The sequence below is a fragment of the Heterocephalus glaber genome, unplaced genomic scaffold (assembly GCF_053883595.1).
Source record: "Heterocephalus glaber isolate CG9 unplaced genomic scaffold, H.glaber_assembly_v1.0 deba00001479, whole genome shotgun sequence".
Lineage (NCBI taxonomy): Eukaryota > Metazoa > Chordata > Mammalia > Rodentia > Bathyergidae > Heterocephalus > Heterocephalus glaber.
The window spans coordinates 2,372,660-2,510,176 of NW_028258316.1; the positions used below are offsets into that span (position 1 = coordinate 2,372,660).

A 137,517-nucleotide genomic window follows, 5' to 3' on the forward strand; every position below is an offset into this window, starting at 1 on the left:
TTTAATCCCCAGAACCACACACACACACACACACACACACACACACACACACACACACACACACGCATGAATACAGTCACAAATGAATGCAACATTGAGGTTTCCCTTGACCAGAGGGCTGTTCCAAAGTACCTCTGGCTGGTTCCCCCTTCCTGGGGGGTGCGCAGTTCTATTCACAGTAGCCAAGAGATGAAAGCAGCTCACATGGCTCCTGATAGATGGACAACATGAGGGTGGTGGAATAGTACACAGACCTGAAGAAGGAGTTTGTTCTGATCCACCTACCATGCAGAAAGCTTCGTACCAGGTGATTCCATTTACACAAGGTGCCCAGAGCAGGCAAATCCATGGAAACAAAGGAGACAAATGGGTTACAGGGACTGGGGAGGGGAGGACAGAGTGGCCGTATGGAGCTTGCTTCTGGGGTGATGAATCGAATCTGGCACAATTCTGGAAATACACTGAAAACCCCTGAATCGCACACTTGGAAATGGTGAATTTTCTCACGTGTGAATCACATCTCAGTTCTAGGGAAGACCCCAGGGAGGCCGTGGTGGGCAATTTGGTGTACACGCCCCTGGGCTGGGGGTGCCCACATAGCTGGGGGGAAGCCTGTTTCCGGGGGTCTGGGTGTCCTGGGAGGAGACGCCCTGAGAAGCCCCCTGCCCGTTGGGTGGGCAGCACTCGATCTCTCAAGACCTGAACAGCACAAAAAGGCGGAGGAAGGGTGCTGTGGTTTGGGTCTGTTTGTCCCCACAGGTGCTGGAAACTTGGTTGCTCTCCTCCTCGCTCCTTTCCTTTTTTGCAGCCCGAGGGTCCTGACCCCAGGCCTTATGCACAGCTAGGCAAGTGCTCTGCCACTGAGCTGCACCCCCAGCTTATTTTGATATAAGATCTTGCTACATTGCCCAGGCTGGGCTGGGACTAGTGATCCTCCCGCCTCAGCCTCCTGGATGCTGGGATTATAAGTGTGTACCACCTCCGCCAGTTTCCTCTTTAGTTAAGACCCAGGTGGTCTCAGGTGTTTAGTTTTGGCAACAGGAAATGGACTAAGATGCGTGAGGAGCTTGCTCTCTCTTCTTGGGCTGGGAGGGACACTTCTGCTGGGGATGTCCGTTCTCCCAGTCTTTTGTCCTGGACCCGGGTGGAAGGGCATGGCCAGCTGCCCCAGTGTCCTTCCTGCAGATAGATCAACCTCTTCCTGGTGGCTGAGCTGTCCCCACGGCATCCTGGGCCCCAGCTTGAGCAGTCCACAGCTGAGGCGAGTGGGTGTTACTTCCTGCTTCCTCTCCCGGAAGTCGCCCGCTGGCAGCTGCATCACATACCTGTCCCAGGGCTCAGGTAGCCACCCCATCCCCTTGCCCGCCTGTTGATCCTGGTGGGGTAACTGCCAGCCCGGGGTGACGCCCTGCGGTCCCCCCACTCCACCTCCCTGCTGGAGGAGGCCAGACACTCCCTGCTCCCTTCACCGTGTGCACAGCAAGATGGAGAACAAATGTCCACAAGTCCTGAGCTTAGGGGAGATTCGCGGACACCCCAGGGAGACGCTGAAGGGCAAAGCTGGTCAAGGACTCGGGAAGACAGGGGCCAGCCCCCTGCCTCAGTGGGCTGCAGGGTGACAGGGGGGTCATCACCCTGGACCGTGGGTCCTCGGCCAGGCATCTTTCTAAGGAGATGGCCGGGGAAGGGTGCCACAGAGTGCTCTGATCTGGGGCTGGGTGGCTCCCCGATACAGACCTGCCGGCTGGACCCCCAGGGGACCCTCCCAAGGATAGTTTAAGACTAAGGAGACAGGAACACCTGCATAAGTCAAATACTGATTTGGAAAATAATTTATTAGATTAATAATTTGATTGGAAAATCACGTTGACACTTAGCTAATTAAATAATTAGATTAAATTAATAATTGAATTGAAAATGGAATAAAATGATAAATATGGTATGATCCCAACCTGTGACAAGTACATAGAGTTATTTATTGACAGAAGGAAGGGACTAAAAGGAAATTAAAGTATTAAGGGCTATTTCTTCATGATGAGATTATTGGTATTTTTCCTTTGTGTCTTCTTCATCTTTCTATGTTGTCTGGACTTTTTCAAAGGAATTACATGTTTTGATTCAGGAGGAAATGACTTAAAGATTTACCATGGTGGTTGACCTTGATCATCAGCCTTGGCTTAAGAGACATTAGGAGATTAGTAAAGTGCACTTCTCGAGGAATCTGGGTGGTCCGGGTTTGACTTGGGACCTGTATCTAGTCCTTTACCCTTCGTGTCCTCGTCACCATTCCCTTCTGCACGCCTCTTCGCCATGATGTTCCTGCCTTGGGGCCAGCTGACCATGGACTGAACCCTCTGACACCGTGAGCCAAAATAACCCTTTCCTCCTTTAAGTTGTGGGTGTTAGGTATTGTAGCCAGTGAGAAGACGGCTCTCTTGGGCTCACATTCCAACCACTTTTCTCCTGGATTCTCTTTGCAGGAGTTGCCCAGCCCTGGTCAAGGAGAGGATCAAGGAGAGGCTGTCTCTGGCCAGGGTCTTACTCTTCTTGGACCAAGTGGTATGTATCTGGCTGGGGAGACAGTGGGGACCCTTGCTAGTCCACAGCAAATGTACATCACCAAGCACTGGAGGTCATGGATCCTTCCTGGACGGAAAAAGTGACCAGGAGCTGGATCAAAATGAAAGGATTCAGCCAGAGCCACCAAGGATGGCCGGGTCCTGAGGTCAGCAATGGTGACATAAAGTCTGCAGTTGTGATTGGGAGGGTTTCAGCTCGGGATGTGAAGGACAAAGCCTAGAGACCCAGTGGGCAAGGATGGGTGTGCACAGACAGGGACGTGGGGCCTCTGATGAGGCTGGAGCCTGGTCCCCCTCTGTGGGACCTCTCCAGGGCCCGAGGCCCAGCCCTGTGCTCCTGAACTTGTACTCTTTCTCTGAGGAGGTGCTGACTGCAGATGCCTCCTGCCGTCCCAGACCCAGGTCTGCCCTGAGGTAGATCCTGTGCAGGGGGTGGGGGGCTGGCCACGCCCCATCAGATGCCCTGGGGGACGTTTGCGCTGTTGGCCCCACACCTCTGTATCTATCCTCAGGAGCCCTTTCCGCCAGACATGGCACCTGCATGAGCCCACCTTTTCTTCCACATACAAGACCTCCCCATACCTGCAGTAGATTAGTCTGTGTACTGCTTGCCATATGCTGAAACCGAAGTCCTAATGCAGCCTCTTTAGATGCTTTGCCTACTCGTGATGTCTAGCTCAAGTGGAGCAGTCTGAGTGGGTGATGCCGAGAGCTGCTGGCATCAGAGGTCGCTGGTGCTGGGGAGGGGCCAGCAGCCAGGCTGTGATGAAGCTGGTGGGCAGCAGAGAATGACAGAGGATGGCCAGAAGCCGCCATCTGTGCTGTGGGGGCAGCGGGGAGGAGGGCTGCTCACATGGAGCTGGGAGTATGGGGCTGTTACAGCAAGGCTTTGCCTGTTTGAGGTTCCAGCGGAATTGAGCAAAAGAACCCTCAGCCCCTTGGTGACACCTTCCCCACGGGGCCTCCAGGTGCCCGCTGGGACTTGGTACCACTCTCTGCACCCCCACCCATGCTCGGCGTGGGGTGAGTCTGAATGGCTAGGACACTGTCTCCAGGGCAGGGCAGGTCTGCCGTGGTCACACTGGTGCCCCCACCTTTAGGCACTGAGCTTGGCATTTAGGGAATGCTCCTTGGTATTGTTTCTAAATGCACAAGGAGGAGGGCTGGGGATTTAGCTCAGTGGTTCCGGTGCCTGCCTCACAAGTGCAAGGTCCCAATCCCCGGTACCAAAAAAAAAAAAAATGCACAAGGAGGAAAGAAAGTCAGATCCACCTGCATTGACCAGTCAGGTCCCTCTCTCTTGTAGGGCTTGGGAGCTGTAGGAGTCCAGGAAGTTCTGTGCCTCCTGCCACAGGACGTTCTGGTCCTCCGGCCCCTCTTCTGCCGTGCTCTGTGCCCTGCAGGGAGACCATGTCCATGCCGCCTCTCTCCTCCCTGTCCCCAGGTGGGCCCTTTCCCTGATCCCCCCAGGGTCCCCTCTTTCCACTGGGGGCACCTGGCCAAGGCTCGCTCAGAGCGGCTGGCCACCTCCAGCTGGGCAGAGGGCATCTGGCTTCAGCTTGTGTCCTCTCCTTCATGTCCCCCACTGTCTCCAACCCCCAGCCTCCAAGATCTCATCTCCCATCGCCCCCCGGCCACCCCGCCAGGCGGACCCCACCTCTCTACTTCTGACCAGTCACTGTCGGTGAGACCCCATTAAAAGTTGGAAATACATTTTCTTCCTGCCGATTGCTTTCCTTTTCATTTAGCAAACATTGATTTCCCCCCTGCAGATGGAATAGAAATGAAATCACACTCGTCCCTGAGGTGATTTAGTTTCCAGAGCCTGAGGCAGTGGGCAGCGCCTGGCTGTTAGTGTCACCTCATCCAAGGGTCATTTCATGACCTCAGACAGCCGTTTAGTCTGTCTTATCTGCCATGTGCTTCCCAGCTGGAAAAGGAGAACCTGGCACCCCTGGTCTGAGGAGAAGGAGGCTCTCTGCTGGCAGAGCCACCTCCCTGCGCGCATGCCTGATAAAAACCCCTGTGAGGAAGCCCAGTTCAAGGCTGCATCAGCACCCGCACCGTGAAGGGGCAGTTACCCACTGACCTGCGGGTGGAGACCGCACCGCCAGCCCCTTTCTGCATCCCCTTCCCGTGTACTCCCTAAGCTTGGTCAGCTGTACAGAAGCAGAGAGGACGATGGAAACAGGACACGGGCCCTCCAGGTACCCCACCCGGCCTCTCCGTGCCTCGGCTTCCCTGATTCTTATTTGGGACAAATGGCCTCCCTCAGAAGCTCATGGTGCGGAGCACCCCAGCAGAGCAGGGAGAACCCTGGGGAAGGTGTGGTGTGCGTGGGCTCGAGGCCAGGGCCCGTCGCTTCTCTCGGGGGCAGCGTGGGCTGATGCTCTGTGCCTCGGGGTCTTCATCGATTCCTGGCACACAAACACTGGGCCGGTCCTCCCCGGGAGGCTGGGTGTCATCTTGGTGATGGCGACATTGCTAGGGATGGCGATGGTGAGGAAGCGGGAGGTGCTGATAGCATCATGGCGGCGTGAAGACGGCGTGAAGATGTGTGAACACTGTGTGCAGACGGCGTGAAGACGGCGTGAACACTGTGTATGGACCGTGTGAAGGCGGCGGGCATAGTGTGGATGGTGACGGTGGAGGCGCCGATGGCAGTGGCTGTTTGCAATGGCGATGTGAAGTTGGGGCTGACGGTGATTCCACAGTGGTGATGGCGAAGATGGCAATGAGGCAGTGACGGGAGGACTAGGGTGATGTTAATTGGCATGGCTCGTCGCTAGCTGTCCCCACAGCCTCATGCAGGCATGGCGGGGGCTTTGCAGAGCTGGCTGGATCTAGAGTGTGATGCTGGGATCCAGGGTGTGTGGTCACGCAATCAGTCCACTGACCGGTTTGGCATAGTTCTGGCTAGGAGTAAAGGTGTGGTCTACACACGCCCGATGGCAGGTGTCCTGCATGAAATATGAGGGACTGAAAGTGCTCTCTCCTGTCTGCTCAGCGAGGGCTGTCCCCTCTGCGATGCCCCTCCCAGGGCACCCTGCTGTGGAGCTGGCTGACTAGGGACTGAAAGCTCTACAAATGTGAGCCAAAAAACCTTTCCTTCTTTAACTTTGGGTGTCGAGTATTTTGTCTCAGCAATGAAAAAAGTAACTAAGACATTGATGAGTTAGTAACATAAAACAATTCTTTCTAGCCAGGCATGGTGCTGCATGCCTATAATCCCGGCTACTTAGGAGGCTGAGGCAGGAGGATTCGAAGTTTGAGCTCAGCCTGAGCAACTTAGCAAGGATCTGTTTCAAAATAAAAATAAAAAGGGCTGGAGATGTGGCTCAGTGGAATGGCACTGGGCTAGCATGTGTGAGGTCTTAGGCTCAACTCCCAGCACTGGAAAAACAAACCCGAAACATCCACTTCTGTCGTGGGCTCACTGTCTAGCCCAGCAGAGGAAACGTCCCCACAGGAAGCACCTCCATTGCCCCAGGAGCTGAGGACGGTCCTCTCCCCTAAATGTGGGCTGCCTCTGTGGCTTGCTTAACCCACAGCCTACAATGGGAATGATGCCCCAGGGCTTCCAAGGCGAGGTCAGAGGAAGCCTGGCACACACTGGGGACCCCGAGCTGCAACACGAGACACCCAGTCATGACAGGCACATGCTGCGAGTCCCAGCTGAGTCCAGCCTTCTGGTCACAGTGTTGGGAGCTGCCCTGTGGCACGGCCATGGTATCCCCGAGACCAGCCTGTGCTGGTGAGCCGGCTGTGCCCCCGTCCGTGACAGGAGGAGCAGAAGAGCTGTACTCTGGATGCCACGTGATGATGTGACAGGGTAGCTTGTCTGCGTGGGCCCTCACCCGGGGCAGCTGTGGCCTCCTAGAGCAGGGGCTCCGCCCGGTCTTGGCCCTCAGCCACACCCTGGATTCATATCGTGTCTGCAGGTGGCTGCTTGGCTGAGGGTCGCAGTATGAGACCCTTGACTCGTCCTTGTCCTGACACAGGGTCCCTGAGAACAGTGGCTACCTCCTTTGGACAAAGGGCACCCGGATCTGCCTGTCAGGCTGGGAGAGGACAGGTGCCCCTCACCGAGCAGCCATGTGGGCCTCTGGACCGAGCCAGTAGGTAAGCTGAGTGACCACCAGGCCCTGGGTGTGGCCTCTCAGGACAGGGCAGTGGAGGACGAGGCCACTGGAGGAGCCACCCAGGCATCCCCCAGAGGCCCCACGCTGACCACCGCCAGGCCTTCCCCTGCCTGGGCCTGCTGATGAGGAGCACCGGGGGCTCTGGCTTGCTGCCCGAGGCTGCCCAGAGCCGGTGGGGAATGGGCAGGGGGCAGCCCACCCACTCCTTGCTGCACCGGGCTAGAGGGGAGAAGGCGCCAATGGCACAGCTGGGACAACGCCGGCTCTGTGCTCCCCCGGAGCCTTGGAACCGGCCGGGAGAGGGAGTCCACCTCCCAACCATCTACCGTGGAGAACTTGGGTCTCAGAGCTTCGGTGCTGGACCAAAGTCATCAAGCTGGGGCTGGAGTTTGAACCCATGTCTGGCTGACACCCAAGCCCATGCCCTGCTGCTGCGTGGGGCAGCCCTCGAAGACATTGGTCTGTCGGTGAGGGCCGCCTTGCTGAATCCCTTCTCTCCTCCTCAGCACGCATCACTTACCTCAAAACGAGCTTTTCAGCTTGCAGAGAGCAGCGGCCTGGACCCAGGCAGAGGTCTGTCTGCTCCTGTCAGGCACGGCCACATAGTAGCTCATCGCTGGGGAGGAAGAAGCAGTAAATGCCGCACGGTGTGGATGTGGAGCAGGAGCCTGGTGCAGCCAAACTGCTCTTCCCGGGGGTGGAAGGGAGCCACATGGGCCTGCAGGTCCTGATGCCAGGGGGCTGGAAACAGAGCTGGGCCTTGAGGAAGAGGTGGGCCCAGTGGACACCAGGACCGGGGCACACACACACCACAGGGACACACCCCATGGGCCCACACACCCCATGGCGTGTGTGCAACATGGGCACACACACACCATGGCACACATGCTCACCATGGGCACTACCCCCGGGCCCCCATACTCCCACCGCTGGCACCCCCTGAGCCCCTGCCAACCCCTGAGCTCTCCCCCTTGCCACCCCTCCGAGCTTCCAGCCCACTCTCCCACTCCCCAACCTGTGCCAAGGAAGCAGCAGGTGGAGAAGGGAAGCCAGACAGCCAGGAGCACAGAGCCGGGCCGTGGCTCCCGAGCTGCATCTTCTCTCCTTGCCCTGTGGCCCCTGCTTGTTTCCTCCAGGGATGGGATCGTGCGGGAGTGGGGAGGGGACCCCACACTTCAAGGCTGCTCTGAATGCTCACATCCAAGTCTCGCTCGGGGTGTGATACTTCCTGTGGCCAGCGCCTGGGTCACCTGGTGGACGTTCATTTGGTTTCTCAAGGAAACACCAAGTTTTCCCAGAGTGGCTGCAGTGTTTGTTTCATATTCCCATGACCAGAGGAGCCTGGTTCCGGTGCCTGCACATCCTGGCCATCACTTGAAGGTCAGTCTTTCCGTCTTAACTGTGCCTGTGCTTGTTGGCCATTCATGTGATTGTTTGTTTATTGGTGCTAGGAATTAAACCCAGGGCCTTTGCACTGAACAACAATCCCAAGTCCTTTTTACATTTTGAGACAGCATCTTGCTAAGTCTCAAAGTTGCCCAGGCTGGGCCCAAACTTGTGATCTTCCTGCCTTGGCTTCCCAAAGTGCTAAATTACAAGCCCTCACCCTGGCCCAGCTCCATGTGTCTTCTGTGAAAGGTCTCCTTAAATGTATGCTGTATGTCTTACAAGTAATTTCTCCTAATACACGCTTTGATTTCATTTTTAAATATTATCTTGTGCAGAATCAATTTTCTGTGAAGTCCAATGTACCTTTTGAAAAAGGGTCCATGGGCTGGGGATTTAGCTCAGTGGTTCCGGTGCCTGCCGCACAAGCACAAGGTCCTGAGTTCAATCTCCGGTACCAAAAAAAAAAGAAGTCCTTTTCCTACCCAAGTTTGTAAAGGCTGCCTATATTTTCTTCTATGGGCTTTATAATTTTAGGTGTGCACTTAGTTCTATCATCCATTTTAAGTTAATTTCTGTGTTTGAAATAAGGGGTGACATTTAATGTTTTTTATGTGAGTATATAGCTGATGTAGCACCTGAAAGCCTTCCTTTCAATAAAACTTCCACCCAACTGCCTTGATGCTGTGCCAATATTCAACCATCAATATGAGGGTCTGCATCTGGCTTTTCAGTCCTATTCCTCTAAGATATGGATATCTATTTTTCATTTATTTCTTTTAAACCAAAGCCAAGCTGTCATTATTAATGTAGCTTTTATAGAAAACATTAAGTAGAATTAAATCTTCCCATTTTGTTTTTCTTTTAGAAAATTAATCATTCTAGGTCATTCGTTTTCATATGAATTTTGAAATTAGGTGGATTTTTAAATTAGATAGATAAATTTCTATCAAAAAGTCATTTTAAGGGCTGGGGATTTAGCTTAGTGGTTCCAGAGCCTGCCTCTCAAGCGCAAGGTCCCAAGTTCGATCCCCCATACCAAAAAAAAGAGTTAGACAAAAACTCATTTTAGGACTTTCACTGGGTTAGGGTTGAGTCAGTTTGGGGAAACTGTCACCTTATCTGGTATTGAGGCCTCCAATCCATGAACATGGTATAACTACATTTATTTGTAGCTTCATTTTTTTTTTCCCTGAACACTGTTTTTTACTTTGCAGCATAGAAGTCTTGGATAAGTTTTATTTGATTTGTTTCAGTCACTTTACTTTTTCTGTGCTATTATAAGTGAAATTTTAAATATTTCATTTTCCAATTGTTTGCTGCTAAGGTATAAAAGTACAGTGGATTTTTTATATTAACTTTGCCTCCTTTGACGATTTACTAGTTCTGATGGCTATTTCTTGGGATTTTCTACATAAATGATCATATCTACACACAGGGGAAGTTTTATTTCTCTTCTGAGCTCCCTGTATTTTATTTCATTTTCTGGGCTCAGGGTTCTGTCTAGCACTGTCGGTAGCATATTGAGTCAGTGTGACAAAAGAATATCCTTGCTTGTTCCCAATCTTAAGGGGGAAAGAAGTCAGTTTTTTGCTGTTGAATATGGTGTTTTCTCCAAAGTTGTTTTCTCTCTCTTTTGTAGATTCTTTTCTATCAGATTGAGGAAGTTTCCTATTATGCCTAGTTTTCTGAGCTCTTTTATTATGAATGGAGGTTGAATGTTGTCAAATGGTTTCTTTGAGTCTTTCAAAGTGATCATAATTTCATATGACATGTTTCTCCTTTAGTCTGTTAAAGTGGTCAATTCTGCTGATTGTTTTTCAAATGTGAACCTAACACGGGATTGCAGGGACAAATCCTGGTTGATAGTGAGGTGTTACCCTTGCTATATATGACTGTATTTAATTTAATGTTTTGATAAGGATTTTATTAAGCCTTTGAAAAATATTTTTCTTAAATCTTTGATAAAGATTTGAATGATTGACAGAATTCACCAGTGAAAATGTTTGGGCCTGAGTTTTCTTTTGGAGGATTTCTGATAAGCTCAATCTCACTAATGGCCCCAAGCTGTCAGATTTTCTATTTCTTGATGAGTTGTCTTTTTCAAAAAATATGCCCAGGGCCAGGGATTTAGCTCAGTGGTTTTGTTGCCTGCTGTGCAAGTGCAAGGACCCGAGTTTGGTCCCTGGTACCAAAAAAAAAAAAAAAAGCATGCCCATTTCCTCTACGTTGTCACATTTTTGGGGCACCAAGTTGTTGATAGAGTTGTCTTATTATCTTGTTCCTGTGATGACAATCTCTTCCTTTCCTCATACCAGTAACTCCTGTGCTCTTTTCTTCTTAATGGTTTAACTAGGCCTTGACAATTTTGCTGATATTTTCAAAGAGCTCCCTTTTGTCTTTGTCGCTTTTCTCTATGATCTGCTTTTGAGTCATTGATTTTTGCTCTTCTCTTTACTATTTCATCCCTGTACTTTGGATTTCCTTTGTTCCTTTTTAATTATCTTAAGGTAAAACCATAGGTGTTCCATTCTAGGTCTCTCTCTTCTCTAATCTGAGCATTTAAAGCTACATGTTTCCCTCTTGGCACCGCTTTAGCTGCCTCCCACGGATTCCATGTGTGGAGTCACTTTTAGGTTGGGACTTTATTCCCTATATTTGGAGATGGGTCACAGAGGTGATTTCTTTTCAGGGCACTAGGGCAGAAATAGGCCCCTAGTTGGGGGAACTTTTGCATGTCAGCTGCCAGGGAAAGGACAGGGGTCACAGGGACCCCACATGAGTCCACATCCCCTGGACTCGCCCCAGTGACCGCTCACCCCTCTGGACCTCGCTTCTCCACGTCTGTGTGACTGTCTCAGCCCCCGTGGGCTGCCCTTTCCTTGTCCTGTGCACTTAGAAATCATCACTGCGCCTCCTGTCTGGACTGGCACCTGATGGTCACAAGCGGGCTCGGTGACCTGCGGCTTCACGGTCCCTACTTTGTAGCCAAGGAGAGGAGGAAGGAGGTGCTAGAGTCACCCAGGCTGCAGTCACATCCACGGAATCCGGTCCACAGAGTGGGGGAGAATCCAGCAGAGCCTCACTGCTGCCCAAGCGGTGGCCTTCCTGTGGGTGGGGCTCTTACCGACTGGGAGAGCGGCTTGCGGCCCTGTGGTCACGGGTGTGGATGGGGCGCTGATGTCCTCTTGCTCCCGGACCGGCTGGGCTCGGAGGTGCGGGGCTCCTGCTGTCACAGTGCCTCCCGCTGGAGAGACTTGGCTAGGGTGGCTGCTGTTAGGGTTGGGTCTTCAGTGTCCCCCAGTGCAGCAGTGCTCACAGCAGGAGCTTTTGGGCGTGGTGATGCTGAGGGCTCTGACCTCATCAGTGATTAACCCTTGGATGCGTTGTCATTGGATGGACCCCGGCGGTAGTGGGAGCTGTAGGGGCACAGAGGAGGCGGGCATGGGGCAGGCCCCAGAAAGGCATCTCCTCCCGCACCCCTGAACCTCCTCCTCGAGCTTTCTCAGCTTCCTGGCTTGTCACACCTTCACCCCTCACCTCGGACCCCAGCCAAGGCCAAGCCACTGTGAGCAGAGACTCTGAAACTATGAGCCAAAGCAAACCCTTTCTTCCAGCAGTTGCTTTTCTTGGGTGTTTTGTCACTGTGCCGGACAGCTAACTAACACACGGCAGTTCAGTGGGGTGGGAGAGTTGCAGATAAGAGCGGGCTGCTCTGTCCTCAGCTACCGGAAAAAACAGGTGACATCTCCGAGAATCCCTGTCCTTCTCCCATCGTCAAGTCCCATTTGTTTGGAAAAAGCAAAAATACATTATTTGCTCTGCGGATATTTATTCTGTGCTGTGCTCTTTGGCTGTGGGTGCCATATATGGGGAAGGAAACCGAGGCTCAGGGCAGTGCTGGTCCCTGCACAGGCAGCCAGGGGCTGGTGGAGTTCAGCTCCAGTGGCCCCCAAGGCCAGCCACAGATCCCTCAGACACAGGGCTCCCTCTGCCCCGCCTGGCAACCGAGGCACAGAGGGCTCGATGGGGACGCCTGCCAGGACAGCTCAGGAGCCCAAAGCCTGAGGATTAGTCATGTTCCTTGTTGTTGAGACATACACCCGACACTCGCAACTTAAAGGAGAGGTTTATTCTGGCTCGCGGTTCAGAGAGATTTCAGCCCACAGTCAACTGCCTCTAAGGCAGGACAGCATAGTGGAGGCACCTGAGCAGAGGACAGCTGCTCACCTCATGGCGCACAGGAAGCAGAGGGGGAAGGGAGGAGCTGGGGAGGGAGGGGAACGCTCCCAGACCACAGCCCAGGGATCCACCTGTTCCAACCAGGCCCCGCCTCCTACAGCAAGTCAGCCATAGGCCCCGTGGTCCAATCACCTCCCCAGAACCCTGCCATGAGTGCATGAGGTTCTTGGAGGACATCCACATATAACCCATAATAGGCAATGACAGCACTGTGGGCACCTCTCACGTAGGACCCAGCAAACCCAGGGCTGCCCTTAGGGGTCCACTAGAGCAGTTTCAGCACCACTTTCCTGTCCCAGTGGCAGAGCCACCGTGCTGCCTCTGAGCTGACAGTGGCCCCGGAAGGGCTCTGCCATGAGCTTTAGGGTAGAGGGGAAGCTCAGCAACCAAGGTAGAGGCGTTGGGCTTGGCAGGCGGGTGAGCCAGGACTGAGACCCAGAGCGCTCGGAAGGCCCAGCTCGCTCTGCCCCCTGCTGCCCGGGCCTCCAGCAAGTGGCCCCAGGCTGGTGGACTCAGCAGAGCTGGGATCGGTGTAGCGCCTTTCCCTGTTGGTGCCAACTCCGGTCCTGCCGGGAGCAGGGCTGGGCTGTGAAGGAGCATCCACTGGGCAGCTTGGTGAGGGTGGGGGCCGGGGGCCCGCTGACTTCCCGTCAGGCACTGCAGGGTGAGTGTGGGGGTGGCAGGCCCAGGGATCCGCGGTTCCTCTGCCAGGGTCCCCAAGGGGACAAGTGCTGGGACTCCAGACAGGGGCTTTCTGGGGCCCAAGGGTGAGGGAGCCGGACTGTCTGCGGGATGGGCATAGGCCGGGCATCCAAAGAAGGGCAGCCACCGGGAGTGCCGAGGTCTGGAGACCTGGGAGGGCGGTTGGCAAGCCCTTGTCTTCTCCAGGGCCCCAGGGACCCCGGAGGCACAACTAGAGCCACAGGGCAGGAGCAGACTCTCAGGGCTTAGGGGCTTGGGGGCATCCCTTCTGGCTCCCTGTCTTCCTGGGGAGCATGAAGGCTTGGGCTCTTCTTGGGATCCAGGGCAGGGTGGACCCAGCAGCTGAGCTGGCCTGGGCTGTATAGAGGGTACGTGTGTGCAGCAGACCCCTGGCTTCCTCCACTGGCGAGGCCAGGCCCCTCGGCCCTGTTGGGACCAGCCCTGGTGGACTCCCAGGCAGGAGCCTGGTGGAGCTGGGATGCAAAGCTACTTCCCGTCCCTGAGCCTGGCTTTTCTCTTGGAAAATGGCAGCAGCAATGGCCTTGACCTCTGGCATGAGAATGGAGCCTGTGGAGGAGGAGGTCGGGGGTGCAGGTCCCTCTGGGCTCAGGCGTCTCCGCAGCTCCTGCTCCTCTGCTGGTGACGGAGGCCTTCTCAAGCCCCGAGCACACCGACCTTCGGGGACAAAGTCGTGGCCCCCACTGAGGACCCGCTCCCTGGCCTGCCCTCCCGTGCCCGCCCGGCTGGCCTGCATCTGGCCTCCCACTTCTTCCTGGGTCCCTGGTCTGGCCTGGGGGGGACCAGAGCACAGAACACGAGCTGCCAGGCTCCCCTGACACCTCCACCTTGGCTCCCGGGAGGCATTCATGGGTCCTGGGGTCCCGGCGCCGTCCTCCTGGACGGGTCCAGCCGTTCAGCTCTGCTGGCACCAGATCCCCATGAACACAAGCCAAGTGGTGCCTGCGTCAGCTTTTAAAACCACCGAAATGAGCTCACTCACCGTGCTGTGGTCCAAATATTTTGGTCATTTAGCTGCAACCTTCTGTGCTTGTGAAATTAAGTGTATTATTAACCGCGCCTGGCCCGGTGACAGGGTAGGCAGCTCCGATAAATCTCCTTGTGGTGCAGAAGGGAACGGCGAGCCGTTCCCATCGGTGTGGAGACTGGGGTGCTCAAGGACAGATGGCCCTGGAGGAGAGCAGCCCTATGGTGGGGGGCTGGGGGGGGCTGGAGGCCTCTTGGAGGGGGCGTGGGGCACGGGGCACTCTCCGAGGAGAGGAGAGTGCCCCAGAGATTCGCCTCGGCCCTTGGGCTGTCATGTGGGCTGGCACGGTGTGAGCTTCTGAGACGGGGAGGTGGGGAGCGGCACTAGCTGGGTCAGTTCCTGGTGGATTTCAGGCTGGGCTTTGTGGGGAGCCCTACTGTTTCCTGATTATAGAGGACTAGAGGGTCCGTGTAGAAATGAAGAAAGGAACCGAGCAGGATGTGAAAGCTCCGGCAGCTCATTGCTAGAATTCACCGCTGTGGCTAGAACTCGTTACAGTCCACTAGGGCAGGGGGACAGATCTTTCCGGATTTTTGTGTGTATGCCTGTGTTGGGTCCCATCCTATACACTCGAGTTGGCATTGTTGTATATCATTTAAGCTTCTCTGCTACCTTTTGTTTTCCTTTGTGAGGGGAAAGCTGAGGCAGGGCCAAGCCCCCCCACCCGCGGCTCTGGGCTCCAGAAGTGGCCTGGCAGGACATCTAGGAGAAAGCTCCCCCTGTCACCTGCTGCTCCTCTCAAGCTGGAGTGCAGAGACCAGGTGTGGGGCTGCTCGGTATGGCAGTCTTGGGGACAGCCCACCCTCCCAATGGCTCCCGGGCCCCTCCTGCTGCCCCTTGCCTTTCCAAGTGCAGAACCTCCTGAAATGGAGAAGGGGCTGAGCCGGATGTGGGGAGCACCTGGGCAGGTGTGCATCCCTAAACCTGCCAGCCCTGGGGGCAGCTCTTGGTTGGGGGGCTGAGAACGCACCGCAGGGCCGTCCCCAGGGCCCCCCTGAGACCGCACCATTTATGGAGTGGTTTGCTGGCAGATGCTGCCTCACTTGATCCCCATGGGAGAGCCCTGGGAACAGAGAGTGAGGCTGGGGCAGGGCTGACCCCGAGCCCAAAGGCCCAGGCTCCACTCCAGCCCTGGGCTGGCTCGGCGTGGAAGCACAGGTGTGATGAGCCACCAAACAGCGACAGGCACGCTTTCTCCGCAAGTGAACAACTCCAGGTCACAACTTCTACGGGAACCAGATGAAGTCCGCCGACCTGGGTGACCGTCAGATGGAGTCGCGCTCCTTCCTGTGCGGAGCCGTGGCGGTGGTGAGCTGGGGCCTTTGGCCTCCGCTCTCAGACACTCAAGGGCCTTGGTGGTCCCAGAAGCTTCAGGCAGAGGCACGGCCTGGGACATGGGTGCCCTGCTAGGCCCAGTGGCCTGTGCTGAGGGCTCCAGCAGGCTCTTCAGGGGCAGGGCCTGTTGTCCTGGCTCCGGGGCCCCAGGCAGCGTCTGCCGGGGCGCAACCCTGTACACTAAGGGCCCTGGGAGGGGGCCTGGCCCCAGCTGTTGTCCAGGCTGGGGGACCGAGCCCTCCTGGCCTCTGCTCCTTTGCCTTTTCTGGGTGCCCATTCCCCAGGGGGCTTCAGCAGGCTCTGCGGGGTGCAGGGGCGCCCCACCCAGGGGAGGCCCGGTTGAGGGACAGCAGGAACCCTTAGTCCAGGGGAGCTACTGGGACAGGAGCCTGAAATTTGGCCCCCCACAAGGTGCTATGAAGCAAGAGGATGGAAACCTGGTGGGCAGGGACCCCAGGGGGCCTGGGAGTCCCCAAAGAGTGCAGCGAGGGGCCACGCCTGAGGCTGCCCCTAAGCTCCTCCCATGCTCTCTGTGCAGTCCGGGGTCGCCATGCCCCTCTGCAGGGGCAGCCGTCTGGGCTCCTTCTGGGTGACCTCATTTCCAGTGTGGGCCCCTCCCTGGGTCTTAGCTCAGAAGGGCCCTTTGGGGAAGGGGACACTTGCTGCTGAGAGAAACAAAGGCCAATTGTCACTGCGGGCTGGGAATTCGTCGGGCTGTGGCTGGGCTCCTCTGGGGACTGTGGCTGTCTCGTCTGCTGGGGCTGGGGCTGGGGCTGGGGCTAGATGGGGAGGTGGGGAGGGGTCAAAGCACCCCCACCCCAATTTTCCCAGCGCCAGGTCTTTGGGCACTTTCCAAAGCATGGCTAAAAAGTCTCCTGTGAGGAAACATGCCTTGGTTCCGAGAGCCCTCGATCCCCTGGGTGGCAAATTCAGTGCACTGATAGGTAAACTGAGGCACAAGAGGAGGATCTGAGCCAGTGTAGACGGCCTGAGATGTAAACAGGGATCGCAGAGCTGCCCCCAGGGCTTGGAGGAGAGCCAGGGCCTCCAAAGCTACGGCTCCGTCCCTCAGGGAGCGCTGGGCCCAGGGCCACAGGATTGAGGGGCAGGAAAGCTGGGACCGCATCCCTGGCCACAGAGGTTCCGGGCCCGGGCAGCAGGCCCTCGGACGTGCCGTGTGTGGTGGGCGGGTGGCCACGCTGGGGCTGAGCCCTCGGTGGAATGTGGCACAGTCAGTGCTGGCAGACTGGCTACGACGCAGAACTCCATCCGTCCTGTGCTCACTGGGACAGGAGTGGCCAGCCATGGGCAGGGCAGGCTCAGGAGGAGGATGACTCAGGGAGGGAGGAGGAGGCCCAGCTGGCAGTTCTGCTGGGAGCCTGGACTTCATCCTCCAAGTGATGGGAGCAGGGAAGGGTTCTAGCCGGGAGTGTCCACGGGGCAGGGCTGTCACCCGCTCTGTGTAGGGCAGCAGCTGGGACGGCCGATCGGTGAGTGGCAGGGTGGGGCCTGGGCCTCCTGGGCCCTGTGCTGGAGGCTGGCAACCTCGCCAGGCTGAGCTGCAGCTTGGAGCCCCGCCAGGCCCCTCCTGGGCTGCACATGCCGAGCGCTGGAGTGCTGGTACCAGGCAGGGTCCGAGAGCGCCAGAGAGGGGCGCAGCGTTTCCAGTGTGGTTTCTGCTGGCGCAAGCCCCAGGGAGCACCAGGCCATCCTTCAGGGCAAACTGTCACCTCTTTATGGCCACTATCAATAACCGCACCCCACTCCCTGCCACCGCAGCGCCACATACATAATATTTAAACCACAGTGGTGGATGACAGAGACGGACTGATATTTTTAATCCCAGCAGACTATTACGGTTCATATCCTGTCTGTCAAATAAATATTATGAATCAGTTCCCGTTATCTTTATGGGGCAAGTTGTCTACATGGGGGACAGGGCAGGGAGCCTCTTTTGGCATCTTCCCCGCCTCTCATGTACGTGTGTGAGTAGAGGGAGATTTATGGAGCAATTGTCGATAGTAAATGCCCCCGATAAAGCACATTATCTTCCTGACTGATGGGTCACGTGTGGAGGGGCCCGGTGGCGCGGGGCCCGGAGGAGCTGGGCTCTGTGCTCAGGTGAGGCTGGGCTCGGAACCCAGGCTGGCGCTGGTGACAGGTGACCATCTGTTCCTGCTGCCACAGTTTTGGGGGCCGAAAAAGCCTCCGTGACCAGCTGGTTCTTTTCTCCCCTTTTGTGGAAGAAGTGGCTGAAGTTGAGAGACCCTTCCGCAAGGGCCCGGATGGACTTGGTGCTGGAGACAGGCCTGGCCCAGCATCCTGCTGTCCAAGTCGGTCGCTTGTCCCTTCTCTCTGAGCCCAGTTTCCCCTGGCACCCTTGCTCTGCCGGCCTGTACACACGCCTCGAGACCCCAGCCTTCCTCCTGGGACCCTCAGAGCTGCCCACCCACCCCAGGGCCTATGTGACTCCTAGCAGGTGGCTTGGGTTTTGGCAAGAGCAGCTCCTTGGAGGCCCCTGGGGGGAACCTCCTGGCTCTGAAATCCTGGTCCTGGTCCTGCCCCACACAACAACTCTGTCCCCCAGGTTTGCTTTGAACACCACACAGCGACTGGGGCTGCCAGACTCCAGCAACGGAGCTGGGTCACAGTGCTCATAGACCTGGCTGCTGGGGCCACTGTCTTTCTCTTCCCCGAGCCGGTGTGGGTATGGAGGGCGAGCCACTTCTCCACCACCTAGGAGGGGTGCAGGCAATGTCCCAGGGTGGCGGGGCGGGGTGCTGCACATGCTCCCAGGCCTGGATCAGGGGTGCTCGCCTCCTCTCCCTTTCTGGTCCCCTCCAGGAGAAGAGCTAGGAGCCCAAGTGTGACCAGCAGCTGTTCTGTGACCCAGGCCAATGAAGAGATGGGATCGGGGCCGGACCCCTGGGTCCTAGTCCCAGGACCCAGGTCTCTCTGGGTGAGCTTGGGTGGGGCCTGGGGCTCACCCATCATCACCCAGCTTGAGTCATCTGCTCCCTGGGTAGAAACTGTTACCCCCAGCGGGGCCACAGGGAGTGAAGAAGGTCCCCCTGGCCTTCGGAGCTTGGGGACAGGGAGGAGGGCAGACTGCCTTGCCCAGCAGGACTGGCCCTGAGGGCCTCAGCCCCGGAGCACCCCCAGCCCTGTGAGGTGTCGCCACTTAGCAGCCTGGACCGCAAACGGTCCGCTGGGGAAGGCCCCAAAGGCGGCGCAGCCTGATCTCCTCTGGGCTGCCTGCCCACCCGCCTGCTGGCCACCAGCCTTGGGGTGCCCAGAGGCACAGACGCTGGCCTTTAAAAATATTATTCTACCAGCCATTCCAGAGACTGTTGACAAGACCAGCGCAGAGAGGCTCACAAAATGGGCCAAGGCACCTTGAAAAGCATCCTTCAGGGAGATTAAAAAAAGCCCCAAACAAAAAACAAATGCCTCTTAGATGGCAGGTTGTAAATAGGTGGATATTACTATAAAAATATTTCTGGCTGCAGAAGCACATGGTAGGAAAGCTGGGGGTGGTTTTTTCCATGGTCAGCTTGGATCTGGCTACTCCACATGGGGCAGCCAACCATCCCGGGCGGTTTCATGGGGGATCGTTGTGCCAAAGAGCCCCAAATGGAGGGGACAGTGGAAAACAGCAGCTGCAGAAATAGCAGGCGGCCTGTGCATTTCCACTGCGCAGCTGGTGTGTCTGTGGCCTCCGACCTGCGGTACTTTCTGTGGGCTGCTGCCTGCCTGGGGCCCTCCTGGGCTCTCTGCTCCCTGCTCTTCTGCCTACCTGACACCTCCTGGGGTATCTCTGCGCTGCCCCAGTTCTGCCTGTGCCAGCCCCAGGGCTCTCTGCACCCCGCCCAGGGCTTTGGACTCTGCTCTGCGCACTGCCCCTCGCCCCAAGCAGAGGCTCCTCAGGAGCACCTCAACCCCCAGCCTTCAACCTGCTGAGGAACAAGGACCACCAGAAACCTGCCTCCAGGGGCCCCACCTGGTGCCAACAGCTCCTAACAGCTCTCTGTAGCAGGGGTGAGGCCGGGGGGCTTCTGGGGCCCAGGTGCTGGCCGCCTCTGTGGGAGGTGACCCAGCTGCTGCATCAGCTTCGAAGCCCTCCAAGAGCAGCCTTCCCACTGCCACGAGACGTGTCTGGACCTGCAACTGGCCAGGCAGGCTGCTGGCTTGTCTTCCCACCCTCAGGCCACGGCCACGCCAGCCCTCCTGGGTCGAGTGCCTTGCCTCTGCCTCGACTGGAAGAACACGTCCTGTCCCCCCAGGGACCAGCCTCTGGGAAGCCACTGGGGCTCCGGCTGGACGGGCCTCGGCCTGCTGCCCCTGTCCCCAGCACTCCTGCCTGCCTGCCACGTCTGCTCCATATCGTGGCCCCTGTGAGTGTATTAGTGGCCGGGCTGCCACCTGCCACCCTGCCCCTGCACTGCCTGTGTATTCAGCCCTGATTCAGGGCGGAGTGAGGTCGTCCCTGCCCTACAGATGAGGAAACTGAGGTGAAGGGGAGGAGTGGCCTGGCCAGGCCATGTGGCTGCTGAGAGGCAGCATGGGAGCCCAGCCCCTGCCTTGTCCCTCTTGACCACATCTCCCCTGAGGACCCAGCATTGGGACCTTGGGACAGATTCTGCAGATGTTTGTTGACTGAGTGAATGATTCATGACGTCAGAAAACAGCATTCAGGTCTCTCTCCCCCACTGCCCCACCTGTCCTCATTCTGGCTGTCCTGAGACCCCCAACCCAGAGCCCGAACACTGGCAGGTAGGCAGGGCTACATTGCTGGTCACCGTGCGGGGACCCCACAGGGTCTGCCCAGGACGACATCGGGGAGGTGCTGGGTTCAAATGCTACTGTCACCCACTGCTTGGGGCATGCTCCCTCTCATCGGCCCTCCCGGCCTTGCTGTCCTTGCAGGTTGGTGGAGGTGGTAGTGTCCTCTGCTGGAGGTCTCTCGGTGGTACTGTCTCCAGGGAGGGAGCCTGTATCACGGGTGGGGGCTGCTCTGCCTGGCCATGTGGCAGAACGAAGCTGGGAGGGCAACACAGGCCCACGGGACAGGGCCCACGGGGCCACTGTGTGCTTGCCAGGGGCCGTCCTGGGGGGATGGGGGCGTGTCAGTGCTCCCAAGCTCTCTGTCCCCTGTCAGCCCATCCTGGTCGTGCGGGGGGGGGGGGCTGTGACTGCTGACAGTAGGCTGGGGCCACACCTGCACAACGTGTAGCTGGAGAAAGGGTCCTGGGGCCAGAGGCCGCCCAGTCAAACAGGACACAGGCAGGGTGGCCGAGGCAGGGGCACAGGGGGAATCTGCCTGGCTCACTGGCTTTGCCCACAAGCACGTTGGGGCTCACCTACTCAGAGGTACTCCACCCCACCCCAGTGGTGCCACATGCCACAGGCGATCTGACCCTTTAGGACAGGCCAAAGCGGTCCTGTTACTGTGGGTCCCCAAGGGTGGTCACATGGTAGGGGGCAGTGGGGCACCCAGGCAGTAGGACCCTCCAAAGCCAGGGCTGTGGCCTCTCTGGGCACCGAGCGCCCCCCACGCGCCCCCTCTATCCCATCTCCTCCCAGCCCACCAGGGGCAGTCCCTGTGGCCAGGGCGCTTCCCTGGGGGCGCCTCCTCCCGGCGGGCTGGGGTGTGGGGCAGGAGGGGCGGGGCTGCAGGATCCTGGGGGCGGGGCTTGGCTCTGCGCAGGTAACTCACACCCAAACCCGCATTCCAGCCGCCCGAGACTGAAGGCGGGCGGAGGAGGCCGAAGCCCTCCTGAGCTGGATCCTCCTTTCGTTTTTAAACAAACAAATCATGAATTTAAAAGGGAGGGCAGAGAACGACCCAAGGTGTAAAAATAGCCACGGGCCACAGAGTCAGTGTCCAACTCTGGCCACAGCGCTCCGCGCCTGGCGCTCTGGAGGAGTCCGATGTGCGTCCCTGACCAGTGGCGGGCGGGTCCGTGCGTGGGCCCGGACTGGGATCCCCAGGCGTGAAGGCAGGAGGTGGGCTGGGGGCATCCCCGGCAAAGGAGGGTTCCCGGCCTGTGGCGTCAAGGCGCCTCACCTCTCTGGGCCTCAGTTTCCCCACGTGCTCGCCTGGCGGCCTGCGAGGGGCCAGGGGCGCGGGCGGGCGCTGTGGGGCCGGCCCGGGGTCCCCGCGCGCCCACGGCCCAGCTCTTTGTGCGGCCGCCGCAGACAATAGCCCGGCCCGGGCTTAGGGCCCCTCTCCTCCTTCCCCTCCCTCCTCCCTCCTCCTCCTCCTCCCCCTCCCCCTCCTCCCCTCCCCCTCCCCCTCCCCTCCTCCTCCTCCTCCCGAAGAGGGTTCGGCCCCGGTCTGCCCGCCTCCCCGTGCCGCGCCCCCGGCTCGGGCACCCCCCGGCCGAGGCAACCAGCAAGTTTGCGGGGCGCTCCGAACTCGGCGCGGGGCGAGGGCGCGGGCGTGCGGGGGCGCGCACCAGCGGGCGAGCGGCGGCGCTGCGCCGAGTCCGCGCCCGTCGCGGGCCCCCCGTCGCCCCCCCCCCCCCCCCCCCCCCGCTGCAGGCCGGGCCGGAGCGGGGCGCGCGGCGGCGGCGGCGGGGGCGCGGGCGGGGGCGCGCGCGGCGGCGGCGCGCAGCACAAGTAGTTTACATTGTTGGGCGACTTTTGCAACAACTCGCCGCGCCGCGGCCTCCGCGCGCCGCCGCCGCCGCTCGCCGCCGCCGGCTCCCCGCCGCCCGGGCCCCGGCCGGCCGCGCCGGGGGCCGCCGCCCGCCGCCCGCCGCCCGCCGCTCTGCCGCCGGCCGGGCATGAGTTAGTGGGCGACATGGACACCAAACACTTCCTGCCGCTCGGTGAGTGCTGGCCGGGCCGGGCGCGGTGGGGCCGGGCGGGGACGGGAGGGGACCGGGCCAGAGCCGGGCGCGTGCGCGGGCGGCGGGGAGGGGGTGTCTCGGTGGCCCGAGCCCCCCTGCTGGCTCGAGAGTATGGGCGCCGGCCCGGAGCGCGGTGGGCGCGGGGCAACTTTTCCCGGGCCCAGCGGACAGGGAGGGGGCGAGGGCGCGGGGCGCGGGTGCCTCGGGCTCTGGGCGACGGGGGGACCCCCAACTCCGCGAACCCCGTCCCGGGCGGCCCGGGACGGGGTCCAGCCGGAGCAGCAACTTCTGCGCCCGCGCGCCCGTGGCTCCAGGCCTCCCTGGACCGGGACGGTCGCGCGCTGGGCCCGAGTGGCCTCCGCTCTGCGCCGCCCCCGCCAGTGCGGCTTCCAGCAGGCCCCGCCGGCCCTGGGGTGCGTCCCGGAGGAAGCGGGCTGCTGCCACCCTGTTTCCCCACGGCAGCCCGAGCCTTGTGGGCATGGACCCTGAGGGGTCGTTTGCACCCACACGCCAGACCCAGGACTGGCCCTTCATTTGGGCACCCGGACTGTGCTGCCTTCTGGGGAGACGGCCAGGAGTGGAGGGTCAGCTTTCCTATGCTGCTGCCCTACAGCTCAGTGCCTCCAGCCCCCTACTGCCTGCCCACTCCAAGCCTGGACCCGGCTCTGGGCAATGGGCATGGCCAAAGGCCCCCATCCACTGCTCTCTCCCTGGGGCCGGGGAGCCTGAGAAACTGGAGGGAGGACTTCTAAATGAGCTCTGGGAAGGATATTAATTTGGTGGTGGGGACGGCAGCCAGGCTGTCAGGCTAGTGAAGGATTTGTGCTGAATGAAAATTAAGACAGCTGATCATGGACCAAGCCCAGGACCAATGCTCCCTCTGCCTGGCCCCCAACTACTGCGGCCTGGGGTGCAGTGTGGCCACCCCCCGGGGGGGGGTGTACTCAGAACCCATCATAGCCATGGGGGACAGCTGGGAGATTGGGAGTCCCCCCGGGGGGATTTAAGGAAGAGGTTATCAGCACCCCTGGCCACTCACAAGCCCGCGACAGGCCTGCTGCAGTGTGACCTGGTGGGGGCTGCAAGTTTACCAGATTTCAGACTCACTCTCCAGCCCTTTGTGGGATCGGGGCTGGGAGCCTCAGGGGTGGGGACTCATGCTCATTTTGCAGATGAGAACACAGGCCAGGAGAGGCCAAGCTGAGGTATGCAGTGGCAGGTTTGGAGTTGGAACCTCAGCCCACAGGTGCCAAGTTGTCTGTGACCTCTTGTGGGGGCCCCTGTGTGCCATGACATCCCCTCTTCCTTCATCGAAGCCTTGTCACGGTGCACACACAGAGCTGGGCTCTCCTGGGGACCCCTTCTGGACCAGGGGTGTGTGGCTCAGAGCCTGGCTGCATTTTGTCTGGGTGGTGAGGACAGGACAGGTCCCAGGTCCTAACTCCTCGTGAAGGACAGGGCTGGTCCTAGGAGCTGGCACACGTGGGCAGGGCTAGGGCTGAGGGCGCCCAGGCTGCAGCGTGGTTCTGCTGGAGTCCCCAGGCTTCATGGACGGTCTCTGTGACAAGGAGGCTGTGCTGATGGAACGGCTGGCAGCTCTCTGGACCCGGCCGGTGGCCTCCCAAGCAGCCCCAGGGCTGAGCTTAGAGTCCTGGGCTCTGATTACATTTTATTTTGTCCTAAGCTTGTGACCAACTCTGAAGTCCAGTGCAGTTGAAGGTCCATTTAAGTGGCTACTTGCCTAAGCCCTTTTGTCAACACAGCCTAATCCCTCGTAAGGGGTGAGTGTTGGAGGGCCTGTCTCATCCAGGGGCCAGCCGGCCGCCTGGGTCAGATCTAGGCTGGTGGGAAGGCAGGACAGCCTCTCTGAGCCACCTGGCCACTTTCGGGGTCTGGGTCCCCCGAGAGAGGACTTCTTCCCCACAGCATGCACTGCTGTGGGGCTTAGTGGGCCAAAGAATCTCTCATCTCCTACCGGCTACCCACAGACTGATTGGTATGGGACTGATCTGGAAGGGAAGAGAGGTGGGGAATTCACCTAAGGCAGGCCCTGCTTCCTGGCCCTGCTGCCCAGGGCTGGCCTCGCTCCATGTCTGGTGGGGAGGAGGCCTGGGCTGGCCTCGGCCTGGACAGTGGGACCCGAAGGCTGAGCCTGCACAGTCCAAAGGTCCCAGGCCATGTCGGACCCTCTCTACTGCCACTGACCCATTAGGAGCAAGGCTACACGGGCCCAAGCCCCCTCTGGTGGGTTCTCAGGGACCCGGGTGAGTTTGGAGCCTGGTGAGGGGCTTCTAGAACATCTTGAGCCCTTGGGACCCAAAATAGAGCGCATTCTGGGGCCTCCCGAAATAACAGGGTCACGTGACACAGGAGGCCGGGCTTGGAGTCCAGCTCAGGCCTGACGAGGCAGTTCGCGGCTAGGCCCGGGCACTGCCGAGAGTTTGTTTTGGTGAACTCTGGAGGGGGCTCTGTTTGTTGACTGGAAAGTGTTAGAGTGAGAAAAATGGCCCCCAGATGCTGGCCGTGGCCTTGCTGGCCTGCACGCTCCTGTGTGGCCCACTGCCCTGCTGGGACCCGGGGCGGGCTGTGCAGGGAGGGGAGCCCTGCACACAGCCCAGGCTTTTGGGGCTTGGTCCCTGCTGTGTGGGGCACGGGCTCCTCCAGCTGTGCCTGTCCTTCAGCAATGTGGTGGACCTGCCACCTCCTCTGGGAGGCCGACGGCCGGGAGCCCTGTCCTGGCCCCTCTGTGCTCTGGGGGAGGCTTGCAGTTGAGGGCTTCCTTTCATTTTGGAAAAGGGTGCTGTAGGCCTGTGAAATTATTGTGGGGATAGCGTGGGCCCTCAGGCCTGCACTCCTCCACCCAGTGGCCTTCCCCCCTGGGGGCTGTGGGGTCCGCAGGGGCACAGGCCAGCGCCAAGAAGGTGACATGGGGATGGGGGTAAAAGGTCCCAAGCTCCTCCCCCCCACCAGCCAGGGCTGCCCGGGCCTGCCTTCGTGGGCGGGGTGGGGCTTGCTGCTGTTGGAGTGTTCATGGCCGGGGGCTTGAGGGCTGGCAAGGCCCAGTCCTGTGGAGTTGAAGCCCCAGGCCTGGCCCTGCTGTCCACATGCTGCAGGGTAGGGGCCTCCCTGGCTCGAGGCCAGAACAAGCCAAGACCTGCCCTCCTTCCCAGCTCTGCCTGGCTGGAGTTTGTGGGCCTAGGCCGGAGGCGTCGGTTGGGCTGGCCCAGCTTCTTGAGAAGTGGCTGTGTGCCAGGCCAGCGGTGGGGTGGGGGTCCAGCCCCTCAGGAGCCTGGTGTCCGGACTGTGGCTGGTGTACTGGTGTCCACGCAAGGTCACCTTCCAGACTTTTGTCTCCGTGCTCACCGCTGCTGGGGCAGAGTAGGGGAGAGAGCCCCCCCCATCTGCCCACCTGCTCGTCTGTGGCGTTTCTATTTTATGAGGTGCAGGTCCAGGCTCCCCTGTCCCCCTCTGGAATGACCACAACCTTCCCAGTGGCCATGGAGGGGCTGAAGGACAGGCAGGGCTGGAAGTGCAGCCTGGGTGGTTTCGTCTGGAAAATGGACATGCGCCTTGCTCCTCCAAGGCTGGACAGACAGCCTGGTCAGTCACAGGTCGGCTGGGAATCTTGCTCTCTCCCTGGGTGCACCTTACCCTTCCCAAAGGTGAGGCCAGGGTCAGGTGGGGCCGGGCTGCCGGGGTGGGACAGATTAGCCGGAGGATGGCTGGCACCTGAGTTCGAGCAGACGCAGGAAAGTCAGTTGCAGCCCTGGCCTGGGCTGGGTGTGCTCCGAGCCGGACCAGCCAGCCCTGCTGTTCAGACTCTCCCTGGGCCCCAGGCTCGGGTGGGCAAGGGCCCGTGTGTTTGCATACCCACCCGAGCCTGTGCGAGATGTTCAGAGCAGTCGTGCCCCAGCGCCTCACAGACAGGGAAATTGTACCCTAGAGTTACAAAGCAATTGTCTAGCTCAGCAGCTGAACGAGCGTGAAATGGAGCAGAAAGCAGCTAAATAAAATTGGCCTGGCCGTGTTGGGGAGCGAGGGTACGCACATGTGTGCTGGCCTGGTGTGCTTCAGACACGCACGCGCATGCACCCACACACTGCTCACCTGGCCCTGCCTGCCACCAGGCCAGGTGCTGGCCTGCGTCCCATGTCCCTCTCCAGGGGGCCGGGGAGTGGCCACCTCCAGGACTCCCCATGGCTCTGGGGTCCTAGCAGCTGCTTCGGAGTCTCCTCCACTTGCCCAGGACCCGCCCGTCCCAGGGGTGCTGCAGGCTCTGTCCCGTGGCGCCTGCTTTCTAGGGCCCGAGGAGGCTTCCCAGAGAAGGTGGCTGGGACACAGTCCTGGGGCCTCTGCTGGCCTCTGCTACCCAGTGTCTTGCATCCGGAGTTTCCGGCGCTGGTTCCCAGGCCCCCAGTCCTCCCTGTCTGGGTGGCTCTGTCCCCCAGGCCCCCTTGCCCCTTCCACTCAGCATCCTGCCAGTGGGGTCCCTGCAGCAGCACAGGGGTCTCCTATCAGTGGGACACCGGGAGGGCTGGGGCCTCACAGTGAGCTCCGACCTCTGACCCTGGGACTGCAGCCCCCTGGGAGCAGAGCCTCCTGTCACTGCTCCAGGGTCTGACCGCACAGCTGTAGCCAGGGTGACACCTGCAGACCGTGGCTGGTGGCCCTCGTGCTGCTGGACAGAGCAAGGGCCAGAGGGACCTGGGGGAGGGGACTGAGCGATCAGCTACCCCCAGCCACACTGGGGCGGGGACCTGGTCACCTCTGCCCCCTTCCCCACGAGTGTGCGCACACACGTACACACATGTGCCCTGCAGGACACGACAGCGTGATGGCCCTTGCTGAGGAGGACCCAGGCTGCTGCGTCCTCGCGTGGCTGAGGGCATCTGTGCCCGGCAGGGAGGCAGAGGATACGGCTTCCTGTCACCTCCTGGAGAGCACTTTGACAGAGAAGGGCGGGGAGGGTTACAACAGGTGGGGAGGTGCCTGGGGGCGGGACACGGAGGGGCCACCTGGCGGTGGGTGTTGTGGGCCGTGTCCTGGCTGGGTGATGTGCGCAGCTAGAGTTGAACCCTGGCCTTGCGAGGTGGGAGGAGCTGTGGTGACCCCCTCTGGGCCTGAGGCTGCGTGAGGCGCCCTGCAGCCTTGTCCTGGCGCAGCTGCCAAGCTGAGTGTGGGGAGCGAGCGACTTCCTGTCTCAGCCCTCGGGGGACATGGCCCCCTCATCGGCTGAGACCTCTCAGCGCTCGGGGCTGGTGGCATCAGGGAGTGGGGCCCGGGGAGGCGGCCGAGCCGGGCCTGGGGAGGACGTGGTTGCCACAGTGTTGGCTGGAGTTGGGGACAGGCTGCCCGTGGGGACAGCGTCACCTGGCACCAAGAGTGGGGCACAGCACAGCCTCTGAGGGACGTGGTGGAGAATGGGGTGAGGGAATGGACGGTACGGCCCTCACGGGAGCCACCGTGAGGGTCCCTGAAGGAGGGCTCACGGACTGGGGTCCTCTCTGCCCGAGGTCCAGCTGCCCTTCGTCGAGACCTGTGGCCAGGAGCTTCCCGAGAGGCGCTGTCAGCTGGACCAGGGATGCAAGGGGAGCCCCATGCCCGAGGCCCAGCTTCTGGGGTGACCCAGGGCCTGCCATGATCCTGGCACCTCTGTTAGCTGTCTGGCCAGGCCTTGGTTTCCCTGCCTGTGCCCTGCGCCTGTGGCCCCAGAGGCTGCCGCTGTCCTGAGCGTGGCTTCCCCAGCGGGGAGGGAGGGGGGGAGTTGGGCCAGGGCCAGGAGTGTGTAAATCCTCCGGCCGCCACGGATAAGCCCCGTGGAGTTCAAAGCCGGCCGGGTGAGGCGCAGGGCTGTAATGAGGTTACTGATTCAACTGCTTCCTGGTGCTGCGGCCCAGAACCAGGGGAGGCTGGGAAGCCCCCGGGGAGGGATCTAAGTATTCCATAATTGACCAATTTAGCTTAAGTGTCCGTGTTGGCCCCGGGCAGAGGTCAGGCGGTGACAGCCCAGGTGGCTGGAGTCTTGTGCACGCAGCTCCTGATGGCGCCTGGCTTGGGCCGGCTAAGCGGGACCCTCAGGCAGTGGCCTGTCCTCCCGCCAGGCACGCTCGCTGTCTGCAGTGTCACCCTTCCTGTGCACCGCTGGCGGCCACAGCCTGGGACTCGGCGCCAGGCCGCCTGGATTCCAGTCATGCTGTCAGACTGGCGCTGCGGTGCCGCTAGGGCTCGTGTTCTCGGGGCCTTGGGGCCACACTTGGTGGCGTGCATGGCAGGGGGTCCTGGCTACTGGCGACCGACCCCACCTGTTCCCGAGGTGTCCCGAGGACAGGGCCTGGAGGAGGCCCCTGCAGTGCCCACTGCCTGTGCTGTCAGAGGCCTGGAGGTAGCCGTGCCCCCAGGGCCCCATCCTCTGGTCAACCCAGGCCCGGTGCCCAGATGATGGCCTCGAGGCTCTGTTTGCCCCAAACAGGGCTGGTATTGGCTGTGTGTGTCAGGGACCACATGGGCACGGCAGTGGCACAGGTGCCGAGCGGTCCCTCCAGGTGGGCCGTCTTGGTGGATGCTCCGAGCCGAGGATGGAGGTGGCTGGCGGGAGAGGAGAGAGTGGGCGCCCGGCCCAGGCGAGCGTGGGTCAGTGGGCCTGGGGTCACCCGGATTCACAGTCCCACCGTGCCCCGAACATCCCAGCCCTGCTTGCGATTGAGGGAAACCTGTCTGCTCCAGGACCTGTCCCTGAGGCCAGAAAGGTCAGGGCCGCTGCCCCAGACAGCCCTTGTGGCCCAGGTTCGTCCCCAGCGCCCTGGGGCTGCCCTCAGTGGGCTGCTGTGGCTGCCCTCGGGCGTGGGGGGCAGGGGTTAGTGTGGGCTGAGGCCGCGCTCCCTCCGACCTGCCCCTCTCTGGCCTCTGTTGCCTGGCGTCCCCGCTGCCTGTGACCCCTCTCTTCCTCCTGTCACTTGGGCTCCGTTCAGATGGGCTGGTGGCTTCTAGTTAGACCACACAGTTGGGCATGGGCTCCTTGGAAATGGCTTTGTGCCCTTCCCTGGTGGAGGGGGACAGCAGCGAGGCTGGGTTCGCAGGGTCCCAAAAGCCTTGGGCTCTGAGCTGGCACGTGGTGGCGGTGCCCAGCTGTAGGGGGCAGCGCGTGTGGCCGAAATCACGGCTTTAAGAATAGGGAGTGGAAGGAAAGGGGTGACCTTCTCTACCGGGTCCTGCCCTCCCCTGCCTGGAACCTTCCATGGCTCCACATTGCTCCTAGCACGGAAGCCAGCCCAACACCCAGGGTCAGGTGGCCCCATAGCCTCTCCTGCCGCATCCACCAGCCTCCCCCTCTTCCTGGTTTCCTCCTGTCTCACACTTAGTGGTGACACATGTTGTCCCATGTAGTGAGCGAGTGTCGGCTCTGATTCAGGGGCTTTGTGGCCAGTTCACCTTCCTAAGCCTCAGTTGCTTCACCTGTCAACTGCCTGGGGGAGTCCGGGCAGCTTTACAGAGGAGATGTTGTAGCTGGGTTTTGAAGGATGCACAGGAGTTCCATGTGTGGCGGTGGGTGGATGCTCTCCAGGGAGCTGTGGCCCAGCCCACCATGTGGGGCGGGTGTTGGAAGGGCCCCTTGCTGGCCAGGCTCCTTGGCCTGCTCTGGTCAGCTGGGCTATAGGTCTGTGCGGGCTAGGGGGTGTGAACGGGGGTGTGGCCACTGATCTGGAAATAAGTAGCCTGCAGGAGCCCAGGGGGACCGGGCCTGGCTGTGCCCTGGTGGCCCCCTGTCCCCCAGACTGGCTGCAGGTGGCCCTCTGAGCCCGGCCCTCTTGGCCGGACACCCTGTCCTCGCTGGGTGGGCTGCACGAGACTGCTGGCCCACGGTGAGTGGTGGCCTAGCGTGGCGGCGGCTCTGGGGCGCGTGGCCCTTTGCTGTACCACTCCGTCCCTGCCTCCCTCTGTCCTCTGCCCCGCGGGTGGGGGCTGCCCGGGACCCCTGTGTGCCGCCTGTGATGGCCCTGTCCCTCTGCGCCACACGGAGGACAGCGGCTCTGATTAGGACCAGAGTCCACGGGAGGTGGCGGCTGGCCCCATTCCACCCCACCCCTGCTCTTGGACTTTCTGCCTGGGATCAAGGTCGAGGAGGAGGAGGTGGGGCAGGGGCTTGCTTGGTCACTGCTGCCAGGCCGCCCAAGTCCAGGGGGCCAGGTCTTTGGTCGCCTCCACTTGTCTCCCTGGTAGTGCGAGACCCCCAGCCTGGGACCCCGGGACCCCGGAGAGGCTGAGGGCATTGGTCTCTGGGCAAATGGCAGAGGCTGGCCCAGGGCACCGGCCTGCCCAGGCCCCTCCAGGATATCGCCGGGCACGCGGCTGTCCATGGGCAGGCGTGGGGTCTTTCTCAAACCCACCTGGCCTGTGAGAGTTGGTGCGTAGCTCTTGTTTGCTGCGGAATCCACAGGACCAGGGCTCCTGAGCCTCGTGATGTTTGTTGAATGAGTTAACGCTCTAGGGCGGCTCCCTGCCCCCCGCCCCGCCTCCCAGGTCAGAAATCACCATGGCTGAGGGGGTGAAGGATCTGTCCTTACCGGAATCTCTGTCCTCTGGCCCCGTGGCCAGCTCACCCTGCACGGCGAACTCCTCCACCGGCCCTGGCGCCCTTTTGTGCTGGCGTTCCATGTTGCTGCCCCGCTGTGGGCAGAGCTTGGGTGTCCTGTGTGGAAAGTTGCTGGCCTGTGGGGGTCACACCGGCCAGAGGGTCAGGGCCAACCCGCCCCTGCCTGCTGTCCCCACTCGCCTGGCTCTGGCTGCCCTGGCGCCAGAGCTGAGCCACCCAGCATGCAGAGGAGAGAGCAGTGCCGGGTTAGGCTGGCAGCCTGGGACCGGATTTCCTTAAGCCACTCTGTGCCTCAGTTGTCTTTTTTGTAAGCTGGGCTGAGCCTTCCCACAGGGCAGTGAAGTAGGTGGGGCAAAGCAGTCATGGGTGGCAGGGGCCATGGCCCCTCGTGGCCTCTAGTGGCCTGGAGTTGGGGCTTGTAGTCGTGGCACCCCTGGCTCCAGTCTGTGATGGATGTACCAGAGATATGTGGGAGGTTGGCCCTTGTGAGTTGGGTCATGAAGGATGTATAGGAGTTTGCTTGGAGTCAGAGGCTCCTGGGGCAGAGCTTGGCCTGCTCTCCCGTGTTTGGACCATAGTACACTTCTCCCTGGGGTTTACTGTGCCTCCACAGCTTCATTTGAGGGACAGGACTTGAGCCCTGGGAGGCGGGGTAGGCGGGTGTCAGGCAGTGTAGCTGACCGGTGCCAGCCCCAGAAGTGCCCGGGGGCTGGGGGGCACCGTGCTGGTCTCACAGGCACCTCTGTCCACTGCTGCCCGCAAGCTGAAGGCCGGTGGGAGATGAGGGGCAGCAGCAGAGGGACATGTGGGGCTCTGGAGGGACAGCAGGGGTGGGGCTGACTGGAGGTGACACAGAGCAGAGGAGCAGGGTCAGAGGGCAGCGGGGTCAGAGGGCTCTGGGTCTTCTGTGGGGGTGGAGCCAGAGCCAGGGGTGGTGCCTGGGCCCAGGGGCATGGTTTCTGGCCTGGTGGGGATGGAGGTGGGGGGCAGATGGGCACCCACGGGTGGAGGCTGGGGGGTGGACCCTTCCCGCTCCCTGGAGGACGCGCCGGGCGCTGGCTTGGCCCCCACCTCCCTGCAGGCCAGTGTCATCCCCTGGTCCGCCGTGGGCCCTGGTCCCGGAGCAGCAGCTGAAGGGACACAGAGCTGTCCCTGCAGGGCCGGTGGAGAAATGGGTGGTGTCAGGCTGGCGGCTGCTGCCGACTGGCGTGGAGATGGCAGGGGTCCGGGCCCTGGGACATCCCTCCCTACCGCACACTCCCCTGCCCCCGGTGGCCCACGCTAGGAGACTGCTGGCCCTCAGGAGGTCCTGCTGGCCTGGGGTCTGGTGTGAAGGGCGACTCCCAGGACCCGGAGTGGGCGCTTACCGGACTGCGCTGTCCGAGGACCCCTACGTGTCTGCGTCTCTGCCAGTCTGCCTGGGTCATCCAGCGGTCTCCCTCTGCCGGTGACGTGGACAGGTGTGACACTCAGTCCCGGGTGGCTTGTGCCATGGCTGGTGCGGGACCAGGTTTATGGAAAGAAATGCATGGCTCTGGCAGGGCCCCTCCTGGCTACAGGCCTCGCAGGCCACTTCTGGGGTCAGAGTGGGCCAGCTCCAGCCCGGGGGGCGCCCGTCCCTCCGACCTGGCATACAACAGGTCACAGGGTTACGGGCAAGGTCACCTCCGTCACCCCAGGCTGAAGGGCTCGGGAGAGGCGTGCATCTGCCACAGCTGTGGCCTGTAGCCAGGTGTCAGTGGCTTCCCTGCCTGCCGTCCACGGCCAGGATTTATCTGCTGGTGGATGGTTATTGCGTCTCTGGCACTGGCCGAGCCGTGGCGGGTGGTGTGGGGGAGGGGACAGCTCCCGAGGCCCTGCGGCCTGAGCAGGGCTGATAAGCCTGCAAGCGCACTGGCGGGCAGCGCCGCCCCTCCCCTGGACACGACTGTGGGCCTGCACCTGCTCAGCTTGGATGGGACTGTGGGGAGCCGGGCCTGGGGGCCTCAGGTCTCCAGGGATCCTGAGCTCTGCAGTCCTGCGGGGCTCCCGTGACGCCCCACCCCGGCCTCCTTCCCCACTGACCCTTCTGCCCTCTTGGCCTGCAGCCCTGCCTGCCACCCACCCCTTCGGGTTTCCCTGGCCACCTTCCTGAGAACAGCACTGCCATTGTATCACCACCATTGTCTGCCTCCCACCGTGGCCTCTGCACTTGGTGTTTGGCGGCTCCTGGCAGCAGGGACCTGGGGACTCTGCGGTACCTGGCTTACCGGCCGTGTGCCTGGTGTCTGGCTGGGTGGGCAGAGCCCCCACTGGGGGCTGCTGCAGGGGCTGGGAGGCCTGCAGGGCTTGGGACCCTGTCTCTGCACCTGCAGCCCTGCCCATCTGGGCCTTGTCCGTGGGGTCCCCGTCATGTGCTCTCTGCCAGCCCAGGGGTCAGCAGCCAAGCTGGGACCAGGGTGGCTGGCGTGTGGCCTCCGCTCCCTTCCTTCCTGCCGGCCTTGGTCCCCCTGGCTATCAGAGCTCCTCTGGGACCTGGAGCTGGAACACCGGGGATGGTGTTAGGCCGGCCCACACGCATGCACGAGTGCACGCCTGTCCATTCAGTACGTGACCCTGAGTGCGCGTGTGAGACTGCGAGTCTGTGTGTGGGGTCCACATCGGAGCATGAGTGTGCATGCCGCTGTGCCCTGGTGTGAGTCCATGCACACCGTTCATGTGTGAGCTGTTGTTTCCAGGAAGAGCCCCCGGCCAGGCAGGGCCAGGTCCCAGGAGGTGGCGAGAGTGGTGGGTGGCTGCCCTGGTGGGGCTCCTGCGTGTCACTGGAGCCCTGGAATTTCACACCCGGGCCGGTGGGGCTCCCCTCTCCCCTGCCTGCGTCCTGCTGCCCTGCCCAGGCCGCGTCACCTGCCATCCCAAGCACGGGCGCCAGGCAGGCCCGTTGACCAGGCAGTGCTGACCACAGCTCCTTGCTGCCTGAGCCCGTGGTGACAGGCCACCTCCCCAGGGAGGCCGAGCAAGGTGGGTGCCCAGCGCTGGCCCAGGGGGCCGCCCCTGCTCTCTGATCCCGAGTCCGGAGTTAGTCACGCACACTTGAGTGGGAGTGAGCCTGGTGCGAACCTGGAAAGGCCTAGCAGGAAAGAAGGGGAAGGAAGGCTTCCTCTGATTGTGTGGCAAGGAAATCGAGGTCCGCAAGGGCTGGGTGAGCAGACTGTGGTCCAGCACGCCTGTCCCTGACTGCGCCTCTGGGGGGGGTGCAGACAGTGGCCCAAGAGGAGCAGGAGGAGGGTGGCCGGCCTGTGACGTGGCCGTGCACCAGGAGGCCGAGGGCATGCGGGGCTAGGACTCGAACCCCGGCCCTCTGGGTTCCGCGGGGATTCTTCCTGCCACGGTCCCAGGCTCCTGGTTGGCACAGGTCCCGGGCAGCTGGGTGGGGATGTTCTTCGCCCAGGAGGGCCGGCGCTACGGCCGTCCTGCTAGGCGGGAGATGCCTCGTTTCCTACACAAACAACTGGCGCTGGCTGGAGCAATTTTATTTTTATTTCCTATTTTTACTTCCCCGTTGGCTCTTTTTAGCAACCTGGGGTGAGATAGGCCCGCCCTCCCGTCTCCACTGGGCTTCCTGGCCTGGGCTGGGGACCTTGGGGTGGGGGGCGTGTCTGTCCTGGGCGCTGTGGCTGTCACCAGGAGGGCCGGGAGCCCAAGCCTCGCAGGGGTTCTGCTGGCCCTTTCCGTCTTCTGGGATGGGCTGTGTGCAGTGGCAGGTGGGAGTGTGCCTTGGCAGATGACTCAGTTTCCCCACACGCCCCTTTGGTTCCTGCAGGAGCTGCTTCGTGGGGTGGGGTGGGATGTGGACTTTGGGTGAATAAATATGCAGTGTGCCTGATTGGACCTGTCTGGGCAGGGTGTGGAGAGGCGGGGCGGGCTCTGGCTTGTTCAGACCCGGCCCAGCCCTGTGAGGGATTGCTGTGCCCATCCTGGGGCGGGGCTGTCTGAGCATTGGCCACTGGGGCTGCCCCAGACCTGGCGACCCCTGAGGCTCTTCCGGGCGCAGCAGGCTGTGAGCTGACGCTTGGAGGGACCCCTGGCCGAGTGCGTGTTGGGCAGAATCTGGCCAGCGGGGTTCACGCGGGGTTTGGGGAGGTAGTCACCCTGTTTACGGGGGAGGACCAGGCCCAGAGAGGCCAGGTGGAGGCTCAAGGCTGCTGGCGCTGAATGTGCAGGGCCCAGGGCTGTGTTTTGCAGAATGGAAACTGAGGCACAGCCAGCTGGGGTCCCACAGGGGCTGTGTGTGGAGCAGGGCCTGGCCCTTGGTTGGAGCGCTCCACACCCTCGGCCTCCGAACTGTGTGTGGGGCTCTGCTCTGCATCCCGGCCTTGGAGCCGGGACTGCAGGGCTGGCTGCCTATCCCCAGCACGAGGCCCTCTCCCAACTGGGCCAGGGCGCCTTCTCCCTGAAATCAGGGTGCGGCCTGGCTGGCTCAGCAGATGTGATGTCCCTGGTGCCCTGGTGCCCTGGTGCCCTCCCTGTGGGACGCAGTGACCCTTTTGTGGAGCGCCTGCCTGTCCCTGTGTGTCCCACCTGGGGCCTGGGCCCACCCCCCACCCCCACACACCTGGCAGGTACCTGCTCCCATCCCTGCCCTTCTGCTCCCGTTCCTGGGCTGGGACCCAGAGCCCTGTCCCGGGAGCTCCGCCAGGCCCGCATCCCTGCCCTGCTGTGGAGGTCGTCACATGGCTCACTGGGGTCCCGGCCTGCCCCAGCCCCCAGCTTCCCTGGCGCCCGCTGGCACTAGCAGGTGGGGCTGTTCTGGGGGAAGGGGGTGCCTGGTGCTGTGGGTGCTTGCGCTGTCTCCTTGGGGCTCAGCTTCCTGCCTTCGGCCGCCCGCCGGAAGGGGCTGTGATTGGGGTCCGCCCTGCGTGCCTGACTCAGCAGCCACGGGGTGGGGGAAGCCACAGGGTTCTCGATGAAACCCTAACCCTGGGCACCCGCCCAGGCCCCGATTTTGATCACGGAGGGGGGTGCGGAGCCCCTGGTTCCTGTCCTGGGGCTCCCAACAGGGACGGGGTGGGCTGGACCCAGCAGACTCCTGCTGCTTCCTGGCAGGGACGCCTCCCATTCCCGTGGTGACTGCCGCATGACACCTCCTCCAGGAAGCTCGCCTGGGTTAGGTCCCTGCAGTTCCTTGCTTTGCCTCCTTGGGATCAGGGTTGGTATGGACTGGGCAGCTCTGGCAGTGGGCGCGGAGGTGGGGGAGGACGGTGCTGTCTGCCCCCTGGGCCACACAGCCAAGCCTCCCCAGGCAGAGGGGCCTGAGAGCGAGCTGGGGGTGGACTCCGAGGCCCGGCCGGAGGGGCTGTGGTCAGCAGGCCCCACTACCGAGGCTCCAGCCCCCTGCAGCCCAGCGAGTGCCACAGTCCCTGCCGCAGCCGGGCCCCTGGTGGCAGTGGGGCGAGCGTCCGCTCTGCAAGAGCTGGTGCTGTGCCAGGGTGGAAGCCTGAGACCGCAGCTGGGCAGATGCGGGGTCCCCTTGGGGTCTGCGCGGAGAGGCGATGCCTGGCCTCTGTCCCTCCTGGGTCCCGAGTCTGAGCACCGCCTGCCTCAGTCTCCTAGGGCGTCTGCCAGACAGGACGGGAAGGGCAGGGGCCCCTCAGGGACCGGGTGGAGGTGGCGTCACCACTGCGCCCCCGGCCCCCCTGGCGGCGACGCAGAGCGCAGAGCGTCAGTGCTGCAGGAACGTGGAAGTCGTTAGCGGCTCCACTCTGGCCCGGTTCATTCATGACGAAATCTGGGTCAGCTCCCAGCAGGATGAGCCAGGAGCTGGCACCTCGCACGGGACAGCGGAGATCCGGGTGTGCAGACGCCGCTTCCGGGGTTGCACCCCCACGCCTGCGGCTTCCAGGCCCCCCACGCCGGCCCCTCCTGAGCACGTCAGACGCAGGGCCTGCGCTCTGGCTGTGGTCCCCGTGCCTCCGTTTCTCGCCTGGTCCTCCATGGCTGCTGGCCTCCCTGCGTCCTCCCCAGACTCCCTGGCCACAGTGGCCATGCCCCCGCCAGCGCCGTGAGGACCTGGCCCAGCCGCTGGGTGCCGGTCACCGTCCGCTTGTGGCTCTGGGCCTGGGGTGCCTGGGCTTCGCAGACCCGGCCTGTTCCTGGGGCCACCTTGGGGGTGTTTGTGGAGGAAGTGTGGGGGCGCGGTGTGCTCCCCGGCCCCAGGCCCTGTTCTGGCGCCTGCCCCACCCCCCATCTCCCTTGTGGGGTCTTCGGTTGCACCAGGGCTCTCTGCCAGCGTGGGGTGCTCCCCAGAGGACAGCAAGGGGTGGCGGAGGGGAAGCCGGGCGACCCTGTCCCCACGGGCCCGAGTCCCCTGCACACCCCGAGGAGGTGGCAGCCTGGTGGTGCTGTCACCTGGCCAGCATAGGGTGGTGGGCAGAGAAAGGGTTAAGGAGCCCGGGAAGTAGTAACGTTTCTAATTTTCCTGTGTGATTTAATAAAAATGCAAATCGCTGGGCGGAGGACATGCACCACCGTGGTGTTGGCCGAGATTAATTGCGGCCGCCCGGTGGTCAGCCTGCCTTTGTCTCCACGTCCTGAGCGAGGCTGGCTCCTCTGCCCGCCCCTGGGGGCCAGAGCCCAAGGGCAGAGCCGTGCCCTCCACCCGATGGGCAGCTGGAGAGAGGGGTCGTCTTCCGAGGAGGACAGGGGGCCGGGCTTGTCGGAGCTGGTTGTCCTTTGACCGCCTGCAGGAGCTGGCCTGCGCCGGGATGGCCTGGGGCCTACGCTGATGATGGCTGTGTCTCAGGTAGTTGTGTGGATGGTCCCTGGCCTTCAGGGTAACACGGGCTGAGGCCACGGATGAGAAGGAGCAGCCTGTCAGAGATGTAGGGGAAAATCCTCAGGGCTCGCCAGCATCTCGTGCAAAGGGCCTGGGGTGGGAGGCTTGGCAGGCTCAGTTCGGAGTGACTGCAGAGTTTGGCTTTGCGTGGAGGTGCCAACAGTGGGGGCGTGAGGCGGGAGGGGCCGAGGGTGCAGCATAGGGCTGCCTGGGATCGGGACAGCAGCAGGTGGGGACTGCAGGGCTGGGGAGACTCGGAGCCTCCCAGGAGGTGGGACTAATTCAGGATGTCCCGCGGGACACCTGGGGAGCATGGCCCGGACCTTGTGGGTGAGCATGGCATGGTGCACGTGCTGGTTGCAGAGTCTCTCTGAGCTCGGGATGCTCACCAAGAAAGTCCCTGTGGTCCCCTGTGCCCTGGCTGTCTCGAGTAGCGGCTCGTCTCCTGAGACAGCTTCGAGGGCATCAGGCGCAGGCTGAGGATCAGCTCTCGGGGGATGCGGCATCCCAGCTGAGCTCAGCCAGACCTGAGCAGCCGCGGCCTCGCGACCTCAGCGGCCCTCATGGGGAGGGTGGGGTCTGAGACCGGCGTGTGGCCCAGTCCCCGGCAAGGAAGGGCGGACCCAGGGAGCTGCCTGCCAAGGGCCAGCCGGGGAGGGGCCTGGAGACCCCGGCTTCCTGCCCCAGCTGCACCGCCCAGGGCTTCTGCCTCCATCGGCCGTGCGGCAGGAGGGCTCATCCCGGGGGTGTGGGCTCTGCAGGGGCAGCTTCCTGTCGGGTGATGACCCCACTTCGGGCTGTGACCCCGTGCACCCGCTGGAGGATTCAGGGTCCTTCGTCTCACTTGATTGCTTGCACCCTTGGAAGGGCGGCTCCATGCCCGACCCCTGGGGCTGGGCCTGTTGCTGGGCGGTGTCTTCGAGGGCTGGCTGTGAGGGTGGGCAGGGCGGGCATTTCTGCCCTGCACGGGGAGATGCTGCACCGATTGCATGTCTGAGAGGCGTGGCCCGTCCAGGGTCAGCTGGGCAGCCGGCCAGTGTCACAGCCGCCCACAGGGGAGGGAGGATCTGGCTGAGGGAGCCCTTGGCTGGGATTTAGGAGCCCTCTGCCTCTCTGAGCCTCAGTTCTGTGTCAGTGGAGGGAAGGTGACTGTCCCTGCCTCATGGGGCACGGCCCAGGGCCTGATGTGCCGGGCAGCGGTGCCTCTGCCAGGCCCCCTACACCCCTGTGCCAAGCCTTGTGGCTTCTGGCTGGTGTCTTGCTTCTAGGGGTTCAGGGTACACTGGCCAATGCCACGTGGGAGGCTGTGCCTGGTCCTTGCTCTGCCCACACTCACCTAGCTGGCTCACCTGGGGAGGCATCCTCCTCACTGCCTCAGTGGGGCATCGGGCTCGGCTCCCTGCCAAGTGTGTGTAGCCTGGACATGGAGTGGCTGATAGCTGGAGGTGTTAGCACTGGGGGCCAGGCCCTCTGAGCACTGTGCTTGAGGAATGACCATGTCAGGGCCTGATTCTCCTGGGGGCTTCAAGGGGTCTGGGTGGGGGCCTATGCCCCTGGGCCACGGGATCCTAGTTTGGGAAGCTGTGGCCGGGGTCACCTCGAGGGCCATGTGCCAGCGGTGGGCACAGCAGGAGGCTGAGGCAGGCTGGTCTGTAGCCCTGCCCACATGGGCCTGTTCATTACACCGCTCTGAGTCTGGTAACCCTGAACTTGGTGCTTCCTGGCACGGGGAGCCCCGGAAGAGGGCAACGATCCTGCACCTCAGGAAATGCAATCCCTTCCCTGGCCTGTGAATATTTCATCAGCAGATTAAAAATTGAAGCCACGCGTCCCCAGCCTTGCTCCAGGAGGGTGGAGGAGGGCCAGGCTGGCGTGCGCATTTTTCTCGGTAATGGAGCCGTGTCAATTAGAAAATGACACTGCTGTTTAAAATGTTGTTGCGAGGCCCTCTTTAATTAAGGCCGAGGCGTAATAACCGATCTGCTGTCGTGAGTGAATTTTTAACATCGGGGTGAGAGGTGAATGGGGCAGGGTAGGGGTTCGTCCCAGGGTGAGAGGGCCTTGGGTAATGGACGGCGGCCTTGCTGGGTGTGCGTGTGCACATGAGTGTGCTGGGGCGGGACAGCCTGGTGCCTCCCTGTCAGTCAGAGAGCCGTGTGGGTGTGCGCAGCTCTGCATGGCCCCGGAGCACCATGGGAGGGAGCGAGGTTGCCCGGGCAGCTTTGGGCACAGGGCCGAGGTGCAGCAAAGGGAAGGTGTTTTGGGGTTGTGGTGAGGTTGGGCTGTGGCTTTGGGGCTGCTGGCAAGCTGACCCTGGCCTCCCGTCCCAGGCCCCCACATGGCCCGATCCTGCCCTGCTTCATCCCTGCCCAGCAGCAGGCAGAATGGCTGAGGGTCCTGTCCTGACCGCCCGGGCCTCAGCTGCTGTCTGGCTGGGCTGCCAGCAGGCCCTTGTTTTCCTTTGGCGGGGCCTGAAGCGTGCCCCGGTTGTGTCCTGCAGCTCCCAGGCGAGGGCGTATCTTGAGGTGTCAGCTTCCCTGGGGAAACAGTGGGACCCACGGAGATAGAAGAGTGCAGGGCAGGGCTGTCGTGCTGCGGGAACTGGGGCTGCCGTGGGTCCCTGGCGTGGGACCTCGGCTGCGTGGCCTGCTGCAGTGGCTCTTTGGCTGCTTCCGGGCTAGAGTGTGGTCTGGTGCGGCTGGTGGGAGCCAGAGGCAACCAGCCTCGCCTGGGGACGTGGAGGTCTCTGTGGGGCAGTGGTGGGAACTGAGTCAGCTGGAGGGGCTTGGTGACAGGGGCTGTCCCCCACCTTCCTTGGCGGGGAAACCAGCCCCTGTCCAGTGCTCTTCTCTGGCCCTTCCTGTCTCTGGGGACACTCAGCCTGCCTCCTGGTGCCCGCTCAGAGAGACAGGGATTGATGCCACTTGGGCTCTGCCTGGGCTGGTCCCTGGGTGCGGCTGAGGTATGAGTAGCCCTGGGACCCTGTCCGTGCCTGGACAGTTGGGGTACAGGCCCTTCTGGAACCGGGAAGCTGGAGGTGAAAGCCAGGCTCTAGATTTTGAAATCAGAGCAAAATCCGAGCTGTGCTCAGCTGGGGAGGAGGTGAGCTTATTTTCTTAAATGGATTTGAAGGGTTGCAGGACTCCTGCTCCTAAATCTCTCCAAAAGTGGAATTTCTCTCAGCCCTGGGTTGTGGCAGGCCTCAGGCCAGCTCGATGGAGGGGGACCCGCTGCCCTAGGCTGTGTGTGCTTTTGTGCCCATGTGTGTGGAGCTTATGTGCCGCTCACGGGAGCTGGGGCTCTCAGTCCACTGTATGAAGCAGTCAGCTGTCTTGTGCCCCAGTGCCCAGCTGGACCCCAGAGTGACTCGCAGGTCACCCTATGCATACCTTCTTTGCACAGGAGGGAGGGTTGTTGCTTCAGGCTGTTGATGCTAGGCCTCAGGGAAGGAGGGGACACCCCTGATGCCTTTGGAACCTGTCCCGTTCTCGGGTCTGGAAGTACATCTGCTGGGGAGGCCATGTCATTTGTAACATGTGTCCATACCTCTCGTGGATGATGGTGCTGCAGAGGAGAAGGTCCTGTGGGCTGGGGCTAGTTTGAGTGCTAGTGACACTGTGGAGAGCTGCGGTCCTGGGGGAGGGGGCCTGTTCACTGAAGGGATAGGGGTCATAGGTCCTTGGACCACGGTCACTGCTGCAAAGTGAGCATGGGCCGTGCCTGGAGGAGTGGGGTGTGCTGTCCTTCCAGTGCGTCCCCTGTGACTGGTGGGTTGAGGCTGCCTGGGCTCAGCAGCAATAGTCAGACACTATAGTGAGAGAGGATGCGGTGATGGATTGGTAATGTCTGCAGGGCACAGCCAGGGTGTTCAGGGCTATTCCTAGGCTGCAGTGATAGAGGGTGCAGTGATGAATTGGTAATGTCTGCTGGGCAGAGCCAGGGTGGTGAGGGCTGTTCCTAACTGCAGAGATAGAGGGTGTGGTGGTAGATTGGTGATGTCTGTGGGGCAGAGCCAGAGTGCTCAGGGGTGTTCCTAGGCTGCAGTGATAGAGGGTGTGGTGATGGATTGGTGATGCCTATAGGGTAGAGCCAGGGTGGTTGGGGTTGCATGTGGCTCTGGCCATCCTGATTGGGATCTCCTGTGGCTCATGTCCTGTTGTCCTGCCCGCAGCTGAGTGTGGCTGTTTGTCCTCATAACATCTGCAGAACTTCAGCCCATGGCTCTGTGACCTTTCAGACCCCTCCTCCTTGGCGGCCGTAGTGTGTTAAGGCCTGTGGTACTTGGGAGCAGAATGTGTGGACACCCCCCCCCCCACAGTAGCCTGGCGGTGGTTCTCCCCTGGCTGCCTGTCAGGACCATCGAAGGGCTTTTTGACTCCTAGTGGCCAAGCTGGGCTATCCCCAGTGCACCTCATGGCCTCCCTGGAGGCACACATGCTCAGAGGCTGAGCTGCTGCTCAGCATCCTCAGTGTGGGTCGGATCTCATTGCACTCACTCCTTTGGCCATGGGTGTCTGTGCCCCTGATTGTCTCTGTCCCTCAGCCATGCACTGTGGCTTCTCTGGGGGCAAGCACACACCAGCGTCCTGGAGGAGGGTGTGTGGATGGAGGTGCTAAGAGCCCACTGGGCCGGAGTCCTGGGCATCGGACCTGAGGGGCCCGCAGGAGGCTATGTGAGCAGGCTGTGTCCAGGTCACATGGATGCCCTCCCGTCATCCTGGCTCGGGGGCTCAGGGCCCAGCGGGGCGTCCCTGTGTCTGTCTGAGCCCACTGCGGGTGCCGGGCCCTGGGGGTGCAGCTCCCTGAGTGGTTGGCTGAGTCCTGGCTGCCCCTTGGTCACTTGTGAAGGGTCAGGGAGATCCGTGGCCTCCCACCCCACCTTGGGTGCCAGCCCCGGTCTCCCCTCGAGCCCCGCCAACACTGTGGTCACTGGTTGTCATTTCTCATACTTGGATCTACTGCTCGGGTGTGGACAGGGAGGGAGGGCCCAGACCTGGTCCTGGAGAGTGGGTGGCCCTTGGCCCGTTCCTGCGTGTCCTGGCCGGGGTGGGGGAGCCCTGCTGTCCGACCGCCTCCTACCCCTCCTGTCCACTCCCAGCCCCTGTCCCACCAGGGGAGGGGAACTGTCAGGCTCCTAGGAGTGACCCTCCCTGAGGAGCTCAGGGGTCTTAGACAAGTTCCTTCACCTCTCTGAGCCCTGATTTCCTTATCTGCAATGGAAGAAGGTAGTCACTAAGTTGCCCAGGCTGGACTTGAACCTGGGATCCTCCTGCTGCAACCTCCTGGGGTGCTGGGATTGTAGGTCCGTGGCACCACGTCTGGCTCTTTTTGGGATTTGTGAGGTGGAAAATCACTGACTACCTCACGCTGGGACACAGCTGGGACGTGGCTGCAGCCTGGGCCGGGGTCTGCATGTCTGTGGGCTTGAGGAGTGGGCTTGTCCCACAGGTGTCCCTACTCATGCCTGCTGCCATGGCCTGTGGGGCAGCGGGCAGCATGGTGCCCAGAGGCTGTGCAGCCGTGGTTGGGCTCGCCTGCCAACAGGAGGCTGGGCAGGGTCAGTACTTTGCTCTGAGGGTGCCCTGTCCCCCTGTGTTGGTCCAGCGGGGAGCCGGCTGTGTGTTGTTCCTAGGGCCGCACCTGATCAGTGTCTCCTGGGCCAGCTGTCCTTGGGCCACACAGCGAGGCTGGAGAGGGAGGGTGGGCTGCATGGCTTCCTTACAACGTCCAGCGTCCGAGTGCTGTGCAGGGGAGGGAGTCCCCTGGCTGGCGCATGTGGCCTCGCCTTCACGGGCTGGGAGAGGATGGATTTCCCAGGCCGGGCCTTGCCCTGCCCTGCGACCCGCTCAGCTGCCACCGTGATGGTTCTGATAGGGGAGTCCCCCAGGGTTGCACCCTGTTCCTTCCCGGCACAGAACCCGGGTGCCCCAGCTCAGCACCCCCAGGAAGTGCGGAGGCCCGAGTGGAGCTGGGGAGGCCGGGGCACAGCTCGGTGGAAACAAAGCAAAGCAAAACAAAATAAAACAAAGCACCAGCCGAGCCCACCCAGCCCACACCCATGCCTGCTTATCGGGTCTGCAGGCCTGGCCTGTCGCAATCACCAGCTCTGTGCAGTTGAGAAACGCGATGAGCAGATAGTAGCCTGGTGCTGCAGCGTCTGAGCGGTCGGACAGGTTTCGTTCCTGCCTGGAGTGAGGCCTTTCCGGCACCAGGAGCAGAAACCTGGCCAGAGTTCACCGTCCAGCTGTGGTGGCCTCTGCCTTGTGGGCTCCTGGGAGGGGGCGCAAGGGCCCCGGCTGGGTCACTCTGAGGAGCTGTGGCTGCTTCTGTCACCCGCAGAAGCTTTTCCCAGGCCTCAGTTTCTGCGTTTGCTCAGCGGGGGCATGGGGCGGTGGTCATAGAGGTCTGGATATCCCCAGAGCTGGCACTGCAGCCCTCTGGGGACTGGGCTGGGTGCGGGTGGGGAGTCAGGCACAGGGCGGAGTGGGCATCCTGAGCAGAGAGCCCGGTGCTAGCATAGGCCTCACCGGAAGGGAGCAGAAAGGGCCACCCTCGGGTGCAGCCTGCGTCCGTCAGTGACGACATGTGCATAGCCACGGCCGGCCGCTTCCCAACTTGTTTATCAGCTTTCCCAGCAACCTTTGACCCACCTTACCCCGGGGGACTCTGTGGCCGACCCCAGGACGGAGGGCGAGGTGACCATTCGGGAGGAGGCAGAGAACCCCACAGAAGACCGGGAAGTGGTGGGATCAGGCGGAGTCGGCACCCTTCTGGGGTCTGGCGTGGAGGGAGTGAGGCGATGGCCACAGACCCTGATGTGTTGCTCTGGGGTCCCGGTGGGATGTGGGCACCCCAAGTCCAGGGCTCCCTCAGCCTGGGGTGGTGGAGCTGGAGGGAGGGCTTGCTGGAGGAGGTGACGACTGCCGGTCACGGAGGGGCACAGACCAGGGCGGGCATATTTGACGGCCTGGAGGAGAGAGAAGCTCTGGAGTTCCGAGTGCGGGGCCTGAACTCCAGCCCAGAGCCCGAGGGATAGGGAGTCCACAGGAACACACAGGTCCGGCTCCAGGTGCTCCAGGCCCCTGCCCGTCTCGGGCTTCCTGCCCGCCAGGGTGCACACAGCTCACGCTTAGGCAGGTCCTGAAGGCCAAGGCAGAGACCAGAGTTCCGGGTTTGCTGTCCTAGGCTCCGGGGAAGGCAAAGGGAGCAGGAGAACCCTGCTGAGAGCTTGCGGCCCTTGTGGAGGGGCTTCGCGAAGCCCCGCACCTCCCACTCTTACCCTTGCCTGTTTTCGGGGAGCCTCAGCGGAGTTCTGGGAGTATTGATCAGACAGGCAGCTGGTGTCTTGGGAGCCCAGGGGGCAGTTTTAGGGGAGACAGCGAGCAGTGGGCGGAGGGCCGGCCTGCAGGCAGTGGCTGGAGAAGCTCTCAGGCCCGCTGTGGCCGAGTGAGGGAGAAGTGAGGGGTTCTCCTGGGGCCGGGGTCCACCGTTCACCCCCGAGAGTGGCATTGAGTGGGGTTAGAAACCTCTGCTCTCACTGTGCAGTGGGGGAAACCGAGGCTGTGCCGGGGCTGTGATACACAGCTGATGAGGTGCTCCAGGTGTCCCTCCCTGCCCTTCTCTGTCCACCCCGCCCTGGGTCCTCGCCGGCCTCCTGCCTGGCACTGTCTGCCCGGCACTGTCTGCCCGGTCCTGTCCTGCTCGACCTGGCTCGGGGGATGGTGCGTCCTACAGGTCATCAGGGCCTGCCCTCGCCCTGAGCTCTGGCCTTCTCAGGGTGTCCATTCACCTGGAGGCTGAGGGTGCCCGGTGCGGGAGGCGCTGGAGGTGACGGCTGGCTCCATCCCCAAACGACAGGGCCTGGCTTGTTTTTCCTGGAGACGGATGTCGCCCCTGTGCGGGGTGGACAGTGGGCCTGGCATCAGGAGGGCCTTGCGTGTGGCTGAGGGCAGGGCAGATGTGAGCCCTGCTCGGGTGGGCCATGGGCTGAGGCGCCCCCTGCCCCATCCTGCCCATGGTGGAGGCCCTGTCATGTCCCTGTGGGCTGGGCCCTGGTCACCAGTCCCTCTGCCGTGGCTCTGGCCAGGCCTGGCTCCTCCTCGACCCCTGGGAGCCAGTAGCAGCAGGTTTGGAGCTGCCCAGGTGGCGTCAGTGGGGGGTGCCGCCCTGGCCATACCACACTGCTGTGCCGGCCAGCAGGGTGACCCCCCGGGTCCTCTCCTGGGTCTGAGCGCTCATGCTGTCCTGCCTGGGAGGGGCAGCGTCGCTGAGGGGAGCTTGGAGCTGTTGGCCCTCAGCAGCCTTGGCTGGGCTATGGAGCACAGGGAGAGGCTGCTGCTTCCCGCTCCCACCCTGCAGTCACGGGAACAGCGCTCTGCAGCCCTTGCAGGTGGTGGTGGTCCACGGCGCTGGGCCGTGTGGCCTCCGTCGAAACCCATCCCCTCCGAAGCCTCAGTTTCTCTTTCCTGAGAGTTGGTGTTGGCCAGTGCTCACCGTGCCAGGCCCCTCGTCCAGTGCCGCTGCATGGCTGCCTCTGCGTGGCCACTTGTCACTCTCAGGCCTGAAGTGTTTTTGAAGCAGGAGTCCCCACCCCAGGCCCTGAGGCCGCCTGACTGTGCTGGTCTGGAGGGGCACTTGGGCCTTGGCCTTCCCTGGGTGGCCGTGAGTGTGTACCCTGAGGCTGCTGGGGAGCCCTTCTGGCTGGGCTGCCCTGGACAGAAGGGCCTGCTCCAGATCCCAGGTCCCTGCGAGAGGGGATGTCCCCAGGGAGCCTGGGCGGCCCCCAGGCAGGGGCAGGGGTGGGCTCAGGCCCTGTCTTTCCCCTGGCCTGGGTCTGGGAGCCCCCAGGGAGTTGGGGAGGGTGGGAGACCCCTGAGGCCATGAGGGCCCCCTCTGGGCAGCATTCCCGTCCCTGCCTGCCTGGCTCGGTGGCTGTGAGGGTGTGGCAGGCCCTGCCTCCCTGTTATCTGGTGGGCATCAGCCCAGCGAGTGCTGTCAGGCTGGACTTTCCCACGTGCCCTGCCATCTGACTCATCAAGCTAACGCTGGGACTGTCTTGCTAATTCATTCATCGACGAGCTGATTCTGGAACTTTCTCCGGCTGGGATCTGGGTCTCAGAGCAGGAAGGGAACTCGGCGGTCTCCTTAATGCCGTGCATGACACAGGTGGGGGAGCAGAGGCCTTCCGTGCACGGGGCTCGCTGTCCTCCCACCGGCCCGGTCTCTCTCTGCTCACACTGGGTGACCCTGGCCCAGCCTGCGTGGTGGCTCTGCCGGGTGCCGCAGTGGATCTGCACGCTGGGCTGTCTGTCCTGGCGTGAGAGGCCGGGGCCCACTGTCCAGGCCACCTGAGGACCTGGCCAGGCCTGCGTCCTCTGTCTCCAGCCTGGACCAGGGTGCCCCAGTGGCTGGGACGGCTGTCAGTGGCCTGGAGGGAAGATGCAGGTGACACACAAGGCCAGGGGTGCGGAGGGGCGGCAGCTCCTGGAGACTGAACGCCTGCTTCGCGCACCATCCATCAGGGCCGTCTGCGGCCGCCGCCCGCCATTTGTGGGTAATGAGCTCCCCGTGCTGTAATTTGTGTTTCCTAATTGTCGAGCAGTGCCTAATGGCCCTGATTAAAATCGGAGGGACTCGGGGTGGTCCTTCTTTGGCAGCAGGCTGTCAGCACTGCTCCGGTGAGGCAGGACTAGGGCGCGAGTGAGCACGCTGGTTTTCCTTCCGGTGTGCGTGAGGAGGGTTCCTCGTGCCTGTCCCCGGCGTCCCTTCCTGCTGTCCCTGCTGATCTTGCCTGTCTCCTGCCATCCTCTTGTGACCTGCCCTGGGCAGCTTGGAGCTGCCGTCCATGTGGCAGTGGGGCACTGTGCCCATGTGCCCCTGGGGCCGCTGTGGCTCGGTGTGGGAGGGTGCAGCAGGCAGGCCACGCTTGTCCATGGCCCGAGGTGGCCGAGGACACTGTGTCACCTGTCACCAGCCCCTCGGGTGGTGGGAGCATCCTAGATGCTGTGCCTGGCTGGGATTCCCTAAGCCTCTCTGCGGACTCCACATGTCTGTCGTTTCCAGAAACCCGAGGCCCGGCTTCCCTGACGCTGGCTGTCTGTAGTGGTGAGAGGTTGGGAGCCATATCCGACCTGGCCCTGCTGTGACCCTGTGGGACGTGAGTCCCCCCTGGGGCCTGCTCCTGGTGGGGGTGTGTGCCTGGGGTGCTGGCCACGCCAGGCTGTGGGCTCAGGGAGGACGGGCTCTCTGGGTAGGGGGCAGAGGCCCCATGACTGAGCCTACAGTGGCTTCACGCCCCACCCTGCTTTCTGGCCAGAAGTGCCCACTATATGGTGCCGTTCTGGGCTGCAAGCTCCATTTGGGTGAACCCTGTTGTCCTTAATCGGATGCATTGTGTCCGCAGAGCACCCTCCTCCTGAGTGGCGGGCATGGGTCCTCCTGCCTTGCCCTGTTCTGCCAGAGACTGGGTCCCTAGCGATGGTGTCACTGGGCTGCAGCCCAGTGCCTGGGGACTTGTCACTCTGTCCCTGGCAGCCCTGGGAGCCCGGGAGCACAGCGTCTCCTCCCTTCATTTCCTGCCTGTCTCCAGGGAGGCGGACACGTGCCCTGGGGGAACCCCCAGCTTCACACCTCTGGGGCTCCCATCTGAGCACCGCGGGGCCCTCTGCACCCGACTCTGGAGGGAGGTGACCGAGGCGGTGGTTGGATAGTCGCACACCCTCACCTCTGCACCCTGTGCCAAGGACTGAGTGCTGTTGCCACTCTGACGGGCACAGCGGGGCTGCTGACTGCCCGGCATGGCCCGTGCTGCCACGTCCTGAGCAGTGTGTGGTGGTAGGCACCACCTCACCGACCCTTTGGTTTTCTTGTCCTTCAGGACTCTAGACCCGCAAGGGTGTTGCCAACCTCCCTCTGGATGTCGAGCTGGTTACGGTGTCCTCCCTGGTCAGCAGGAGCTGAAGCCCAGGCCTTAGAGCAGCAGTGCGGAGCTGTGTGGGCCACAGGGTCCAGGTTAGGGCTCTTCAGGGAGCTGCGGCTGCTGTGGGAGTGAGCTTGTCCAGCCTGCGGTGGGCAGGGGCCGGGCCGTGGGCTCCACTGTCCCAGGCTGTGGCCCTACTTTGTGGACACCAGAGCTCAAGTCTCCAATCCCTCATGCTCCAGTGGGGGGAAACTGAGGCTGGAGAGGGCTGTGCCCTGCCCGGGTGGTCCTGGAGAGAGGAGGAGGCCATGGTGTAGGGGTGCCGGCTTCTGTCTTGGGGGAGTGTGACCAGGCGCAGGTGCTGGGGTGCGGGGCCAGCGCACGGTGTGGGCTCCTGGCTGCAGGCCGACTGAGCCCCAGGCCTCGTGCAAGTGCTCTGTGCCCTTGCTGAGTCGGCTTGAGGTCCCTGCGTCACAGCCAGGGGACAGCGGCCGGGGATGGTGGGCGTCTGGGGGACAGGGCCCTGATGGGGGGGCTGCGCAGTGCCCTGGGCGGGGACTCCGTGGTTTCTGGGCACGGCCTCGTGTGGATCAGAGGCCCTGGCGCTGAGCGTGGTGGTCCCTGCTCTTCCCTCAGCCTGGTCCCTGGAAGTGGACTGGGGCCTTGGACAGCCGTGCCATGGGCCCGGCACAGGCAGTGGGCACCAGGACTGGGTCTGCTGTGGGTGGCTGGAGGTGGCTTCGGCTCCTCCTTGGAGCTGGGGCAGGACGGGGCTCCGGTGAGGTTCCTGGTGGGAGGAAGACCCTCCAGGCCCCGCTGTTCACATGTCTGCTTTTGGGGGTCTGGCCGGGGGCCCGGCCTGTGGGCATATCACACAGATGCTCGGTGGTGTTGGAGCCTGGCTCCTGGGCTGTGCAGGTGCCAGGGCAGAGCTTGCTTGAAAGCCACCGGGCGGGATGGCAGTCAGGGTCGGGCAGAGGGGCGCTGGGGCATCTGCCCCTCAGAGCCGCAGGACTGTGTGTGTAGCAGCCCCCTGGTATGTCTGCCTGGTCCCTTTTCTTTATTATATTGTGGTACTGGGGCAGAGCCCACAGCCTTTACACTGAGCTACAGCCCCAGTGTCTGCTTAAATCTTTGCTTTGTAATTAGAGACAGGGTCTCGCTAAGTCACTGAGTTACCCAGGCTGGGCATGAACTTGTGGTCCTCCTGCCTCAGCCTCCCCAAGTGCTGGACTGCCTAGGCTTTCTGCAGAATCTCCGTCACCCCCTCCCTCCAGGCTCTAGGCCCTGCAGACTTGCGCCAGGTCTGGGAGGGTGTCTGGGCAGTGTGTCTGGGTGGTCCGCCGAGCACGGGGGAGCAGGACTGAGCCGCTCCTGCCTCCTTTGGGGACTTGGCGTGGGCTCAGAGTCGCACGTGATCCCCCTTCCCAGCTTCCTCAGCAGGGCGCCGGCTGCTCCTGTCTTCCTCTCGCATCTGGAACAAGTTACAGTGGGTGTCGGCGCGGCAGAGGCCCAGGCAGTGGCTCTGGATGGGATCGGAAGGGGCCCCCTCCCCAGCCCACCGCAGCCGCCCCTGCCCTGGGGCCTGTCCCTGTCCTGAGGAGCAGGGCGAGGCGGCAGGACCCGCTGGCAGGGCCCGGGTGGAGGAAACACCTGAGCTCCCTCGGGGAGCTGTGGGACTGGGAAGGCGGCTCCTGGGGTGCCAGCCGCCAGCGCTGAGCCTGGGGGCACAGGGTCCCCGTGGCAGCTGGAGTCCGGGTGAACGCTACCGGAAGTCCAGAGCCTGTTTTGGGCAGAATGCGTGGAAAGGGGCACAGGCTCCGAACCTGGTGTCCCCTGGGCTCCTGCGGGGTGCGCTTGGTGGGTCCCCGTCTTCTCCCAGCCTTCACCCAGCACCAGGCTTCTCCTTTGGATGGTTGATCGACTGAAGTGTGATCCTGAATCATAAAATCCACCTTTTTCATAGACATTCAGCGGAATTTATAGTCTGAAGTGCCGGTAGGCAGCAGCACAACCAGTTTTAGAATTTGGGGCATTTCCATCAACCCCACAGAAGCCCAGGCCACCAGCAGACCTTCTGGCTCCGGCCCGGCCCTGGCGGCCCCTCTCTGTGTCTCTGTGGCCCTGCTGGCCTGAGGGGACGATTTCACGTCAGCAGCGGTGCTGAATGGTGTCTCTGCACCTCCCATGCACCCAGTGGGGCGGAAGCAGCCCCTCCCGTGTCCCTGTCAATGGCTGGAACAGGCCATGGCCACTCTGTGTCCTGCAGTGCCCTGATTGTTTTATAAATGAGGAAACAGGTGCAGAGCAGCAAGGAACCAGCCCTCTGGAGGCAGGATTTGAACCCAGGCTCCTAGCCCCTTGGCCAGAGGCCCTGGTCAGGGCGTGTGAGGTGTGGTGGGCATCTCATCCGTCGCGGCTTTGCTTTGCACACGCCCCAGAGGCCTGGGGACACCTGGATGGCGAGGGCTGGCACAGCACCCTCTGGCAGCACTGTGTACAGCTCTGCTTCCTGGCCTGGCCCCACCCGTCTCCCGAAGGCCCTGTCGCAGGGCTGCTCCTCAGGCTGATGGTTCCCGGCTGCCCTGGTGGCATTGGCCTGGCTGGAGTGGCTTCGGAGGGGACACTGCACTGCTGCAGCTCACCTCACCCTGCTGGAGGCGCCTGCAGGGGGTCGTCGGGGTGCAGTGGGGTGGGGTGTCTCCTCAGATGCCCCGGGATGGCTTCCTCCTTCTGGGGGGTGAGGGGCGGGTCTTCCCCAGCAGGTGCCACTGGGACCCTGACCCCAAGATCGTGTCCTTGTCTCTGGAGTTGCTGGGTGCCCTGGCCCTGAGGTCCTGGCCCCAGTGTCCCTGGAGGGGCCTGCGTGTGAGACCCCATGACGGGCGTCATCAGATCCCGGGAGGCTGCTGGCCTGTTGGGCTTGGGATCCCCTCGGGGAGGAAGGACGGCTGCCCTCACCCTGGCTGTCCCTGCCAACCACTGGCTTGGGGCTGGGGTTTCTCCCTGCACTTTGATGCTGAGCAGGTGAGAGGCTGAGGTGCCTACGGCTCCCGGAGCCAGCTGTGCTGTGTCAGGAAACTGAGCACGCGATTGTACGTGGGAGTGTGCGTGTGAGCGTGAACATATGTGAGTGTATGTATTTGTGCACGGGTGGGAGCAGGAATGTGTGCGTGTCTGGGTGGGAGTGTGAGAGGTGATGGCTGCTCAGCCCATGGCACCCCCTGGCCTAGCCCCTGGTCTCCTGAGCTCCCCACAGCCCTGCCCTCTGTCCCATCCACCAGGCCTCTCGGGCCCCTCTCTGGCTGAATGGCCTTGGGATGGCCCCTTCCCTCTCAGGCCATGCAGGGCACCTGCCTGGAAGCTGCCCTGGTGTTTTGGGGCCACAGTGGGGGGGGCTGCCCCTCCCAGCCCAAGGCCCACTTGGACCTGACACCCGTAACGTTGCATAGCCAGGAACACGCATGGATGAGCGTGGGTACCCATGTGAGCTCGCCGTGGTTCTCAGGGACCTCTGCAGGGTCCTGGGCTGGGCCCCGGGGTGTGGGGGGTGACGTCCACAGTGGTCCTGGACAGGTGGGCTTTGGTGAGGTGCACCCACAGGGGGCCCTGCCCCACGCCAGCTGGCAGCATGACCTGGGGTGGTGCCATGGGGCTTTGCAGGTCAGGGCTGGGCTCTGCCTGCTGGGGCCTCTGCCTGCCTGTCCTATGGCTCCTCTCCTCAGAGGCTCAGCCAGGCCCTTCCGGTTTCCTGTGTCCGCCCAGCCCTCCTCCCCATCCTTGTGACCCCGGACAGCCTTCTGGTTTGTGCTGGGTTTCTGCCCCCCCTGGTGGGCTTCCGCTCCCTGGGGCAAGTGCTCTCCCTTTCCCGGGCTCTGCTCTTGCCGAGTCTGGCCGATGGTCACCTCCTGTTGGTGCAGCTCTTCTGTGCCGGAGCCTCTCAGCCTTCCAGGGAGCACCAGGGTTGCAGTGGGGCCTGGTCGTCCTCCCTTGTCACCCCCAGGCCGTCCCCCAGAGCCAGCTCGGTGGTTGGGCCCTGTGGTGGAGGCTGGGGTGGGCAGCACTGGGACAGAAATGCTCATTCCTGGAGCTCACTGGGTGGCGGCCCTGGGTGACCGATCAGGCTCAGGTGGGGGGCTGGGACACAGGACACAGCAGCCCTGGGTGCCCCCATCCAGAGAGGTGGGGCGCTGCGGTCGGCCTGGGCGGTTGTCTGCCCTGGAGGTCAGCAGGGCGTCCTGGGCTGGTCGGGGGACAGCCCAGCTCCGGGGCACATGGCAGAGAGCTCCCTACAATGGATTTGTACCCACAGTCGGCCCACACCTGGATGAGGAGCCCCCCACCCAGCATGGACAGCTCTGCTTGGGTACACTGCCCGGAATGCTCTCAGCCTGCACCCCCAGACGTGGCCTGGGAACAGCCCCTGGCCCTTGCTGGGGCTCAGTTTCCCCCGTCCGACGGGGTGCCATGGGAACTGCGGGGGCCATCATCCTGGTTGCTATTTGTTTTTTTGAGATGGTCTCACCTTGAACTTACTACGTAAGTGGCCCAGGCTGGCCTTGAACTTGCAGCAATCCTCCTGTTTCTGCCTCCTGAGTGCTGAGAGTGCCTGGCTGTGATTTTTGCCTAAGTTTTGGCCAGGGCCAGCGTTGACCATGGTCCTAGAGCAGTCCCTGCTCTCTGCTGGGCACAGGGCCTCCGTGCTCAGCCCTGGCTTGCAGGGCACTGTGGGCAGGCCGCTGGGAGCCAGAGCGGCTGACTTTGACCCTGAGTGCTCTGGGGAGGCCGGGTCCAGGGGCTCTGTGTCTCCAGAATGCAGCCCCCAAAGCTGGTCCCCGCCAGCAGGTCTGCAAGGAGCCTCTCCCTGTCCCAGCCAGCTGGGACACTGCAGGCTTCTAGCAGGGTCGGATGCAGGGCCCGCAGCCGTGTGGGGTGCACGCGCTTTGGGGGTGGCCTTGAATCTCCGCCACGGCCCTCCCTTGTCTCCGCCCAGCCCTGAGAGCGTGAGTTGTCCTCCAGGCGGGTGTGACTGGGCAGGCGTGAGCGCAGTGCCCGGCCTGTGCCCCTTCCTGGGGGCAGCCGTCCGGGCTGAGATGGCCACAGTTCTCCTGGTGCCCGCTGCGTGTTGCAACCTGTCCCTGACTCGGCAGGCAGTGTTGAAACGGGCGCTTGTTTCCCAACATCCTGCGGTCGTCACAGGACTCATGTCAGGCGCCTGGGTGCCAGGCCTGGCCCTGGCCTTCCTCATGGGTGTCCTGGCCTCATTTCCATCTCCAGAGAGGAAGAGAGGCCACCCTGCCTGCGAGAGCATGGCAGAGGCCATGACGTCAGAGCAGGTGACGCTCCTCAGCCGATGTAATCCTTAGGACTTCCCATTTTGCAGAGGGGGAAACTGAGGCTTAGCAAGGGACGAGGGTGGGATTTGAACCCAGGCCCTAGAGCTTGGACTTTGAGCATGAAGGAGTGAGGAAGGGCAGAGCTGAGGCCATTGAGGGTGCCGTGTGTGTGGGAGATACAGGCCCCTGGTCGTGCTGGCTGGGGCAGGAGCAAGGGCCCAGCACCCCCTGTCCTCTCCGGATGGAAGAGACGAGCCTCTGCACTGAGCTGGTGTGCGGGCTGCTTAGTGCCACCGGGACTGGGGTCGGGGATGACCCTGCTTGGGGCGGGCAGGGCAGGATGGCTGCAGAACTCATTGTCACCGCATGTTCCCAGCGCGCGATTTGGGAGGAACCATCCCTGTCACCTCACGGGGCCCTTCTTGGCTTCGTGTTCAGAGGGCACAGGGTCCCCCGGGGCACAGTCTGGGGGAGGGCACCACGGCGAGCCTGCTCTTTCTGGGATTCTACATTCAGCAGTGGGCACAGGCGGGCACCTCGGAGTGGGTTCAGGAGGCCCTGAGACTGCACCCAGCTGCCTGCTGGGTGGGGCCAGGGTTCAAGGAGCCCCGCGCTGAGGCTGACCTGGCTGCTGTGCAACCCTGGCCCGGCTGCTGTGCAACCCTGGCCCGTCAGCGGGGAGGGTGCTGGTGGCCAGTCTGCTGCAGATGAGGAAGCCGCACCCAGACAGGACACGCGGTGGGCGGCTGCAGGGCCGGGCTGCAGCAGAGGTGCTGGGAGCGTGCATTTGGGTGAGGCGGAGCTTTGGTGCCTGGCTGTGGCTGCAGGGAGTCGGGAGTGACCGCAGTGGGCAGAGCAGCCTCTGAGGTCAGGCTGACCGCGCCCACCCTGAGCGCCTGTGTTCCCAGGCATGGGTCACCCGGGCTGGGGTCCTTGGCTGCGGTGAGGCTGCTTTGTGTGCTGGGGTCCCCACTGTCTGTCCTATTCCCTGCTGTGCCCACAGGGCCAGGGTGGTTTTGGTTGGTGAGTCGAGCCTGTGACTGGCAGAGGTGTGTGACGCCTCCTGCAGGAAGCCCCCCTTGATGTCTCCTCCCTGCCGTCTCCTGATGGGTAGCTGTCGAGTTCGGAAGAGCCCGCTTGTCTGTCTGACTCTGGATCGTGTTGCGGCAGGACCTGGCCTTGTTAATCCAGCTGTATCTGACATAGGGCCACAGGGGAAGCAGATGTCCCCTAGCAAGTTCCGAGTGATATGTGCAGTGTGGTCTCTCCTCAAAGCTTCCGGGAGCTGTGGCCGAGGACACTGTACCCCACGATGAGGCCTCTAGAGCTAGGTGCCCCTGGCCCCAGTCAGCCGTGTGTGCAGCTGGGATCCGAACCCAGATCTGCCGACTGCGCTGGGGACAGGCAGGAAGGGCCAGCCGTGTGGCCACTGTCCCCTTCCCCAGCGAGGGTGGTGCCTGGCTGTCTCAGGAGGTGGCTCCGGCCCCAGGGAAGCAGCACCCCCCCTCCCTCCTGTACCCCCATCTTTACCCCAGCAGAGCCCAGGCCTGGGGGGCCCTGCCTGGGAGGCACCAGAATCCAGTCCCCACCCCGCCCTCCCACTTCCTCCTTAGCTGAAGCTTTGTGTCGGGAGGTACCCGGTCAGGGGCTGCTCTGCTGCCGGGCTGCACAATGTGCTGCTGACTTGGGTTTCCTGGGTCTCGCTGGGACTCGGTGCAGGCTGGGCTGGCTTTTAGCACCGTGGGAAACCCTGCAGCCTGTATTGGGCACGCCCGGCTCTGCCATCCCCACCCTGTGCAGCCGATCAGCAAGTTTGTTTGGCACCTTCCTGGGCCGGGCCCAGGGGGACCCGAATGGCTGCGATGGGCCAGTGGGAGCCCCTCGGTGGCCTTGCTTTGGGGAGAAGGGGGCAGGAGGCCCTGCCCATGGGGAGGCCTGGGGAAGTTTCCCAGAGGAGGCACCTGGCAAGGGAGCCAGGCTACAGGTGGCTGGGGAGGCGGAAAGTTTCTGGCCCAGGGAACGGCGTGTTCAAGGCTGGCTGCTGTACCTGGTTGTTCCTGGAATGGCCCTGAGCCGGGGCGTCTGAGAGCCGGCAGGGGAGCCAGGGAGCGGGGGCGGGGGGGGGGCAAGGAAGAGGGTGGGGTGGCGTTGCTGTCCAGGCAGCTGGAACCTGTCCTGCCTCCTCCGGCCCGGGGATGGGCAGCCCAGTGTGGGGAGAGGGGCTCCTCGGGGCCCTCGGCCTTCTCCGGAGTGTTGGGCCAGCCTGATCCCTGCAGTCAAGGGAGGTTGGTCCTGCAGCTGCCTGGAGAGGCCTGGGCTGAGCCTGGCCATCTGCCTGTCCATTGAGGACCGACCTGGCTTAGAAGTACGGCCTGAGGGATGCTGGGCCAGCGGGCTGGTGTCACAGAGAGGATGCAGCGGTGGGCCCAGCATGGGGGTGGGGGCACCAGCTTCGGCTGGGGGGACACTGAGGAGTGGCATGGTGGCACTTTGGAGATGGCCGTGCGGTGGGGGCTGGGTGGGGCTGGGTGGGCCCTTGGGCGTGGGGTCTGGCAGATGGGGCGCTGAGAGTCTGTAATTCCACCTCTCCGCACCCCTCAGAGAGAAGAAGGTCCAGGTCCGGCCTTGCTCTCCCTTGGGCCAGTGCAGCTCTGGAACTAAAGGCGGAATCAGATGTCAGGTCCATCAAAGCTGGGGTCTTTGGTAGAAGCAGCAACCCCACTGGTATTGGGGGAGTGTGGGGTCCCAGGCCCGGTGCCCTCCAAGCCCCTGGGGTCCTGCTGGTGCCCCCATCTCGACTCTGTTTTGTCCTGCTGACCAGAGGTGGGTGACCTGGTTCTACCTGCTGCCCCATAGCTGTGTCCACCCCAGCCCTGAACACCCTGCCTCCTGCCCTTTGTGCCCAGGCAGCCTGGTGCTCGGGGCCCATCTGACATACCACTGGCCAACTTGTGGCCTCAGGCAGGGTGCATGGTCTGAGCCCCCTGTCCCTTCTGTGGGAGGGGGCAGTGCTCACAGGGCTGGATGCACCTCAGGGTTGGAAAGCACTGGCTGGCCCCTCCTGCTCTCTGTGCTCCTGAAGAAGGTGAGCACTGGGACTGGGCCTTCCTGGCCTTGTTCTCTGGGACCCCGAGGGGCCCGGCAGGGCAGGGGGGAAGGAGCCACATCAGGTCTCCGGTGCTAGGTTTCTTGGAGGGGTGTAGGGTTCACCTGTGTCCCGGGCTGCTGGCGGAGCAGGCACCAGGCGAGTCTGGGCTGTGCCCATCCATCCTGGCTCTCCAGGTGAGTGTCCGCCCAGGCCCACGCCCTCTGGAGCAGGGACACTGGCCTGTGTCACGAAGCCTCTGGAGGCCCTGGTGCTAGAATCCTGTGGGGGCCGGAGCCCCAGCCTCCCCGTGTCTGAGCTGCACCACGGGGAAGCTGTGACATGATGTTCCTCGGTGTGTGCCCTGTCCTGGGGTTCTGTGCTCATCCTGCTGTGGGGGAGGCAGAGCTGACTGCCAGCTGGAGGGTGATGGAGCGGGCAGCCCAGGCATGGCCAGCGGTGGGGCAGGTGGGGGTGTGGGCCAGGGCTGGCCAGCCCCCTCGGAAGCCCAGGTTGGGGGCTGCCTGATTGGAACAGCCACTGTGGCTGGGCCTTGCTTGCTGCCTGCTCTGTGGGAGGAGCGATGGGTCGTGGCCGATGTTTGCAGCTCTGGTGCCGTTTCTGCCAATGGAATATCGCTGCTCCCAGACACTCACATGTCCCTGGGCAGCCCCGGAGGTGACCTGGGCCCCACCTCTGTGGCGGGGTCACCCCCTCCCCAGCGGCCTGTGAGGGTGCTCGGCTCCTCCTGACTTAGTCGTCTGCTTCATCCTCTGGGAACAGGAACTAGTCTGTCCCTCCGGGGCTGGCCGAGGGCTGCGGGCGTACCCTGTCTCCCTGTCAGAGTGACATGGCACGGGCCCCCCCGGGGCTGAGCGCCTCTGCTGGAGCTGGGGTCTTAGCCCCAGACCTGTGGGACCCATGGTCCTGGGGCACTGTCTCCACCCCGTGCTGGATTTGGGGAGTGAGTGGCACCCTGATTGGCCTGGAGATTGGAAACGTTTATGCTGTTATCTGAATCCTCCCCCTGACTCTGGGTGTCGTTGTCTCTGCCCAGGCCAACTTTCCCAGTCCTCCGGCCAGGGGACACGGGGTGAGGGGACAGGATGCTAGGCTTGGTCCCTACTTCGTCAGACTCTGGACTGGGCCGGAAGTGACTGAAGTCCTTGAGGGCAGCTGGGGTTGAACCCCGGGGTCTGTGGAGCCATCCTGGGCTTGCTGCTGGTGGCTGTGACAGGGATGGACGAGGCGAGCAGGAGCCCAGCAGCCAGGCGGGATCTGGGCGAGGCCTGGGAGGGGCAGCATGCGGGTGAGTCCGGACTCCCAGGATGTGGGCCACACAGGCTACATCAGGTACGGACTCTGGCCGGGGGCCGTGGTCCCAGGGAAGGGACATGTTCTCCGTCGCCGGGGCTGCGTCGGAGAGCCAGGCCAGCCTAGCCCACGGGGCTGCTGTGTGAAGCTGTGTGACCCTCGTCCCACACCTGTGTGCGGGTCCTCGCTTGGGGCATTTAGGCCCTGCCACCTGAGGGTGGCCCGGGCACTCCTGTGCCGAGATGGGGGAGCCTGGAGCGAAACGGGGTGCAGGAGGCTCATTTGCTCTGAGGCAGGATCCAGGGGACCCAGAGCATAAGCCCTGGTTGCTGTCCCCAGCCTCGGACCATGGCCACCAGGCCCGGTTGCTGGCTCAGAGTGGGGCTGGACCCTGGCTTCTGAGCTGCCCAGCCCTGGTGTCACCTGCCTTGGGGACCCGGCGGCACAGTGTGGTGCTCAGGAGCAGTGGCCGGGCCCTGGGTGTCCTCAGCTGTGGCTTGTTTCCTGAAGTTGGGTCATCCCACTATCCTTGCAGGGAGGGAGGCCCCGCGGCCCGCTGCGTCTCCAGGTGTCGGCCCCAGCCTGCTGGCTCTGCTCCCGGGCTCTGGTCCAGCCCCCTGGGGCCACCTGGGGCCACCCGGCTCTCCACTCCTCTGCTCCCTGTCCGACCTGACCTGCGTGTTCTCTTCTCGCTCTGTTCCTCCTGGTCCCTTGGCCTGTGTTTCTCCGCAGGTCCCCTTCACAGGTGCCAGGTGAGGGCTGTCCCCACCTTTGGGCTCTGCCTCCTGCCCCCTTCACCTTTCCTGGCCATTTTTGGGTAGTGGCTGTGAGAGAGGCAACAGGTGCCCAGTGCATGGGTGGGGGCTGAGGTGCCCTGGGCATCCTGGACGGGGTCTCCCGTCACCCCCTGATGTTCACGGGGTCCACATCTGGAGTTGGGGGTCCTTGTCTGGCAGGCCTGACGAGCAGCCTGCAGGGACAGTCAGCGGGTCTGCTACTGTCATTGCACCAGGTGAAGTGGGATGTCCAGTCACCCTGTGGCCAGTGCCTGGCATGTGGTTCTGTGTGAGCGGCTGCCCTGCATCCATTGTGGCCGCCACCCACCCCTAGGGCACTGCCCTGCAGCTCCCTGGCCCTGCCCTCCCTCTTTCCTAGGAGGAGGGCAGGGCACCCCGTTCACAGATGGGGAGACCTCGGGCCCTGCCGGAGATGCCCCGAGCCCCTCCCTGGCCGCCTGTGTCTGGAAGGGCTAGTGGGCCAGCCTCGCCCATAGGGTGAAGCCACCAAGCTTGCAGGCCCCATGGAAGGGGTGTGGCCCCGGGCAAGGCAGAGCCCCAGCAGGGCTGATTTCCCTGGGCCGCCTGCCCAAGCATGAGCTCAGGGGTCCCTCCCTTGCACCCCTGGCCCAAGACCCCCCCAGTTCCCATGTCCTGTGTTGCTGCCCTGAGGGCCAGGCTTGGTCTTGGCACTGCTGCTGTCTGCTGGCATCAAGCCTGGACAGGTGAGCATTCGCCCTCGGTGTGGGCTGGAGGTGGCGTGCCGGCCCCATGAGTCACCCGATGCGGATGGACAGACGGACGGAGTGGGGGCGGGACCTGCTGCAAGCAGACATGCCGAGGCCTGCCGCCGGCTGCTGTGGCCTGGCTCAAGGGCGTGCTGGGGTCGGGGTCTGGGCGCTGAGGAGTCTCCCTCCGGCTGTGTCTGCAGGGCTCTGTGTGCAAGGTTTCTCCTGGGACTGGACCCGTGGGGTCTCCGGAGGGTCTGAGGAGGGCAGGCTTCTTGGAGAAGGCGAGGCCTGTGTGTGCTCAGGGCCCGGCAGGGCCAGAGAGGCCTGGCTGCCCCCAAGTGGAGACAGGGCTGCGGCTGAGGCCCTGGGAGCGTCGGGCTGGGGGCTGCTTCCCCGTGCGCTGCCCACCCTGTGGTCCGCCGTGAGGTGGCAGCACCTCGCTGTCCTGGGCCCACATAGCAGGTGCTTGGGAAGCAGCCGCTGGTGTCTAGGTCATCACCCAGCATGGAGGAGGCGGTGGGAACCACCGCTGGGCTGTGTGTCGTCTGGCACAGGGCCTGGCGTCAGAGCAGTGGCTGGTGAGCCTTCCCCGCACCCTTGGTCCCCGGGCCCCTGGCCCACCATGCACACAGCCTGCCAGGAAGTGCCGGGCAGAGCTCAGGCTGAGCCGGAGTGTGGCCTGGGCGCTGAATGCACCTGCACCTCCCAGTCTCACACCCTGCTCCCTTGCACACCCCCTCCTGGCTGTGTGCAGAGAGGAAGGAAGCTGGTGTGTGTGTGCGCGTGCATGTGCGAGTGCGCGCGTCTGGCTCTGCCAGGATGCAGGCACCCTTGACTGGGAGCGGCAGGGCCCGGGAGGGGCAGCTGGGCTGTGGTGGGGCCCAGGAGCTGAGTGCCAGGCAGGTGCAGACAGCTGCCAGGAGAGAATGGCCTACAGGCCCAGGAGGGGTCTGTTCCCCCAGGGGGACCCGAGGCTGCTGTCTTGGATTTTCTAGGCCCAGGGGTGGACCAGGGGGTTGGCTGGGGGCCCCCTGTGCTGCTCTGGACTGAGAGGTGTGAAGGGTGAGGACAGGACCTCAGGTCACAGGCAAACCCGGTCCCGAATGGGGTGACGAATGGGGTGCTGGGGTGTGTGGCGCGGCTGGCCTGGGCCAGAAGCTGCAGCGCCGGGAGGCGTGGCTGAGATCCGGCCTGCGGACAGGCCCCTCCCCTGTGCACTGCGCCCCCTGCGCTGCACTGCCAGGGCTCTTGGTGGTGCCCGTGCTGGGCCCAGCGCCCGCACACCTTGGCTGTGGCCAGTGTGATGTGGTGGGGCCCAGCCAGTGAGACCCTGGCCAACGTGTACTCCACACAGACTGGCCCGTGTGTGGGCACAGAGGTCCAGCCAGAGACGCCCGAGTGTCGCACACAGCTGGGCCGTGGAGAGATGAGTGGCTGCCGTGTCGCCCAGAGGGCACGTGCCACACCTGGAGCCATCCCTGTCAGCTGGGCCCTGCTGAGGCAGGTGACAGGTGTGTGGTTTAAGAGGTGACCTCGCTGTCACCCAAGGGGACAGGCAGACAAAGTGACACCGAGCACCCTGTGGCTGCCGTGACAGCCAGAGTGTTTTGCAGCCACGAGGTTTGTTGGACACCAGTGAGCCAGCGAGGTGGGGCGAGGGCCAAGGGTCCCGAGGGATCTGACTGTCCCGGCCTGGGGCAGCTGGGAGGACCCGGGGTCACGGCTGACAGCTGGTCACAGCTGAGTTGGCAGGGCTTGTGTCTCCAGAATGAAGCATTTGATGGAACCAAGGAGGAGGAAGGCGGCCGGGCTGTCAGTTCCAGCAGGAGGTCCTGGCCCCCACAGGGACCCCGTCCAGGTGTGGCCCTGGGCACTCAGGCCAGCAGGAATGGGAGAGGGGATGGGAGAGGGGATGGGAGAGGGGCTCCAGGCACACGGCAGGGGTGCTGGTGGCCTGGGGTACCCGGCCAGGGCCTGGAGCAGTCAGGCACGGGACACTCGTTAGTATGTGGGCGGCTGTGTGCCTGAGGCACGGGGCCCAAAAGGTGCCGAAGTGGGAAAAAGCCGGTGCCTCCTCCCACCCGCGAGCTGGGCCTGACCCCCCATGCATTGTCATCCCGGGGACCCGGCTCCTGGCCCCCAGCCCCCACCCAGGCTGGACCCGGGCACAGAGGGCTGGGCACTGTGATGAGTCCCCTGCACGGAGGGATGGGGCCGGGGAGTGGCCCTGTGTCCCGGGAGGGCAGGGACGGCCCTCGCGGGGCAGTCAGCGCAGAGCCGCGTGGTTGAGCACAAGTGGGCCAGGGCCAGGAGGGCGCTGCAGGAGGGGCGCCAGGGCTGCTGGGCCCAGACGGCCTGGGCAGGAGGCTGCCCTGGGCCTTTGCTCTTCCAGGGAGAAAGGAGCTGCTGCCCTGGGGTCTTCCTTGAGCTCCAGCCAGGGTGGGCGGTCCAGAGCCAGCGGGAGGGCTTTCAGGTGGCCGTGAGCATTTGGGAGCTACTCCCATGGAGGGCTTCTGGCTCCTCTGCAGCCCTGGTGACTCCTCAGTGACTGTCCGCAGGGATGGCAGGGCAGACAGGAAGCTCGCTGCCTGGGACGGGTGCAGACTGTGTGCCCGCAGCAAGTGCCTCTCGCTCAGAGCCACTGGCAGCCCACTTTGAGGTCTGGCTCCTGATGGGGACTGTGCTGGTCTGGCCTTGGGCCTCCCGGGACAGGGGTTGAGGACCCCATTTTCGAGCCCAGAGCTGCAGTCTGCGTGCTGTGTCCCGCCCTGCTCCCAGCACTGGCCCTGTGCGTGGGCTTGGCTCTCGGGCACAGAGGTGCCCTGTGCCAGGGAAGAACGAGGTGTTGGGCAGCCTCCTCCCTGCCCACTTCCAGAAGCCCCTTGGGGGCACAGGCAGTGCCCATGCGGTGGTCCCTACAGATGGGGCCTGCCCAGGGCCACCCTGGCCTGTCCTCTGCTCCACACCACTCTGCCCTACAGGACCGGTGTCCCTGGTCTCTGGACCCGGCCTTGTGTCTCTCCTACAGCACCTTCCTTCCCCAGCACCCAGGGCCGGGGAGGCTGAGGGGCTGGGTGCCTGTGAGAGCTGCCAGGACGAGCCCACTGTGCCGGTTACTGAGCACCCCTGGGTGCCAGCCACCCCACCCACATGTGCACGGGCAGGGGCTCAGCAGGTCCCCGGATCTGCTTGCAGCTGAGCGGTTGGCTGTGGTGGAGTGGATTTGAACCCAGGTCTGCTCGTGTCCGGCCCTCTGTGGGGTCGGGGTGGGTGCTCCATGCGCCCCACGTGCAGGCTGTGGCTGTCCCCTCTTGAATGAGGAAATGAGGCCAGCACCCTGTCCCCTTCCAGGAAGCGCCTGGTTTTGGCCACGGGGAGCCGCCTGTGGTCGCAGGTGTCTGGTGAGGGTGGTGGGCTGGCCCGGCCCTGGGAAAAGGGAACTGGGCCGCAGCCAGTGCCGATGCCACTTGTGCCTGGCCGGTGCCCGGCTGCCCTGCTCAGCTGTCCTCCCCTCCAGGCCACCACGCTGCAGCGCCCAAGGCTCTGGGATCCCGCAGCGGCCAGCTGGGGACTGATGGGGCCACCCCGGTGGTGGGATCTCTCACCGGGCCTCGCCATGAGGCTGCACCTTCTGGCCTCACTCTCTGGAGGTGGCCTGGCCTGGAGGGCAGGGGACCACAGGTGGCTGGCAGGTGAGGGCAGCCTTGGGCTGCGTGGGCCAGGAGGGTCTTGTCTGTTGGGTCTGTCTGGGAGGGGCGAGGATGGGGCCCCAGGTGGAGTCGGGGAGTGTGGAGGCTGGGCACAGCAGACCTCTCGGTGGAGTGTGTGTGTGTGATGTCGTCGGGGCTGCTGGGCAGGGCTTGAGCCTGGCTGGGATGGGGGTGCCATGCTGTTCTTGATCTTCTCACCCTGCTCCCTGGCTGCAGCTTGCTCTGCAGGGAACAAACAGACTGTCCTGCGCCTGCCACCCCAGAGTCCGAGATCTCTGGGCCCTTGGGCCTTCCTGGGTGCCAGGATCAGAAGACCTCTTCCTCAGACCAAAGGGTTCTGGAAGAAAGGCCCAGGCTCTGGGCTGGCGTCACCTTGGGGCTCCGTATGGGACCCCTGGTCTGGGTCACTGCATCTGTGCAGCTGGTGGGTACGGGGTGGGCCAGTACCATCCTTCCTGGGCCTGGTGTTAGGACACCCTTTGACGGAGCAGCTGGAGGCTTGGGTCACCTGAGGCACGGAGCGGCCGGACCCTGGCCACTGCTCACCAGCCGGGGTCTCTGCTGCAAATGCCCAGGGCTGCCTGGCCGGCTGGGCTTGGGAAAGGAGGCTGGCAGGAGCAGCTGGTGCCAGCTGCAGCCCCTCGGTGGGAGGTGGAGTGGAGCCAGCAGGTCCCCACTGCCCCGGTGCCAGTGGGGGCCGGGACCCCTTTCCCTGATCCCACAACGAGGTTGACTGTTCAGCACTCGGCACATGTCAGGGCCTGGGTGAGATGCCCACGCACCTCCCCAGATGTCGCTGTGAGGATGCATTCTTTTGTGCTATGTTCTGGGGGGAACTGAGGGTCAGAGATGTGAAGGGACATTTCCAAGGCTGTGGAAGGCCCTGGAGAGATTTTTACCAAGACTCGGCTGGCCTGCGAGCTGAGACCGCCTTGTTTTCCCAGCCTCTTTACAACTTTTTGCAGTTGGTGAATGCGCGGTCTGGCCTCCTTCAGTGCTGAGCGGACTGTGTGGACCCTGGGCCAGGCTGGGTGGGCAGTGTCTGAGCGGTGCCTGTCTAGGGCACTGAAACCGGAACCAGGATGGCTATGTGCCCGGCACCCAACTGTCCCTGGCCCGGGCCACCTGCCTCTAAAGCGTGGGACCGGCACTGCGGGCACCTTGTCCTGCTCACCCGCCCTGGGCTGTCCTGGCCGGCTGGGAACCAGGCATCTCTGGGGTGAGCCCTCCTCACTCCGGGTGCCCGGGGTGAAGTGAGGCCCCCTCCAGACCTCTGCCTGTGTGAAGGCCTGGCCGCAGGCAGCGAAGGCTGTGTCTGGGACTGATTTCTGTTTTGGGGGTGACATCGGGGGGCTTGGGCTCATGTTCCTCCTGCCACTCTCTCTGGGGGCGCAACCTGTCCCCAGGGGCCTTTGTTGCCCCTGCCCCCATGGTGACTGTGGCAGGCCCTGCAGTGCTTGGCTGTGCGTCTCCAGGCGGCTGGTCCCGAAGTGAGCACCTTAAAATTCACACAGTTGCCTATGTCCAGAAGATGTCTGGGTCCTGACGCCTGCCCTGTGGTCCACAGCAGAGGGCTGGGAGCAGGTGAACATTCACTGGGTGTGTAGGACAGATGTGTGTGCTCGTGTAGGGCTCAGAGCGCTGCAGGTGTTGCAGTTGTGTGTGCATGTGTCCCTGGCATTTGGTGGCCGGGCCAGGCTGCGAGTGTCCTGCAGAGCGTACTGACCCTCTCTGATGGTTGGGGGCAGGGTCCCAGCCCTCACAGAACAGGAGCCTGGAGCCGGCTTCCCGCACCTGCCTGCCAGATGTTTGTCTCCTTTTTAGTCTTTTCTCCGTTGCCCGCTCTCTCTCACCTGACGCTGCCCCTGCTGCCTCTCAGGGTAGATTTGTGTCAATGGGCTCTGACGTGTGGAGCCGGCCAGGTGTGAGTTTGTAGCTCTTGGAGTCGTGGATGCTGGAGAAGCCCTGTGACCAGGAAGGGCACTAGGCAGGGAGAGCAAAAATCCTGGGCATAGAAGGCGGGGGAGCCAGGGTGCTGGGTTACGGGGTCCATGGAGGATTTGGTGGCAGCAGGGTGGGCTGTGGCTGTCCTGCCACGTGGGCAGCGAGAGTGGGGGGGGGTGCCGAGCTGGCCCGAGTCTGGCCAGGGCCGCATCTGGCTGTCACCTTGAGGGGGCTGCATAGGGGCCATTGCAGGGGTGATGAGGGTGGATGTCCCGGCTGCCCACAGCCTGGAGAGAGGCCAGGCAGGGCCACCTGAGCTCGCCCGGCCCCTCTTCTCTGGCAGCCCCTTGGGTGGCTGGCTGGGCACTGGGTGGGTGCCTGATGTGGCCCCTCGGGGTCTTGGGTCAGAGAGCTGCAGAGCACAGACGCTGCCAGCCCCTGTCCAGCCTCCTGGCTTCAGGTCAGCGGCCCCAGCAGGCCCTGATGGGTGCCAGTTGGCCGGTGGGGGCCCCATGAGGGCCTCAGTCGTGGCCTCGGTGAGGGCGAGGGTGACATCTGGGGACAAGAGCCTGGCCACCCTTGTCTGCACTCCCCTGGTGGGACTTCCTCTGGGCCAGCCCTGTCCCTGTGTGGCCTGGTGCCCCCCTGCCCTGCCTTGCTGGGGCTGAGAGGAGGGGAATGTGTGCCTGGCATGGCTGGGCTACTCGTAGTGACCGGGTGGAGGGGAGATTCTCAGCTGAGGGGCAGCAAAGGTGCAGTGGGCACTCAGCACTTGGAACTCTGAGGCTCAGCCGGGCCTGCCAGTGTCTCACCCAGAGCCATGGGGAGCTGAGCAGGGTGGGAGGGCATGTGCCTTTCGCTGAGGGGTAGGGATGCGGTCTTGGTGCTGGTCCCCGAAAGCTGGGATGCCGGCCCCGCCCCTGGGGAGTCCTCCTGCAGCAACCGCATCCCTTCTGCAGCGCCCTCACCAGCCGGGCCCTCGCGTGTGATGGGCACCCAGCCTGGGTACTGCTGGTGAGTCACACGGGCTGGGGGAGCCCCCGCCAAGGGAGTGGGCACTGGCGTGCTGGCCTGGGCAGTGGGTGATGGGGACCAGATGTAGGGGCCCCAACTCCGGCCCCTAGGAGCCCCTGCTCATCAGCCTCTGTCCACCCTGGGGTCCTGGTTGGCCACGCCCTGTTGGCACAGAGTATCTATGCCATGTCTAGAAATTGTTGGTGCTTGTTGAGTGTGGGAGGACTTGGGGATGTCCCTAGGAGGGGCCAGCCCCCCGTGGGCCCCAGGAGCCGTCCCGGGACCATCCTGGAGTCCCCAGTATGATGTCCCTGAGGCTCCGTGGCATGGAGCCCACTCACTCCACCGTGGGCATTGCTGGGTGCCTTCCAGTGCTGATGTAAAGGAGAATGAGAAAAACAGTCCTGAGGCTGGCGGAAAGACTCGGGTTCCCCGACAGCTGTGGGCAGGTGGGCGGGAGGCCTCTGAGCCACCAGGAACAACGTGGCTCAAAGTGAAACAATCATTTCTTTTCCTGTTGAAGAGAAACTGCTTGCACTGTCTGTGTGCTGGGGCCCCTTGCCCTCCGGCTGTGGACGGTTGAGGTTTCTCCAGGAGTTCCCCTCCTTCCCGCCCGCCCACCTTCTCTCGAAGGTCAGGCCAGCACCTCGGTGTGTCGGGGGCAGCTGGGGGCAGTCTGGAGGGAGGTGGCTGCACCGGGAGCCTCTGCCTGGCCCTGGGGAGCTGAGCATCCTTCCGGGGCCTGGCCGGCATCTGTCCACCTGTGGGCACCCCTCTGGGACTCCCAGGGCCCGGGGACATCTGCTAGCCCGAGTTCAGCAGCTGAGGGTGAGCTGTGGGGGGCCACCTGGGGACAGAAATCTGGGGCATGGTCCAGGGCTCTGTGCTGGCCTTGGGCTTGGGTGGCACCTTCCCTGCCGGATCTGGGATGCGACAGCGGCTCGCTCCTGCTGTGACACTTGGCGAGCCTGTGTGATAAAGCGCTCGCTGGGTGCCGATGGGTGGCAGGTGCCTGAGCCGCAGCCGCTGCGGCTTCAAGCGTGTCTTTCTCACCTACCGGTTTTGTAGGAAGCTGTCATTGCCCAGCCATGTGTGCGTGTGTGCGCGTGTGCATGTGTGTGCGTGTGAGGGGCGGCCCTGGGTTATGCAAGTCTGTTGTGCAGGGTGAAGGCCTGGAGGACGTCATGCAGCAGGTTGATCACAGCTCCCAGTTCTGCGGTGGCCCTGTCCTTCGGTCACACCGTCTGTGGCTTTTCTCCCTCGGGGACTCCAGCAGGCATGAGACAGCGACTCTTGCCCTGCTCTGGCCTCTGCTCCGGCACTGCTTCTAAGGACACTGGCAGGAGGCGTGGTCGGCTGCTAGGCGTCAGGTCCAGACCACCTGGGCAGGGGCATCCTGCACCCTAGGCTGGACACTGACTCTCAGAACTCTTGGGGCTCCCTTGTCCACCTGCCATTGCCTTGGGGTTCGAGTGTGGGGCCCACCGAGGGACGCTGGCCCTGAGCTGAGTGCCACCTGTTGCCCCGATCCCCTGGTTCCCTTGTGCTGGCTCAGCTGGTGAGACCCCCTGAATCTTTGTTGCCCCCCAGGTGTCTCCAAGAGGGGGCTTGGGTGCTTCCTGGTAAAGTCAGATGCTTCAGGTGAGTGGGCCCATGTCCTGCCTGTGGGCTCAGGCTGCATCGCGCAGGCACTGCAGGGGATGGCACGTGGCCCTGGGCGTGGCACCCCTTGAAATCTCTCCCCTTGGGTGGATGGAGGAGCAGCACCTGGGGTAGGGGGTGCTCGGGGCCCAGCTTGGGTCTCTGAGTCCTGTGGCCCTGTCCACTCTCTGCACAGACTCAAGTACAAGCCTCCAAGTGGCTCTCCACTGGTGGTCACCTGGCTTCTAGAGCCCCAGCCCTGCCCTGAACTGGGAAGCCCTGGGTTCCCGGGAGCCCGGCTCTGGGGGCCTGCGCCGTGTGCAGCATGGAGCCGGCGGAGGGTGTGTGTGCAGCCGCCCCAGTACCTGCTCACCCGAAGCCATGAACAGCAGCCATGGGGGCTCCTCTCTGATGCTCCAGGTGCACACAGAGGCGAAGGAGGGTGTGGCACAGCCAGGGGCCTGGGTCAGGCAGGGCAGGGGGCTGGGAGGGGCAGGGTGTGCCCCCCACGGGTCCCCTTCACCCAACATGTCTCTGAGCTCCTAGAGTCTGGGAGCATGTGCAGCTCTGGGACTCAGTTTCCCCCTCTGCGCCATGGTGGTTCAGGCAGAGTTAGCCCTGCTGAGGGTGCACTGCAGTGACCCAGCATCCCACACAGTGGTCATGTGGGGTCTTCAGAGCCCCTGGACCATAGGCTTCAGCAGAGTGGGCCTGGAGCAGTGGCTTCGTTCAGGGACCATGGCCCCAGCGCCTAGGTGTGTGGTCAGCTGTTTCCTGAAGGCTGCCTGGGCACAGGAGCTGGCCGGTCAGGGCAGCCCCTCCGACCACCTCCTTTCTCCTGGCTGTACTGTCCACTTCCCCTGCTGTGGCTTGGCTCCAGCCACACCTGTTATTGCCAGGCCGACCGCAGCATCCCCGGGCAGTGTGAGAGGTGGATGCCAGCTCCCCACCATTTCCTGTTTCTCCTCCTGCTGCTGCTGGCCAGCACCAGACCTGCTAAGAGAACCTCAAATGCCACTTGCAAAACCTTTGCCCCTTGCAGAGCCCGTTTGTTTCTCTGGGCTTCAGCCCTCCCTTCCCCACTGCAGGGGAGGGCAGGGCAGGGCGGGGCGGGGGTCTCTCAGGTGATGGTGAGGAAGCTGGCGATGGTTGACTGAGGGTGGCAGTGGAGGTGGTGATGCTGATGTAAGGTGGTAGTGGTGCCTGTGATGTTGGTCACCATGGTGATGATTGTGGTGGTGGTGATTGCGATTATGGTGATTCTGTTTACAGTGGTGATGATGAAGAAGATGATAATGGTGGTGATGAAGCTGTTGGTGGAGATGGTGCAGAGGTATAAGCCGCTGAGTGTCAGCTGGATGCCCTCACAGACATCACCCTACCCTGAGCTTTATTATGGATTGTCCTTCCTGGTTAGAATGTTTGGGCCTCAGTGCCCAAGCTGAGGGCCTGTATCTGTGAGGATCATAGCAAGGGGGTGCCTAGTGCCCCAGGAGTTTGAGTCTGCTAGGACTGAGGGGACTTAGGTTGGTGTCTCCTGGCTGAGACTCAGAGAGGGTCAGGAAGTGCAGTGCCCTGCCCTGAGTTCTCTGGGGAGGCCTGGCTGAGGCTCCTGCAGTGGAAGATCCTGCTCTGCCTTTGTCCCGTTCCCTGGGGGACTGAGCTGCCTGGCCAGCCATGTCCGAGTGCCACACCCCTCAGCACCCCTTGTCTCCTGAGCCCCCTGTCTGTGCTAGTCTCTGATCCCACACTGGGGGCCCTGGTAAGTTTCTACTATCAAAGCCCCCACAGGATAGGTGAGTCCAAGGAGGGAGAGCTCCGCATGTGGCACCTCCTGGGGCAAGGGGACAGGGAGCTGAAGGACCATCGGGAGGGTACGGCTGCAGGTCCTCTGGTGCCCGGCGGATGGACTAGGTGGGGTTGGGGCTTGCAGAAGCAGGCCAGACAGGATTCCAGACCCTTCACCTGGCCTGCGTGCCTGTGCTTGCTCCACGGGCCTGGACGTCTGCAGCTCTCAGGGGACATCTGTCTCCTGTGTCCACACTGAGACCACAACGCCTGGCCACTCCTGGGTCCCATGTGTCCTTGGGGCCAGTGGGACTGTGGTGGGGTCTGCCCTGCCCTCTCCTCATCACCCCTTCCCTCCTGATCCAGGGCTTGACCTGCAGGGTGGGTGACCTGAGACGTCACTGTGTCAGGGAAGGTTGGGTGGGGCAGCCTGGCCAGTCACTGTGGGGCCTGCAGGGCTCAGAGGCGCCTGCTTGGGATCCCTGTGTCTCCTCACCTGCTGCTGCTCCCGGGTCTGGGCCGCTGCAGCTCACAGGAGGGGCTTGAGTTCCAGTCCCTGTGGGTGCCCGGTTTCCGGGGCAGGGGACTGGATTCCTCCCGGGGCTGAGGCCTCCTGCCCTGTATTCCCTGCTTCAGAGCTCCGGGCTCTTGGGAGGACCCAGCTTCCTGCTGACCCCCTCTCATACTGCCCTGGCCCTGGGACCTCCTCAAGGAGCTGAGATTTGGGGCTGGGGCCCTTGGTTGGGGGAAAGGCCAGGGTGACCCTAGGAAGGCTGAAATTTCAGCCAGGGCCACCTGAGCGTTAAGCTGACACGTAGGCAGCGGCAGCAGTGGGCCGTGCCCCCAGCGGGACGTGACAGCCCCATCTCTGCTGCCCCTGTGGGAAGGTGGGGTGTGGGCTGGCAGGAGGGCCAGGAGCTTAGGGGCCTTCAGGGGCTGTCCTCTGTGTGGCCACAGCCACCTCCACTGTTGGCGTGCCCGTTTCACAAGGGGAAACTGAGGCTCAGCAAGGTTCCAGTTGCTGGGGTCCCTTGGCCAGGCCGCAGTGAGCCCTGTGGACCCGTTCTCATTGCCTGTGTGCCAGGTGCCTTCTGGGCCTGGTAACCTGCCTGTCGCTGCAGAGCCCTCCCTGGTGGGCCTGTGTCCTCCTTCCTCCTGCTCTAACCACCCTCAGCTTCCCCCAAACCCCGGCGCGCCGTGGTCCCTGCCAGGGCCTCCACTTCTGCCTCCCCCGGGCGGCAGGGGAAGCAGTACTTCCAGAAGGTGGGGGCCGGAGGTGGGTGTCTCAGGAAGCTCTGGGGGCTCTCTAGCTGCCCACTACAGGGTTTCGGTTCCGGGTGGTTCCCCGAGCGGGGATGGGGGTGCCTGTTCCCTATCAGGGTGCTGGCTCTCTGCCCCTTTGAGCCCCACCCACTCCAGCCCCACCTCCTGCTCTGGGACATCCTGCTGGCCTGGATGGCAGCTCAGTGTCCCCAGCTGTGGCCTGATTGCTCTTGGGAATCCAGGAGGGCTGGGGGGTTCCCTGGCTGCTGGGGAGGGGGTCTGGAGGCCTGGGCACACCCCCGCCCCCGCTGCAGTGGGCTGGCATTTCCTGCCACCTCTGCTGCCTCCTCTGCCTGCCCCTGGGGATGTGGGGGCTCCCTGGGCTTCCTGTGGTGTGGGGCAGGGTGGCTGTCTGGCGACAGGGTGGTGCTGGTTGGCACTCCGGAGGGAGCTATGCAGCTCAGGAACCAACAAGCACACCCTGGGGGCTGCCACCGCCTCCTCCCAGTGCCCGGCCCGGCCGTGGGGCAGAGATTAGGGTGAGAGCATTCTTTATTTCAGTTTTACAAAATGTCACTGTGCCCCCCATGCCCGTGCCTGGGGCCCTGGGAGCTTCCCTGCCTGCCCCTGGCACCTCTGCCACCAGGCGTTTGCATTTGAATCAGTTTCCTACCAAGTGGAGCCGCTGTGCTGCCTCTTTCACTGGCTACGACCCCGCTGTGCCTGTGCGGGTTGTGGGCACGTCCCCCGACCTGTCTGCTGCCTTCTCTCCTCCTTGCCCGTCCCTGGAGGTCCCCGTGAGTGCCTTCCTTCCCTAGTCTTGAGTCACACCGGCTGCTGGGTGTGGAGTTCTGGGCTTGAGGACCCAGGTGCCCCAGACTCTGTGTTTTCAGGAGTTGATGCCTCGGTTTTGCCTCTTGGGGCCTGTCCCTGGAGACGCCTCTGCCACGAAGGGCTGGGAGGGCTGTGTGTGTGGGTCTGTGGGCATGGGGCCAGCCGGCGTGGAGGTCCCTGAGTGTCCACCGAGTGATGTTCCCCGAGCGACTCCGCCCCTTGAGGCTGCAGCTCCGGGTGGGCCAGTGGCAGCCTGGAAGGCAGTTGGGTACTCGGGCGTAGGCGGGGCCAGGCCTTTCTCTGCAGGTTAAGGATGTTGGGGTGTTTTGCTGGTTTTCTTGTGGGCCTCAGAGTGGCTCTCTCCCGAAGAAAGGCTGCAGACACACACCCGGCCTGCTGCCACAGGGCTCTGGGAAGGTGTCTGCTGCGGATATTCTGCGTCAACAGGAAGGCCTGGGCTGGGCCTGGGGGCAGTGGCTGGGCCGAGGCAGGCACTGCTGGGGTGGCCATGCCTGCGCACCCGGGGCCTGGGGTTCATGGCCCCGGGCCCTGCACCTGCAGCCAGGGAGCTAGGGCAGGGTGGCAGGAACCTTCCTGGGGGACCTCTGCTGCCTCCCCTTCCTCCCTGCACCTTCTGGGCCAGTTCTCCCCTCCATCTGATCAGCACCCTCTCAAACTTGGGCAAACTGTGGGTGCCTTGACAGGGCCCTGGGGTACTTTGGGGTGCAGCTTGGTCCTTCCCTCCCTTCCTTCTGCTGGAGGCTTTCTCCTGTCCCTCCTTAGGCCAGCAGATAGCCAGCCTGAGCCAAGGCTACCCACACGTGGCCAGCTGAACCCAGGCCTTTGCCTGGTGCCTCCTGGTGGGGCCGCAGGGATGTGGCCTGGAGTCTGAGGCCAAGGGAGCCCCCTTCCTCCTGGCCGGGCCCCTCTGCGGGGACATCCTCTCGTGGTGGGCACGGCCAGCCCTACCTGTGTCAGCACAGCTGGCTGAGGAGGGGTGTCCCTCCCGAGCTGGATGTGGTGCCACATGCCTGTGATCTCGGCACTGTGGGAAGATGAAGCTGGAGGGTTGTGAGTTCGAGCCCAGCCTGGGCTACTTAGGGAGACCCTGTCTCAAAATAAAAAGTAAAACGGTGCTGAGGATGTAGCTCAGTGCAAAGACCTGGGTTCAATCCCCAGTACTGATAACAAAGAAGTAAAAGCCATGGAGATGTTGCAGCAGCTGGCCAGTTCACCCTCCAGCACAGGGCCCAACACCCAGCCCTCTGTGACCTCCCGGCAGGTGGGGTACAAAAGTGAGGAGATCCCAGGAGGGGCTGCTTCTTGGCTGTAGAATCCCCACTGCCTTCTGGGAGGCCAGGAAGGCAGGGGCGGCTTCCCGGGGGCGGCCGGGGCCTTGGGAGGGCAGCGCCAGCCTCCCTGACACCTACGCGGCTGCCTCTGAGGAGGGGGTCTGCAGGGCTGGGTTGCTGTCAGCTTGAGCTCTGTCCTCCTGCCCCAGAGTTGGCTGGTGTCTCTGGGTTGTACACGGGGACATGGTGCAGGGCTTGGCCTGCTGTGCATTCCCCGGCAAAGGTGAGAAACTGAGGCTTGCAAAGGGGGAACTGGCTCCGGATTCCTCGTCTGGGTGCCAGAGAGGCGGGGCTGTGGCGGTTCGTGCTGGTGCCCTGTGGGAGTGAGTGTCACTCGGCCAGGGTCCGCTGAGCCCGCAGGACGTGTGCCCCTGGGCGGCCTTTGTCTTCATCTTCTCTGCCCGTTTCCCATGTGTCAGAGGCCGGTGCCGGTGGCTTCCCCTGCAAGGTCGCAGGGACTCCATGACATCGAGGGTGCAGAGGCGTGTCTGACTCGTGTGAGCGGCTGATTCTGTGTCTCTCCGGGACACTTTGCCCATCTTCTCTGGCCAGCCCCTGGCCACCTCTCCTGGGCCCTTCTGGGGACATTCCCTGCACATGGGGACCTCAGGCTCCGAGGTGGCTAATGGGGCTGACTTCCAGTGCCCATTAGGCTGGTCAGGTCACTGTTCCACCCTCTCGTTCTGAAATTCCTTAGGTTGATATTTTGAAGTTTGAGGAAATGGTTTGTCACTAATGATATGAATGACAAAGGCCCCCAGTGGTTTGCAGCACGGCTTCCAGACAGGGATTAGTTGCTGGTAGAGTGTATCCTTTGAGTCCACTCATGACAGCGAGGCCCTCCCCAGCCAGGTTCGCAGTTGGACCTGGTCCCAGGGTGCCTGGCTGACCTGGAACCCAGGCCCCTGTCCTGCACACTGCCTCCTGGTTGGAGGACATGCCCAGGTGGCTGCATGTGGGGGCGAGCTCAGGCACCTCCCTGGAGCTGGGGCCCCGTGGGAGGTTCTCCGTGGCCCTGGGGCCTCTGCACTGGCCTTGGCACAGCTGCTGGGTCCCTCAAGCCCTGTGCAGCACCTCCATGGCCAGCTTCCCGAGACCTGGAGCTGGCCGGTCTGAGTGCCAAGCATGGTGGCAGTGGTGTCCTAAGGCTGGTGGCATGGCATTTCCGGGGCCAGGACACAGCCACTGCCGGTGAGCACGGTCCGGGGTGGCGGAGGTGTTGTGGGTGCTGTGGGTGCAGCAGGCCCGTGTTCCTGCTCTGGGGTGCCTGTGTTTGGTCGCAGCCTCTCCCTGTGCTGTGGGTCTGCCCGCTTCCCAGAGGCACATGAGGTGTCAGTGAGGTTTGCAGGACGGGCTGAGCCCAGGCTGCAGATGGAGGCTGTGGCCCGAGAGGGCTGGCCGTGCCTGGGGCGCCTGGGCATGAGCGGCTGGTCCTTGCCGCATTCGAGGCCCTGTGTCTCCCTGATTGGTGGCCTGTAGGGCAATGGCAGTGGATGTGCCACGTGGGGGCTTCTGTAGCCTCAGGCTCAGGGCCTAATGACGTGCTCATTCAGGGCTTTGAAATCCCAGCATAAAAGGCTGGCGTGTGGGTGGCCCCAGCCTCAGCCCACTGTGGGCTGCCAGTCTCACGCCTGGCAGATGCCCAGCCCTCCCCGAGGCTGCCTGGAAGCTCCCCGACCACACAGGAGGTACCAGGTGCCCTTGCTGCCTCTGGGCTCCCTGAGAGGCAGAGGCACCTGAAGGCTGGCATCTGCTGCCACTTTGGCAGGGCTGTGAGACCTGGGCATGGTGGCTGGGTAGGCGAGGCCACAGCTTTGGAGCCTCCAGTGCCCATCCTGGCTCTGCACAGGCAGCTGCAAGCTCTCAAGGCCGTGCTTGCTCCGTCTGCAGCGTGGGCACCTGTCGTGCCTGCTGCATCTCTCCTCGTGCCACATGTTCCTGGCCCTTCAGCCCTGTGCAGTTGGGCAGAGGTGTGCTCCTCCTGCCTCGGCCTTCCTCCCTACACTGTCCTGGGCTTCTCCTACCCCTGCCCCGTGTGATTGTGCTGGCCTCGGTGACCACCAGGCACGTGGTGACCTGCACGGGCCTCTGACCCCTCCTGTGCACTCTTGTCTTGCAGACTTCTCCACCCAAGTGAACTCCTCGCCCCTCAACTCCCCAACGGGCCGGGGCTCCATGGCTGCCCCCTCGCTACACCCTGCGCTGGGCCCTGCCATCGGCTCCTCGCTGGGCTCCCCAGGGCAGCTGCACTCGCCCATCAGCACGCTGAGCTCGCCCATCAATGGCATGGGCCCGCCCTTCTCTGTCATCAGCTCGCCCATGGGCCCCCACTCCATGTCAGTGCCTGCCACGCCCACCCTGGGCTTTGGCACTGGCAGCCCCCAGGTGAGTGCACGGGCCGGGCAGGGGGCAGGGTGGGCGTCTCAAGCCCCTTCCCCCCGGAGAACCGCCCTGGCTTTCCGCTGGCCTTCCAGTGGCACGCGGAGCCCGAGCTGCTGGCACGAGGGAGGCTGGGCCACCTCCCTGGGCCTGGCTGTGCTATTTTTAGCATGGCTGCCCCACACCCGTTCCTGCTGACTGCCCGGTGCCACGCGGTGAGAAGGCAGATGAAGACTTGGCGTGCATGGGCTTGGCTTCCCTGTGGGTGGTACCTGCAGTCCTTGTAGCTGCACAAGGCTGGGCACTGCCCACCACCCTGGCCTGGTCCTGCCCACGGTACACAGCGGGGTGGGGCGGCTCCGGGAGCGGCAGGGCTCTGGGGGCCGTGTTGGTCCTCTTTGGTTGCTTCCTGTGCGTCGTGAGGAAGGACTTCACTATAAGACCTTGTTGGCACCAGGCTGGGAGTGAGGCGCCCAGTGGCCCCGTGAGACTGACGAGGCAGGGAGCAAACCCAGGCCTTTCCTCCCAGCCTGCACCCCTGTCTGAGCCCGTCCTGCTCTCTGGCCACCCAGAGGCATTGGTTCCTCTGGAACATGCAGCTGTCCCTGGGAGCCATGTCCAGCCTTTGTCTCAGATCCCTGGGGCTCCCTGTGTTGATGGCAGTGTGGGTGGAGTTTGGGATGTGTCTGTCCCTGCTCCCCAGCCCCGAGGCATGGAGCCAGCAGCCCAAGCTAGTGAGGCCCTTTGACTCCCACTGTGGTGGGCAGGGCCCGCCTTCTGCCCAGCTCTACCCAGTCAAACCCATGGCTGGGAAGCAGGGTCCACTGGTCCAGGCCAGGCTACCCCCGCCCCAGGGGGATGGGAGCCCATGGGGCTTGGCAGAGCCACGCTTGGGAGGCCCATTGGCTGGCGAGCACACAGGGAGGTGAGGGTGGTGGCCTGGGAGTGGGCCCAGGAGAACGGGGTGTGGCGGGTGCTGGGCAAAGGAGCAGGGAGATGGGCAGGGACCAGGTGGGGCGCTGGTGAGGTGGAACTGAAATGCACCCCAAGGATGCGAAAGGGGAAATGGGTGGGCAGCCCCCACCCTGCCACAGGAGGGCTTGGGTTCCAGCGAAGGGCGGAAGGGCCACCTGTGGGAGTGCAGAGGTCTCCAGTGTGGGGGTGGGGTCGGGCGCCCTGTACTCCATGCTGAGAGCTTTGAATCTGGGACCCGGGCCCATTGGCTTGGCACTGGGCAGGGCAGGAAGATGTCCCCCCACCCCACCCCATCCCCATGGTGGCCCCAGGTCCTGCAGTGTGGACCTCAGCCTGGCCTTCAGCCTGCCCAGGCAGTTAGGGCTACCCAGGGCCTCTGCTTTTCCTGGGATGCCCTGGGAACTGCCCAGCCTAGCGGGGACTGACAGGGAGTGTGACTCCCCACTCTGTCCTGCCTGTCCTTGCTGAGGGGCTGTGACCAGCCCTCCTCACTGCTCTGGCCCTGCCTCAGTTTACCTAGGGCCTGTAGGCAGGGCCAAGGAGACTGTGTATAGACCTCCATGTGGTTTGGGGCAGCCACAGAAAGGAAATGAGCGAGGTTCCTCCCTAGCATTGCCCAGCAGTCCCGGCCCTGTGTCATTAAGGCTGGGTTCTCATGGCACCGAGAAGGGCCCCCCGCCAGCCTCTGGGCCTGGGTCTCCCCTCTGCTGGGGCACAAGCTGTGTGGGGCCCAGCAGCCTCTGCCCATGCTCGGGACTCAGCATGCCCTCCTGGTGCCTGGGGACTAGCATACGGGGCATTCAGCGAGTGGCGACAAGGGGCTGCCCTGGGCTGCAATGGGACCCTGGACATCCGCGGCCCACCCGAGGCCCTGAGGAATTCAGCACCCTCGTCCAGGTGGACTGGGAAATCCCTGCAGGGGCCCAGGCTCTGGGGAAAGGAGGCTTTGGGTACTGAGCGCATCACATCCCATCCCATCCACGGGAAAGGGGGAGGGGGCTGGGCCGTGAGGGAGGAGGGAGGCGAGTGCCTCCTGTGGGCTGGCCGGGCTACCCAAGGGCAGGTTGGTGGCTGGAGACAGCTGCGCAGCCTGCTTTCTGCCTCCGTCGGGGCTTTGCACAAGTGGGGGGCTGCCCAGCTGGGGCCATGCGCGGCAGGCAGGCACGCTGGCTGGCGGGATGCGGGGCTGGCGGTGCCTCCGGCCCAGTGTGCTGACTGCAGAGCCGGGCGGGAGGCAGAGGAACCAAAACTGCTGTGTCATTGCACGCTGCAGCTGTTGCCAGGGCGACCGGGTGAGTTTCCCACGCCTGCCCTGGAGGCTGGCGGGTGGGGCCGAGGGGTGTGCAGAGGCCGAGGTGCTGATGCTGCCCAGTGCCTGGGGTGCCCTCCCGCCCCTCCTTCGTGTAGAGACCACCGCCCTGCAGTGTGCACAGCATGCATAGCCGGGGAGACCCAGCCTCCTCCGCGGGCTTCGCAGGCCGGGCAGGGAGCACCCAGCCTGTCTCAGTGACCTCAGGCAGCCCTTGGGGCTTGGTGGGACCCTCCGGTGCAGGGTGGGGCCGGGGGTCCCCAGGTGTGTGAGTCTGCAGCGGCCTGGGGCCTGGCAGGAGATGGGGCCCCTGAGCCTGGCCCTCCTGAGGACGGTAGCCTTGCTGCTCCTTAGCTGTGTGGCCTAGGGGACCCCTCTGTCAAGTGGGGCTGCCGCAGGGCTGTTGGGAGGACATGGGTTTGGGCCCCCCGGGCTCCCGGCACCAGCCTGCCTGGGCCTGACCTTTCTGGACGTCCCTCCGCAGCTCAGCTCGCCCATGAACCCCGTGAGCAGCAGTGAGGACATCAAGCCCCCACTGGGGCTCAATGGTGTCCTCAAGGTCCCCACCCACCCCTCAGGAAACATGGCGCCCTTCACCAAGCACATCTGTGCCATCTGCGGGGACCGTTCCTCAGGTAGGGCCGTGGGTGGGCAGGGGCGGCAGGGTGCAGGGTGGGGTCCGGGTGCCCCTTCCGTGCCCCACCTCCTTTCTGTGGGTGGCAAGGGTGACATCTCGGGAGGCCAGGGGCTGGACAGAGCCCCTGCAAGATGCTCCTGAACCCACAGCCTGAGACCGAGGCAGCGCTTGGCCCCCAGGTCCTGCAGGCCAGGACTTGTGACCCGCAGGGGGAGCCGCAGGGTGGCCATCCTCAGATGAGCAGGAGGGCAAGGCGGGGCCCCGCGAGCCCAGGCCAGGGTCAGAGCCAGCCCTTGTGGGCCCCGGGGCAGGGGGCCCGGCTGGGCCGCTCTCAGGCACCCTCTGCCCGTAGGCAAGCACTACGGCGTGTACAGCTGTGAGGGCTGCAAGGGCTTCTTCAAGCGGACTGTGCGCAAGGACCTGACCTACACCTGCCGGGACAACAAGGACTGCCTGATCGACAAGCGGCAGCGCAACCGCTGCCAGTACTGCCGCTACCAGAAGTGCCTGGCCATGGGCATGAAGCGGGAAGGTAGGCGGGCGGGCACAGGGTGGCAGGCTGCCTCCACCTCCAGCCCGCATTCACTCGGGGCGGGGTTGGGGCACCGAGTCCGGCCGGGAGCCCTGCATGTGTGCCGCGGGCTCCTCTGGCTGTGCTGCTGCCCAGTAAGGGCACGGCCAGGGAGGCCTGGGGAGGCGCTGCTCAGGCCGGCGTGGCCGGTGGGTGTCCCCTGAGCTGCTGCTGGGTGTGGGGTCGCGGGACCCGGGGAGCAAGGCTTCGGAGCTGCTTTACTTGGGGGACATGCTCGGGCTGTGCTGCTGAGTCTAAGATGCGGTCGGGTTGCTACTCCTGCCTTGGCCTCCGGGGGCCCTGTGGCTTCAGGGCCCTGGACGGCATCCCCTTGATGAGCATCCCGATGGTGGGCGCTGCGAGGCGTGCACTTCCTCTGTCTGTCTGGGTCTGCTCTGTTCTTGGCCTCTGCCTCTCTGGAGAAACTGAAACCTTGGTGGGCCGCACTCCCCGAAGCACTTCCTCCTCCGGGCTGTGAGATCGTGTGCGGTGCAGGGTGGGGGCTCTCGGGCAGCCTGTGTCCCACTCCCAGTGGGGCTGGTAGGGCCCCAGCGCCTCGTGAGCAGCCCTTTCTGATCGGGCGCATGGTTCCCAGAGCGCTGGAGTTTGTGCAGCTCTGTTCTCGCTGTGCAAGTGGAGCAACTGGGGACGTCCAGGTCTCGTCCAAGGTCACGTGCCAGGCTGGTGACCCTGCCCTCCCACCCTGTTCCCTCTGCCTGCGGCAGGCAGAGGAAGCCAGCGCCCCGCAGGGAGGGGCGCCCGCCCTGCTTCCTGTGCGTGCTTCATGTGGTGAGGGAAGGCTCCCTGGGGACGGCGAGTGCAGCACCGTCCCTGGAGGATGGGGATGGGCAAGGGGGAGTGAGCCTGGCAGGCGGTGCCCAGGTGTGCAGCGTGTGAGGCTGGGGCTGAGGGAGGCGGTGGAACTTCGTGCCTCTTGCCAGCTTGGTTGAGCGCCTGCGCTTACCCCTTCTCTGAGCGTGCTGACAGCCCCCGGTGTCCTGTTGGGCACGGGTTGTGAGCCCTGGTCCATTGAAGGCGACCAGCAGGTGACCAGGCAGGGCCCCGAGGGTGCGGTGGGAGCTGGCTGCGAGGCTTGGGCATGGGGCACACAGCTCAGGTGGTGGGAGGGTGTCCAGGCTGCCCCCGAGGGAAGGCAGGTCAGACCCCCAGGCCAGACACGTGGAGAGGCTGCAGCCCCAAGCCCTGGCGGGGACCCTCAGCCCATGTGCCTCCCTGCCAGGACTGGTGTGCCTGCTCTTCTCAGACTCCCACGCTGGTCGCCCGAGGCCTGGGAGTGGGTGACCCTTCTCCCCCACCCATGTGGGTAGGTGCCCTCCTGGTGTCCCTGCTGCATCCCGCGTGCACTCTGTCCTAGTGCCGCCCACACTTCCCCGATAGAGAGGTGGGCGCGGGGAGGGGCACCTGGGGTATCTTGGGGCTGGCACGGCCCGGCTGGCTTTGCCCATTTGCTGGATCCCAATCCCTGCTGGCCGGAGATCTTTGCAGCCTCCGGCCCTGCGTCTTCCGCCCGTCCCTGTGGCAGCACGCAGCCTCGAGGCTTGATTTATAGGCCGTTAGATAAATACCTGGTCCTGTCCAGGGCCCTCCTCCCCTTTGTCTCTGGTTGGATTTATGAGTCATGAACGTGCTGTAAAAACCTCCTACAAAGTGCTCTCGTGCCCCAAACACAACAACTGCAAAACGGGCTCGGGCTCCCCGGTGGGAGCAGACGGCAGCTCTATGTGGGCGGCTAGAGGAGGAGTTGAGGCCCCCCTGCCCAGCGGGCCCTGCCACCCTGCGCAGGGTCTTGTGCAGGTGGGGCAGCCTTACCTGCCTGCCCCAGGCCCGACACGTCTCCCAGGCCCGTGGTCCCAGTGGGAGCTCCACTCTTGGGATGGGCAGCCTCCGAGCAGCCCCACGGTGCACCCTGCGGGGACCCCCGGGATGAGCGGCTGGGAGGGGGTCAGGTCCAGCCCTGCCAAGTGCCAGGCCTGCTGTGGGTGGCTCTGTCCACTGGCTTGATGCCACACGAACCTGCACATCCTTCTGTCTTGTCCCTTGTCCCCTGAATTCAGCTCCGGGAGGGTGCTTGGGGTTGGCCGGCCACCAGGTGGGCCCAGGATTCCCTGTGGCCCTGCTGCTGGGAGGGGACCCCCTCACTCCTGGACAGGCAAAATTCCCACCCGGAGCTGGCTGGTGAGGGACACCATGGCTGATAGCATCTCCGTTGGGCAACAGCCGGGCCTGCAGTGGCAGGCAGACCCAGGACTTGTTCTGCAGCATTCCCCGGCCCAGGCAGTGCCTCAAGGCCTCGGCTTAAGACCAGGCTGAGCCCAGGCCTGTTCAGGGCTGGGGGGCCTGCAGGTGCGGATCTGAGGGGAGACAGACTGGGCACCCCCAGCGCACCGCCCCCCTCCCGGCCAGGCTGCCCTCTGCTTCCTCCCTGCCTCCCTTTGCTTCCTGTGCCCCTGGGTCCAGGGACCAGGGGTACAGACGGCAGTGGTGTGTGTGTTTGTGTCTGTGCGCACGTGCGTATAGATAGGGGTGGCTCCACCGGTTCCCACTCTAGGGAAGGAGCCCCTGTGGGGTTTGAGTGCTGGCTTTGTGGCAGCGGGCTGGTAACTTTGCCTCTGTGAGCGTGGAGTCCTCATGTGTCCCATGTGAGCCCCTGCCAGGTCCCACGTGGCAGAGGACACGGCTTGGGTGGTTGGTGGGGTTGGAGAGGTGGCCACGCTGTGTGTGTATGTGTGCATGTCTGTGTATGCATGTATTCGTGTGTGCATGTCTGTCAGCATGTGATTTGCCCTAGATTGGATCCCCTGAAGGAAGGAAGACCACCCCCTCTGAAGTACCAGAAGGACCCTGCCCATGACAAAGGACAGAGGAAGGGCCCAGCCACCGGCGGTGCCCCAGACAGAGGTGGCATGGGGCTGGGGGTGCCCTTGTGGCCTCCCCATCGAGCCGTCTGTCTTCAGGGAAGGGCCTCCTGCTTGGCCCCAGGGCCGCGGCAGCTCCCAGCACCCCACCGCGGCTGTGGGTCTGCTGCTTTCTGAGTCTGGTGCCAGCGTCTCCTGACGTGGGGACCCCGGCCGAGCTGGGGAGGGGTGGCCCTGGCTGGGTGGGGTCCCCCAGACTCAGCCTGCGTCCTGATCTTCCCTGGGGCCGGTCCTCCCACCCAGGCTTAGGCCTCCAGCTGCGGCTTCCTTCCCGCTGCTGCTGGCTGCTGAGCACCGGCCTGGGGAGGATAGGGGGAGGCCCTGTATTTACAGACGCCTCCCGCCCGAGGCTTCCCGGCGCCAGTGGGGCATAAGTCAAACATGACTGCGTCTAGAAGGTGATTGAGCTGGCGAAACATAAATCCCAGCTCCACCTGCCCCACCGCTGTCTATAAATAAGACCATAATATTTATAATGATGCTGCTCAGAGCTGCTGGGGCCCTTCACAGCTTCAAAGTGCTTTACAAAACATTTGCTAATTAATTCTCGCCACCCGCCTGATGAGGAGGCAGGTGCCGAGCCCCCCACGGCCTGCTCCAGGCTCCCAGGGAAACCAGCCGCAGCGCAGCGAGGCTCAGCACTCAGGGCTGCTGGAGGCCATGGCGCCTGCCCCCGTGGGGACGTGGGGTGGGCAGATCGGGCCTGTGCAGGCCCTCGTGGGGTGCATTGTGAAGGCAGGCATCCTCCGTCACGGGAGATGAGGCAGAGGGTGGGGGACTTGCCCTGGGCCACACAGCTGTGAGAGGTAGAGCCAGCTTCGGGACTGGGCTGTGTGATTCCATCTGGAGCCCGCAGCCTCTAAGATGTCCACAGTGCCCTTTCTAGCTCTCTGAGCCTCAGTTGCCCCCCAAAGAGGAGGCTGCTGAGCAGACACCATCTGCCCAGACCCTCTGCGCAGGCAGGAGGGCCGTGGGCCTGCCGGTGTCTGCCATAACCAGCCATCTAGGTGCCTCCTGCTGGTGGGCTCCCTGGCGTCCATGGGGTCTCCCCTGTCCCTGGAGCAGTGACCCCACCTCAGATGAGTGCCACACGTGGAGGGGTGGGGGGCAGAGCCTGCCTGGCCCTGTTAGGGTTGGATTTTCCAGGACAGCCAGGCGTGCGGGAGCCTGGGTTTCCTGGCTGGTGCGTGCGGAGCCTCTGCCCAGCCTGCTGCCCTTGGGTCCCAACGTGGGAGTGGGAGGTCCCTGGCTCAGCCCCACTGTTGGGTCTTGGAAAGACGGCCCCATCCTGGGATGCTTCAGGGGTGCTTGTGGGGACCCTGAGGCGCAGGAGGGCACCCATCAGACCCCAGGGGAACGGTGGCCAGTGGCTGGCAAGAAGCCAGGGACACAAGAGGTCTGGAGGCGTCCACTTGGGGCGGTTAGAGAGCTGTGGGCTGGAAGGGAGCCGTATAGGGCTGGGGCCCCTGGACCACCATGGCAGGGAGACTGTGGGGCCCTGGGCTGGAGGAAGGAGGGCAGGATAGGCAGGGGAGGGAGTTATGGCCTGGGACATGGCTGTGCTGGCAGGGCTGCCTGGTAAGTGCCCTGTGATCCTGGGGAAGCAGGGGAAGAGGGCCAGGTGCAGCCCCAGGCAGAGCAGGCAGGTGGGGGGCGATGTCATGGGAACCGGAGGCTTCAGGGGTGAGGGTCTGGGCCATTGCCCGGCCTGCGGGCAGGAGGGCAGGATGGAAGAGCAGCTGATGCCCATCAGGTCTGGGGCATGGTGAGGTGTGGAGCTTTGTAGGAGCAGCCGGAGGGCCTGGGCTGAGTGGGGTGTGGAGTGGGGTGAGCGGAGGTGGCTCAAGGACCGCGGGCCCTGCTGGCGTTGTCTCTTGGGCTGACTGTGGGCCACCGAGCCTTCCAAGCCTCTGTTCCTTGGGAGGGGCAGCGTCGTGGCCGGGCATTGGTGGCAGAGGAGTGGAAGAAGGAGGAGACCGAGCCAGGGTCGGGCATGGGGTCGGCAGACAAGCACTTTGCGGGTGTCCGCGTGTGACTCTGAGCCCGTCTGCCCCTTGCCCCTGCCCCTCACCAGCATGGCACTGTTCCTGGGCAGGGCACCATAGGCTCCAGCTCTGGGCCTCTACATGTGCTGTTTCCTCCACCTGAACCAGTCCCAGTCTCACTGCTGCTGCTTTCGGGAGGCTTCTTGGCTTTACCGAGTCCTGCGGCTCAGGTCTCTGCCAGGCCGTCAGCTCTAAGGAAGGCGGTCTGCTCTGCTCCTGGTGCGAGTGTTGGCTGAGTGACTTCCAGAGAGGTGGTCTTTCTCATCAGGGCTCGGCCACCGAGAGGCCTGGCGTGGGCAGGCACGGGGCTTGTGGGGACCCCAGGGTTGGTGTGCTGGCTCAGCTGGCCCTGCCCAGGCTGACGGGCCTTGTGGTTCAGCCGTGCAGGAGGAGCGGCAGCGGGGCAAGGACCGCAGCGAGAGCGAGGTGGAGTCGACCAGCAGCGCCAACGAGGACATGCCGGTGGAGAAGATCCTGGAGGCCGAGCTGGCCGTGGAGCCCAAGACGGAGACCTACGTGGAGGCGAACATGGGGCTGAACCCCAGTTCGGTGAGTCAGCCTCGGTGTCTGCCTCAGTTTCCCTGTGGATGCTCTCTGGCTCATCCTTCCTGGGCAGCCAGGGAAGTAGCGGGCTCCTGGGGGCGGTGCTGGGGGCCCTGGCCCTGCACTCACCCCTCCCGGACCCCGTGTGCGCTGCAGGTGTGGCCCCAGGGTGGGCAGCTCTGCCTGCTGTGTGTGTCCCCAGGCAGGTGACATCCCTGAGCCTCCTTGTCCTCAATGGAATAGGTACTGCCGGAGGGGACCCCAAAGCCGGAAGTGGCTCCGGGGCCTCCATTCAGTCTCCCTCACACTGGCGCCCATAAGAGTGGCCTGGGGATGGCCACCCCTGCCTGCCAGGCCACCTGCTGCCCCCTCTGCCTCCAGGTGAGGGCCGGGTGGGCACAGGCTGCCCTCCTGGCTCCCAGGGCTGGGGTTCAGACCCACAGGCCTCCACTCCTCCCTCACTGGATGTCACCTCCCCTGTGCCTCTGTGTCTCTGCCTGACGTGGCCTGGGCCCTGCATGGTACCTGGGCTCCTTTCTAAGCCCCCACCTACCTGGGCTGCAGGAACCTGCATGGCCTCTGGCGAGCTCACTGGCTGGGACGCCTTGTTTGTCACAGCCCCACTGAGAAGGTCCCGTGCCGGGGCTGGGTGGGTGGCTCTGGCACTTTGCCCAGACCCTGCGCTTCCTGCTGTCTTGCCATGGTCAAGCCCAGATGTGGGCTCAGCGCACCATGCTTTCCCTCCCCGCCCCCGGCACACGGCACGCAGTGAGGTGAGGGGCTGCTGCCCTCTTGTGAGGATGTACAGTGGTCTCTGGGCTGTGCCCCACTGCCCAGCTCTGGTCAGGAACATCAGCCGTGCCCCTGGGAGCTCAGGTGGCCCTCCCCTGCCCTGTGCCACTCTGTTGGTCGGCTGGGCTCCCAGCTGGAGAAGGCCCAGTTCCAAAGGTGGTCCCTTCTCGTGGGGACGCCCACGTGGGGAAGACGGTGGCTGGCAGTGAGGCAGGCTCTGTGCTGGAGCAGGGTTACAAGGGTGGCCGGCGGCGGGCACAGGGATGCCAGGCTTCGCCTCTGTTGAGCGAAGATGTTACCTGCAAACACCCTGTGCCCTGCTTTCTCTGCAGAAGCTCGGTGCTGCAGTGCGTGTGGAGGGCAGGGGTCCTGCTCGCGTAGCGGGCCCAGGGAGGGGCTCTCCCCTGCCATCTGGGTGGTCCTGTGGGCACCCCTTCCTGGCCTGAGCTGTCGGCTCACTAACATCTGCTGCGGGATCACAGTAGGGGAGCCCTTGCCGGAGGCCACACCTCGCAGCTGGAGCAGGGTTGGGGCAGGGAGCAGCCCTCCCTCCCTCCCTCCCTCCCAGCGACCTCTCCAGGCCTTGCCTGCTGGGCCGGGCGGGAGCTGGGGTCTTCCTGCCCCAGGCGCGGCCTTGCTGCCTCCTCCCTGGCCGCCCTCGCCCTGTCTCCAGCCCGCGCATCCCTCCCGTGTCTGCCCTGTGGCCTCTTCCACACTGGGCTGCTCTCGGCCCTGGACAGGCCAGGAGGACAGCAGTGCCTGGGTGCCCGTGAGCACTGGCTCGGGGGAGGCTCCGAGGTGGGCTGAGCATCGGGACCCTCTCTCTGTCCACCCTCCCAGCTGCCCGGGCCTGTTTCCTCCCCCATCCTGGCCCCTGGCCCTAGGCCTCCATGCCAGTCTGTCCCCAGCTCCCTTCCCAGTGAGCCCTCAGCAGGCGCTGGCAGCACTGGTTTCTGTCAGCAGAGCCCTCCACGGTGGATACTTTTCCTCCTGGTGCCTGGCCACTGCCAGTTCTGAAACAAGGGACCCTGCACCCCTGCTCTGGTGTCTGTCCTGTCGCAGAGTGACTTGGGGGGGGGCAGTCCGAGCCCTGCCAGTGCCCCTGGTCCCTGAGAACGACAGGACAGCCCCCTCTGGCCAGGTCAGATTCTGATCTGCCCAGCTCTGCCCGGGGCCTGGTGTCTCCAAGACGCGTGCTGACCTGAGTCCCTGCATCATCTGGTTGGGGTGGTCCCATCTGTCTCCTCCTGCCCAACACCTGCCTTGCCAGGGCTGGGGTTGCTGAGCGGATCCTTCCTGGGGCTGCTGAGATGAATCGACACACGCTGAGTGGATTTTAGCATCTCAGGGGTTGTGAGGCCAGAACTCCCAGTCGGGCTCAGAGGGCTGAGTCAAGCTGTAGGCTGGGTCTCAGTCCCTGGCTGTGGTCCCGCACTGTTCAGGCTGGCAGTACCCACTCCGGCCTTCCAGCCCCTCAAAGGCCCTTGCTGTGACCTTGGGCTCCCGGTGACCCAGGGTTGCCTGCCATCCCGAGGACTTTAGCACACTCCCTCCTCTCAGTCCCTTTCTGTGCGAGTCACGCCCGCAGGGCCAGGTCAGCCTCCCAGGGCCACCACTCGGTCCCCGCCCGGGTGCAGCACGTGGGTCAGGCCTGGCGTGGGCCTTGACTCTGCGTCTCCTTCTCCACTGCAGCCCAACGACCCCGTCACCAACATCTGCCAGGCCGCAGACAAGCAGCTGTTCACGCTGGTGGAGTGGGCCAAGAGGGTCCCGCACTTCTCTGAGCTGCCGCTGGACGACCAGGTCATCCTGCTGCGGGCGGGTGAGTGGCCGGGCTGCTGGCTCAGGGGCCAGTGGGATGGCGGGCAGGAGTGGCGGCTCAGGCTGGGGACAGCCCGGCTGTGGAGCCCTGGGGGAGGCGGGGCCCAAGCCGCCTCCTCCCCTGTCAAGGGGGGATTCGGGGCATGCGGGTAGCTGGGGTCGCGGGGAGCCGGGTCCTCAGCTGAGTCTCCTGGCTGTGAAACTGCGGGACATTGCGCATGGAGCCTGTGGCCACGGCAGAGGTGCTAGAGACTGTCCCATCCCGAGGCCACGCTGTCCCGGGGTCTGGACGTCCTGACCGCCCAGCTGTGCCACGGTGGCCAAGGTTTGTCACCTGGCCCAGCCAGACGGGCAGAATGATGTGCAGCATGTTCCAGAAGGTGCTGGGCCAGGCCTGATCATCCTGCCTCCCTTGGGGAGGGGTCTTTGATTGTATTGAGGTCCGGATGAGCCAGGGTCCCCCATAGCAGGTCCCTGGCCACACTGCCTTTGCCGAGACGCGTGCGCCCTGCTGTTCTTTCAGAGTCTGGTGTGCGTCCTGCCCACCAGGCACACATCTGTCCAGCTCTGCCCGCACTTCTCAGGCCCCCGCCTCCCTGCTCAGCCCAGAATCCCGAGCTCTGCCGGCCTGAGAGCCTGCCCACCCTGGAGGTCTTTGGAAGGACCTCACATAGAGGAGGGGCCGCCGGGACCCCTGGTCTTAGTCACTGTTTTCCTCATTGCTGAGACAGTGTTTGAGAAGGCCCTGCCTCAGGAAGGGGAGGTTCATTTGGGCTCAGGAGTCAGTGTGCAGTCAGCCTCAGAGCTCATGGCAGAGGGGCCTGGCGGAAGAGAGCTGCTCACCCTGTGCAGCAGGAAGCTGACAGGAAGGAGAAGCAGGGAGGGGAGTCGCCCTCCCAGGCCCATCCCCGTGCTCCCTCCAGCCACACCCTATTGCCTAGCCGTGCTCAGCTGCACATTGGTCAGTGGGTGGAGCCATCACGAGCACCCGGACCCAGTCACCTCCCAGCCCCATCTCTTGAGTGCAGGGGGCTTTCCTGGGACATCCCAGGCTTCTGCAGGCGCTGGCGTCTGGCTGCACAGACGCCTCGGCAGCCTGTGGGCCTCCCTGACCTCTGAGTCGGCGGATGCCCAGCCGAGTGTTAGTGGCAGCTGCCCTGCAGCTCCAGCCCCCGGCAGCTTCCCTCTGACCCCAGTCCTCATGGGGCGATCACAGCACATGAGCGCTGGCCTCTGAAGGCCATGTGCAGGGACTGTCCAGGCACACGGCAGCCCGACCCATGCCTCTGTGTAAGTGTCTGGCTGGGTGCGGGTCCCCGTGTGGCCTTCCCTTGCCCAGGCCCAGGCTCCTGAGTGCCCCGCCCCTGCAGGGCCTCCCGTGACTGCCCGTGACATCCCACCGTGGGTGACTTTTGCATCCCCCTTGGCCTCCTCCAGGGCTCGTGGTGGCTTCTCAGCCCAGCACAGGCTTCCACCCCAGCCTCACTCTGGCCTTGTCCCCTCTGAGGGCCCTTGCTGACTGGCTGCCGGGCGCACTGTGAGTCTGGGCCCCACCGAGCAGCCGCATGAGGTGGCTGAGTCCCAGGGTCCCAGCAGGGTCCTGGCTCTGAGTGCAGCTCTGCTGCCTGTGAGTGTGTGGCCTGGGCCGCGTCCCTCTCCACGCCTCAGTTTCCTCCTGTGCCCCTTCTGTGGGGGCTGGCAGCATTGTGTGTGCCAGGCAGACTCGGTGGCACTGTGGACTCTCACATGCCCCGCAGATGTCTGCCTGGGCCGCTTGATGCCCCCCACGGCGGCCATGGAGACCTGGAATTCGAAGCCTGTGGCAGCCAGGTGGCTGGACACGGTCAGCCCAAGGACAAGGTCTGGCCAGCTGCAGTTGGGTGCAGCCTCGGTCCCCGGCTCAGGGATGTGGGTCTCAGGTCCAGGACCCCAGATTCTGGGGGATTTCCACCATCCTGTGCGCCACTGGGCAGCACGGGCTTGAGGCCCAGTCTGTGGTCACCCTGAGGAGCGTCCAGCTGCACTGTTCCATGCTGCTGCATGGCCTGTGCCTGGGGCTGCCAGGTTAGGGCCCCTTCATCGGGGTGGGCTCGCTGCTCCAGCTGTCCAGGGAGACCTTCAGAAACGAAGTGACAGATAGTTCTGGCTCATTACGAGGCACATCGTGACTCTTCTGTTTGTCAGGCAGGTAAACTGCAGCAAGGCAAGGGCCAGTCACGGCCTCAGGCTCCTGTGTTGGCCCTTCTCCCTCCCACCTGCCCCTCGTCCCAGGCCGTTGAGACCCCGTGTGCCGCTGGAGGCCTGGCGCCCCCGCATGGCACACCCTTGTCTTCCTCTCGTTGGGTTGGTCCTGCTCCTGGCCCCGCTCTGGGACACAGTGGACGCCAGGCCGGCCTGGGGCTTCGGCACCCCGGGATAGGGCCCCCGGCCACCTTGTACCCCCAGGGGACAGCAGCCTGGCTCTCAGAGCCCCTGCTCTATTGTGCACGGATGTTTCCTAAACTCCCCCACAGAAACCCACCTCTCCCTCCGCTTCGCCAGGCCTCCTGCCAGTACCTGGCTGGGCTCGGCCACAAAGGCAGCCTGGAGGCGACCAGCGTCTCTGACAGGGACCCAGCCCTGGCTTCTCTGGCTGTCCCGTCCAACCTTGCTGATAGCTCACGGCGCCCCACGATCACAGGAGTGCACAGGCACGGATCTCAGGCCCTCGTTCCTTTTCTGGTTTTGGTGGCTTATGCAGCCAGGACAAGTCCACCCCTGGGAGCAGCAGCCTGGGGCAGGGCCCGGGCCGCCTGGTCAGCTCGGCCTCCCTCTGGCTGAGTCGTGAGACAGTGAGGTGGAACTTGGCCCTGGCTCCTGTGAGGGCCTGGATCACGTGTCTGAGTGCATTCTGCAGGGTCCCACCTGCCGTGCTGAAGGCCTGGGCCTGCACTGTGGTCCCCCCGGGATGGAGAGGGACGGGGCACGGGGAGGGGCCACCGGCACCATCACACGCCGCGTACTGAGGACCTCGTGTTGTCCGGGTCACAGAGGCTCCTGGAATACTTGTGCAGTTTGCTCTTTTCCTTTTTTCCTTTTAATTTTCAGTAGCCTGTGTTTGCGATGCGTAATGACCACACCCCGTGGGAAGCCCTCCCATGTGCATGGCACGTCACCCCCTCCCCTGCCCCTCTCTCTTCCATGTCTTGGCCCCCTTTCCTTTTGCGAAAGATCGAGCTCTGTTTCCTGTTGTCGATCTTTCATTTTGCTCTTGATTTATACTCTGGGTTTCTCATATAAGAGAAACCACACAGTATTGAAGCTCGTGTGTCTGATTTATTTTACTTAATGTTATGATCTCAAGCAGCTTCCATTTTCCTACAGATGACTCAAGTTTATCCTTCTTTATGGCAGAGTAGTACTCCCTGGTGTGTAAACACCACATTTCTTTATCCATTTGGCCGTTGATGGACATACGACTGCCTCCAAGATTTAGTTATTATGAGTGGTGCTGCTATAAACACGGGTGTGCATATGTCATTGTAACGTGATGTCTTCAACTCTGTCGGGAAGATACCTAGAAGGGGACTAGCTGAGTCAAACAGAATTTCTAGGTTCAGTGTGAGGCATCTCCGTTCTGATTTCCACAGTGCTTGTCCTAGTTTGGATTCTCACTGCGCCTGCATGCACTGCAGGAAAAGGGTGTTTCTCAAACTTAGGTGCTCCCGAGCCTCCTTTCTATGGAACCCTTCATCGGGCTAGGGTTCTACAGAGCCCACTTTGGGAACACTGGGTTGGCTTGGGAAAGGGGGGAAAGGGGCAGAGCCGGTGGGGTGGAGCGACAGTGGCCGAGTGACTGTGTGCCTCCTCCCCGCAGGGTGGAACGAGCTGCTCATCGCCTCCTTCTCCCACCGGTCCATAGCCGTGAAGGATGGGATCCTCCTGGCCACCGGGCTGCACGTGCACCGGAACAGTGCCCACAGCGCAGGGGTGGGCGCCATCTTTGACAGGTGGGGTGGGTGTGGGGTCAGCTCTCTGCTTGCGCAGTGCAGGGCAGCGCATGAGCGACCTTGGGTCAGTGGCCCCCAGCCACACCATGTCCTGGACAGCACTGCCACGCTGTGGGGCCGGGCTGGGCCGTGGAGCTGGGGAGGCCCGTGAGGCTGAGACAGGCTGGTGCCACCCTGGCCTTGGCCATGGACCCTCCTGGCAGCCAACAGGCTGAGGGGGAGCCTGAGAGCCCCTGGGAACTCCGTGGGCGTCTCTGCTCACAGAGGGTCCCCTGGGGAAGTGGCACCTACCCCTTCCTGCAGCTTGGCCCCTGGGGAGGCTGATGGGAGCAGCCGCCCTGCAGGTGGCTGGGGTCTTGTCTGTTTCGAGCCCTGGCTCCAGGACTGGGCCCCCTCAGCTCAGCCCCTGTGGGTCCCCCTTTAGTGCCAGGCCCTGGGGTGACATCCCAGGCAGCTCCCGGGAGCGCAGGCTCCAGTCCTGGGTGGGACTGGCCGGCCAGATGGGCGGGGCTGGGGCTCATGTCCACACTGCTTCTCCTCACCTGGCCTTGCCTGTCCCAGCTGCCTGTGGGGCCCTCGGGCTTCCCAGAGTCCCCAGGGCTTCCTGTGGCGGGGCCGGCGAGGGGCCAGTCTGACTTGGACTTGGTGGGCTTCCTGTCCCGCAGGGTGCTGACAGAGCTAGTGTCCAAGATGCGGGACATGCAGATGGACAAGACGGAGCTGGGCTGCCTGCGTGCCATTGTCCTCTTCAACCCAGGTACTGGGCTGATGCCCATGCCCGCGGCCCACTGTGGGCCGCATCATGGCGGGAGGCAGCTGGGCCGCCTCCTGCTTGCTGTGGGATGGGCCGAGGGGCCAGCTGCTGTCCTAGGGTCGGGAAGGTGCTTGTCACTCGTCCCTTCTGGAAAGCGGCACATTGGCATCCCGTGCAGGACAGGGCCAGGCTCACATGTCCTGGATGGGGCTGGCGATCACGCGGGCCCACTGGGTATCCTGGGGTGGCCAGCACCACCTCCAGCCCCTGGGGCCATGGCCACACAATGGCAGGGATGCGTGGCTGACTGGGCGGGGTGCAGCCCTGGGGAGGGGCGACGTCCAAGGAGGGTGGAGTGGGTGCCGGGGCAGGCAGCACCCGGGCTTTGTCTTGGCCGTGGGGAGCTGGGCCCTGCAGGGTGTGGGAAGGAGGGTGCAGGGCCTGTGCTTGAAGCCCGCCTCTCTCCCTGCGGTGGGTGGCTTAACATGGAGTGAACGGTGGCCACCCCAGGATGCCCCTGGACAGTGGCCAGGAGGCCCCGTGAGGCCTGGCCCTCCAGCACACAGGCTGAGCCCTGGCCTGGTCCTCTGGGGTTGGCCCAGGGCACTGATGTACCAAGGAAGCCTGGGCGTTGGACTGAGGCGTTCAGGGCCTGTCCTGGTTACCATAGCAACGGGGAACAGAGTCCCGGCTCTGTACAGGTGAAGAAACTGAGTCCCTGGAGGTCAGAGACTGGTCCCAGGTTGGATGACTTTCAAGGGGCAGAGCCAGGCCCCCCCCCCCCCCCCCCCCGCCGAGCAGCCACCTCAGGCTCCCCCTATCCTGGGGCCTGGGCAGAGCTCTGAGCTGAGGCCACTTCTCCCTGCAGACTCTAAGGGGCTCTCGAACCCCGCCGAGGTGGAGGCGCTGAGGGAGAAGGTGTACGCGTCGCTGGAGGCCTACTGTAAACACAAGTACCCGGAGCAGCCAGGCAGGTGAGCGCTGCCCAGCCCGGGCGGACCCTGAGGCGGGCTATGAGCCGTCCCCACATCAGCGCTGCAGAGCCCATCTGTGAGGCTAGAGCTGCCCGGCTGCGGGCTGTGGGCACATAGCACACTCAGGACGACAGGCCCAGCGCCAGCACATAGTAGGCGCTTTGCAGAGGTGTGGAATAAGTGCCAGAGACTGTGACCTTCTGTCCTGGTCCGCAGTGCCGGGCACACTGTAGATGGCGAGGAGAGGCTGGTGGCCCTGGGATTCAGTCTGCTGTCCCGGCTCTGCCCCTTCTCGCTGAAGGGCACCTCCTGCCTCCCGATGTGAAGCCAGGTGTGGAGGGCTGGGCAGATGGGCACCCGCCCTGGCCATGCCGACCGGCACACACATGGTTAACTGCGTCCACGGCTCGGCCTCATCTGGTTTGGGTTAAAGCGAACTTCCCGGAGGATGAAGACAGGAGGGTGGCAGCCGCTTGTTTTTCCTGGCTTCCTGCCTCGGCCCATCTCGCCAGCTCAGCAGAAAACAGCTTTCTCTGGCCTCGCTCCAGCCTCCAGGCTGCGTTCTTGCCTTTAAAACTGCACAGGGAGGCAGCCAGCCACAGGGCTTCCTCCCCAGGAAGGGAGGGGTGTCGGGAGTAATCCGGCGGCCGCGGAGCCCCCTGGGTGTCTCGGGACGCTGGCCGCTCCCTGCTCTCTCAGGTCTGCCGTGGGTGCCCTGGATGCCCCCCTGGGAGCCCCCAAGGTGCCTCCCCCGGCTTCCTGGGGTCCCCCCTCCTGCATCCTCCCTGGCCTGGCTTCCTGTCGCCCGTCCTGGGCCAGGCCCTGTCTCTCGGGGACGACAGCTGTAGCACAGGCCTCGCTGGCGCTCAGATCCCTTCTTCGCGCTCTTTCCCTCGCTCACCTTTTCCTGTGGCTCCCCATTGCCCTGTTTGTGGTTTGTGACCGCCTGGCCTGTTTGGCCGCGGTGAGGGTGGCTGCCTGGGCCCCACCGAGCTCTCCGCCCTCCACTCCTGCAGGTTCGCCAAGCTGCTGCTCCGGCTGCCGGCCCTGCGCTCCATCGGGCTCAAGTGCCTGGAGCATCTCTTCTTCTTCAAGCTCATCGGGGACACTCCCATCGACACCTTCCTCATGGAGATGCTGGAGGCCCCGCACCAGATGACCTAGGCTGCTGGCCGCCTGCCCGCCCGGCCCGCGCGGACCCTCAGGGCGCTGAGGGATGCCGCCATCCCTGACATCTTCATTGCCGCTTGGCTGTGGCCCAGGGCAGCAGAAGCAGCTGAGACCCGGCCAGGCCCCTGCCCACTGGCTCTTGCCCGTGCCTGGGGCTGCAGGCACTGGGAGGGGCTCATTTGTTGCTGTTTGTCGTTGGAGGTTCTCGAATCCCCCCTTGGCCCTGACTGGAGTGACCGTCTTTGACAGCCCTGAGAGCTCACTCGGGGACAGGGGCAGGGCCAGGTGGGTGCCGGCTGAGTCTCACTGCAGGAGGCCCCCGCAGCCCTGCTGGAGCCCAGGGGCACCCCGGGGCCACGAGCCTCCCTTTTTGAGGAATGGAGGGTGAGCAGCCCCGCTTTCCAGAGGAAACCGGTGAGATCTCCCCAGCCACCGAGAACACAAGCCGACCTTCTGCAGGGTTTTGGGGCCACCCGAAGGCCGCAGGGACTGGGAGCACCCTCACCCCGCCTTGGTCTTCCCTTTGCATCATTGTCCTGCTTGCATCTTCCCCCTGCTGTGTGTGCCTGCTCAACCCACGGTACCCTGAGATCACCGTGCAGCATGCAGGCCGCGCCTGTGTGGGCTCTACTGACCCCTGTGCTGGACGGCACCATCCCAGGGACAGCAGGGGATTCTGACTGGGTTCCCTCGGAGGGACACAGGAGGCCTTGGGAGCCAGAGGGGCTTCTGGGAGAACAAGCCTTGAAGGCAGGGCAGGGGTGTCTTCCTTCCATGGCCTCTGTGTCTGCTTGGGGACTCTGCAGCCTCCTGGGCCCCAGGGTGGAGTTAGTGGGTGTTGACATCCACCCAGAGCCCTAGCTGGGCCCCGGCTCCCACGGCTCCCTTGGCCAGGTGGGCCACCGCAGACCTGAGACCCAGTGTTGAGTGGTCTGCTGAGTGGGTGGGGAATGGAGGGACAAGGAGGTGGCACAGGGAGGGGCCCTTGAACCCCCACAAGCAGCCCTGGGCTGGGGCCTGGGGTGGCCCTGTTGGCAGGGAGGACCTGGGAGTGGGGTGGGAGGTGGCAGGTGGGAGGAGCCAGCTTCCAGGCCTCTGGAGGACGGGCGTGTCCAGCTCAGGGCATGGCAGCACCAGGCAGAGGCTCACAGGCACTTGGTCCCACCTGCACCTAGCTCGGTGCCTTCTGCAGCCCGTTGCACCCAGGCTGTGCCTGCACCTGCCATGTGCAGTGCCCCCAGGCTCCTGTGCACCCCTCGGGAATGTCCATGGCTCCAGCAGAGAAAACCTAGGGACAGAAGTCTCCTCAGTCTCTCAGAAGTTCCCTCCGTCCCTGGGCCTGGCTGGCCTACCCCCCCCCCCCAAGCCAGAACCCCATGCCCTGTGGCCCTTGCAGCCTTACCTGCCGCCCACTCCCTGTTGCTCTTCCCGCGGCTTCCTGTCCCCTTCTTGTTCGTGCCCTGTCACCACCATTGTCCGTCCAGCGCTGCTGGTGTTCGAGGTGGGCCGTGGGGAGGTAGGAGGCCTCTTTAACCAGGCCTTCAGCCATGCTGCCAGTCTGGCGCAATTGAGGTGATTTTTGTAATTATTATTATATTTTGGTGGGACAGTCTTTAATTTTCTAAAGATAGCACTGACATCAGCTCCTCGGCCACCCTGTGCACGTCCCTGCTGTGGCCGGGCCCATGACCTCCCCCTTGCCGTATCCCTTCCCACGTGGACATTCACACCGGCTCCCGTGGCTGAGAAGCGAAGTTGGACGCAGGGCCCGGTGGCCCGCCTGGTGCCTGTCAGCAGATGGACCCTCGTCACGCTGGAGCGCGTGGTCTCTGGGCGACGTCGCCCCGGGTGCTGTTTCCCGAGCTCTCGGTGGTCCCTGGGGATCACAGGCTGGCAGCCTGGTGACAGTGCCGGAGAGGACACCGGGTGCCGGCCGGAACGTGGGGCCTGGTCCCTGTACACACGGGTGTGTGGTGTAAACGTGTATGTGCAGTACAGAGACGCTGCAAGCGAGGAGCCGTGTCACAGTTACCAATGTTTCGTGTTTATTTTTAATCAAGACTTTCCCTGTGTCCCTGTAAATTTGCTTCCTGTAAGCAAGCACCAGAGGATCCCTCCTTTGGTGAAATCTGGGTCTGAATGAGAATCTTGAGGCAGGAGATGCATCTATTTTAAGATGCCTGGGAGTGGCAGCTTCGGCAGTCCCAACCCCTAGCAATGCCTTAGCCGGGACGCTCGCTGATGCTTTAGGGATGTCACATCCACAAGGAGAGAGAGATAAGGAAATGTCTAAAGCATTGGGAAAGGTTAAAAAAAATCTATTTTTGTACAAATGTAATTTTATCCCTCATGTATACTGGATGATATGGCGGGGGGTGGGCCTATTTTGTTTCTGCTTCTAGCTGTCCAGGCGAGACTCGGAACGTGGAGGCTCTGCAGACCCCTGCCTGTGGATGCCTCTCGGCCGGGGCGGGGGCCGGGGCAGCCAGGGAGCCCAGGGTCGCCCTCGTGCCTTCCCAGTACTCCGTGGAACCATGCTGTCCCCTCGCCTGCTGGCCGGCCTTCCCACAACTCTGTCTGACTGTGAAATTCCTTCCCTCCGTAATTGTTCTCTGCAACATCGCAACGCAGTCGCCAGGGTTGGACGAACGATGGCGTTAGGGTCGTGGAACAGAGACACACAGAGGAAAACATGAGAGGGGAAACAAAATGAGCGTTTCAAAATCCATCTCCGTTCAGTTCTCCTTTGTTCTGCGTGGAGTTTCCTGTTTGAGCCCGGGAAGTGCAGGGTGAGGAGCTGGTGTCCCTGGGGCGGCAGGTCCAGGGGTCCAGGAGATGCAGCCCCTGGCATCCGCGGCACCAGGCGTGTGGACGCTTGCAGAGCCCATGCATCTCCACCCGCCCGGCCCCAGGGCCCCTGTGCCCAGCCCCTGGGTCCATGCTGGCCCAAGCCGGCAGGAACTTCACACAAGGACCACAAGACTAATGATGTCATCTCACTGCCTGATTAATAACAGGTTAACGACGCCCATCTGCACCATCCCTGTGATAAATGCCCTTTGTCTCCACGCTGTCTGGAAGCCGGGCTGCCCCGGCCCCAAGTTGGTGATGGTGCCTCAGCCCCCTCTCACACCTCCGTCTAGCCAGGCTCCCCACCGAGGAGGCACTGAGCCCCGGGAGCTGGAAGTAGGGTCTTGAGGAGCTGGACAGATGGCCCTGGGGTGGTGCCTGGAGCCAGGCAGGGCAGTGGCTTCCTGAGGTTGTTGCCCCCGTGAACGCATACATTTGTGCACATACACCGTACACATACATGGACACGTGTACATGCACTGCGCACACGTGCAATCATGCAGGCTGCACACACAGGCACACTCAGGTACATCCATGCACAAATCACTTCACTCGGCCTCGGAGGACGCCATCCAGGGAGGGAGGGAGGGTGAGGTCCAGCCAGCTACACTGCACACCTCCGTGCTCCCCTCCCCGGGATGTGTTTGAGGGCTGAGTGCACCCTGAAACAGCCTTGGCCTGGGTGGTGGTGCCAGTGAGACCCTACAGGACAGGTACAGTTTGTGCCCGACAGCTGCCCATCTGGGCCCCGACTCTGAGGGGCCTGGTCAGCTCTCCAGCCGCCGGAAGTCAGGGCTGCTGCATCTTGTCCTCCGGGACAGCACAGGTCTTGAGGGGCCAGGGCTGAGGCCAGCCCTCGGGGAGGCCGGTGGCCCCTGCAGTCCCCGAGCTGCCTCTCCTGCCCTGCTTGACCCCACTCTGGTCCCCGGTTCTATAACCCTGGCCGTCCCAGCTCTGAGGGCCCCTTTCTTGGCCTGGAGGGAGGGTTGGCCCTGAGAGGCAGATGGCCCTCTTCCTGCGTCCCCGGTGGCCACACGACAACATAGCTGCTGGCCAGGAGCCAGACCTCCCTGTCCCTTGAGACCTGGGCACGGCCTCTGTGACGCCCACCCCCTTAGTGGATGGAGGTCCCTGCAGGGCAGGTGGTCTCAGGTGAGGGTGCAGGGGACGAGAGGAGACAAGGTGGACAGAGGCCACTGGATCCTCAAGAGGCCGGGGAAGGGGAGGGCTCCCCTCCGGCTCCCAGGGCCCAAGTGCAGGTTTGTGATGACCCACAGGGGCGGCTCCAGGCGGGGCAGCGCGGCAGGCGGGTTCAGGTGCAGTGGTGGGCTGCTCCCTGGGGAAGTGTGGGGACGTCCACCTCCAGGGACACGGGCCCCGCCCAGTCCCAGCCCCGCGGAGCCCCAGCTGCCAGCGCAGGCCTGGCAACCCAGCCTCCGGCCTCCCTGCACTGTCTCTGGTTGCCAAGGCAACGCCTGCTCTGGGCAGTCCCTCCGGACCAGAGATGCTGGTTGTGATAAGTTGATCACCAGCAGAATCAGGCGGGGACAGGCGGAGCCAGGCTTGGGGTTTGTAACCCGAGACACCGGGGTGGGGGCAGGGGTGCAATCTCCAGTGGGGGGGTGGGACCTGGCCGGGCACCTCTGTGCTCCCCGAGCTGTGCTGGGTCCTGGCGCTGAGGGACAGGTCCGGGTTTCCCTTCCGTCAGCAGGGGGCAGCGCGGCAGCAGGGAGGGCAGGTGTGGGAAATGGGGCCTGGAGGGATGGGACAGGGGGCGGGAGAGCTCCTCCCTACACATGGCCCGGCGCTGGACCCTCAGGACGGGCAGGGGCCACTGCCGTGCCAAGGACAGCAGCTCCTGCAGGGACCAGAGTGCACCAGGAGCCCAGGCAGGAAGCGGCAGAGTGAGGACTTTGGACCCCGCCCTCGCAGCCGCCACGTGGTCCATGGTCCCCAGGAGGGGAGTCCACAGGCTGGCCAGGCATTCGGCCTGTGTTCCCCACCGTCCTCTGCCCTGGACCCCTCTGCACAGCAGCCCAGAGAGAAGCCAGGCAGCTGGGGAGGGGCCCAGCTCAGGCCTCCCCACCCGCCCGATGGTGCCGCTTCCCTTTGGTCCGCAGGAGGGACAGGGCACCCCATAGCTCCCTCAGGTGTGGGACGCACTGCCGCCTGCCGGAGATGCTGGGAAAAGGCCGCTCCTCCCAGTGCAGGGTACGTGGGCTTCCCGCAGGCTTTGCAGGATCCCAGTGCCCATGGCACCCCGGTCCGGGCTGGTCAGGAGCTGGGTGTTTACCAAGACCCCGGGGGCCAGGCTGTGTGAGCTCGGCGCGCCCACCTGCCAACAGGTGGGAGGCAGGGAGGCCCTGCCCTGAGGGCCTCAGCTTCTCCATCTCGGGCCCTTGTGACAAAGGTCCTGGCCACCTGGAAAGCGTTCTGTGGTTGCCGTTCACTCTGTTTTGTGGTGTGAAGAGGTGCTAATGCAGGGCACTGGAAATGAGAAGAGGCAGGTGCGACCCAGGGATTTGCTTGCTCCTTGGGAACCCCTGGGGTCTCCCACTGAGAAGACAAGGGCTGTGGGCCCAGGCTCCGGGGCCTAGGAGGGGCGTCATGGCTCATGGCTGTTGGGGAGAGGGACCAGGAGTATAAGGCACAATAACGGCCTTGAAGGTGAGCAGTGGAGCCCTTGCAGTCCAAGGACACGTCAGACAGAGCCGCCCATGGGGGTCAGGGAGGGAGGTGGAAAATGTGGAGGAGAGATGTAGCGTGTCCTTATCCAAGCAACCACCCACAAACCGAGCTGCCCACTCATCCATATACCCACCACCCACCCACCACCACCTAGGTACTCTCCACCCAGCCACCCAGCCCTCGTCTATGCATCCACCGACCACACTTCTCAGGCCAGGCCCTGCCTGGAGAGGTTCTCATCCACCCCCCGTTCCCAGGACAGGAAGGGATTGTAGGGCTGAAGCCTTGGGCCCATCAGCCTGACTCCTCCTCCTGGTCCTGTGCCGCAGGATGAGACCAAAGCCATGTGTCCAGGATACCACCTGAGAAGCCAGCTCTGCAGTTCCAGGTCTCTCGAAGGACAGGAAGTGCTGTCATCTGGGCGGCTGGCTGCTGTGGGGCTTTGTCCTCCTGCCATTCTTCAAAGTTCTTTCTTTTTTGGTACTGGGGATTGAACTCAGGTCCTTGCACTTGAGAGTCAGGCGGCAGAACCACTGAGCTGAATCCCTGGCCCTTCCTGCCGTTCTTGCACCAGTGCTGCCAAGCCTGGGCCAGCCTGGCTGCAGGCAGTGGTCCACCCACCCACCCACCTTGACAGTAGCCTGGGGTCTGAGTGCAGCTGGGATCTTGACGTCCCAGGCCCCTGTCTCCCCTGGGTGGATGGGCTGGGAATTACAGGGAGGTCACTTCTGGCCTGAGGTGTCAGGAGAGGATAATACGGATGTCATCGAAGACAGTCCAGTCTCGGGCAGGAAGTGTGGCCAGGGAGAGAAGGCAGCCAGGACCCCCCAAGATGAGAGCTGGCCAGGGAGCTTCTCTGAGGACCTCAGCCATCCCGTGAGGCTGTGTGGCTCTGCTCGAGCGGGCACCCAAGACAGAGCCCAGGCTGGGCTAAGTTGCCCGGGTGGGAACCCAGGGCACCAAGGGAGGCAGAGGCCTTACCTGTGGCCTTTGCCTTCCTGTGGGCCGTGGGAGCCCTGCGGGAGCCACAGGTGGGGCCCAAACCGTGAACCCCTGGAGCAGCACATGGAGGGTCACTGTAGCCAGCTGGGGTCACGGCCACTCCGGAAGGCAGCAGGCAGGTTGCAGAGTTGTGACACTGCTCACAGTCAAGCAGCAAGGTTGGAGCCCCGAGTGTGGAAATGGGTCTGTCCAAGACCTACACGAACCCTTCCGGCTACCACAGTTCTAGCTGCCAAGGACTGGTGTGATCGGGATGTCGTTCAATAAGCCAGTGCCGGGGCCGCACGCACGTGCGGGATGGATCAGCGCCAGAGCGGGAGCTGGCCAGCTGCGGAGACTTGGTGACGCCGATGTGTTGCCCGAAGGGAAGGCGCTTGGTGACTCTGCTTATGCAGCACCCGGGAGCCGCAGGACCACAGAGGGCACTGGCCCGGGCTCTGGGGAGAAGCCTGAGTAGAGGGACCGGGAAATCTTAGGGGAGCCTGGGTAGCCCATGCCCATTGGCCCCCATGGCCTGAGCCCTGCTGCCCCCATGGTGGAAGTTACTGTACGTAGGGTTTGGGGATCCGGCCTAAGAGTGGACAGGAGAGCACTCCCCGCCTGTGTCCTGGATGAGAGGGAGCTTCGCTGGAGGGTACAGCTTGGAGCGCAGAGGGGCTATGCAGGCGGGGCTAAGAGGTCTTGCCTGGCTGCCCAGGTGTCCCCAGGTGTGGGCTGGCCCAGGGGGATCGGTCACCCTGCTGGAGTGGGGTGACAGGCCAGAGGGGAAAAGCAGGCTCCCCGTGTTTGATGGTTGGAGCCGGGGGAATTTGTGTGATGGCTCCACGGAGAGAGACAGAAGTGACAAGGGTTCCCTGGCGGGTGCACAGTGTCCGTTAGGCTTCTCCAGCACAGGGCTGGGGCTCTGTGGGCCCACGACTGATCCCAGGACGGCGGCAGGAGTGACACAGGAGGACCTGGGGCCATCTGCAGGGCCAGGGAGTAAACTGCAGACACACTAAAACCAAAGCCGAAGCCAAAGCCACCAGGCTGTCAGCAGGACACAGAAGTCCCCAAGTCTGCCGTGTCCAAAGGAGGAGCAATATGAGCTGGAACAACATAAATGCCACAGAAATTGGATGGTCACTGAAAGTATAAAATATCCATGAGCCCAGGCACCTATAAATAAATGATGGAGGGAAGAGATGTACGGTGGGGAAGGGACAAGTCCCCCCAGTGCAGGTTCTGCAAGTGCACAGTCCTGGGGAGGCTGAGCGTAGATGCCTGGTTCTTTAATGGGGCGCTTGGGTCCCCAAGAAGAGGCCAGGATAAAAGAGCAGGAGAAATCAGCACAGCCTCGGCTGTCACAGGTGGGCACCCGCGATTCCATGTGACCCCCCCCCAATGCACACCTTCTTGCTGGACCCCGATGAAGACCCCAGACAAATCCCAGATAAGGTGACCTGCAACCCGGCCGGTGAGGGCATCAGAAGCCAGGAAGGCTGAGGAGCTGTCCTGACCCAAGATGCCAGAGCATGTGACACGGACCTGGCAGTGGCGAGGCTGGTTGTGTTGGCATGGGGTGGCAGCGTGGGACTCAGGCACGGGGGCGTGGAGACTCCGTCCTCTTCCAGAAATGGAAAGGTTTATCTGGAAAATGAAAGCACCATGGGCATACTCAGGTCACAAGCTGCGGACTGAATGCTGACTGGGGAAGCACCCTGCTGCTGAGGACCTGCTGTGGGACAGTACAGCGAATGTGCACGGGATTTGGATTCTCCAGAGACTCCACGCCTTTGCAGTTATACCATCCTCGGAGGAAAGAGGGAGAGGGAGAGAGACACAGACAGAAAGAGAAACGGGGAGACAGAGAGGAAGACAGAGGCAAGGGTAGAGAGAGATACAGAGACAGACACAGAAAGAGACAGAGGCAGAGAGAAAGGTAGAGAGATGCAGAGAGGCAGAAAGAGAAAGACGGAGAGAGCAGAGTGGACTCTGGTGCACGGGGGTGGCAGCGGGCAGGGAGGGTCTGTGTGGCCGTGCCTGCCCCTCCCCACCCAGCCCTCCTCTCCCTCCCTTGGACCCCTCCTTTCCAGGGTTAGGTTCTTAGTGACCCCAGGGCCCTTGATCAGGGACAGAGGGAGAGGCCAGCTGCTTCCCAAGGGGACGCTCAGCCACAAGTGGCCATGACAGCCTCTCCCGGGCAGTGGTGGCAGATAATACAGCCCCTGGCACCGCTGAGCAGCCTCCTGGCCTCTTCCTCCTCAGCCTCTGGCACCCGGGGCAGGGATGGCACCCAGAGGCCCCAGCCAGGTGCTGGTCTTGGAGGACCAGGTATGTGGTGAGGGGTGCATGTGAGGACTGCGTGGGATCAAAGACGCTTTCCCAGGAGCAGAGGGCAAGTGAACAGGGTCTCTGGAGGCTGTGATACCACAGGCCCCTGCGTGGGACAGGCAGGGAAAGCACCCGGAATTTGCCAGTAAACACAAATGCCATGAACTTTGCTTTCCTAAGTTAGAGATACTTCAATGGGAAAAAGCGGAGATTTACAGAATGACCGTGTGCAAGTTGGGAACACAGGGAGGCCGTCAGGGGGCTCCTCTGAGCTGGCCCATCCCACCAGCCACAGGGCCGCCAGCACGCTGTGGGGACAGGGACTCAAAGGCCTGCCTGGGCACAGCAGACAAACGCTGGGGAGCTGGCCCTGCTGTAGCCTTGGAGAGCCAGCCTGGTGGGGAGGGGTCACCCTGCAGCTGCCACCCCCTGGGTCAGTCAGAAGCCAGGGTAGCACTGGCAGCCCCTAGATGCCCAGGGCTGCGACTGGGTCCTGCTGCTCTGCCAACCCATTGGGGGCACTAGAAGCCCCACCAGCCCTGACCATCACCTTCCCAGGCAGGGAGAGAAGGAGCCCCCTCTGGAGAATTTCAGGTGCTTGTCCAGCTGGGTTGCTGTTCTCTGGGTCAACAGTGGGTAGCGCTCTCCACTGCAAGCTGAAAGTTTCTCACATTTGTGGATTCAGGGTTTGTAAAATCAACATGACTTACTGAACAAGTTCATTAAACTCCATCTTTCACGCTGTCTTCTGTGGATTAAAACACTGAGTTAAGTCATATTCAGGGGAAGAGGCATTCCATGAACTTTTTATTCCCTGACAATAGCTTTGCTTCCTTGAAGTAGAGGACAATACTCAAAGGTAACTATCATGAAAGCGGCTTCCCTGGGAGACAGGATGCCTCTTCTCCATAGGACAAGAAACCCAGCTTACTTCCCTAGTGCGACCCGGGTGAGCTGTATGCCAGGGTCAGCCCTACCTGGGGACCAAGGAGAAACACCAGCCCATGCTCTTGGGTCTGGACGGAGCCTACCTGGTGTAGCAGCTGTATGCACCCCTGTCGGCCACCAGAGGGCAGTGTCGCCCTGTGGAGCGCACTGTAGGCAGCGCCTGCTGATTGGCTCCACCCCAGCGTCTCCCTGGCAACCATCTCCAGCTCCTTTGCTCCTGTTGGAATATGCTCCCCGGTTTGGCTGGCAGATGCTGCCCTTTTGCTCTGTCCTGAAGCTTAGGGGGCAAGGAGCCACCCCAGGAGGGACCCTCGCAGACAGCGGCAGTGGCAGGATGAGTTCCCAGCAGCCCTGCCTGTCCCTTGGGCTCATCTTACACCTGCTGGTGTGGAGTGGGCTGGGGAGGGTGTGGACCCTGCCTTGTCCCTGCCGGCTGCAGAGGGAGGGAGGAGGGCAGGGTAGGGGTCAGCAGGGCAGTCCCCGGTCCCTGAGCACTCATCTTCCAGGCTTGGTGGCAAGTGTGTTTGCAAAGCTCGGTAGCTGGCTGGACCTCCAGCTCCTCTAGGCCCCATGGGCTGATCACGTGGCCAGGTTGGGTGCAGACCCAGAGGCAGGAACTGGGGTTCCATGAATTTGGTGAGCTGTCTGTACTCCTCTGGGCACTGTTGCATTGGACGGAACCAGGCTTCAGGGCCCTGAGCACCCACTCATATGCCATCTGCCATCCACCCATCCACCCATCCACCTACCCACCCATCCACCCATCATCTATCCACCATCCATCCACCCATCTACCCACCCACCCATCTGCCATCCACCCACCCATCCATCCATCTGTCCATCCATCCATCCACCCATCCACTCATCTGCCACCCACCCATCTGCCGTCCATCTGCCCATCCATCCATCCATCCATCCACTCATCTGCCACTCACCCATCTGCCATCCACCCACCCATCCATCCATCTGTCCATCCATCCATCCACCCATCCACCCATCTGCCACCCACCCACCCACCCCCTCACCCATCCATCCATCCATCCGGCCATCCATCCACCTGTCCGCCCATCCATCCATCCTTCCAACTCTCCTCGGAGCCCTGGGCCCAGCTGTGTCCCAGGCAGGGAGGACAGTTCGGAAGACAGTGGAGTTGTGGCATCTGTGTCCAGTAGAAATGCATTGTGGGCCGTATGTGTGATTAAAAATGTAGACCTTCCTAGTTGCCACATTAAAACCAGGTGAAACAAACTTAATGTTTTATTTAACCCAATATAATAAAATCTTGTCATTTCCAAGGCAATTGATGGAAAAGTTATTCATAAGGTATATTTTACCTCTTATTTTGGCCCTGAGTCCTTGAAACATGGCGTGTATTTGAGCACATCTCCAGCTGTTCTGAGTGCATCTCAGGCACTCTCAAGTGTGGCCAGAGGCTGCCGCACTGAGGGTGCCGGTCTGGGATGTTCCCGGGGGCAGCGTGCAGGTGGTGTAGCAGGTGCTTGGGGTCAGAAACACTGACGCTGTGGTGTAGGGTTCCCAGGGCCACCCTAAGGCACAAAGGGGAAAGAGGCTGGAAGTCTTCCCAGAGGAGGCAGCATTTGAGCTGGGCACTGAAGGATGAGGAGGAGTTCCTGGGGCTAAAGCTGGGCAAAGGAAATCTCCCAGGGCATTCCTGGGTTGGTCTCAGGAAGCCCCCAGCCAGCCGGGAGAAATCAAGGCCCTTCAGTGCCTCCCTTCAGGAGCCGTCAGTCAGTCTAGGTCAGCGGAAGGACCGCTCAGGGGCGTTGCTAGGAGACCCCAGGCATCCACACAGCCCGCACTGCCCACCTTCTCCTGTAGGTGGCGCCCTGGAGGCTCACAGGGACAGATCTGCAGGTGGCGCTCACTGGGAAGAATTGCAGCACCAGGGGCTGAGGCGCTTGCCTTGGAGGTGCCTCCAGCGTTAGGCCACACGGGCCAGGCCAGTGCACATCCAACCTCCGCCCAGATGGGCTCCCGAGGTTGCCGAGGCTGTTCCTGGCCGCTGTGCAGGTCCCTGAGCAGCTCTTGGAAGCAGACAGCCCGGTCAGCCGCGGTGGCTCAGCGCCTTGGACAGGATTTTCCAGCAGCTTCTCACACACCTCAGTGAAGCCATCCCTGGGCGGGTGAGGCGCCTGGTGCGGCCAGAGGCCTGTCCCTCCGCCATCCGGGCCTGGGATTTCGCTTCTGTTCCGGGCCCATGCTCTGCAGTTCTCTCACTGTGTAGGACTGGGGGGCCTGGTCGTGTCCTTGGAGGTCTTGGGGGGCTTGAGCGGGGCCCGGTGAGGTTGGAAACCTGCACCTAAGTGAAGGCAGGAGGAAGCAGCTCCAGTTCCAGGTCCCTGGAGCAGTGGGCCCAGCTCCCCCAGTGCCCCGGCCACCCCGGAGGCCCCACCATGCCGGCCAGCCTCAGAGGGGCCGGGACTCAGGCCTGCTCTGTGATCCGGCTGACCAGGCATAAGCCCTGGTGCTAAGCTCCAACGAGCGCCTCTGTCTCCTCACTCACAATCGCAGACAATTTTGTGGGGTCCACGTGGCTCCCCAGAGGGGACATTAGGAGGGAGCTCGCCCTGGGCTCCCCTGGGCTCCCCTGCGGTTCTGCTCTGGACTCTGCCCAGGCCAGGCCCCCTGCCCACTGCGAGTGGACAGCTTTGCAGGTCCTGTGTCCCCCCCCGGTGCATCTCTGGACCTAGGGTGGCCCTGGGGACCCGAAGCCACAGCGTCAGGGTTTCTGTGCTCGGTCCAGAAGGCAGGTGACAGGAGGGGTTGGCATAGGCTGACAGCCAAACTTTAAGTCCTGTTTCTGTCACAGCTGGGCTCCATTTTAAAAACCTTTGACATCTTTCCTAGACCAGGACACCACTGGGGACCTGGGGATGTCCAGAGGACTGGCCCCTCTGGGGACCTGCTGGCTGAGCCTGGGCCTGAGCAGCCCCACTGTGGCTCTGGACCCTCTGTGCATGGGAGGCAGAGGTGAGGGGTGGAGGGCACTGCCCAGGAGGACCCTGGACAGGAAGACTCAGCCACTCAGAGGCATCGGGCCGGGGAGGTTTGCGCTCAGCCATCTGGGGTTGGGGTCCCCCAGAGGTAGTGGTGGGGCTTTCTCCTGCAGCCACTGCCCCAGTGAGGCTTTGGCAGCATCCGGGAAGGGCTGGGTGCGGCTTGCCCAGTGTGCCCATGGCCTCTCAGTCCACGTCCAGCCCCTGGCCCTGGAGCACCCTCCCCTGGGCGCCCTGGGCCTCCTTCCAGAGTCCCTCTGCCATGAGTCCCTGGGGCCACACCTGCCTCCAGGTATGCTGATCCAGAAGAGGTGCTCCCAGTGCCTGCCCTGGACAGGGACTGATTTTCGTTAAAGCTCTTGTCAGCCCTTCCGTCACCGGGACAGGCGGGCTTGAGGTGCAGACATGAGCAGTGGGACCCAGGTCTGCCAGAGCTAGAGCCTGGTTTTGACCACACTGCCCCGCTGTTTCCCAGCTGTGACCTCCGCTTAGCGGCGGCCTGAGCTAGGTATCAGCATCAGGGCCGGGGCCGTCCCTAGCGTTGGTGTCCACACCCAGGGCCCAGAGGGCAGGAGACGACCCGGCTGGAGCCCAGCGCTCAGGGCTGCGGACGGCGACGTGGCTGCTCCCGCCCCCGCTGCAGACGTGGCCGCCCCCACCCGGCCACGTCGCCACTTCCACCCCAGCAGGCAGGAAGCTGTGCTCTTGCTCCCTTTTTGTAAATTTTTGGAGGGTTGTTGCTGCAGGGAACATCTGGCTGGGGTCCAAGGAACATAATAAAAAGGCGGGGAGGGGCGGGGGTGGGAGGTCGGGGAAACCATCTGACTTCGCTTTGCAGAGACAATTACAATTACGCCTCCCGCTCTGCTCTCCTCTCCCTCGCAGCTTTAGGCCGGGCCGCTGACGTCAGTGGGAAAATATGCCGCTGCTCGGGATGTTGGTGACACAACTGGAGATGCAGCCCAGGCCGGTGGAGCTCGGGGTCGCTCCCAGAAGGGGAACGGCAGAAGTGGGGGCTGGGGCTGGGTGGGTCCTTTCTGCTCCCCAGGCTCCGCCCGGTACCCTCTCCTTCTCGTCTCCCTCAGGCCATGTGTCTTCCCTCCTCTTCCCTCCCATGCCTGTCCCTGTGCGTTTCCGGAGGGCTCTGGGTTGCCAGAGGCCGCCAGGCCTGGCCCTCAGTGGGGCCAGTGTCACAGCACAGGGCAGCAGCCCTCTGTCCTCCTGCCCGGGGTGACTGAGCCAGGGCTGCAGGATCAGGCGCAAATGTGGCTCTTGGCGTACACAAGAGGGTGCTGACTCCCTGTCCCCAGAGATGAGAGCCCAGCCCCCGGCCGAGGGCCACAGCCTCCCTCCCCTGCAGGCCTGCCCTGGACCCCCATGCCACCAGAGCCCAGGCAGCAGGCCTTGCCCGCCACAGGTCAAGCCACCAGCCATCTCTGAGGCACAGGAGACATCAGGATGGGTGGCTTGGGCTCCTGACACATTCACACTCAGTCTGCGACCTGTGTCTTCAGTGAAATTGAACCGAGAAGCTCAAGACGTGGGGCCAATTAGCTGGCTTCTGCCAAGGGACTTGAGCTCACACCCGGGCCTCAGCTCCATGGGGTCCCCTGCAAGCCCCTGCAGATGTCCAGGCCCAGCCAGAAGCCCCCTGCAGCTCAATGCCTCCCACAGGTGGGAGCCGAGGTCCCTGGGGCACTACATTACCACAGGGCCTGTGCTGGCCGCCTGGGTAAAGGGCAGAGGTTGGCAGCCTTCGGGGCATGGGGACAGTGGGGGCTGGCCTTGGGGCCCTGGCCCTGATGAGCTGGGGAGGGTGGAGCCTCCGGTGTCTGGCTGGGCTGCCACAGGCTGCAACAGTGCCTTGAGTCATGGCTGGGCCTCCTGCCCTGGGGGTCCTGAAGGCATTTTTTCTGTGGGAAGTAGCCGCTGGCCCCTACTGGCCTGGAGCTTCCGTCCCTGCCGCCTACTGCCAGGGCCTGGGCAGGGGCCGTGCTGGATCCCGTTGGCCAGGGCGGGGGGTGGGGGTGGCACAGAAAACCAGGCTGGGGCCTGCGCTGCCTGAGAGAGGTCTGCACCGAGCTGGGGTCACCCCATTACTTGTCAAGCGGGAGGAGAGGGCGACTCGGAGGTGGCATGTGCCCGGTCTGGCCACTGCTATGCTGCTGGGTCCTGAGTCTAGGAGCCCAGCCGCAGGTGGGGCAGTGCCCATTTGCCTTGTGTCCCTGCCAGGCCTTGCCTGCCTGAGTTTTTCTCCTTTGGAGGACTCCTCTGTGTGTGGCACATGCACGCCACAGTCTGACCTCATGTCCTCCAAGTCCTCATGAGCATGAGTCTCGTGTCTCCCCCCACTGCTGTGACTGGGCCTCTCTCCTGGGACCTGGCTGGACTCCTGCTGTCACACAGCTGGCCCTGGCAGCTGTGCAGAGGCAGCTGGCTCTCCTCTGCATGGTCACTGCCCACAGAGGACATTCTCCAGGTGTGGGCATGTTGGCCTCGGGCTCCCTGTCACCAGAACCAAGCTGGAGCTGCAGTGGGGGCTGATCCCGGCCCTCGGTGGCAGGGAGACCCATGCACCTGGCCTCCACGCAGGCTGTGAATCTGGCCCCAGAACTTCAGCACCAGCTTTCTGGTGTAGAGTGGGGCACGCTGGCCTCCTGGGGCCCCAGCTCTGAGAGACCTGCCAGGTGGCAAATGGGTCAGAGATGGGAAGATGCTTGGGTCTTGGTACTGAAGGTCACACAGCTGATTATTGGCAGAGTCCTGCTTGGAGCCCAGACCTGATCCTCTACCAGGAAGAGATCAGCACAGACCCATGTGTGTGTGTGTGTGTGCGCATGTGTGTGTGCATGCATGGGTGTGTGTGTGCAAATGTGTGTGCATACATATGTGTGAGAAGGAACTTTCTGTGATAGACGCCAGTGCCCCTGCTCGGTGGGCCTCTGAGGTTTGGCCCTTCTGCTCCTGGTGCTCATCCTTCTAGTTTATCCCAGGGCATATCTACCCAGGATGCATTTGGTTTCCCAGAGGGTCCCAGGGCATATCTACCCATGATGGTCTCGGTCTCCCACAGCTCACTCCCCTACTCCTGAGCTCTGGGGGTTTCCTAGCACATGGTGTGTGGAGTTCCTTGTCCTTCTTAATGGCATCATTGCCTCCCGGGACCTCTGTGTTACCTGCATAATTCTGGGGTCTTTTTGTTATTCCCAGGTGTCTCCCCTCAGCCTGTGCACCATGGGCCTTCCTGCCCAACATTCTACAAGAGTCTCTTCCAGAGCTTTAGAAGTGGAATTGCTGGGTCTGAGGAGCGTGTGCCTTGGAGATCTTAACATTCAGCCAGATTTTGATGGGGTTGGGGCCTCTGAGGAGGAAAGGGAGACACACTGGGTCCCTGAGTGCTCTTTTCTAGGCGCGAATCACTGCCCGGCGAGGAGGACAAGGCATCCCCCTCCTTCCCAGAGCTCTGTCCCCAGCAGATGGCTCTGCCCAGGCTTTCCTGAGCACAGGGATGTCAGGGCGGGAAGCAGAGTCACAGAGGAGGCTGCAGCTGAGGTGAGAGGGAAAGCTCCGGAAGGCCTCAACTGGATGGACAGTGCCCTCCCCGGGAAGCTATGCTGCTGGGGAGAGACTGGTTAGCCCCGTCCTGGACAGCAGTCATCAGCAGGTGGCCCCCATGTGACAACCGCCTGCACTCTGTCAGCGTGCCCTCTTGCTGTTTGGGGACCAGAGTGCCATGGGTTCTGAGGTGGCAGGTCAGGAGTGGCCACAGGGAGACCATGGCTGCTGGTCAGGGTGCCTCCTCTTCCTCCTCAGGCTGGAACTTCTGACCAGGCTTCTGGTGGGCTGAGGACTTGCCCACTGTTCATGTTGTTCCCTTTGAGGGGCCTTGGGAGTGTCTCAGCGGATGGCAAGACCGCTCTTCTGAGCTGTTGCCACAGGGCCCACGCCACAAAGACAGACCTCCGTGTGCCACTGGGCTCCCCACAGGAAGACATGCTGAGTGTTGGGCACCAGCAGCTGCCCAGCCTGAGACCTTGAGGACAGCTCCACCTTCCTGCTCTGGGACAACAGGGACAGGGCAAGGTCTTTCTTGGTTCTCTGTCTCGCTGTTCTGAATCACTTCAAATGGCTGAAAATGGCCCCAAGTGGTGGAGGGTTCTTTTGCTCAATTTGGATAGAAACCACGAATCGGCAAAGTGCAACTCTCTTGATGTTAGCAGCTCTGGGCGCTGAGGGCCAGTAGCTCTCAGCCCTCAGTGTCACAGCTCTGAGCTTTCAGTGCCAGCACCTCTTAGCTCTTGGGGCTCCCAGCCACCCCATCAGTCAGGGCTGATAGCCCATTGGTGACTTTCTGGAGCTTTCCAGAGTGCTTCCACAGCTTCGGCGGCTGCTCCAGGGCCCTGGGCTGGTCTCTGCAGGTCCCCCTGGGTCACTGCTGGTCTCTCTAGGTCACTGCAGGTCTTTGCTTGTCACCGCTGGCCTCTGCTGTCCTTAGCTCTTTGCTCCCTTCTGCTCTCTGGAGCTCTTCAGGGCTGGCACTTGCCCTAGTGTTACTGGCTCTTTTGAGTGCATTTTGCTCAGCCAGCTCTGCCTGAGATGAGTCAAGAGCAGGCACAGGAACACCCTGGCCTGATCTGAGGTGTGGGGGGCCACTGTGAAGGAGCAGTCAATGCCTCCCTAGTTTCCTGCATCTCACAGAATTGCTGGGAACTTTTGGAGCAACGACAGAGGAGAAGTGGGGTCATCTGGAGGTTTCGGGGGGAGTCACCTGGGATAGGTCTGCATTGCAAGCTTGCTGCTGCCAGGGCAAGAGCCTCCTAAGTGGGGATTTTGGAGGTAGCAGCACTGGCTCCTGACCCCTCCCCAGTCTGCCTGGATGGGGGAGATTTTCTGGCGGCTGTGTCTGGCTATGGCTCCTGTCCACGCAGCCTAGTCAGCGGCCACCAAAGAAGCAAAGGAGTAAGCAGTGGTCACCGCGAGTCACCCTGGGGGCAGCGATAGGAGCGACAACGGCTGTCAGTGAGACCACGTCCCCTGCCTGCAGAGAAAAGGGAAGAGATGGGCCTTGCTTTTTCTGTCTCAAAAATAGCAGTAGCCTTTTGCCACCACCCATGGCCTCTGTAGCTCAGGGTTTGGGAAGTGGCTCAGCTGGGGGTGGCTGCATCTGGGCTCTCCGAGGGGCCACAGGCAGGGGTGGCTCCCATGTCACTTGCACGTGGACATCCAGCCAGCCACGTGGACGCTGCAGTGCCATCACCGAGCCAGCCTTGGAAGTCACACACCGTCACCTCTGCAGGGCTCTGTGGCCACCTGGCCCCTCAGCTTGTGGCTCAGGTTCAGCCAGGTCCCAGCAGGGGCCTCCTCCAGGGTGGCTCTGGCGGCCCCATATAGTGGTCCATTTCCTCTCATGCCCAGCTCCTCTCCCCTAGCGGGGTGCTGTGCCTGCTTTTGGGGAGATAAGGGATTTCAGAAACGCAGGCATTTTCCCTATCTCAGATCCAGGTCCTGCAGCCTCTGCGCCCCTTGGCTACCCTGGATGGTGCCCCGGGGTCCCCTCAGGGATGGGCTCAGGGTGCCTGTGGGAGCTTTGCTGGGCCTGGCATGGGTCTGAACATCTCCATGGCACCAGCTTCTCTTGAGGTGGCCAACGCTTTGGCGCCTTGTGAAGAGGGAAGGAGCGCCTGCCGGGCTTCAGGACAGGTGTCCGGGTCTGTGGGGAAGTGGTGGGGTGGGGAACTGCCTCTGCCCTCCTCAGCCCCTGCCCCAAGGCACCAGCACGGCCCGGCTGGGACAGTAGCAGTGCCAGTGTCAGTATCCCTGGTTTTCTCTTCTGGCCCTGTCACCTCTGCTGAAAGCCCTAGGGCTGCGGGGTGGCTGGGCTGTGCTCCCCTGGCCTCAGCACAGCCAGCATGTGACCCTCCTCCTGCTTCTGCTCCAGGACTCCCTCCTGTCCGCCCTCTGGCACAGCGGGCACAGCGGGCCCACAGACCCTGGCTTGGCCCGGGTCCCCTTCTCAGTCCCTTGGATCAGCCACACATTGTTCCCACCCCCATGGACCATGACCGCTACGAGGCTCCCAGAGCTTCTGCTGCAGGGGTGGGGACAGGCAGCCGACAGTCCAGCAGGCCACGTGGCATAAACAAGACCCCAAAGTCTCAGTGTCAGCAGGGCGGCCCGTTGTCCCAGGCTGGTCGCCTCGGCCCATGGGGACCCTGCTGCCGGTAGAGCTCCCTTTCTGCACAGGAGGCTGGGGATGGATGACAATGCCATGTCCCACACCCATACCAGGATCCTTCAGCATGGTCCACCACAGACCCTGGGCCCTGGCTTCTACTCTAGTGGCCTATGGGCTCGGCTCACATCCTTGTCAGGCCTGCAGCCAGAAGGGCACTCAGCCTGAAGCCCTGGGGATGGCGGAAGGGACTTGTGCCCTTGGGGTCCTGCAGCTTTCAACCTTTGACTTCCACAACTGCACCCCAGGAGCCCCCACACCCTGTGCCTATGGGACAGCAGGGCCTGTGGGGGGAAAGTGGGGGGCCCTGGTGCTAGCACCTGGAGGTACCCGGTGAGGCTGACCCCACCCCGCTGGGGCTGCTCCTGCCGCTGCCCCAGAGAGCCCTGTGTGGCAGCCCTGCCTTTGGGCAGAGCTGGGCCTGGTGGGGACCATGGCACCCTGAACCCATCTGAGCCTCCCTGGACCGTTTCCTTAGGGACTGCACAGGAAAACTGACCCCAGGGGACCCCCGGGCACCATGCAGGGGACCCGAGGGGCAGGGAGCTGAGTCAGCAGGTGCCTGGGTTTCTGAGACCCTCACCTCCCCGGAAGGGCTTCCCGCAGGAGCAGGAAGCACACGGCTGTCAGCACCCTCCTGACGGGTGAGCCGAGGAGACGCCCTTGTCACAGAGAGGAGGAGTCCTGGCCCCCCAGGCCGGCCCAGGCAGCCACCATCCTGTCCCTTCCAAGCTCCCCAGGGCCCAGGCAACTTCCAAAACCAGGTGTTTGCCTTCAGAGACCCCAGAACACCCCTAGCTGTTGCATAACCCCAAGTCCTCACTGCCCAGAGGTCACACTTTCTGCGGACTCTGTGGACTCACGGGAGTGAAACCAGTCTTTCACTCATGGATCTTCAGCTCAGTCTGCTGGCTCAATCACTTAACCTAATGGTAGGCAGGACGTTTTCCCTCCGGGATGGAGCGCTCCCTGGTTTCCCTGAGGCGGAAGGTGTGTCTGCTCCTGCCCAGGGTGGAGTCTCCCTTCCACTGTGCCCCAGATGGCCTCGGCCTCCGTCCCCACCTCCATCTGGTGAACTCCTACTCACTTGTCTAAGCCCTGCTCAGCCACTTCCTCCTATTTAGAGTGTGTTGCTGGGTTTTGCTGCCCTGCATGAGTTGGACCCAGTCAGCTTTCCATGGCTGCAACACAATACTCGAGACAAATAACTTAAAAGGAGGAAAGGTTTATGCTGGCTCATGGCCACTGGTCCTATTGCTGTCAGTGGCACAGCCTGGTGGGGAGCGTGTGGTAGAGGAAACTTTGAGGTAGAGGAGGGGTCCAGGGTCCACTGTCCCTTCAAAAGCATGGCCCGGAAGGCAGGGCCCTGGACCTAACTTCCTCCTGCCTGTACCCACCCTCTCTAACAGCGCCATCTGTGGGGACCAGTCTGCCACACACAGGCCTCTGGGGCCTTGCAGGGCCAGTGTGGCCTCTCCAAAGTCCCCAGCAGGACAGGGAGGCCTGTCCACTGTCGGGTCAGGATTGCACACAGGGCCAGGTCTGCCCGACTCAACACCAGACCCTCGCAGTCCGGCTCCCCGTGGACACCGAGCGGCTGCAGCCACCCTCTCATTTCCCCAAGCCTCGGTTTCTCGGTGCTGCGGCGTGGGAAAACATTAGCCCCTCCCCAGAGCGCAGGGGATGCCTGGCCAACCCTGGGCCAGCCTGGGTCCCCCTCCCAGCCTGCTCTCCTGGCCACTAGTGCAGGAGGCTGCCCAGCCCCAGCTGGCTGCTAGGAGACCCCAGCAATCTCCTCCTCTGCTCTGGGCCTTGGTTTCTCCCCTGCACCTCACCCCGGTGGGCCCAGACCCCTCCCGGCCCTGGAGCTCCAAGTGGCTGTGGCCTCAGCCTGGGAGGTGCCAGGGTGGGGACTGGACTGAGGGCTGAAGAGGGCTTGGAAGGGGCAGGTGGCCCTGCTGTCCCCACCCGTCCACATCTGGGAGGGGCAAGGCGGTCAGGCCATGGGTGGGAGCCAGGTCGGGGAGGGATGGGAGCCTGTGGGCTGGGATGAGACGCTGGATCAGGCTTGTCTCATGTCAGGATGACTCCAGTGTTGCCAAAACAAGGTTTAAACATCTTGGAAAATGTGCAGCCGCTGCTTCCTCGCTGGATCTGATCCGGCGGAGTCCTGGAGCGTGGGGGTGGGGTGGGGAAGGGACATCCTTGTGGAAGAGTCCAAGCCCTCAGGAGCTGGGGTCCATCTTGTCTGCACCCTCAGCTCCCCAGGCCTCCAGACCACATGGTTTTCTCACCTAGGCCACCCAGGGAACTGGGCCCTCACCCCTTGCACAGCCTGGCAGCAAGGCAGAGGTGGGATGGCTGCGCCTGACCCCGGCCCGGGAGCCTGGCTGGCAGGAGCCGAGCTGCCTCACAGGCAGAGCTGAGTTCGAAGGGTTTCAGGAGTGTAGCAGGAAGCTCGAGGCCAACAGGCTCCTCTCGGAATGGGTCCTCCTACGAGGGGTCCAGAGCGTGGGTTCAGGGTCCCCCACTGCTGCGGCGACTGCTCCCAGCCGCTCTCTGAGCACGGAGTCTACACAACATCTGTCCCTTGGCCCTGGTGACAGTGGCTCTGGGGGCTCCCTGGGCTCCCTGTGCCCGCTGCCCTGGGGGTTGGACCAGGCAGGACATGAGCCCCAGGGGTCTCTGTGGAAGTGGTTTCCTTGCTCAGGCAGCTCTGTGGCCTCTGCTCTGGAGGGGCCATGGGGCTTGGCCCCACCACAAGGCCCTGGTGACAGAGGGTCCACCCCGTCCTGTCCCCTGTGCCCCTGCCTGGCAGCTCACCCAGCGCTTTCCAGTACTGGCTCCCGGGGTGCTCCTGAGGAGCCTCGTTCAGCACCTGCCCACAGGGGGCCCTGGAGGCCCCCAGCCCAGGCCTTTGCACACAGTTGTAGCCCCAGGACCCTGCCTACCCGGCTGTGCCTCCCCGCTGCCAGCTTTCCTGGGAAAGGCCTGGGGGCCTGAAGACCCCTTTGGGAGACAGAGGTCAAGACCACAGCCAGGTTACCCATGGGCTCTGACTCACTGCTCACCGCACGCACAGGCCTGGGCACTTTCTCCTGCGTCACCGTTCTGGCCAGAGAAGCTACTGCACAGGCAGCGGGAGGGAGCGGCCGGGGCAGTCGGAGGCCGCAGGCTGGGAAGTGTCCTGGGGACACGGGGTGGGCTCCCCTCCCCTGGAGCTGGTCTGGGGCTGCCAGTCTTGCCCTGCTGTTCTGCGGCTTGGGATGCAGCCAGGAGGGCAGGCGATGGCCCACGGGGGCTGAGCCACGGGCCGGCCTCACAGAGGCCAAACTGGACAGTGGGCGGCCCTGAGGGGAGACACTCCAAGGGGTCTGGTGACCGGGCCCAGCCCTGCTGCCACCTCCCTGGGAAGCCTTTGGCAGGTGAGCCTGCCAGGTACTCCAGCCCCGAGCAAAGGACAAGGTGGGTGCTCGGCGAACTCTGCACCCTGGCACCAGGCACCTGTGTGAAAGCCCTGGGTGTCCTTGCCCCAGGGGATAGAAGCCCCAAGGCAGCTGCCACCCCCTGCTCTGATGGAGCTGTCCGGTGTGTGGTGGTCTGGGCCCCTCCACTCCACCTCTCCAGCCCCGGCCGTCCAGCAGGCCACGTGTGTACCAGCCCGGTCCTGCCACTTCCCAGACCTTGTCTTTGCTGTCCGGTCCCCTCTGCTGGGCCTCCTCTGACAGCCCCTTGGGGTGGCGCCCACCCCCTCGCCCCTTGCTCTGTCCTCGTCACTGGACTCCAAGGCAGAGGCCTTGTCTGTCTTGTCCCCAGCTGCTTCCCCGATGCCCAGGGCCCACAGGGAAGGGTCCCACGGGGGAGACCAGGCCACGCCCCCACCCTGGTCGGCTCCTTGAGGACTCGCTTCCCTGCTGTCCCCGAGAGAAGGGAGCAAGGAGGAGGGGCCTGGCAGGGGCCCCAGCCCGGGGACGCAAGGCCGGGTCTGCCACGTGTCACCTCCACGGTCCCTTCCTCCAGCAGGTTCTCTCCTCCCTTTCTGGGCTGCTTCTTGGGAGGCAGGCGCCCCAGGAGGAGGGACTCTGGCCAGGAATGGCTCATCCTGGCCCCAGGGGGTGCTGGGGCTCACACGGGAGCCCTCAGCGTGTCTGCTGCCCCTGCTCTGCTCTCTCAAAGCCCAGCCTTCATGGGTTGGCCGTGCTGAGCCAGGCCTGGGGGTGAGGCCGAGACCTGAGCTTCCAGCCCCACACACCCTGAGGTGGGGTCCCTGGAACCCAGGACCCGGAGTAGTGAGCCCAGCCTGGGCTCTGGGACGGCTGCACGCGGCTCGCTGGCTGCTCTGCTTCCCAGGCCTGAGGTGGGTCTGAGGGGCAGGGCCCAGCCTGAGCACCCACACTGCTGCCCGACTCCTGCCTGTGCCTGTGTCCCTGCCTGCACAGTGGCCAGTGAGGATTCGGCATGCGGAGCACTGGATGCCACACGGAAGCCTCGCTGCAGCCCCTCCGGCCTGCCTAGAGCTTTTGTGGGGCTCCAGGGGTGTCTGGCTTGGGCCTGGGCCTGGGCCCTGGCGGGAAGCCCCCGGTGGCCCAGACCCCAGCAGAACATGGTGCCAGGGAGCAGGACATGTGCGGGGGCACCCCAGGGCCCCGAAAGGAGGGTGAGGGGCTGTCACCCCCACGTCCACTGCCACCCACCCCGGTGTTACCCTGGCACAGGCTGCACCCAGTCAGGGTTGAGCTGTGGCCTGGTCGCCTCCCTTTGCTGGCGGTTTATTTAGGAAATATGGAAACAGGACACAGCCAGCTGCACCGAGGACGCAGAACTGCTACGAATATGTTCAGGTGTGCTGTAAAGGCAGCTTCCGCCTCTCCCTTCCAGGGATGCAGAAGCTGCTCCTCTATCAGCACTTGGCTCTCAGGCCTGGCTCATGTGGATCAGGGAAACCTTGGTGCTAGGAAGGACGGTGTTGGGCTGGGGCCTGGGGTCCTCGTCAGGCCTTCCGTCCCTGCAGGTGACCCTGCCCAGGGACCTGGGGGCCGCACTGTGGCCCTGCCCAGGGACCCGTCCAAGTCATGCCCATCCCCATTAACTGTGACCCTGGAGCCTGGCTCCAGCACCTGGGGACCCACTCACTAGTGCACAGCCCCTGTGGCTACGCTGCCTCGGTCCCCCCAGCTTCGGGCAGTCCTCATTCCGTCCTCAGCCGCGCTATGCTGTCACCCTAGTTAAGGGGGCAGGTGAGCATGGTCTCGGAGACTCACAGGGACAGGGATCATGTCTGCAGCTCTGAGGGCTCCGGGGCACCTGGAGGGACACTTCTCCCACATGTCCACATCGTGTCGTGGCTCCAGGGTCCCTGACCAGACCCGGCGGCTGGACACGCCCCTCTCTGAGGTTCAGGTGCTGGAGCCCTGAGTCCCGGGGGGCTTGGTCCCCAGAGCCCTTCCCCTCCCCGAGGGCCCCTGGCTCCCATGCCCGGATTTCCAAGCCTGGTCCTGGCCCAGGGCTCCAGAGCTTCTCTAGTGTGAGATGCAAGCACCAGCCAGCCCGCCCTGCCTTACACCCCCTGTGCCTGCCTTCTCTGGCCCCTGGGACCGTGTCTCAGACACAGGGGAAGTGGTGCTGAGCTGGAGGTGGGGCACCTCTGGGTGAGGGACCACTGTGCCGGAGCAGGGTCCAAGGACTCCCTTTGGAGTGTGAACCAGGGTCTTGTGCAAGGGCCCCGGGGAAAGCTCCTGCCCCTGTTCCTATGCCAGGGGGACCCGAGGACACTGCTTTCACCCAGCAGTCGAGCAGGCCTCCTGACACCTTGCCTGCCTGGCTCCATCTTGGATCCCAGAGTAGACTTCTGTTCTTTGTAAGTGACCTGGGCCGGGGTGTTTTTTTATACAGCATGAGCAGACTAAGACAGAGGGAGACGGAGGCAGGAATGAGTGAGAGCAGTGGCCAGCAGGTGGTGCAGGCCCCGCAAGGCCTCACCCAGCCTGCCGGGGAGCCCTGGGGGCCTCGTCCTGCATTGCACACTGGCCCCCCATAAATGTCCCATGTCACCCCACAGTGGCTGGGCCTTTTACTCCTTGCCCTACCACAGAGTGTGAGAAAGGCCAAGCTGACTGGAAGGAGCGATCCTCATTCCCATCTTACAGATCCTGGGAGTGGGGTGCTGCCCAGGGACTGACCGGCTTGGGTCCTGGATTTCTGTGTCCTGTGTTTTGTCTTCCCGTGGGCTCCTGCATGGGGTATCTGGCTTCTGCCCCTCGCCCCCTGGTTGGGCTTGCTGACAACCACAGGAAGTGGGGGGCTCTGGCTGCTGTGGGAGGACCCCACTGGGCCCTGATGGCTCAAGGAAGGGATCAAGGGGTGCCCTGGGCTCTGCACAGTGCCCGGCTGCCTGGGTGCAGCTGAGGATGGCGTCTCCAGGGCCCAGGTGTCCTTTCCAAAGCTGAAGGTGGGAAGTGGCTTCTTGCTGCGGGCTGCTCAGCGTTGGGGTCCCGCTATGAGATAAGCAGGATCACTGGGCAGGAGAGGCTGAGCTGGACTCCTGGGGACCCTCTGCCGAGGCGGTGGCTGTGACCCAGGCAGCTGTGGACTTGATCCGTGTCGGACCGAGGCCCTCATCCCTGTCCCGGGCCTGCCTCTGCCTGCCGTCTGTCTCTCTCATTCTCTGTCTCTCTCCCTGCCTGTCTCCTTTTCTCCTTGACTCTGTCTCTCTTTCCCTACCCCTTCTCTCTTCCTCTTTCTGTCTCCCTGTTTCTCTTTCTTCTCATCTCTCTCTGCCTCTGTCTCTCCCTCTATTTCTTTCTCTTTGCCCCTCTCTCCTCTCCCTCTGTCTGTCTCTCTCTCCCTGTCTCTCCCTCCCTGTCTCTCTCTGTCCCTCCCTGTCTCTGTCTCTCTCCCCACCACGTGGGGATGCAGTGGGAGGCGGCTGAGTGGGGCAGGCCCAGTCCCTCACTAGTGTTCCCAGCCTTGGCCACGGACCCAGCCGGGGAGCCGTTCCACCTCTGTCCCTATGGCCACAGCAGACAGAGCAGCATGGAGCTGGTGACTCTCCCGGTGTCTGTCCATCTGTGCATGCAGAGCTGGGGTGACGTGGCTCCGTGGGTGCTGAGCAGCCAGCGATGGCTCCTGGGGTGGTGGCCCTCGGAGCGGAGTGTGAGCTCCTGTGACTGCCTGAGGTTTGCACACAGGGATATGGGGCGCCCCCAACCCCACCACGGTGGGTCCTGTGCTCAGGTGGCTCTGGGCAGGCCTTGCTGTCTCTCCTGTCTACGGGGCTGGAGGCCGCAGTGCTCTTGGGACCCAGCAGCGTTGTGTGCCTTCGGAACAATCCTTTATTTTATCAGAATGCTTCTGCGTGGCACCCTGTCTCTTGGCCTGTGACCACTTGTCACTCAGGGCTCCCTTCCAGGGCCCAGGTTGACAGGAGAGTGGTGCCGCACACAGGCCCTGGGCTTGGTCCCTGGGTGGCAGTGGGGCAGCCGCTGGGTGATGTCAGGACAGAGGGGACGCTCCTTTGCCTGCTCTAGGAATCGGAAGTAAGTCACACTGCAGGGGCCTGGACTACGAACCGGGGAGGGTGGCACTTGCCTGTAATCCCAGCTCCTTGGGAGGCTGAAGCAAGATTGCAAGATCTAGGCCAGCCGGGAACCTTAGCAAGACCCTGTGTTAAACAATAAGAAGGTGGGGATGTAGCTCACAGACCCTGCATCTAATTCGCAGCGTTGAACTGGGGAGGAGAAGGGGGCATTACAAGTGTGAATTGCAGGAGGCTTGGACCATGCAGGCCCCCGTAGAATCTGTCAAGTTGGTTCTGGGCCCATGATTCATGTTCCCCCGGTGGGCAAGCATCTGTCCTTTCTCAAGGGCCTCACGGTCCCCTTCCATGGCAGCATCTGCTCAAAATCCAGAAACTGATCATCCAAGAGGGGCTTAGTGGGGCTGAGCCCCCCGAGTGCTGCCCTCAGTGGGAAGTGCCAGGATCCTCGGCCTCCCTTCTCCCAAAACGTGCAGCAGAGGGACCGCAGAGGATTGGGCTGGAACAGTTGGGTCCCAGAGATGTGGGACCCCACTGTGTGGCAGGGACACCATGACAGCTCTGTCCGAGGATTCTGGGGTTTGGCTTCGTCCTCTGGAGTCGCTGTTCTGGGGTCCCCTCTCCTCCAAGAGAGCCACCCAGAGATGATGCCACAGAGCCCCAAGCCTCCTGGAGGTGGTGAGGGTGAACCAGAGGCTCCAAGGGTAGATGCGGCCCCTCTTCCCTGACTGCCATGCCCGGTGTGTCCAGCCTGGGTTCGTCTGGCGCAGCAGCCTTGGGTTGCAAGGGCTCTGGGCAGCTGTCCTCTGCCCGCGGCTGGCCCGGTGCTCAGTCAGAGCCGCTGCTCGGGGCCAGGCACGCTGCCACCAGCGTCCCCACCTCTGCTCCTCCAGCTCTGAAGTTGCTCTCATGTCCAGGCCTGGGCTGAGCAGTCTTCCTCCTCCCTGTTTCCAAATCCGAACTGTTCCACAGTTGGGACTTTTTGAGCACTGACTCTATGCCGCAAAGTTCAAAATTTTCAGATTAGGGGTGCTCAGCTGGTAAAGTCTGAGAAAGTCCTCTGAAATCCCAAAACTCTGAATTTCAAAACCCTTCTGGTCCCAAGCACTTCAGAGAAGCTCAGCCTGTGTTTGTTCCAACGGCCGCCACTCCAGTGACCACGGAGCACGTCCATTACCCAGGGCTGCAGAGCCGCGTCGAGGTGTGGTCGGCAGCGAGGGCCACACACGTTGGTGATTGCACTGCTTCGGAGCCAGGTCTCTGTGCAGTAGGCAGAGTCTGTCCCCTGCTTCAAGTGTCAGCTGGGCTGTGGTCACACTGCAGGCACGGCCGGGAATGATCCACTCCCGGGCACTCTTGCGGTGGTAACTCAGGTTCTGCAGGCTGCGAGCCAGCACCATTTGTGCGAAGTCAGCCTTTAACAAGAGGGGACGTGACCAGTGGGGCCTGCGCTCCCTTTGCTGAAGTCCGTGGGAAACCCTGCCAGCCTCGGGGAGCCGAGCACCCTGGGTCTAGGAGGTGGGGCCTGGGGGTCACCTCAACTCTGCTCATCGCCCTCCTCTGGCTTCAGATCCCACCCCCGTCTTCCTCCTGGTCCTGCCCTGCCCTGTGGGATCCCCAGAAACTTCCTCCTTTAGGCTCCCATTGCAGTTGGTGATGGGGACACCAGCAGTGGCCCCGGGAGGCAATGGCGCACGGTGCTGGGCTCTCCCTGGCCTTGGGGTCTTGGTGGAGGCTGCCGGTGTTGAAGACTTCTCTTCGGAGACCCCAGTCCCCCAGGCCGAGATGATACGGGTGACGTCCCTCACAGCCCCTCCCGAGCTCTGTGTTCGAATCTAGGGCTGTGCCCTGTGTCCTGCAGGGGCTGACCCTTCATCAGCCCCCAGGTTGCCCACGGAGAATGGAGTCCCCTGAAAGCACCGGATGTCTCCTGTTTACTGTGATGTCACCCCACAAGGTGACAAGACCCCCCCATTACAAAGGGTGTGGTTTTGCCTCCTGGCATGGATGGGCCTGGGATAAAAGCATCCGTGCAGATGGCTCTGTGTCACACGGAGCCTGGAGGCTGCCAGTCTTCTGTCCTCACTGAGGGGGCTCACAGATGTGCCAAGGACCCAGGTGGGCACCATGAGACCCCCTCCTCACCCTCCACGGGGGAGAAACTGAGGCCCAGAGAGAGGAGGAAGAGGGAGGCAGAGGTTTGCAGTCCTCAGGTGGCAGGGGCTTGGGGTCTCCTCACAGGCCTGCACCTCACGGGAGCTGTGAGAGAAGTGAGGAGAAACTCCAAGGGGAGGGCTCCAGGGCCACTGTCAGGTGACTTCTGCTGCACGGGATCGAGCACAGCCAAGGCTGGTGCCCGGGCCCAGGAGGCGTCCCCCGGCTTTGCCCTCTGTGATTCTGCCCATCTGGGAGGGAGATGACGCCTGGCACCTCCTGCTCCCTACCCAGGGCCCCACCAGGTGTGGTGGCCCCAAGGGGTCTGAGGGCACAGTGCATGGTGGGAGCAAGAGGCCCCAGGCCTGCAGCTTGGCCTCAGGTTTGTGGGGTGCAGGCCAGGTGGATACCCCGCTTGGGAGGTCCAACAGGGATGTCCCACTTTGGGCTGCTAAAGGGCGGGCGCCGTGGGTCTGTGACTGGCCCTGGTGAAGGGGACGTGGGATCTGCAGAGGGGAAAACATGGGTGAAGGAGCTAACAGGCAATGAGCAAAAGCAGCCCCACGCTGGAGGGACACAAAGTGTATGACACCAGTCACGTGGAGTCCAGAACCAGCCTCGACGCTCTGTGTTCTTAGGGATGAGCACAGTGTGGGCAGCTTACGGGAGCGGGGCTCTTGGGGACGACATTGCCACTGACCTCTGTCATCACGGCCGTCATCAGGGCCCCCGTGGCAGTCACTGTTGCTGGCTCAGGGCAGTCTTTCCCAAGCCCCTGGCACTGAGAGGACCCTGTGGTCCAGGTTGTTCCCCCGGGTGCTTCCTGGTCCCCAGACCCTCTGACAGCCCCCCACCCTTGGTCCCTTCCTGCACCAACTGCAGGGCAGGGGGACACTGAAGCCCAGGGTGACCTCGGAAGGCCCCACATGTGTGATTGCAGTCTCCGCCTGCTCGGGCTCCGTAGCTTGGCCCAGCGCACCCGCCCCCCACTCCCCGCCACTAGGACTTTATGTGACCAAGAAGTGAACTTGGATTTCTTACACTGCTGAGATATGGGTTTGTCTGGGACAGCATGTGGCAGAAAGCTGTCCCGAGAGCCACGCTGGGGCTGCGCTGTTGACAAATGCAGGCTCAGGGGACCTCCCTCTTTGCCAGGGCTGTGTTCCTGAGGTGGTGAACACACCTGTGTCATATTCCCGCCTACGTGTGGCTGCAGAGATGGAGTGGACAGAGGCCCTTGAGTTCCTGCAGAGAGTGGGGACTCTAGTGTGAGCCAGGTATTAAGGGGGTGGGGGACCCCAGAGAGCTGATGTTCCCATCAGCAGGGAGGAGTGGGGGAAGCTGTAAGGCAGGCAGCTACTGTGGAAAGTCAGGGGACCTCAGATGACAATGGCGGCCACCTGAGGGAGCCCAGGCACTATTCCTGTCCCTCGTCAGCCCAAGGCTACTTCTAGGGTGCAGCGCCTGGCTCTTCTGGGCTCTGCATGACACACACTGAGCTTAACGCTGCTGTGGAGCAAGTGCACACGAGGAGCAAACCCTCCAGAGGCTCCAGGGGCAGGCAGTGCTTCCGAAGGATGTCGGCTGCTGCAGCTTCCTGTGCCCAGGGCCAACACTGATGGATGAGGACCTTGAGGCCTCCGTGGGAAGAGGCAGGCATGGATCTGAACGGCAGCTGCTGGTCAGTCCCGGTGCTGGAGCCTGGAATCCTTGAGCCCAGGACCCACGGTATCACAGGTGCACCTGCGTCTCTCACAATGGAGATCACACCAGCGGGCTTGGGCTCTTGCTCCTCAGTGCCGGGAAACTTGTCACCGCTTCAGAAATGAATTCACTGGCCCACAACTTCATCACACTTAGGCCTGACCCAGGGCCCGGAGCCTAATGCGTTCCAGATGCCCGGGAGACCTTCAGACACACATTTTCCATGTAAGGCTGGGCAACTCAGCAAGCGCCAGGCCCGGCTGGCACGGAGGGTGTGTGTGTCTCATCTCCCCCCTCCCGGGCTCTGGAATTAACTGCTCAGTTCCCGGAGCTGCGGGCTGGAGAGTTTATCCAGGGATACTCACCAGCGCTCATGAGGTCATAGGATTCCTGGGGCTGGGTGGGACCACAGGGAGCTCTGCTCCTTCTCCTTCTTGGACAGACCCTGGGCGCGAGGCCCCACGAGGGCTGGGTGTGCCGAGCCTCGCCGCCACTTCGAGGTGAGGCTGCAACTCAGTCACCTCGGGGCACCATCCCGGCAGCTGCAGGGCAGAAGCCTGGCTCCGGCCCTGTTCTGCGCCTTTCCCCAGGTCAGGGAGGCTGGGAAGAGCTCATGGCCACTGCTGGGCATGTGGGTGGCCGGGATGGAAGGTAGAGCTGCCTGAGTGTTGGTGGGGACACTGCAGAGACCTTGGGGTTGGGCCTGCCCTGTTTTGGGGCTCCTTCTAGAACAACCTGTTAATGGTCTCTCCAGAGAGTGGGGAACCCACTGCTGACAAGTCAAGCAGTGGAGGCAGGTTCACTTTGGGGGGGGTGAACCCCAAATCTGACCACCAGACAGGTCCCACCTAAACATGCAGCCAGGAGGAGATATCTGGGGAGCGGGCATGGGGCTCTGGCTCTCAAACCCCAGAGTGCCAGGGGTCCCCTCTGGGCGGTGAGGATGCACTAGGCCTCCTGGCTAGCACACCTCTCCCCTTTCATCTGCTAGTAACAGACACGTGGGGATCTCACTGCTTTGCAGCATTATACAAATCATGCTGCAATGAAACTTCCTGCACTTTGTCATGGCACCATGTCTCACACTGTCATGGCAGCCAGCACAGTAGGAGTCCAGCCTTGCTCAGGTAGAGCCCAGAGCAGCTGCTCCTACCTGGGCGGTGCTCCTCTCAGCACTTGAAAACCTGGCTCTCATTGGCTGCTCCACCTCACGGTGTCCCTGAGTCCTCCACAGAGAGAGAGAGAGAGAGAGAGAGAGAGAGAGCACATGGAGGATCACATTCTGACCTGGAAGTACTTCCTAGCACTTCCTCTTGATCCCACTCAGCAATAAGAGGGCTGGGAGACGTCCCTGCTGGGCAGCTTTTCCCACATGACTACACCAGGGGTGGAATCCGATCCTCGCTGGGCAACTGGCCATCTCTACCACAAGCTCAGTGCTTGGGATCCTGGCTTGGCAATGCTTCTTTGAGAGGATGTTAACCATCTATGACTTCATCCATTTTATGTTGATTTTGTGGTCAAGTGATTAGAATCCGGGGACATCTACTGTCTGCCCTCAGAACCCCCACATCTTATCTCTCAGGGGCTGAGGACACAGTGGAAGGAAAACGGGCCAGTGCTGAGCTGTCTTCCGGCTAGACTGTGGGTGAGCAAATGCTCCCGTCCACCCCCATTGCCTGTCCCCTGGGACCAGGGAGGTGGAGGCGGTGGAGGCCACACTGGACACTGGCATCTTCTGGCTGGAGCAGGGCGAGGGTTCCGAGTGTGTGGTGGGTCTTAGCAACTGTGCCCTGGTCCCCTGGCCTGTGGCCACGGCAGACATTGCTAACTGGCCCCCGAGTCCAGAAGAAATCTCAGGTAGTGGCCTTCGTGAGAATAAAGGACACGCAAGAACAAGCAAAGGCTATTCATTCGGAGGTGACTGCAGCAGCAAGGGAGTTGGCCGCCATCACTTGCATTTGGCTGAGACTGAAGACAGGAATGGGAGTGGAAAGACTTCGTGGTGGAGAGGAGGGAAGCTTTCACGCATGCCTTGGCTGGAGGCCGTGGGTACCAGCAAGCTGGACGTGGCTGACAACGATAGGAGCTGGCGTCCTACGAAACTGGTTAGAGATGCATACTTCAATTTTCTCTGGTTGTCCTAGGTTGGAAGTCAGCATAAAAATTAGAGAAACGGGCCCGGGATTTAGCTCAGTGGTTTCGACGCCTGCTGCGCAAGCACAAGGACCCGAGTTCCATACCCGGTACCAAAAAAACAAAACCCCCCAAAAAACCCCAGCAAAAATTAGAGAACCTGTCAGCTATTAATCAAGTCCTGGCCAGAGTCATAGACTCTTCTGGACTATTGATCAGAGGTAGTGGTCTGACTTCCTACAAGCGTGGCAAGGTCAGGCTGGCTGCTTGGGTGATGGCAGCTTCCCCGCCCCACGGCTGTGGACAGTGGTGGCTCCCTGGGCCGGTCATGATGGCCCAGAGTCCTCTTTTCATGTAAGATCTGGCCAGTGTGGGTTTTCGTCCTCAGCCTCTCACCTGGCTGGGTGACCACTGCCTCTGGGTGGCAGGAGGCTTCTGCAGTGCAACTCTCTGCCAGCTTCTCCTAAGGAACTTGTGAGCTCAGCACTGACTCATGACTGAGGATTTCACAGTTGTTACCGAGGACCTGCTTACTTCCAGCCCTGGGACAGATGCAAGAAGGATAAAGACACACAGCCCTTCCGGTGGTGAGCTGAGAGTTCCTCCATGGTGGGAGGACTAAACTCTAGGGCTGCTGTTACCCAGAGCACTTCCCATGCGGGCATGGAGGGGCAATGTCATGAGAAGACCCAACCTTTGAAGCCACCTGGGTTCATGTCCAAACTCGGCTGCCCAAGGAAAGGCCCCTCCTGGAGGCTGTGTCCTCCTTGTGAGATGAGGCACCTCATGTGGCTGGCACAGTTTGGCTTGGTTCTAGGATATCCTTGGTACCAGGGGCCCACATGGGTTCTGTGCCCACATGAGTACCTTGCTGCTGCTGGCTGGTTTTCCTGCCAGATTCCTCCAGAGCCTCATCTGTACTGGCACTGAAAACCTCCCGGAAGGGGCAGATGTCATAGATGGAGGAACCACCTTTCAGCACGGAAGCCATGGGGAGGTGTATGCATTTGAAACACCCAAGGCAGGCTAATTTAGAGAGAAGAGTTTTATTTATTCTCAGCTCTGGAGCATCACAGGCATCTTGCTGGCTCTGTTCTGACAAAGACCTCATGGCGATGACAGGTACATGTGTGAGATGGAACCATCATGGCACCAGACAGGAAGCCAGGCAACCAGCTGGCTTGAGGAGGTCCTGCCAGGCCCCGCCTCCCAGCACCTCTACAAGGAGGACCGAGCTCCAACACCAGGTTGAGAGAGCCGCACTCAGACCATTTCCGAACCACAGACGCCAAGCCAGACGTGGTCATGCTGATGTTCAGTAGGCCATGTGGGACACTGGGGCAGACATCCTCCTACTGCAGCACTCGGCAGGAAGGGCCTCAGCACTGCACTGAGGAGCCCTGGGAGAGCAGCTCTGTGTCCATCAGTCCGTGCTCAAATCTTGACCCATGTCAGATCCTGGTCAGGCTGTCACCCTCCAGAGCTCTCCATTTGTCCAATCCTGGTGACACAGTGCCTGCCATACTGGATGTTTGGGGGGAATCCACAGATCATTTATCCTAGCTCAGCGAGGACACCGAGGATCATGACAAGAAGGGCAATGATATGGCTTGTCACTGTTTCTGCAAGTGACACACTGTGTGGCTGTGTCCCTGAACGTCCGAGTGACCAGGGCTCTTCAACTATGTCACTGCCGGGGATCTTCGTTGCTTCTTGTTACAGGAAGCCATACAAAGACGACGACAGGCGCTCTTGCCTGACCTGGGAGGGCATCGCTCCTTCCCCGTGGCTCTGTGTGCCTTCCTGTCTCACTTTTCTTGGTGGTCCGGGAGTCACCTGGCTCTGTGTTATCTCTGTGGCTGAAGAAGAGCTTCACCATAACCTGAGCTCCCAAGAGCTCAAATCCTTCTTTGGCCAGAACTTTGGCCTCAAGACAGTGACCACCCTAAATAAGGGCTACCGTCCACTGAGCCTGGAGCCTGGGAGGCGGTGGCACATAAGGATGCCACCGGTGACTCTGGAGTGCTTGGGGCTCCATGAAGGAAGGCTTTGCTTTGCTGTTTTGTAGACAGGGCACCAGGAGTCAGGGATCGAAGGATTTGCCACGGGTCACAAGGGACAAAGGAGGAGAGCTGAGCCTGACCACCACTGTGACAGTAATCCTGCTTCCCCGGGCTCCCTTGCCTCTCAGGGCCCCGAAGAACAGTAAGTGTGGGGACAGTGTCCCAGACGCTGTGGCCAGGAACACATCGGGGCTGATGGAAGAGTCCAGGAGTCTGAGCTTGCAAGTGGGCCAGGGCTGGGGGACGTCACCAAGGTGCCCAGAAGGCTGACAGGACTAGCTGCACCTGCCCACATCTGTGCCCCCCTGGGGTCCCGAGGAGAGAATTCTGGGGAGTCCTGAGCCCTGCACCCTAAGTGCAGGGTGCTTCGAGGCCACCACACCTTTCCCAGCGTCTGCTGGATTACTCCAGCGGCTGTACCGCTGGGCCTGGATCATGTGCCTGGAGCGGACAGGCAGGATGAAAGCGCTCGCCAGGCTTTGTGCAATCCTTTCAGATAAGAAGTCCGGCTGGGGCTTTGATCAGAAATTTTTGTGCTGCCAGAGCATTCCTGGGAGTCTGGAGCCAGTGTGGAGGAGCTGCTTCCCCGGGTGGGGACTCCTGGCATCCCATTCCTCTCATTCGTGCCTTTGGCCTGCTCGGCCGGGGCACCTTGTACAGTGCTGAGCAGACAGTGGCAGAGGAAGCAAGAAACCCACTTCACAGAGACAAGACCAGGTGCCCTGGCTCCAGGGTGGTGCCTATGTCAGCCAAGGGGCCCAGGAACTCAGGGTGCAGTCACTGAGGAGCAAGAGAGGGTGGGTGCTCACGGCCATGGGAGGAATCATGGGCTGGGCCTCACCCAGGGGTCTAGGGGTTTTCTGGAGGAGGCAGAGTCCTCGTCAGCAGGCTGAGCGGTGGGTAGGAGCAGGAAGAGCTGTCTGCAGCCCCCGATAACAGCACTTGAAGCAGGAGGCCGTGCAGCTGGGTAGGGCTCCGGGAAGCCAGGGAGCTGCTCACAGGGAACCGGGGTCGCAGGAGGAGGTGTGGGGAGTGTGCAGGGCCACGTGTACCTCTTCTGGGAAGCCCAAAGTGATAACAACCCAGACCCTCCAGGGAACGGGGTGGGCTGGGAGCCAGGCGGCCCGGCACGGGGTGCTCTGCCCACGGACTGGTGGACCTGGCGGGGGAGCAGAGCTGGGGTGAGGAGGGGATCAGCCGTGGTGGGCCAGGTGGGCACCTCGGCCTTTGCCTGGCAGCGCCCTGTTGGTGCAGCTGCGTCCCAGACTTTAGCGACTCAGCCACATCTAACTATGGGCTGTGTTCAAACTGGCCAGCACGGCGAGTGACCCCGTCCTCAGCTGACCCTCTGGTTAATTCTACAGAACCCATGGCCGTAAGGACTTGCTCTCCCCTCCCTGTCAGACAGAGCAACGCCCCCTCTGTCAGGATGACCTGCAGCTCCTTGGTCCCCCAGGCAGGGATGCGGCTGCAGGAATTTATCTGGGAGCTGTGGCTGCAGGTAGGGGAGTGAGGTGGAGAGGAAGAAGGAGCCCCTGATCATTGGGATCTCCAGCCACCTCTCCTCCCACTTGGAGCTGGTGACAAGCATCCAGCTCCGAGCTGCCTTTCAGGGCCACCCCGAGGGAGTGGCCTGAGGTGTGCTTGTCGCTGTGGCTTGCTGCATGTAAGATGTGTCACAGGCAGCCATGCATGGGGCCAGAGGGTTTATACATCCAGGGCTCCCAGGATGCGGGGGGAAAGCAAAGATGGGGAGCTCTCGTGGAAGGGTGCCACCGCGCTTCCGCTTCCGCTTCCGTCCTTTAATGAATGGTATCAGCCTACAGCTACTTTTTGTTTGCAGTGTGTTTTAAGTTTTGCAGCAGACCCATTCAGTAGCAAGAAGGGGCGGGGGGGGGGTCGTTGCTTAATAATAAGTACCGAATTGTTATTTTTTGGGTTCTTTTTCGACACAGGGTCTCGCTATGCAATTCAGACTGGCCTCAAACTCACTACATAACCCAGGCTGGCCTTGAACTCACAGCAATCCTCCTGCCTCAGCCTGCTGAGTGCTGAGACCACAGGCGTGCGACATCATACCTGGATAACAGTACTGAAATTTTTTTTCTTTTCTCGGAAGTTGATAAGGACACAGAGTTCACAGGACATTTACCCAGGACTGAGGAGCCTGAGTTCATTCAGATTAAATGTCTGCTCTTCTAAATTAATGTTGCTTACTTCTTTGTATTTTAGGACAGCGTCTTGCTAAGTTGCCCAGCTTGGTTTAGAACTCATGATCCTCCTGCCTCACCCTCCTGGCATAGCTTGCTTCTTGTTTCTAGTCTTCTAGCTCAAGGATTATCAGGAGAACTTTGCAGACTGATGCTTGCCTGGCTCATCATGACTGTCCAGCGGGGACTCTGGTGAATGAGTCCCAGAATGCTTTGAGGTTGTCATGAAGCCAATGGGTGCCGGGTAATGCCTCTGTTACCAGATGCTAACATCTGGAGAACCGTAGTTACTGCAGATAACGCAGCCCCAAAATGCCAATGTTGAGATTTGCTTGTCGCCATGGTGATAAGGGGAGATAAATTTGAGAGGATCCTGGGACCATGGATGTAGTATTCTGAGGACAGGAAGAAGCCCGTACTGGGAGCGGGGTGTGGTGCACCCCAAACCTACCAGCTGCACTTAAATGAGCTTGATATCATTCACTGGAAATAGGAGGCGTAGTTGCCAAAATGCACACTATTTTCATATAGGCAGAGTAACCAGACATAGGATTTGTGCCAGAACTGATGCAACATTAGAGGGAAGAAACTGCCATCCTGAAATCATACCCTATTTTTGTGATTGTCACCTGTGTTCAGAAGTGTTGAAGGCGTTGTAGAATTATAGTATAAGTCTGCCTTGGCATCCTATGATGGTATGGAATGTTTTGAAAACGAATCTCTAAAGTCAGTGGCATTTCATTTAAAATCATTTGGAGATTTAAAAAATCAAACCACTTAACATAGAGAGTGCCAAAGCACTGGAGCCTTCGACTCTTTTAAGAATTGTAGTCGGGAGGGGGACGAGGCTGGAGGACAGTGAGTTTGAGGCCAGTCTAGGCTATATAGCAAGACCCGGTCTGGGAACAAACAAAACAGAACAAAATCACAATAAAACCAGAACTGCAGTTTTTCAAAACAGGAGGCAGCTACACCATGGAAGCAAGGAAGACTTGTATCAGATTCAGTTTCAAAACTTGGCTTTTAGAAAACCCTTCCATGCAGGAAGGATGTTGTATCGGTGTTTTTAGGTCACGTGGACAAATTTCCATTTGGAAACTGAATGGGACAGAGTGGAGGTGGTGAGTCCAGAGGACCTGACACGGGACAGCCTGTGTCACCCCGCTGCTCCCACCGTGCTCCTGCTGTGTGGGCATGAGGGAAGGCTTGCTGGAGTCTAGTCCAATCTAAATCAGAAGTTCTTCTGGGTGCAGAGGCCCACATCTATAACCCCGGCTACGAGGCAGGCTGAGGCAGGGGGATCAAAGCTCGAGGCCAGCCAGAGCAATGTAGCAAGGTAGCAAGACGTTGTCTCAAAATAAAAAGGGCGAGAGGGGGTGTATGGCTTACTCGCTGGGCTCAATCCCCAGCACCCCAAAACACCAAACCCAAGCCCTCTCTCCGTCTTCAACCTGCAGCCCCCCTCCCCGCCAAGGGGCAGCAGGGTGCAGAGATTTTGTGCCAAGGGGTCTAGGCTCAGGGTGAGGGGCTGCCCGGGCCCCTGCCTCCCGCATCTTGCTTCTCCAGGTGCAGGGGAGGATGGCAGAGAGGGGCCGGGGCTTTCTCCTGGTTCTGTCGCTTGGGCCCAGCCCTCCTTGGTGCAAGGGCCCCAGGAGAGTCCCACCTCCCAGCTGGGGATCTCAGCACTACCCCTGTCTTCACGTCAGCCCCTCCCAGCTTCCCCTCAGTGTCACCTGGTGGTCGGGCCCCGGAAGACCGTGAAGGCTCAGCCAAGGCTGGAGGACGACGAGCCACTGCAATGCAGTGCCGGGCTCCGTCCACTGCCCCTGTGCTCACCTTCTCTGCGGTCTGCACGACTCTCCATTCCTGCTTGCCCCTCCTTCCTCTTGCCAGGAGCAGCTCAGGCCCTGGCTTGTGCCCAGACCCTGTGGGGGCGGTCGGTGCAGGCCTCGTGGGAGGCAGGGGCTGGGTGCTTGGGCCAGCTGTGTGCCCGCGCTGAGCCTGCCCCAAGCTGCAGGGGGGGCCGCTGAACCGCGCGTCCTGAGTGGGTTCTGGGCTGCCAGCCACTCCCAGATGCTTCGGGGGTGCTCAGGGCCCTGCTGCCTCTGCAGCCCTGCACTCCTGTCTGCGGGTGAGCCTCGGAGAGGGGGCTCTGCACCCAGCCTGGCCCCTGCCGGCCTCATCAGGAGCCCCCGCTGCTCCTGCCGCTGCAGATCCCCGGCCCCACCCGGGGAAGCCGTGTTGGGGTCAGAGTTCTGGGAGGTGCAGAGTGGATGGGGAGGCCAGAGGTGGGGACGTGGCGTCTGCAGCCCGCGCTGCTGGCCTCACCCGTGGGACGCCTGGGCGCTGACTCACCGAGAGCCCAGCAGGATGGGGCCCAGCTGTGGACGGAGCCTCCAGATCCCCTGTGATTGTCTCAGAGCAGCGGCCGGGCTGGGAAGAGGCACACTCACCCAGGGCTGGTGCTGTGTGGGCCAGGGACACGGCCCGTGTGAGGTGGCCCAGCACCCTGGTCAGCCTGGGCCGAGGCTTCCCCCGACCGGAGCCCTTGGTGCTGGCCCCAGGGAAGCCCAGCTGGCCCCCTTGCTGGGGTCACATAGCTGGAGGGCGTTCACCATCTCCCCACGGCAATGGCTTCGGGTGGGGAAACCAAAGCTCACGGGGATTGAGAAACAGGCCCACAGCACCCTGGGAGGCTGAGGCAGGAGGATCGTAAGATCAAGCCTAGCCAGGGAAACCGAGCAACTTATTGAGACCCTAAGTGGAAATAAAAAATAATAAAGGGCTAGGGATGGAGTTCAGTGCCAAGGCCCTGGGTTCAATCCTCAGTAACACAGGCACACAGACACACAGACACACAGACACACACACACACACACACACACAGAAGACAGAAAAAGAAACAGGCCCCCGAGGCCAGGAAGTCACCCTAGTGCTCGGTTGAGTCGGTGCCTGCCTACCCAGAGCCACAGTCCGGCCCAGGGTGCCAGTATGGGTGCCGCCCACCCCCCCATCAGAGCTTTCCCCGAGGCCCAAACCTTCTGCCCTGGGCCCTGCCAGGCATTCACAGCTGATCAGAACCCCTGAGCCACGTGACAGCCACAAAGGTGTGGAGTCCCCATCCTGCAAGAGCCTACTGCCCACTCAGCCCGGAAGACCTTCACCCCCACCCCTGCCGCCTGTGGCTCTTCCTCAAATGCCTCCTGTCCTCCTCAGACGGGCGCAGCTGTCCTGGCCAGCTTGTGCCAAGGTGTCAGCTGCCTTCAACAACTGCCTCCTGGCACTGCGGTCTCAGACCCTGAAGCTGGGCCTACTCTGCCTCGTTGGCGAGGCTCCTCAGCCCATGGCACACCCAGCTGTGCAGGGCCTTGTCGTGGCTTCTCCTCTCCCCTGTCCTCCAATGTGACGCACAGGGCTGGCATCATGGAGCGCAAGTGTCACCTCCATTTCCACGCAGGGAAGCTGAGGACCAGATATCAGAGGAGGCAGAAGCCCGGTTCCCCGCTAGGGCCCTCTAGGCACATGCTGTCCCCTCCTGGGTCCGTTGTCCCTGGGTACAGGGCTCTGGTCCTCTCCCTGAGACAGAAGCTCTCCTCCAGGGGACCGAGGACCCTGTGGTCACCCAGGGCTCCTGTGTGAGGGGACAGTGATGGTAGGGCGCCCCCCATGGCCTCTGCATCCCACCGCAAGCCCTGGGCTCCCCTGCTCTGCTCTCCTGGTGGGCAGCCCTCTGTGGAAGTCCGTAATGTGACCCAAGGGGGACCCCGTGTCTTGCAGGACCCTGGCTGCCACGCTCCAGACCCAGTGGGTGTCATCTCCACATGGGGTCCAGCAGACCCCAGTGACAGTCCCTGGGGAGGTGGTACCCCCCACCAGCCCCGCAGCACCCTGGGCTTCTCATTCCCTTGGGGTCACTGCGGCCGCTGATTCCCGGGCCGGGATCTGAGTCATCTTCCAACCCCTCTCACAGCCTGTGGGCGATCAGGCTTAAGTCCCTTTCTTACTCATTTCCTGTTCCTGTCAGCAGTGACCACCGACCTCGGCCTGAGAGCCGGGCCAGGGCTGAACATGAGGGTGTGGGACAGACCCTGGGGGCCCTGTCGCCTCCCCTCTGCTCCCAGAACAGATTCTGGAAGAATTCCCTTCCTTCCCACTGGATCTAATCCTGTAGAGAAGAATAGTGACAACTAAACTTTAGCTGTGGCACATGTCATACTTGGGAAAGACAGTTTGACTACTTACAGGTGTAAAACACAGGTGGCCCCTAACCCTCCAGTGGCCCAGCCACGACAGCCCAGTGTCAGGGGCCCCATGAGGGCCACAGAAAGTGAGCTGTGGACTTTGAGTTTTGATCTCTTTCTGGGCTACTACTGGTGGCCTCCAGTGCTGGGCAGAGGGGACGCGGGCGACCCTCACCGTGTGCTGACTCCCAGTGAGATGTTGGGGAGGGCCGGCATCATGAATGCATTTTCTGCTTCAGAAGTTTTCAGTTTACTATGCATTCATGGGGATGTGGAGAATCTCGCCTGCCCATCAGGTTCGAGAACCCAGCTGCCCTCTCCGCAGCTGGCTGTCTTTTCTTCGCAATGACCCTGATTTGTTCTCCTCGACTCTTCATTCATAAACCATTCAGCATGACCTGTTTTTAGATTTGTACAGCTGCAATTATGCTCTAAACATTCCTAGCTCTTGCTCTTCCATTCAACATTTTTTGGGGGTTGAGATTCAGCCGTGTGGTTGCATGGACTAAAGTGGATGATTTTTCTCCGTAGTACAATGTTTCATCCTGGGTCGAGACCACAGTTCATTGGCCTTACTTTCATTCTTGAACACCATGAATAACATGGCCAAGGATTTTTTTTTTCTTTCTTTCTTTTTCTGTGGTACTGGGGATTTTTGAACCCAGGGCTTTCACATTGAGCTACATCCCCAGCCCTTTGTATTTTGAGACAGAATCTTGCTCAATTATCCAGACTGGGCTTGAAATTGTGATCCTCCTGCCTCAGCCTCCTGAGTAGCTGGCGTTAGAGGCATGAGCCACCATCCCTGGACTGACCATGGACACTCTTATACAGACTTATAGCTGCCAGCATCTCCAGGCTGGAGGGGCTGTGTGACATTCATGTGCTATCATGAGGTATCACTCCAAATTGCCTTCCACAGCGCGTTCTATGCATTTACACTCATGCTAGCTTTTTATTTTCTTTGAGACAGGGTTCCCCATGTAGTTCAGGCTCACCTTGAACTCATTATGTAGCTCAGGGCTGCCACACTTTCTGGGGTGGGCAGTGTCCCCTCTTTTCCTATATTTGGGAAAGAGGATTCACTGGTAAGTTTTTCTAGACTTGAGGTTTTATTTGTGGGAAGATTTTTGACTGATGACTCAGTTTCTTGAGTAGCTATGAGACCATTAGATCTTTTCTTTTTGGGTCAGTTATATTCTTCTAGAAATGTGTCCTTTTTGTTGAAACATAAAATTTATTAGTGTATGTTTCATAATATCATCTTATTTATAATATTTGCCTGATGATAACGTGTGTAGTGATTTTCCTCTCCTATTCACAGTATTGGTGATTTGTACCTTCTTTGTTTCTTTTGATTAGTCTTGCTGGAGATTTTCACATTTTATTATTTTCTAGAAATGAACTGATCTTTTTATTTTCACTATTGTATGTTTTCCTAATTCATTAAGTTCTTTTGAAAAATTACTTGTTGATTATTTCATTCATTTCTTTGGAATTGTTTTTGCTGTTTTTCTTACTTCCTGAGTATGGATTTCACTTAGTAATCTTCAACATTTTTTTCCAAGACAGTCATTTGTGAGTAAAAACACCGTATTTGCTTTCTGTTACTGTGATAAAATACCTGAGACAATCAGCTTAAAGGAGGAAAGAGCTTTCGGCTTATGGTTCCAGAGATTTCAGTCCATGGTTGGCTCCATTGCTATGGGCCTGTATGAGGCAGGAGCATCATGCCAGAAGGGCATGGTGGAATAGAGCTTCATGGTGGCTGGGAAGGAGAGGGGAGAGAGAGAGAGAGGGAGGAAGGTTTGTGCAAGTTTGTGCCCCCATGACCCATTCCCTTCTACTGGGCCTGCCTCCCATTCCTACCACCTCCAATCACCTGCCCAAGGCCCTACCTCTAACACTGCTGCGCTGGGACTGAGTGACCACTACACGAGCCTCTCTGAGGACATTTTGGATTCAAACCATAACAGAGGGCTTCAACATGTTGCTTTACCTGCTGCTTTGATGTGTAGTATTTTGGGCTTAGGGTACAGATGGATTCATGGTAGTCGGTAAAATGACTTTATAGTTTTCACTTTGTAGTTTTAAATCACCCGCAATGCCCACACTGCCAAGGTGAGACGGGCTTG

The 137,517-nt window shown here is 62.4% G+C and overlaps 1 protein-coding gene across 4 annotated transcripts; it reads left to right on the forward strand.

The window, feature by feature from the left end:
• Window positions 1–21,417: 21,417 nt before the first annotated feature.
• Rxra (retinoid X receptor alpha) lies at window positions 21,418–97,018 on the forward strand. 4 transcript variants are annotated; one of them, XM_013073719.3, is made up of 10 exons: window positions 21,418–21,437; window positions 75,515–75,780; window positions 78,543–78,693; window positions 79,048–79,227; window positions 84,627–84,796; window positions 87,275–87,404; window positions 91,260–91,392; window positions 92,058–92,149; window positions 93,015–93,120; window positions 94,137–97,018. In XM_013073719.3, the coding sequence occupies exons 2-10, from the start codon at window positions 75,571–75,573 to the stop codon at window positions 94,282–94,284; spliced, it is 1,320 nt and encodes a 439-aa protein (XP_012929173.2). In that variant the 5' UTR covers window positions 21,418–21,437; window positions 75,515–75,570; the 3' UTR covers window positions 94,285–97,018.
• The last annotated feature ends 40,499 nt before the right edge of the window (window positions 97,019–137,517 follow it).

Excerpts from the sequence above, each read along its gene's own strand:
- Rxra (XM_013073719.3), top strand. The coding sequence starts at position 75,571 with ATGGCTGCCCCCTCGCTACACCCTGCGCTGGGCCCTGCCATCGGCTCC. Across the intron at positions 79,228-84,626 it reads CATGGGCATGAAGCGGGAAG|CCGTGCAGGAGGAGCGGCAG; the intron begins GTAGGCGGGCGG and ends CTTGTGGTTCAG. Across the intron at positions 93,121-94,136 it reads TACCCGGAGCAGCCAGGCAG|GTTCGCCAAGCTGCTGCTCC; the intron begins GTGAGCGCTGCC and ends CCACTCCTGCAG.